Source organism: Zootermopsis nevadensis, unplaced genomic scaffold, assembly GCF_977971745.1.
Source record: "Zootermopsis nevadensis isolate Lab colony 2312 unplaced genomic scaffold, Znev_1.0 Znev_ptg000003l, whole genome shotgun sequence".
NCBI classification, from domain to species: Eukaryota; Metazoa; Arthropoda; class Insecta; order Blattodea; family Termopsidae; genus Zootermopsis; species Zootermopsis nevadensis.
Genome location: NW_028259135.1, coordinates 15263901 through 15379514, shown reverse-complemented (window position 1 = coordinate 15379514; position 115614 = coordinate 15263901). Strand labels below are relative to the sequence as shown.

Here is a 115614-nt window from a genome sequence, read left to right as displayed (position 1 = left end):
AAGTTTCCTTTCTTTTTTTAATATAGTTTGTGGGGTGGCGTGGAATGGGATGTTAGAGGTTGCAATTACTTTTATAACACTCACTATCACTCTGACTGTAGCTGCACATTAATCTAGTCTCCATTCCACCCTCCTTCTCCCCAATTATCTCTTCTACTCTGTTTACTGTAGTTTGCAATTCAATGAGATACCCTATACTGTACATATACTAGAACCAGCCGAATGGGGCGCAGCTGTCGCTTTGGTGTGATGAAGTAACCAAGACTTATTACCGCACCCTCTTGTTACGCGCTGCCACTGTCAGAGTCGCCATTTTTAACTACGCTGGGGGTACGCTCACCGAAGAATGAAGTCGCCCCGACTGTATGCATGGAGGATTTAACGTATTCAGTGCCGGTCACGTCCCCTTCCTTTACCGAATGCAGTTTAAAACTTGTCCGTCATGAACCTCGAAAATATTTATTAAACTCCATGTGGTCATTAGTTCTTGGTCAACTAACTCTGAGGCAAAGAATCTTCTTTAGATATAAATCGTCTTGTTTTAATGTAATCCTGGAAGGTCGTCGCCGTATTAACAAAAGCCCGCCATTGAAAAACCAATTGAATGAGCCCATTCTTCTACACTGTGTATCCTCAAGATCCACTTCTCTGTTATTCTCCAATTATTATTATACTTGTCAGGTGGGCTGTTTGAATTTTTTCGACCAACATTTTTTGTGCGTTTTACTTCGTGCTACACGTCTTCAAATCATAAAGTCATTATTCTGACGGTGTTATGTGAAGAGTGGAGTCTACAAATTACGAAAATTCGTATTTAATTTTCTAAATTCTCAGTATCGTCTCTGTCAGAACCAAGTGTCTTACTCAAAACTCCGTTTTGGAACAAATCCATAAAGAACCCGACCACGGTGGGTCTAGGGAACAGATTATGCTGGGTTACATTGACAACGTTAGTCAAATATAGGATACATTCAAAAGACACCGCCTTCATAAAAGTTTCTATCACAGTTTTACGAAAATTTAAAAACAGGAGAGGGTCTTCAGTCTTACGGCTGGCTATTGACATGGCAGGTAGTACGGAAATTAGAGATAACATCACGCGCTATCAGAACACTTTTAACTTCAGATGCTACGAAAATGTATTCCTGCGCAATGCATTACATTTAAACCATGTCACGTGGAGACCACCATTCTTCAGCTCCAGTCTTAAATTGAAAACCACATTTCACTTCGCTACTAGGCTGTTGGATGAATATAAAGTATCAGCTTAAATGAATGTAGCTTTTACGGTGAATGGTAGGCTTACCGAAAGTTGGGAGGGGGGGGTAGTTGTAGAATAAGAACGTGATGAAGAAGATTGTTTCTTATTTAAAATAATCAGTCGACATCAGAGCTGAGACACATTCGCTACGTCTTTATTAGAGTTTTCGGAAATGAAATAAGTACCTTTCTGTGACGTAAATTTCACAAAGAATAGAAACAAATATATCTTATTCATTAATTGCACTGACAAAGACATCTCACTGTCCTTCTTGAAAGAGATCGAAAAACAAGATTTATCTCATTCTAATTAATTAAAACAAGGATGAAATTCCGTCAGTCTGTCTGTCTTGTGAAATGCATCACTATTCTGTGTGTAGGATATTTGATTCTCGAAGGTTTGCTTAATATTGTTTTACCTGATAGATCATTTACAAAACTCGCTGATTATTTTCAGTAATAAAATGAATGCTTGTTACTCTTTTAATACGAGGACCAACCAGCGTAAAGTGAAATAGCCTCAGAGGTTTCAATATATGTTACGTAATTAAAATTCCTGTCTTCGAAAGGAACATTAGAGGATATTAACGTGGGGTTAGGATGAGTTCTAGTTGGTGACTGGACTAGGAGCTGGACTATCAGGGTTCGATTGTCTGGACTCAAGATATTATGACGACATAATTGCTTTCACCTCACAATTTTGTAACAGAGACTTCATTTGTCGTTTGTTTTCAGTTGCCAAACGTATGGTCTTTATTGCCAGTCATTTGTGTGTGATGTTGATGTCTGTGATTGGAGTCAGTGAACGGACCGACAGATACACGGAATTTGCCTCCACTCAGGGAAGTGTAAGGCTAAGCCTTGTTTGTCAGGTCAAAACCGTGAATATTCAAATATAATTTGCCTTGTTCTGTTCTTACGCTGTATCCCCCTGCTGTGAATCATTTCGTGTTTTTTAGAGGTCAGTGATAATAACCTCTGGAGGTCATGTGAAATGTCGGGGAAGCCTAACCGATCCTGCACATTTGTGTTTGTGATACAATAGAGAATTATGCTCGAAGGAAGTCGCATTGTTCCCTAGCTGTCTGGCCTGCTGCTCGTCTAAATGCGGCATAAATAAGTCCGGCAGCTTCCATGCTTAGCCAAGCGTTCTCTCGCCTAATCCCAGTTTCAGTAGAACAGACTCCATTCATTTGGGCCTCTTGGTGGTAGCCTTTCGTGTTTTCTGTGCGTGACTGGAGAGATTTGTCTTACTTTCTCCCCTTTCTTCTTTAATTTGTTTCTCTTTCCCTTCTGTTTATTTCACTAGATCCGTGCTTTTACTTTTGTTAATATTTATTGTCGGACGGAAAAGCGTGGAGTTTGCGAAGTGCGAAGTGACGAGAAGTTTTGGAGTGATACAATAACATAATTTAACATTAGATTAATACAGTGTTAAGGTTTCTGTCTTCTGGGTTGTTGCGTTGATGAATCGCCCTGATGATGGAGGCAGTATGACCTCTGAAACGTTGGTTAACATCGACCAGACTACACAGCGCAACAACCCAGAAGACAGAAATCTTCATAGTCATCGCCCTGATGATGGAGGCAGTATGACCTCTGGAACGTTGGTTAACATCGACCAGACTACACAGCGCAACGACCCAGAAGACAGAAATCTTCATACTCATCGCCCTGATGATGGAGGCAGTATGACCTCTGAAACGTTGGTAAACATCTACCAGACTGCACAGCGCAACGACCCAGAAGACAGAAATCTTCATACTCATCGCCCTGATGACGGAGGCAGTATGACCTCTGGAACGTTGGTTAACATCGACCAGACTGCACAGCGCAACGACCCAGAAGACAGAAATCTTCATACTCATCGCCCTGATGATGGAGGCAGTATGACCTCTGAAACGTTGGTAAACATCTACCAGACTGCACAGCGCAACGACCCAGAAGACAGAAATCTTCATACTCATCGCCCTGATGACGGAGGCAGTATGACCTCTGGAACGTTGGTTAACATCGACCAGACTACACAGCGCAACGACCCAGAAGACAGAAATCTTCATACTCATCGCCCTGATGACGGAGGCAGTATGACCTCTGAAACGTTGGTAAACATCGACCAGACTACACAGCGCAACGACCCAGAAGACAGAAATCTTCATACTCATCGCCCTGATGAAGGAGGCAGTATGACCTCTGAAACGTTGGTAAACATCGACCAGACTACACAGCAAAACAACCCAGAAGACAGAAATCTTCATAGTCATCGCCCTGATGATGGAGGCAGTATGACCTCTGGAACGTTGGTTAACATCGACCAGACTACACAGCGCAACAACCCAGAAGACAGAAATCTTCATACTCATCGCCCTGATGACGGAGGCAGTATGACCTCCGAAACGTTGGTTAACATCGACCAGACTACACAGCGCAACAACCCAGAAGACAGAAATCTTCATATTCACCGCTGTGAAAACCTCAAATCTTACAGAATACAGTGTTTATTTATGGCGTTAAATTATTCGTGAACTTTGTGTAACACGAAGAGAAGTGTTCGCCCCCATATCATATTTCCGTATCTTTTTTTTGCTCTGGGTTACGATTAAAACCACATAAGCTCATTATTAATACATTATTTTTCACTGACTCCTGATATTATTTAATATAAGGAGACCAATGAGTCTTTGTTAATAAAGACGCAGACCAATCTTGTATCTTATTTATTAGAAGAAGAAATTGGATCAAATCCCACAGGAAGATCGTTGTGGTTACTTACGTGTGTCGATCTTTTCCTTCTTCAAGGGAGGGTTTCTGTAAATGAGGCATCGTGTAGGGTATTTAGGTTTTGGTCGTTAAAAGGAACCCTGTGTTTTTATAATATACTTTACCAGAGAAGGAATTGAACGCGCTCCCCCAAGTAGCATAATAATTTAATTAAAATATATTATACTCCCTGAAGGAATTTTCAGTATCCCAAACTAAAAACGATTAAATGCATTTGCAGTTAATTTATTATGTAGTAAAGGGCTTCTCAAATTACTTTTCTTTTCTTTGTGAAACCGTATAATATCAAAATACACAAAGCCTAACAATCCTTTGTCTTATTATAACATGACAGCTCAGCCACCAATTTGGTAACTAAAGCACCTTTTTAAATACTTCCTGATGCTGCCCAAACTTGGTGTATTAAATTATCTGCCAGTCAGTAACATCGACGTAGCAGCTTCATGAATTTTGAGTTGAATGTGACAATTGCATCACTTACGTGGGGCTTTGATGTCTGATATGGTAATAAATTGTACAGAAATGTACTTATTTTTAGAGGGTAATGGCGGCCGAGGAACTTGTTTGGTCGCTATGACTAATGAATCTCTGGGGCTAGAGATGTGAGCATTAACATAACTTGAAATGTCGCATGAATCATTTTTCATATATTAAATAGTACTACAAATATTGAAATTGGTGCGAAACTTTGATTTTTATGAATAGAATTTGAGGTTTTCTCGACGGTGAGTACGACACATGGCTTTATTTCTGGAAAATATAACGTAGTCGGAATTTTCATTAATGGAAGTGGTTCGCTACATTGTATAAATATTAGCTCACGGTTTCTGCAAACTTCAAACTTCAACAAGTAGACTGAAGTGTTTAGAGCAGCGTTTATCAACCTATGGTACTCGTACCACTGGTGGTACGCGAACTAAGTAAGAAAATTAAAAGATAATATTAACATAAATAAGTTTTCCTTGAACGAATTTGGTTAGTGGTACGTTTAATGTGTTAAATTAGAATTAGTGGTACGCCAGCGAAAAGGGGTTGGAATCCCTGGTTTAGAGGAAAGTTGGCGGCCATCTTTTCTTATCTCATGTCGATGCTTACCGAAAGGAAATTTGTCAGATGTCGTCTGATGTCACTGGATACTATGGACTTACTTCATCGTTCACTTTAAGAGGCTACTTCCTTGAATGAGCTCATGCAAATGAAGTTTTATATCACATTCTCATTACGAATGAAATTTGGTTTCTGTTCTCTACGAAAGTGAAGATGTTTTGTTTTCAACTGAAGCTGACCGCCGCGCTGAACTAACTGCATATCGAGTTTTTACCACTGGGTATGAAGTATCGACCATGTTTCCTTCCCATTTCTTCGTTCCATTTGTTATGACCACACCCAAATCCATTTTCATTATAGCGTATGTTTGCTGTGGTCTTATTTTGGTATTATCACTTCCGTGGCATATCAGACTACTGTTCTTCGGAGTTGTGTTGAAACAAACTTGCGTCTAAGCCAATAACATTTCCCCATATCGCAGTACAGGTTTTTTGAAACAGTGAAGAAAGTTATGAGATGCACTGCAGTTTTTCATTCGTCTGTCTCTAGCTCTGTTTCTCTCTGTCTTTATCAGTTTGTGTATGTATGATGTTCATTTATTGATGATACACACTCGACGTTACAAAGCTAAGTGTACGATAAAGTATATATTCTCAAATATTAATCGTTCCGAAAACATAAAGATTAGTTGAAACTGGAATAGGCGTAAAATCGTGGTTATGCCATAGGCCAGTGGTATTCAACCATTTTGTTCGCGTACCCCCAGATATAATTTCTCTTTCAACTTTGTACCCCCAAAGTTGTTGGTATATAATTCAAGTTATACATAGTATATAATCTACATCTAAAATAAATTAAATAAATTACATCACTGATTATTCAGTGTTTATCATAAAATAATATTTTTTTTTTAAATTTCACGTACCCCCTAAGATGTCTTCACGTACCCCCGGGAGTACGCGTACCCCAGGTTGAATACCACTGCCATAGGCCATCACTTTATAAACTGTGCTGAACTTCTGAGATGGAATAATGACGCCATTACTCATTTTTCGTTGTCCGTGTACTTCACTTTTGGTATATTTATAGTTGATATCGAAGGGGCAATGTTTCTTATCCGACCCGTTTAATAAGTTTCCTAATATCTCCAGTTAGTTGTATTGAGTTTCGTAATTCAAAACTCTGCAAAAGCAAGTTCAAAATAAAAACACAAACCTCCCCCCCCCCCCCCCCCCCCCCTAGACTGTGAGGTTTTATCAGAGTAACGAACAGTCCTGAATGCACATAATGCTCAAATCGAGATTTATAATTTTTCTTTTTTTTAAAAAAAAGTTGGTAGGGCTGCATCATATAAAATATGTATCTAATTAAGACGCAGCCTACATTCGTTGTTTGAATTTTTTTGTGTGTGTTGAATATTGAACAGAACACTGAGAGGTAATTTATGAGTCCCGATATTGCAGCAATGGATTTTTGTATTAATATGAAACGAAATGACTATGAATGTGGAAAATATGTGGAAAGCTATCTTTGCACTCTTGCAGTATTTGACTTCTCTAATCTCCTTGTTCTTACACCGTTCTTCAGATTACGTCACCTGCCTACAGCCTGTACGTCGTTTGTAGGAACGCGTGGGAGTCATAGAAATCCATTGCCCAGTCATCCTTGTTGACTGCTATATCAAGTATACCTTGCTGCTTGTGACAGCTCTGGTGCTTTAGTGCTAATTCCGAGTGGAGTGACAGTATTAGTGAGTTTACCAATCAAATGCTCATCCATCTATGTTCAGATTTCATACGGGTATCGCCAGCCTCCATCCCTTTAAGCGAATGAATTACGATAGTAGTGTTCTGCGTTGTAACGCTGTATAATCCGGCAGGTGGTTACCAATGTTTTGCTCTTGTCACAGCCCAGAAGACCAGAATCGACTGTTCACCTCCGTACGAACCTCGAATACCAGTTACGTTAATATTTCTGAACTCCGGTCTGAAAATTCTTGTTTGCTTTAAGAGAAATCCTATTCATTTTACTACAACTGAAAGAATAATGATTTTATTATAATAACAAATAATTACACGTAATAACAAGTCACTTTGTTTTATTTTCTTCTTAACGATTAATTATTACAAAGATCACTGTTTCACAGCAGTCTCGATACGAAAATCGATTACAATTGCTTTTCTTACTGTAATCCTGGTGTCAAAGTCAGCGAGAATGCGATTGGCTCGAAATTAAGAAGGCGTGAGCAATGATAAATCATGCAATATGTAATCGGAAAACTTGAAGGAAAAGATAAACACGTAGACAGAAGAGTAATTTTGAAGTCTGTCGTAAGTAAGGTTGTGAGGGTGTGAACAGGATTCATAAGGCTCACAATAGGGTCCAGTGGCTGGCTTTTGTGAACATGACAATGAATAATCGAGATCCATAAAGGGTAACGTGTTTTTTTCTCACCAATAGAGCGGCCGTCACTCACTCACTCACTCACTTACTCTATGGTGCAAGATATTCTTTGAAAAGTCGATTGTATTCTCGGCTTGTCAAAGAACAGCCAACTTTTTTTATGGAACTTGAAGGTTCATCACGTTATTCACAAAATCCAGGCACAGGACCCTATCCTGAGCCAGCTGCATCCAGTTCGCTCCAGCGATTCCCGTCTACCTAAGGTCCGTCCTCAGGCTGCGGATGGAGAAGGCCTCCAACAGATACGTCTGAAGGGCAGCTGAGAAATTTTGATGAATAAGCAGTCGAGGGCAGCCAATAAGGGGTGGTCATTCAGCTTAGGGGTTGGACGTGGGGGCTAACAACCCCTCACCATAAAACTTATTTTGTTACGAAATGTCTAAAAGCGCCTCGGATCTGGACTGATTCTTTGGCAGAAAAATGACTTATCTGTGGCATATGGTCTGTCATACACTGTTCTGAAAGTACAAATTTCTGACAACTTCAATTATAGGTCTACGTATTCCATATACTATTATGCAAAATTTAAGTGTGAATATTCAGTGTGAGTGGTTCAATGTATCTTAGATTTTAATATCACAGATGTCTTCCTTTTCATTCTTAGTTTTCCGCTAGGCATATTTATTCGGGAGCCAATGAGATTTTTTGTGTTACGAGAATATGATTATTTTATAAAATAAAGAAACCACAATTTTCAAATGGAAATTCCTCTTCATTACATGTAACTAACACCATTGAGCAAGTCTTTAATAAGAATCTGATAGTCGCTCACCTGATCAAGATATGTGGTTTTGTGAACCCGAAAGTACATTGCTATGTTTACAATATTCCTCCAATAGACCATGTCTTGAGTATAAATACGTACGTAAGTGTATTTGCACGTGAACGACGTAATAATAACATGTTAAATATTTCCTGGCCTGTAATACGAAAAATAATTACAAGAAATGTTTTTGACACGGCTTTACATTCGTATTAAGCGCATGTAGTTCTTGGTGACTAACGCTAGGATGCGCTGAGCGTCATGCACCGTGTAGAATTGTCTAGCTTTGTTTTGATGCAGGCGAAGGAGCAGTGTGTTTCGTGCTGTGGGGAAGTAGGGGGCGTGTTCAGTATAATTGTAACGAAATCGTTATGATACAGAGTTAGAAGTGATCGTTCACATGTGTAATCTGTTGTACAGGTTAATTGTTGCTTTTTTGCAGGGTTTGAGAACAGAGTACAGAAATGAAAGTGACTGTGTTGATTAGAATTTGTTTATATGTTCCGAGAACTGTACTCGTCTCTTCGACGTTTAAAATGGAACAAAACGCGCTGTAATAATGAATTGTTCTGATTGTGTGTGTATGTGAATAATGTGGGTTGATGTTATAGAACTGTGACACGTGTTCCAAGAATCTATAAAATGAATGTTAGGTTATCAGACGTTGTTGAACAGATTCTACCCAATTCAATTCGGGCTGGAAATGTCACACAAGGCATGTGGCGTAGGTGAACAGGAAACTAGTTCCAAGGTAAGAAAGAATATTAATTATTGTTATTTATGGAGTAATTAGTGCCCACGACTGCATTTTGTTGTGGTATAGTGTAGGCACTGCCCACGTTTTGGTGTAAACCGGTATACTTAAAATCGTATAATGCAGTGCTATAATGTTTCCCACGCTTTGATGTATCATTTATTAGGTATTTTTAGAATAGTACGTTAAGGAATACATGTAGTGAATGACATCCATTTATCGAAGTCTCGACTTCGTAATTTGTTGATAAATATATTGAAGATTATGTTACGAGATGATGTCATGCTGATTATGGCTGGAGAATAGAAAGCAATTAGAAAGCAGACGTGACCGACGTCTGTGTAACAAAGTAGCAAATAGCACAGTCAGGTTTGAAGTTGGATCCTCTCGACACTAACTACTTCACCCCCACATTTTCGGCCAAACCGCCGATATCATGAGAGCATTTTCGTGGTTTTTATCGATTCTTCTAGGAAGACTCTGGAATATGTCGTGCGTGATCTCTTCCTTTTCAGATTGATTCAGATTTCCTTTTTAATATTATTTCGGAGGAAGTAATCTGTTGAAGTCGGTGCAACGTCTTTAAACCGACGAACAATCTATGGTATTTTTTAGTCCAGTTTCCATGGCTACGAGCCTAAAAATAAATTGCAGAATGTTTATCAAGCACATATATTTTTATATTGCATATGTACAGTTCATACATAAAAGTATGAAACTTACCATTTGCCGGTCTGGTATACATTACTAACTGACTAGATGGTTTACGAAACACGAAGGTTCATCACCGAATTAACCAAAGCTCTCCACCGGACCCTGTCCTGGGCCAACAAAATCCAGTCTCCTTCAACTCCTATCTCCCATAGATCCCGCCAGACATTATCCTCCCATCTATGTCTAGGTCTCCCCAGCGTTCTCTTCCCCTCAGGCTTCCCAACCAATACCCGGTGCACACCTCTTGTCCCATCCATGCGCGCTACATGCCCAGCCCATCTCATTCTTCTCGACTTAATCACCCTGACAATGTTGGGGGAGGAGTACAGATTTTTAAGCTCATCATTACGTAGTTTTCTTCAGACCCCATATTATGATAATATAAATATATTACGGAAGTCATCACGAACACACTCTTTTATTGTGGTGGGGTGGGGGCTGAAGGCGTCCTCAGTAAACAGGAAACAATGTTAAGAAAGACAAGGTCGAATGTGCGGAGTGATAATTTGACTGTTGGATGTGAAGAGGGCGAATTATCACTGGATGGAAGAATTCCCTGAAAGACTGATAGTTGGTCAGCTGGCCAAGAGATTTCTTACGTTACGTTCATTGCTGTGTTCCCAAGACCTTCCTACCGGTCTTTATTCTCAGCCAATTGAATTCAGTCCCCATAAAAACAGTTTTAGTATCATCTGTACCCAGTTTCAAAATGAGGGTTTCTTAACTAACTTCTATACGCCTTTCTGATTTTTGAAATGTGTCGCGTTATTGCCCTGACAGTGAAAGGAGGTGATATCACACATCTTTGATAAAAATTACAAATGAATTATTTTTGTAAATGTCTGCTGTTGTACACAGGACCTCTCGATTACAAAGTAAGAGTGGTGCCCATGCACCCGAAACGTCCATTTATAATACCATGTTCTGCGTCACGTAATTTCTTTCAATGGCTTCCATCAGACCATAATTAATATTATTTTAAGCAGGCGGTCAAAGAATCTTAAACTATTTAACGACGTTCTTTCATCTGCATGGAGTATTTCGTGTCAAATGAGTTGAGCAGGAGTTTGTTGTTGTTGAGATGATAATGTTGCGTCATATTGTGATGATTATAATTGTTTAATTCTAACCGTCTAATCAAAATAAAATATTTTATTAAATATTAAAATATTATTACTACAATTAACATTTAATATTTAAAATATATTAAAATGATGCTCTTTCTATCGAAATGTTCGATTTACAATTAGAGCATCATCTTTTTCACGACATGTTTCGGTTTTCATTGAACCATCTTCAGGTGTATAATCGTTGTTGTTGTTTTATTACGTCGACAGGTGTCCGTCAAATGTGAGCGCAAGTTTCTTTGTAGCATAATTTTAAAAGCAACTGTGACGTTTGACTGTAAAGCGAACATTCTTGATACTCACTCCACGAGGTGAATAACCAGACCTTCGGCCCACATAGACGATGTTGTTTGTCCTCGAAACTATTAATCATTTACAATCAATATTGATTATGGCGTAACACAAGAAACGGGAAGTTCTCGTGCTACAAGTACCAGTAATTTAAAACGTATCGACTTTATATCAACAACAGAGAAAGCAACTGCGAGATTATTAAAACAGGAAAAGAACGAGTTTTAAATAAATATGGCGAAGGATGAGATGGCTGTTATCACCTGTACCATAGCAGTTCTTGGCCGGGAGCCGAGTAGTGACAGTTACGTTCAACTTTATCGGTGAACGCACTGTATGAACAGCTGTTAGTAGTGACTGCAGGCGTTCATACCTGGAGGGTGTCAGAGCAACTCCAGTAAGTGGTTGTCTGCATTTCATCGTCTTCCCATGAGCTCTCAGGGGTGTATCTGATTGGGAGTAGGGTTATGGTCGTGCCGCCCCTTCGAAGGCAGCACAGAGGTCTAAAATGCAAGGCAAAGAACCAGAGAGAGACAAAAGACTGTCTTGAGTGTTGACTTTGCGATTGGTAAAATGAGAACAGTATAAACAACGTCCTTATTAGGTGTAGGGCATTTTAGGGGAATGAAGAATTAGAACCTGCAGATGTTTGTAGCGTGTCACTACACAAAATTAATTTATAAGATATATATGAATCCTTTAATTCACAGACCAATATACGCAGCATTAACATCACTCCGACAATACGATTGTATCAATGATATATAATACAACAACAAATGTTGATACAATGTGAAAAATTGAAGAAATGATACGAAAATTAAAAAAATTAGTAATTGAATTAAGAGTTTATAACATACACCTGATGACAGCTCTATGAAAGCCGAAACATGTCGAGAATGTTCCATATGTAAATCGAGTACTCGATACGGAACAAAAGATAATATTTTAACCATTTAATTATCTTATATTACTTTATTGTGATTGACGGACAATTTTAATATATATATTTTAATAAAATTAATTAAATTATTTCTTAACTTTTTGATAATTTCCACTCGACACAATATAATTTTGCAATTGAACCAGAGTCTGAAATAACTTAAAGTTTTTGGGCGTTCGTAATAAATTCGTCATGTCCGTCAAGGTTTATCTTAGCTGCACAACGATTTAATATAATGGGTCTGTCACAGTGCAGATTTTTAAGACCTTGAACGAAATGACGTTACTGTTGTTCCAATTTCAGAGAATCGTAGCTACCATTTGAGTACTTTTACTGAGAGCAGGGAGTTAAAACGTAGAACGATTGAATCTCTGAGGTAGCTTTCTCTTAGTATCGATTATTTAGTTCTATAGTATCAGTATTTGCAGTTGTACTGTATCAGGTGACGTGTGGATGGGCCAATTCACTCTCGTTACGTGAATAGCAAATACAGAGTGATTCAAAAGCCCCCGTCCACTGCGAAAAACAAAACAAACAAATGATGAAAATTGGGTTTGATTCGGACGTCTCTGTGCACATACGCTCCAGATAGGGCACATGGCGTGTGCGATACACACGAATTGACGTCAATAACCTGTTTTATTTAGTTGTAAATACAAATGTGTTGCAAAGCCAACGTAAAAACATAAATGAGCCAACATTTTTTTTATATACCATTTATTCGGAAAATTGAAAATATCTGAAGATCATTCTTTAGCAAGTTTTGAGGCAGCGTTTTTAGTGTTGAAGGTAATTTTAATAATTCTTGACGACCTCCGTGGTTCATTTTAAAATAGATGACCTTGAATCTTCATTGCATACGTCGCAGTGGTTTGTCAGCGTTTTATTACAATACCTCGCAAGAGTGAATGAGAGACAAACGTAGAAACGGGTTCGAACCCCAAAATCTCAGACAGCGGGCAATGTCCAGCATATTTCGTTGTAACGAATCGAAGATGGACAAAAACCTTACGAGATTCCAAAGGAAGGCCGAGAAGTCGACCCTTTCCTGATGTAGTATAATTCAGTTTACATAACCGAAACGTATTCTCCCAAGGCACTTTTCATCATGGTTGAGATGTTAGTACTCCAGCTTCGTAATCGGAAGGTCAGGGGTTACATATTATGTCGCGGGCCTCATACTTGTTACGAAAGAACCTTTGTGGATAAAAAACATTTACTGTATGGAAGTGTGAGCTTCTCACAGCGCTAAAGATGTCAATGGTGGTCTTATGTATTGTAACTCCATGTGGCCTTGTAGGTTGGTACCAACGCTTCTGAAGAACATACCGTCTCCATCATCAGGGCTGACAGAATTGTACAGATAACACAGGCCACATTAACGTACAAGTAAATTGTTAAACGTGAAAGATCTGTTCTCCACCACTCGAAAGATTTGCATATCTGTCACCTGACGAACTGTGGGTAATTAAATGACGTAGGCTACACTGTTACTAAGACAAATGAGTGATGAAAAATTGCTGAGAGGGTTGTTCGTATTCGTAAACTCTGCTCTAAGCTGCGTTGGGCCTTTTCATTCTAGTTATAAACAGCTGGATGACGGTAATGAATATTTTGATACACCTATTGAGTACGTGTTCTAAATAATCCGTTCGTCTTTTGGTTACTATGCATTATGTAAAGCGATTCTCACAGCAGGCGTTCCTGTTGCAAGATGATACAGGCCTGAACTGTGTTAGTATTCTTTTGAATTCCGCCGCTTAACGGAATGCAAGACAGACGCAAGGCCCTTGGACTGTGGCTTAAATAAATGAATTGAATTGAATTATTATTATTATTATCCCATGTATTCACCACTTTATGGGGTATGTACTTCCATGTACCCGAGACAGACCTTGTCCCTAAGGTACATAGGGCAGCAGCTATTTCCGGGATACATATTGTTTTTAGCAAGTGTCACATGTATTATATAATTTTATTTTATGAAAGCGTCTTTCGGATGATGTATGAAGTTCCCAAAATGGCAGTTTTCTGAAGTTCCCTGACTTCGTGTTCGCCCGGAATGTTGGCCAAATATTTTCTGAGTGACCCGGAGACAGTTTCTGTTGCCCCTATAACTACTGGAATTATTTTTGCTTGAATTATTATTATTATTATTAGTCTTCCGTCTCATCGTTCTCCCTCTTCTTTTATCAGGAATTAATAGAACATCTCGGCCTCTTTCGACTCAGAATTCCAATCAAATAGATCTTTTTATGCTTACGTTATGGCTGCCTTCACAAAGTGCATACCATTTCAGTATAACATACAAAAATGTCGAGAAACATTTATGCCCCGCGCGGAATTCGAACCAGCAGTAGCAGTACGCGGACTACCTGATACCGTGAGTGTCCGAAATCGCCCGGGAACAGGGACTGGTATGTGGCTGATCGATGGATGTTCTTCCTATGAAAGAACAGCGAGGTGGACCGTCATTAAAAATGTGTGCGTAATTTGCCAGGAATGAAAGCTCATTAATGGACAGTGTAAGAGTTTTAAGCCTGTGTTATGAATTTAAACACGTGTGTCCGTCGTCTAGTCAAACAGTTTGATCTAGGAAAACTTATATTTACTTGACTGGTATTGACTATGTTAATCTCTGTTTAAAAAAAAAAAACTTTGATGTTTACGGAAAATAAATTGTCATTTTAAGTTTCTTCAATTTACACCAATTTTGGTTTTTGATACTGTCTTATTTGCTGGGATATACGAGAAATTACTTTGAAATTAATTTTGAATGTTCATTGGAAAAACATTTTGCTTTGTCAACCTCCGTATGGTGAATTCCGTTCTCATAAACGAGACTCTGGTGACCGAGTCAGGCAGCATAACCCATTGTATTTAGTGTAGAGGAAATGCCACTGTCGTGAGTATTTTGGGTGTTATTTTAGTTTAATTTTTGTTAGACTTACTTAATGCCTAATACCAATAACTAATGATCATTGCAGTAGAGTAAATTAATTAATGCATTCGATGGTGTATCATATACCGAGTTTGGTAGGTCAATTTGTGGGATCATCGGTCACTGGATTGTAATTCGGGGGGATTGATTTGAAGCAAAAGTTGAGTTCGTAATTAGAATATTTAACCAGCGGTAAAGTTTTGGACCATCTGTAAGAGATGCCTGCTCAAACAAAGCTGTGCTTACCTATTAACATATTTCAGAATTTCAATAACCTAAGATGCATCAATGTCAGAATACACGCGAGTGAGGGCTGTGTACAGTCAGGTTGAAGCAAAATGCCTTGCAGCCATGTGAAGAGGATTGTGATGACAGCTGAACTTCTTTTCTCTGTTGCCTGGTGTCTGCTACGCCAAAGACATCGGTATTTTATTTTGCCAATAATTAATAATTATTTTGTGAAAATCGGTATGTATATCATTCCACCGGGTGGCAACCCGGTGGAATGATTTTTAAACTACCTGGCATCAACGGTCGTCTACTAATATGGAGGTAGTGCGATCTTATGAAGTGGTAATAATATTAACGTCATTCATTTTAGGGTCTCTGAAGACATTTCAAATTTATTTAAGATAAATCTTCAGGACATGTGGAATCTTCAGTTGCAATATGAGAATTAATTATCAAGTTATGACCTGTTCATTAATTCTGTGATGATTAATTCGTCGCTTATTATTAGTTGCCATGGATATATAGCGTGCAGTGTAATAACTATTTGCAAATTATGAATTGGTAAGAGTGTAGATGGGGGAACTGGGGTATAAACTTTAGGATAGTCTGCCTCTCGTCTGAGGTTTGAACCCGGGGCTGCTGATTACGTAGCTACTCAAGTGAACGTTTGATGAATTCAATGCGTAGAAACTGAAAGTGGTCGATCGATCGATGACTTACGACGTTTTTCCTCTATGCTGCTAGCAGGTTTCTGGGAACAGTACCAGTTGTACAAACCTGCATAATCTGTGTGTCTCGGTTCGCTGGCCGCTTATCGTGGACAGGTAATTAAATTCTGTTAAATGTTAATCCCAATAGAGTGGAAGTAGACTTATCCTGCAGTTGACTGCTTAATTCCTTGAAGTAAACAGTATGTAGTTTGATTTTTGAGCCGTCTCTAACCATGGTTAATACGTGTACACCGATTGGGAGTACATATATTTTCAAAATGCTTTCTTCGCTGTATTGCAAACCTCAGTGGACTTCATGTTTATTACATTTACGTCTTTTTCGTTAAATAGTCATCATATTAAGGAATACCCGAAGTAACGTCTGGTTTTTAATCAGGCCAGTACTTTATACGCGTGCCAACTTCTTGTACCATGACACATATTTAAAGATTGATGTCTTCTGGGTTGTTGCGCCGTGTAGTCTGGTATAAGTTTACCGACGTTTCAGAGGTCCTTGCTGCCTCCATCATCAGGGCGATGATCGCAGGTGAACAATCTGTCGTCACAATGTGTTCATTTAGTGAACACTACGGAAAAATGCATGAAATCTACCAATTACTGCAGATAGGCTCTTGTTTTCACCGGCTTTGCAACCACTGGTTGCCCCAATGTTGTTGCCGACAGCCTGTGTTGTATGCTCACTAATTAGCAGTTCCCTTAGCACTCGCTTCAGAACAGCGGCATCACGAATTTCACGATATCAAGCCAACTGCTGAGGTTGTCTCCAACGACAGGTCGTTCTTGCTTTCAGAGAATTGTGAACACCGTTCCATTTTAACGGGAATCGGCTTTACACGAGTCAGAGCAAGAGAAGACGTACGCAATCATCTCCCACGAAGCATCTCTTGAGTTAGAAAAGAATTTCAGGAAAAAAGTTTTTCTCATCTAGTGGACCAATTGCTAAATAAAATAGCTCGTCTTTTTGAGTGTTCTGTTTAATGAATTTTTCAGTAGCTCAGACTACAACGTCTGATAATTGGATGGTTAATGAATAGTGAATTCGAATGGATGTGGAAGGAAGCCACAGTGGCTGATTCCGTTAGATAAGACCCGCAACGCGTTTTAACACCAGATTTGAGAACCGACGCCAATCACCGCGTCGTTCTAAACACACCACATTTGTCGCAGGTAAGCTCCAGGTTGCCATCTGAAACGCATCTGGAGAACGGACACCGGGTGTCGCGACGGCGCCAAAAGACGTAATATTTGGCATAGATAAGACTCGCAATACCTTTTATCACCAGATATGAACGCCGACGCCAAGCGTCGCTACATTCTAAACAATACAGCTTCAGGATGCCATGGGCCACCACGGCCTCCTCGGTCGCCCACGTCTGCACCGTTGCCTTGGTCGCCACTGTCTATAGTTTTCAGGTCAGGTCGCCACAGGTACTATAGTTGTCGGGTTGCTACGGTAGCCTGTGGTTGCCCAGATCGCCCAGATCGCCGCGATCGGTCCAGACGGTTGCACTGCGGGAACTTGGTTGTTGTTTAACAAGCTTGTCCGTACCTCAAAGACAACGGAAGTAAACGCCCCAGGTATGAACATCAGCGTCATGTCCCCGATATCAGGTCAAATGGCTCTATGGTCATGATTAGGTGATTGTCATGGAATTAGGTATTTCCATTTCCTTCATACCAGACGTAATGGAAGTACAGTTATGATTCGGCATCGATGTGGCATTTCCTGCACATTAGATAACAATGCATTCGCCTCTACTTCCTGGAATTAGATAAATCTGGCTGCTGACGCTTATGGTTGTGTACGAGAACTCTCGAATTACGTAACACCCTGAGCTGTGCCACGGCTCTGGCGCTTAGTTGCAGGCTTTCACAGCGGAGGCTCGGACTTCCTCCCAGGGAGGTCAGTGTGGGATTTGTGGTGGACAAAGTGGCACTGGGACAGATTTTTCTGTCTCGGTTTTTCGCTGTCGGCATCCTTCCACCATTAGCGCCATGCTCACTCGTGTATCATGTGGGGGATGGACAGTGGCCCCTTTGGCTGCTGTAGTTTTATAGAGACAGATGCACTCTGTGTATGATTTGAGGTTTTCACAGCGGTCAGTCGCCCTGATGACGGAGGCAGTATGACCTCTGAAACGTTGGTAAACATCGACCAGACTACACACCGCAACAACCCAGAAGACAGAAATCTTCATACTTATCGCCCTGATGATGGAGGCAGTTTGACCTCTGAAACGTTGGTTAACATCTACCATACTACACGGCGCAACAACCCAGAAGACAGAAATCTTCATACTCATCGCCCTGATGACGGAGGCAGTATGACCTCTGAAACGTTGGTTAACATCGACCAGACTACACAGCGCAACAACCCAGAAGACAGAAATCTTCATACTCATCGCCCTGATGACGGAGGCAGTATGACCTCCGAAACGTTGGTTAACATCGACCAGACTACACAGCGCAACAACCCAGAAGACAGAAATCTTCATACTCATCGCCCTGATGACGGAGGCAGTATGACCTCTGAAACGTTGGTTAACATCGACCAGACTACACAGCGCAACAACCCAGAAGACAGAAATCTTCATACTCATCGCCCTGATGACGGAGGCAGTATGACCTCCGAAACGTTGGTTAACATCGACCAGACTACACAGCGCAACAACCCAGAAGACAGAAATCTTCATACTTATCGCCCTGATGACGGAGGCAGTATGACCTCCGAAACGTTGGTTAACATCGACCAGACTACACAGCGCAACAACCCAGAAGACAGAAATCTTCATACTCATCGCCCTGATGACGGAGGCAGTATGACCTCAGAAACGTTGGTTAACATCGACCAGACTACACAGCGCAACAACCCAGAAGACAGAAATCTTCATACTCATCGCCCTGATGACGGAGGCAGTATGACCTCAGAAACGTTGGTTAACATCGACCAGACTACACAGCGCAACAACCCAGAAGACAGAAATCTTCATACTCGTCGCCCTGATGACGGAGGCAGTATGACCTCTGAAACGTTGGTTAACATCGACCAGACTACACGGCGCAACAACCCAGAAGACAGAAATCTTCATACTCATCGCCCTGATGATGGAGGCAGTATGACCTCTGAAACGTTGGTTAACATCGACCAGACTACACAGCGCAATAACCCAGAAGACAGAAATCTTCATACTCATCGCCCTGATGACGGAGGCAGTATGACCTCCGAAACGTTGGTTAACATCGACCAGACTACACAGCGCAACAACCCAGAAGACAGAAATCTTCATACTCATCGCCCTGATGACGGAGGCAGCATGACCTCTGAAACGTTGGTTAACATCGACCAGACTACACAGCGCAATAACCCAGAAGACAGAAATCTTCATACTCATCGCCCTGATGACGGAGGCAGTATGACCTCCGAAACGTTGGTTAACATCTACCAGTCTACACAGCGCAACAACCCTGAAGACAGAAATCTTCATACTCATCGCCCTGATGACGGAGGCAGTATGACCTCTGAAACGTTGGTTAACATCGACCAGACTACACAGCGCAATAACCCAGAAGACAGAAATCTTCATACTCATCGCCCTGATGACGGAGGCAGTATGACCTCCGAAACGTTGGTTAACATCTACCAGTCTACACAGCGCAACAACCCTGAAGACAGAAATCTTCATACTCATCGCCCTGATGACGGAGGCAGTATGACCTCTGAAACGTTGGTTAACATCGACCAGACTACACAGCGCAATAACCCAGAAGACAGAAATCTTCATACTCATCGCCCTGATGACGGAGGCAGTATGACCTCCGAAACGTTGGTTAACATCGACCAGACTACACAGCGCAACAACCCAGAAGACAGAAATCTTCATCGCCCTGATGACGGAGGCAGTATGACCTCTGAAACGTTGGTAAACATCGACCAGACTACACGGCGCAACAACCCAGAAGACAGAAATCTTCAGATGCACTCTAGTTCACATGTAATAGTTTATTGTGGATTTTACCTAAGTAATGTTTCCTATGAGCCTTTGAGATTGCATTAGAATAATCTTAACAGGAATGAAATTGCTGTTCAGTGTCGTCTTAGTTCCTCTGAAAACAGACTTCGGTAGCTGCAACCCATTTCGAAATCACTTGAAAACCAATTCGTATCTGTTTGATTGCTTTGATGTCGCAGAACCAAGCGGAACGAGCAGAAGCGAGCGCTCTGAGCGGTCTGTCCCATCCGAAACGCTGACGAGCAGCACAAAATGAACCCGCACGCCCGCTAATTTGAAGCTCAAAGGATAGGTTTAATGTTATTGTTCGTTTGTAAACTTAGTTTTCATGGATGAATTCATAAAGCTGCTCCCCTCTGAAATGTTGAGGTTTCAATCAATAATCTTTTTTATGTTGTAATGAAATGCAGGGCAGTGTCGACCTTCTCTTCAGTTATCATGGTTCAGAGAGATTTGCAGGACATTGGCTTGATGCATGCGCAAACGATGTTCTGTGTATATAAATTTAATTGAGATTTTGTAGGGACCCATGTGGGTGGACTCTACACGTACCTGTAATTACAGAGACAACGAAATACAGGGAATTTTTCCCCCCCGGGGAAACGTTTTGGAACGCGATCAATTATGAGAATGAGAAAGGTTAGTACATTTTTTTGGTTATTTAATTAAATTGATTCAACTTTAGGAGCCTCTATAGGGCTGGGGCACTGAAATCAGTGTGTAGGGAATTAGGTAATTATAAGTTAGACTTAGTGGCAGTGCAGGAAGTGCGATGGGAGGGGGAGGGCACGATCCCAGTGGACAATTTTACATTTTTCTATGGAAAGGGGAATGACAATCATCAGCTAGGGACGGGTTTTTTTGTTCATAGCAGAATTAGGGCAGCAGTTAAGAGAGTAGAATTTGTTAGTGACAGGTTGTCTTACGTAATTTTGGAAGGACGTTGGTGCGACATCATTGTCCTTAATGTTCATGCCCCAACTGAAGACAAAAGCGATGATATCAAGGATAGCTTTTATGAAGAATTGGAATCAGTATTTGATACATTTGGCAAGTATCACATGAAAATTCTGCTAGGAGATTTCAATGCAAAAATTGGGAGGGAGGATGTCTTCAAACCCACAATAGGCAGCGAGAGTCTCCATGCACTTAGTAATGATAATGGCGTCAGAGCAGTGACCTTCGCTACGTCAAAAGATTTAATTGTAAAAAGTACAAAATTTCCACACCGTGATGTTCATAAATACACTTGGACTTCCCCAGATGGCAGAACACACAATCAAATAGATCATGTTTTAGTAGATAAGAGAAGGCAGACAAATGTAATTGATGTGAGATCATTCAGAGGAGCAGATTGCGACACTGATCATTATCTGGTGGTAGCAAAAGTGAGGGAGCGGCTTTCAGTAAGTAGACGAACTAAACAAAATTTTGACACAGAAAGATTTGATTTGAAAAAATTAAGTGAGGGAGAGGCAAAGGAACAATATCAAGTTGAAATTTCGAATAGGTTTCAAATTTTAGAGACAAATGAGGATAATGAAAGTGTGGACATCAACAGGGAGTGGGAAAATGTCAGAAACTGCATCAAAATTTCAGCAAAAGAGAAACTAGGATACTACAGGAGAAAGCAAAATAAACCGTGGTTTGATGAAGAATGTTCAAAATTAATAGATCGAAGGAAGCAAACAAAATTTCAATGGTTGCAGAACCCAAACAAAACAAATGCGGATAATCTATGTAACGTGAGACGTGAGGCTAGTAGAACCTTTAGGACTAAGAAAAGGGAATACCTGAAGGGCAAAATTGCTGAACTTGAGACAAATAATAAGGAAAAAAACATCAGAGACCTGTACAGAGGCATTAATAACTTTAAGAAAGGATATCAACCCCAGACTAATTTGGTAAAGGATGATAGTGGCAATTTGCTTGCAGATCCAATAAAAATTGTGAATAGGTGGAAAAATTTCTTTAGCGAGCTCTTAAATGTTCATAATACTGGTGATATTAGACAGATTAAAATGCATACAGCTGAACTGTTGGTGCCAGAACCTAGCTTAGATGAAGTGGAACTAGCCATTGGGAAGTTGAAAAGTTATAAATCTCCAGGAATTGATCAGATTCCGGCCGAATTAATTAAAGCAGGTGGCAAAGGGTTGCATATGAGGATCCATAAGCTTATTCAGTTAATTTGGGATAAGGAAGAGATGCCACATCAATGGAAGGAATCCATAATTATTCCTATTTATAAGAAGGGGGACAAGACTGAGTGTGGTAATTACCGAGGAATATCGCTGCTATCAACCTCATACAAAATTCTATCCAACATTCTTTTGGCAAGATTAACCCCATATGCGAATGAAACTATTGGGGATCATCAGTGTGGGTTCAGACGAAACAGATCAACGATTGATCAGATCTTTTGCATTCGTCAGATACTAGAGAAAAAATGGGAGTTCGGTGGGACTGTACATCAGTTATTTATAGATTTCAAAAAAGCCTATGACTCTGTGAAGAGAGAAGTGCTATATAATATTCTTATTGAATTTGGTATACCAAAGAAGCTAGTGGGTCTAATAAAAATGTGCTTAAATGAAACCTGCAGCAAAATTCGAGTAGGTAAATATGTATCTGAGACATTCCTCATCAAGAACGGTCTAAAACAAGGAGATGCTTTGTCTCCCTTGCTCTTTAACTTTGCGCTAGAATACGCCATCAGGAAGGTCCAAGGTAGGCAGGAGGGTTTGCAATTGAACGGGACACATCAGCTATTGACATATGCTGATGATGTTAATTTATTGGGGGACGATATAAATACAATAAAGAGGAACGCAGAAGTTTTACTAGAGGCTGGTAGACAAGTGGGGCTGGAAGTAAATTCAGAAAAAACTAAGTACATGTTAGTATCTCGTCATCAGAAGACAGGCGGGCAAAATTATCTTAGGGTAGCTAATAAATCCTTTGAAAGGGTTACAAAGTTCAAATATTTGGGAACAACAATAACAAATCAAAATGATACTTGTGAGGAAGTTAGGAGGAGACTAAATTCCGGAAATGCTTGCTACTTCTCAGTCCAAAATATTTTGTCTTCCCGTCTGATTTCTAAGAACCTGAAAATTAAAGTATACAAAACAATAATCTTGCCTGTTGTTTTGTATGGGTGCGAAACATGGTCTCTCACTCAGAGGGAGGAACACAGATTGCAGGTGTTTGAGAATCGGGTGTTGAGGAGGATATTTGGGCCTAAGAGGGAAGACGATGGGGCGTGGAGAAAACTGCACAATGACGAGCTTAAAAATCTGTACTGCTCCCCCAGTATTGTGAGGGTGATTAAGTCGAGAAGAGTGAGATGGGCGGGACATGTAGCGCGCATGGATGGGACAAGAGGTGGGCACCGGGTACTGGTTGGGAAACCTGAAGGGAAGAGACCGCTGGGGAGACCTAGACGTAGATGGGAGGATAATCTCAGGCGGGATCTATGGGAGATAGGAGTTGAAGGAAACTGGATTTTGTTGGCCCAGGACAGGGTCCGGTGGAGGGCTTTGGTTAATTCGGTGATGAACCTTCGGGTTCGGTAAGCCATCTAGTTAGTTAGTTAGTTCAACTTAAAATATTATATTGCGTTCAACGAGTTGGGAAGACTACGAAATGGTTCGATTAGAATTGTCAGCAGCTCGTCTAGGATTTAAATCGGGTCTAGATTTGACCGTTACTGCTATGCAAACCTGTTTGATAAACGATAAAATGGTAGGATAACATTAAGATGGATTGCTGAATACGCGTTGTATGTGAATTGATGACAGGACGGTGTTCAAAGGTGGTAGTGATGTAAGCGTGATTGAATTCTTTTGTACTTAGACGCCTGTTGTTTAATTAGTGGCGTGAACTTTCCTGTCTGTTTCAACCAGACATCCTGTACTCCAAGTATCGATATTGGACATCGTCAGACGACCTGACATTGTAGTCTAACATGGGCATGTAGATTTGGGTATGAAGTTAGTTTAATTAAAGAGCGAGAAGGAGAGAAAATAGTGGGGTGATGCACCCTAATTTCTCTCCCTGCCTTTTGTTTCATATTTGATTCTACCGATGCATCTCCATGCCCAGGTTCATCTGTATCTGGTGTTATCCAGGCCTCAGACATTATTCTCACCGCACTTCTGAGTTCGACCGCCTTGTTACAAAATTATAATATCAGGCCGAAATTAAGCATGACAGGGGTTGTGATCGCGTTGTTATTGCTGTGATGAATGTGGCTTGTAACCTGCGATTACTCGGTTCGAATGATGACTACAGCATCTGATATCCAGACTTCCTCATGATTTTCCTCAGCCCTTCCATTCCGTGATTAATCTTTTCGTGTTAATTATGTACAGTAACGTTATTCAACTGTTAATGGTATTCATGATGAGACTAGGAGAAGAGTAAGATGTATTGTATAACTTGCGGTTTTGGAGTTTGAAATTAATTAAAAGCTTTTGAAAATAAAATGACCTGAAAAAGAAAAATTTGAACCTAAGAATGATTATGCAGACTTAAATGAGAAATTGAGGATATTACGTGGGCGATTAGGGACTTCGTTATTAAAATATCCGCAGGTAATCAAGGAAGCTGTTACGCACTGATTATGTGGCTAGGATGAGGGGGGGGGGGTAAAGAAATGCACACAAAATTTTGGTGGGAAGATCTCTTGGAAGTGGTTGATGGAAGAAAGAGAATTAGATGAAATGATGGTAAAAGTTGAGGTGGATGGAACTGGCTCGAGACAAAAGAGTCCAGGCAGCGAACTTTGGCATTATCGGTATTGAATCTTCGCGTTTTACTATCTCAGAGTTAGTTTGTATTTAATTTACTTTATGTGGTTTTAATAACGACTGTATGAAACGAAAAATCTGCCTGGGATAGTTCTGCATTTGGATAGCCAATAATATTGTCTTTACAGAATTACAGAAACTAGTTTCAGTGCATCAGTTAACACAGCGGGGATAGCCGTCGCTGCAGAGAACGAAAACTAAGGTTCGCGGCTCCTGTAACGTTTATATACTGCATCACATCTTAAAGGATCCTCACAGACTCTCAAATCAATATAACGTAGTGCAACCATCTACGCAACGTTTGATGTTCTGACAGCGGAGAAGATGTTGATGGTGATATTCTGGGTTGTGACGCCTTGTGGATCTGTAGAGAGGTTGCAACATACCAGACGAACATATTGAGCCTATCTTCATGAGCCCTCAAGATGCAGGTGATATGTTCTTTCGAGATTCATCCAGGCCTAATTGTAATACGTCCGAGCATCTTAATCCACCAGATAACTGCAAAGATGTTGCGTGTGCGTGGATCTCTGTTAGTGCATGTCTAATTGCCTTTCAGAGGTTACACTGCACACAATTCGACTTTACTTTTTCTTATTAAGTATTTTTAATATTTTAATATTTTCCGTCAAATCACAATTTTTAATAAGATGATAAAATATAAAATATTTAAAATATCATTTCACGTTCCGCATCGAATGATCGATTTACAAATTGGAACGTAAATCGATCATTCGATGCGGAACGTGAAATGATATTTTAAATATTTTATATTTTATTATCTTATTAAAATTGTGATTTGACGGAAAATATTAAAATATTAACTTAATTCACAATATGACGCAAATATACTACCTTAAGTATTTTTAGTAGTTTCGGAGATGGAAAATGTGTGGAGAAAAGTCGGACGGACATGACTTTTCCCATTATGCGTTATTTTTGTAATCAGTGAATTTAATTTATAATAGTTGTATATTCTGCAACGTGTGTCTGATTTTCCGTGTTTAAATGTTTTGAACGCCCCAGAGCTGTTAGGTCGCACTGCTTGAAGTTGCCTTGATGTAGTTTCATTATCTGTGTGCCCGTCCGCTTTGTTAGACTGCCGTAACTACACGTTGGAACCAAGGTTGGCTGTCACTCCTCGAAGCTGGTCCACACTCTCATGCCATCAGCACAGAATATTTGCTCTCTGACACAAAGCTTCAGGACACGGAAGAAAGCCTTTGTGTTCAGAATTTAGTCATCTGTAAACAACTGAAGTTGTAATTACCAAACCAAACTACTGTCGGTTTCAAACAAGAAGGCGGGTGAGTGACATCTTGTCGCGCAGAAAGTGACAGACCCGCAAGGTTACGGTGTTGTCATATCTTCTCCCTTTGAACGTGACTGCCGCAAAACCAGTGTCACATGCATCATCAGGACGTTCTTGCAACTGCGCATCAGCGTTCATAAGGACGTAATTCTCCGCCTTTAGCTAGAAACAAACGCCTTTAAAACTAATTTTAAAGCTTGTGTTTTGAAAGGTGATTACTGGAGCCTTGGTCTATAATTTTTAAAACACACCAGGCTATCGCGTGAAACATTTTATATTTATGAAACAGAAGTTATGTTTTGTTGTGAGCGTTACTAGAGCAAGAGAACTGTATCTGTAACGAAGACTGACTTTCATTGGTTTGTCTTTTGCGATTTCTGCAGCGTGGCTGTAGCTCGCTCCCGCTTTGACGCTCGAATTCCAAAGCAATCAACTGCTAATTCTTTGGTCTCGGAACCCGGAGGTTTTCAACGCCGCTGATGTCTCCTTCCTTCACACGTCATTTAATTTTAATGTTTCTTTCAAGCTCCTCCAGTTAAATTTTGCAGCATTTTCAAATTATTTATTTATTACATAAGGCTATGTGTCAGACTTTGTTTCCGTAATGTTACATGTATTTAGATTTGTGTTCTTTTGCCAGCATCTTTCTCTTCCATTCATTACCGTGAATTATTCTTCTTTCTTTGTAAATTTAAAAAAAAAAATGACGCAGTCCAAATTTATATGCTGATAGAACGTCGCTGTCGAATGATATCTCTCCTGCTTCGTACGGCAAGTCCCAGCTTGAAATCTAGGTCCAGTGATCGACTGTCTGGTCTCAGGCTTTTCGTTATTTACAGGCAAATTCCTGGATGGTGTATTAATTAGGCCACGAACACTTCCTTCCATATTCATTCATTATAATTAATTGTTAATAATATTACCATTCAATGCTTTATCGCCTGAGTTACTGACAGCGTCGTTAAATGAAGCACACTGACACGAACTCATTCTAATAATGACTTCCCTTTTCTACATGAAGTAGATCCGGGAGCTTGACTGTAATTTTCCGCCAATCAAATACTTCACTTTCACACGCCCCTCACACTACAATTGTAACCATGGTAACGGAACCTATTTTTTACTCATATCGATTACTAGAGAGGGCAGTGTTTGTTAGATTTAGTTGACCGTCGGCTTACTATGTGCTAATGCTGTTTTCCACCTCTGACATTCCCGTTCCGAAATAAATTCTTACTCTGTACAGCGTAATACTTCGTGGTTTACACATAGTGAGGTAAATTTGTGCTGTGATCCCTGGATATTTGTTTGTTTCTTTGTTTGTCCGTTTGAGGTGAAACTTGCTGAATACATGTCAAATAAACCATGTGACTGTCGTATTTGGTTTTGCTTTGTAGATCTGAGTTTCTGATAGAAAATTAAAGATGGTGCATATTTCGAATAGGTTTTTCTTTCCAGTGATCGTATATTGGCTTCTGTGAAAAATTACATCTTCGCCAATAGTCTCATTCTTTGACGCCATTATAGGCCTACAAATTCACCATACGGTGTATTTTTTCTTTTTACTCTAAGCGACAAAAGTTTAGTGTTCTTTGTGAACCTGCGTCATGCAGTCTGTTGAATATTTTAATCTTGATTTTATATGGTTATAAAATCTCATTTGTTTTTGTGGCATAAATCAAAACTTCAAACAAAACTTTTTCTATAGCCAGTCTCCTCTTCCCACCTTTAATAGACAAAGTTAATCTTTAAAGTCTTCCACCAACTCTTTAGTTTTTAAATAGATTCTTTCATGTAAGAAACGTCGATTACATGACTAGTGCATGTACATGTTATTAATAGAAGTGATATTCTAAAGCAAATTTACTTAGTTTAGAACAGAATTTCATGAAAAAATTATACTGCAAGGGAGTATCTTTTTGATAATCTATTTTGGATATTATTTGACGACATGGCATCAACTGCAGATGGCTGTTTAGTATCGAATGATGAGAAAGGATGAAAATGTAGGGTTCCAAGTTTTGACGGCGGTGATTTTGAAGATGGCTATTTTCTGGGCTGTTACTTAATTACCCAGAAGACCGCCGTCTTCGAGGATGAACATTTTCGGTGAACTCAAAACGATTGAGGCTTAGGTCACTGTGGGCTATTTAAAGTGGCTGTCCAGGGATTTATCTGGAAACAAATTACGAATACATACAGTCTATTAGAGTTACAGACTCTTTGGTGTATAGTTTTTCAAGCAACAGGCGAACTGAGTGCATGCGAAGATGCGGATCGTAGGATAAATATAAACTGTTGCGAAGAATGAAACCGCGTGTGTTCTGTTGGAAAGTATTTGTTTATTTGCCTCCAACACCGAGGGGTCCTTAAATTACGTAAGACTTACACAGTATAACACAAAACATGCATGATTTACAACTGAAACAGGAGAACGAATAAACGTGTACAATTTTTATTTATGATTTGTAGGCAAACAAGTATATTTGTTAATTACCGATTAAACACCAGTGCTATAAATTCTAACGTTTTACCTTATTTAAATATTGAAGGCCTGGACTAGTTTTACACAAATATAACACTGTAATGTAATCCCCTATTGTGATGATGTTATCGGTTGTGAGGCCTTACGGACTCGTAGGTGGTTGTCAACATTTCGGAGAAATATAATTTCTCCATATTCAATCCTGAAGATTGAATCCACACGGCGTCACAAACCAGAACAACAACAACAGTGACGTGTTGTGCGCCGTGAGAACCCAAAGTCTCAAATATTCGTTGGTGAAGCATGGGCTATATTCCGTTATTGCATCAATTCCATTAATTTAATATGACTACTGAGATCTGATTTGTAATATCCTGACCTGTTTTCTTTTTGTAAAGTTCTTGTTCAACTTTGAATTTTAGTAGCATTTTTTTTAAATTTTTTGTGTTCCATAGTATTTCGATGAAGATGAAAATGTCAAACATTGATGTTTAATTAAGTGTCTAACGCCTTATCCCACCTCATGGACTTCAGCAGTTGAATGTTAAAATAATCAGAACCCGTTTCTTGTAGCTGGCGTCAGTCAAGCTGAGAAAGTGGGGTATGGCTCGATGCAGTTTCTTAACATTTAGTACACAATCCGGTAGACCGAGCCAGACATGTTTGTGGTTGCAACACAAATGTATGTATGATATATGACCGTTGTACTGTCCGTGTCAAAATTATTGACTGCAGCGAGGGGCACACCCCCTTGTCCTGTCTTCCATGGGCGTAGTCTGTACATTTATGGGGATGAGCAGTTGTCAGAGCCACCTGAAATGAATTCATGATGCACTGCCCTTGTGTTGGGCAGTGTTTCTAAACCGGGGGGTCCGCAAGTTTTGCCAAAGGATTCTTTTCTATCCTATATTGTTGAAAGTTCTAAGACTTTTCATCACATTTTCGCTTTTATATTTGAATAAAAACATGAATAAAGAGTTATGTCTTCTATTTATATTCTAGTTGGTCTGTATTCTGTTTAATCAAAATGTATGAGATGATTTTGGGGGAGGGGGTCCGCGGTACCAGAAAAGTTGATTTTATTTAAGCAATGTTTTGCTGCAAGGACAGTGATATAATTACTCACTGTGTCCTTGAAACTTAAAGTTAGGTTGATCTTCAATCCGTGGCTTTCAGTATTCACTTTGTTTTTGTGACTCACGCCGTGTCGAAGTGGCGATTTTTTTACCGACGTTTCGAAGACACTTAATGCCTTTGATACGGAAAAGTAAGGCGAGTTCCTCCGAAATGTGAGTAGCTATTACCATTTATGCACTTCTGATAATGCGCCGAAGATAAGTATTTAATGGAGAACATTAAAATAAATTTGTTCCGTAATTTTGCGCCTTGTAGTGTAGTATAAATTGACTGACGTTTCAGAAGTCTTTATTGTGTCTTTGAGATTGCATGGCGCAACATACCAGAATTAATTTCCATCCTCGCCGCCATGATAGCCTCAAATCTCAATGGACCAAAATGATTTTTAATATAGTAATGGGGAGAATATAGGATTTGAGACTTTCGCGACGAGTACAATCAGTAAAATCAAGAGTTGGTTCCCGAAACGTTGGTTTACTACGGTAACCATTTTATTGAATGGGGAGAATATTTGGAACTGATGGAAATCAGTAAGAGAAAATAAAAAAATTAGTATTTAATGAGGAAATTCCCAATATAATACTAGAAACTATCTTTACTCCGAGACCAGCCAAGCGCTGGGTCAGAGATGAAGCTTCTACGTTCGAACCGAGGGTATGATGATGCACTGCTTGGTCAGGGCTGTCGCGCACCTCGTGGGGCGGAGATAGATGGCTATGGAGCAGTGGTGGAATGTTGATTAGGAGGGGAAAACCAAAGAACTGGGAGATAAAACTGCTTGACTCAAATCTCACTTGAAGTCACCCGGGAATGAACCTGGGTTTTCGCAATGAGGAACCAGCATCTAATGCGTAGGTAAGGATTTCAAGGGAAGCGATTTTGGCCACTTAAGGGATACAATTCTAGTACTTTTGTTGAGGGACTGCAGAAAACTACGAATAGTCTGACAGAGGCGCAGGTATTCGAGCCGATGTTCGAACGCGAGTGTTTCTAGTACAAATCAAGATTGCTAGCACCCCAGCCGGATTGTCCGGTTACATAAATTGAGTGATATAGGATTTGAGACTTTCGCGGCGAGTACAATCAATAAAATCTTCTCGGGCAATCAGCCGACTTCCCGAGGATCCAGTCACATAAAAACCCTGAAGATAGGGACAGAGTTGGTTCCCGAAACGTCGGTTTACTACGGTAACCAGTTGACGCGGCTGATTGTTTTACACATGTCTAAAGTATTAATATTTTCAGCTTGAATTTAATTGGTTCTGACGGCTTGTATTATAAACGATTTAGACGTGTTTTATACAATGAGAAATGACAGTAATTTGCATTTTGTCACTTAGGTGGCCACATTTCTGAAGCCGTAATAATATTCAGTAAGGTGACAAACTGTCTTGTTTCGTGTTTCTTACAGAACAAAGTACTGAACTAATCAAAAAACTTTGGGAGAGTGACATAAGTAATTTGCACGCTTTGTGGGCAGCGTGGGGTAACCCAAAAGGGATAGCAATTCTCTCCGCTTGACGGGTTATCATTCAATCGATGCGATTATGGTGCCAAGAAGGAGACAAGCAAGCTTAACTCATGCAGCTGTGTGTCAATATTGAAATGGCAGGGCGTGGCCGCTTTATGTTCGCGGGTTCTGGTTTCGAATCTCCTGTCATGTTATCGTGACCGTTTCACTTAACAGTTGTTCTTGGACTGCGGTTCCTAAATTCCAAAGAGTCTCGAAATGTTTTATTAACTTTTGTATCGTAGCCTCTATAATTACCGCGTATTTAAAAGATTACCTGGTGATTGTCTTCTGTGATGTTGAACCGTAGAGCTTGTAGACATTGACCGAAGTTTGAGGGGTCCTTGCTGTCTCCATCATCAGGGTATATTATAAAGTTTTGTATCGAGTACCAGCTTTGTGGATCCCGCATTAATCGTGCGGATAGTATTAAATATTTGGGAATCATTCTCGATTCTAAACTTCGTTTTCACCACCATGTTGACTGTGTATCTTCTCAAGCCTTGAAGTTATTAGGTCTTATTCGTGCTATAACTTTTTCTTTTTCAACTTTGGACAGTCTTTATATGATATATTTTAGTTTAGTAAGATCTAAGCTTGAATATGCCTCAGTTGCATGGAATTCTTTAACTTCTGCTGACACTTGTAAGCTCGAACGCATACAGAGCAAGTTCTTATCCTTGTGTTACAATCGTTTTTGTTTTTCCACATGCCCGTTATTATTACGCCAATGCCTTAGAAAACCTACATTTTCACACCCTTGGCACTTGGAGGAGTCACCTCGACGCCCTCTTTCTTATTAACGTATATGGCGGATATAAATTCTGTCCCTCCTTACTCGAGACTGTTGGTGTGCGTGTCCCATTTAGTAATTTTAGAGATTTCTCTCTCTTTACTGTTGGCCCTGCATGCAAAAGTTGCGTCAGCTGCGAATAATCTTTGCAATGATTTTGACATCTTTAGTATCCAATTGCTTACTCTTAGGCGTATCCTAAAGTAGATGGTATTTCTTCATTTATAAATAATAATGTTATTATTTGCTTTGTTTTAATTATTAACCTGTCTGTTTGCTAGGAACTTTATTATTATTATGTGATTATTGTATTTATGTTTTGTGCTGTATCTGTAATTGGCCGTCTGGCTGTTGATTCAGCACTCTAATAAAAAGAATTGAATTGAATTGAATTGAATTGAATAATCGTAATTTAAGCATAAAGATTTACAGAAATGTCTTGAATGTTTTTTTGGGAGGACCTGTTAAATATCGACCTCCATTTGAAATACCGTATGGAAATGATACCCATCTTTGAAAAAGTATTGATTTTGCGAGTCTCCAGAGGGTGGTTGGCACCCAATTTCCAATTCCTTAAACGTCAGGATCCCATGAAGATAAATGTGTTGAAATATTTCATGCAAATGAAAGTAATTTACGGACAAGAGATCATTTCTTGAAACATTGAGCGGGCTGAACGGGTGAATTCTCTTACAGGAATACGGATCGTTAAAAGAGACTGGTTTTTAGGCTATTTAACGACGCTATTTCAGTTTCAAGGGTCACGTAATATAGATTGTAAAGGAAAGAGGGTTTGGGAAAAGGCGACGCTGACCTATTTCGAAGTACGTTCACCCGCAGAGGCTGGGGTAACCATGGAACACGCGTGTCAGCGCATGCTGGAACCCGTTTGAGACTCGAACCGGATACTTTCCGAATAGATCGTTACCCCTGCACTGGCCTGCTCACTGAAGATGGTAATGGAGTATTGGGAAGAGATTTGTGTTGAGTTGATATGCGTCTTTGTAGGGTACAGCTGTATGACACAGACATTTGGCCTCATAGATGTTTATGCCTTCATTTCGTGAAGCACATAAAATTAACGCAAAATACGGGATTCGTATCTTGTGTGTTCGTTTGTGTTTCCATCTGCTTGCTTTCCGTCCGAATTTCATTGACGAATTCAGTCGAAATGTGGTATTGGATATCATTATTGGTATTTGTCCGCAGAATTTGAAGTTGGTATATGTCCAGCATAGTCTATAGTTTGCTTTAAGATTAAAACTTTATCGAGTATTTGAATAAATAAATCATTGTACAATTAATGACATGAAAAAGAAAAATCTCTTGAGATCGACAACTTATATTTTAAACACATTTATGTATTTTATTCCTCTGATTACCTAAGTAGTCCAAGATTGTAGCCTCGTTTGTGGTCGTCCAAATCTTCGGTCGGCAGGTAGAAAGATGTTTTGTATGTGTAATATCTTTCACCCTTCTAATGTGATATAACCCGTTTTGTTTATACTGTGATAATTTATTTTAAACTGGGGTCATGTCGAGTTCTTCTGTGGTTCAGTAAGCTGCTTGGGGCTGTACGTTTTATGAATTTCATCTCAGGTGTCCTTAGTCTTTTAATATCCTGCTGTTTAAATATCCAGATGTCGCAGCTCTTGAAAAGTAATGGGACAACCAAAATACGACACACAATCCCAATCGAGATTGCCTCTAAACTGAATTTAATATCAAAATATTGCTAATGATTCTCAGAATTTACTAACATTTATGGATTTTTGAAGTTACGACATTTTACTCTTCGTATTGAATTTTGCATCCCAAATATGTCAGTGTATTTACTTGTTCAAATATAGTATCGTCTTTACAAATTTCACTCTGACTGGAACCTGTCCATTAAATTGTAAAATTAAACCCAGTGTCCGTCACGCATGACTGGACGAGTTCGCCGATCGTGCGACGCGGAACAGGTTTAAATAAATTCTGACGGTGGTGGCTCTGATATCAAGAAATGCAAACGAGGGGATGTCTCCAGCGCCTTAAAACCGGAAGGGTTTGGTTAGGGAAGCGAAACCAAAGAGGAAGGAGGTGGCACATGAGACTGGAGCTTTGCTAGGGGCTAGTAACCCCTCCATTTAAACAAATTAATTTTCCTCCAAGCATAAAATAATTATTAAGTGTAGAGAACATTTAATGAAATTCTCCAGTTAGAGTGATACATGTTGTGTAATAACCGATTTACATTAAACTGAGGCTTATTAGTGAACACTTTTCTTCGCCAGGAGCTGAGATAAATTTATATAGTGAAACAAACTAATTAGGTAGTATCCTGATGACGAAAGCAGACGCATCCTCCGAAATTGTGTGGGTTTTTGAATTTACATACGAAGGAAACATTACGCTAATATGAATTTAAAAAGTCATCAGACTAATAGATGAAAGATTTCAGGTTCTCACGGCTAATTCCTATCTCCGGTCCGGAGATAGGGATTAGCTCTGTCTATTGGGCCCAACTGAGTAGGTACCTGAAGACGGAGATAGAGCCCCATCTCCGAAACGTCGTTTTTCTATTTTATTTCTTAGACGATGAAAAATATCCAAGAAATTTTGTTATTCAAATGACTCAACATCGTCACGAACCTTTAGATTTTATTTACAATTCGAGAACTGAGTTGGGGCCCACAAAACCTCGAAGAGGGCCTCTAGTTTGACTTGCCTCACCTAAAACACAGTGGTGACTGTGTGTACCACCTACTTTAACGTTCAGTAACACCGCGTTGTGCCTGCATATTTATGGATTTTGTACGATTCTCAGAATAAAAAACTATTCTTTCCATAAAAATAAAGGTTTTACAATAAGACTTATGAAAACTGCAAAGCCAGTCTGCGTTATTTCGGGTTACCATAGCAACGGATCATCGAGCTTCAATACATACGAACCTGCTTTGCCCGGTTATATAAAACAGAGTTTGCGAACAAGCAAAATCTTTTGTAGCTATGCATAGTTTCTAGTCTGTAAGTGTTGATTTTCTGATGTGGGTGCGTGGGGTGTGGTTAGCATATGGTGTATCATGGAATGTGAATAAGTGTGTAAACATTTGGAAGAAGTTTCCTGTCAAAACAGATACCTACAAGATGTCTGTATAGATAATCTCAGTGAAATAATGCCTAAAAGGACCTGATGTTAATTGCGGTAAGCAGCTTCAATGTGTATGTTAATGCTGTTAGTTATTTAAATGATACTACAGGGTGATTCCAAAGTCTCTGTGCACCTATAAGAAAATTTTTTTATAATGCGGTACGACTCGATGAAGGAAGGTAATAAAGGTCCACATTTACGTGTGTGTGTGTACATGGACTTTTGAATCACTTCTCAGTTTCAACGCTTGTTACAGGTGCACAGTAATTTTGTAATCACTCTGTGTGAAATAAACAGAACTTTGCTTTAGACTCACCTGGGAATTGTCTTCATTTTTACAGTCTGCAGGCTGTACACTTTGGGAAGTTTTATTTAAGTCCGTGAATGCTGTTAAGACGTTGTGCTTTAGACCTGCTTCTTAGACGCAAAACTCTTTTCTTGATGTGTTGTGTGGAACCAATTACAGAATGAGAACGGTTTCTTAAGACAGTGTTGGAAGTTGTTCTGGAATTACACTTATGTTATTATCTAAATAATCTTCGTTATGTGTAAAAGTATCTAAGCTTTATAGTCTTTTGTTTCAGTAATTTCACCCTGCGTTTTATACTCTTTTAGAGTAAGGAATTACATTCTTTGGAATTATATTTATCAAATATATGCAATTTCCGTGTTGATATTATCGAGTCCCCGTTGGTTTTAAATGACTCTTTCTCTGGTCTACGGTATAATTTCGGTTGAAAGGTTATTCCGAGCTTGATGAGAACACGGAGAAGTACGGATGAAGGATCCGAACATCCGATCGTGACGTATGAAATTGCAGCTTTCCATTTCCCGTATCCAAACTGTTTACGAAGGTTGACCTGTGCCCAGAGGTGTTAACCTTACGTTTCTAGTCTAGTCTAAAGTTTTAAATTACTGCCCGCTCTTTGCACGATGTTCATAATCTGCACACACAATTGCAAGTCAATTATGTCCGCATGCTTTAACTCCGAAATAATGAGTGGAAATCCATTAAATTAGGTATTTGGATTATGGAAATGCAACAGATTTTACTTGGTGAGGTTTAATGTTCTCATGGCGTCGAATATGAAGATGACTATCTTCTGAGATGATGCATCGTGAAGTCTGCTAGATGTTTACCGACGTTTCAGAGGAATTTGCTGCCTCTATCATCAGGGTGATCGTCTTACCACTTGGGTGGCGGTTTTTTATTTTAACGGCAATGAAATTTCGCTACAGATTAATCTAAAAGATTTGGACAACATACGTAGCATTCCCATAAGGCAGATCTGTGATACATTTGGAGCTGTTAGAATTAAAATATGGGATTTAATTTGTTGCAGGGATAGTTTTGTGGACAAAATCAAGACCTTTCTAAGTTCTTTGTGGCATGAAGCTACTGATTGTCTTCCAGCAGAGAGTATCTTCACATTACATGTTAAATATATGCAAATAACGCAATGAAACTGCCTGATTGTGAGATGAAGGGTAAATTATACGCTTGTCTAAGCATTACACGACAGATGTATAGAGGGCGTGGAGGCAAATTTCTGTGAATTTAAGACCTCGGCTGCAGATCATACGAGTGACCAGTTTCATGCTGTGACGCGTTTTGTCGGATAAGACGATTGTGGTGAGCCGGGAACCGATTTCAGGTCGTCCAGACCGTAGCCATTTACTTTTAATATTATCTCGGACAACGATTTAAGTGTAACTGAGACACGTCGGATGGCGACGATGAAACATTTGTAGGTCACCCTGTACCAGTCTGTTATGGAAGGTCCAGGATCCAACCGTGTGAAGTGGAAATTCCGACAAACATAAGTCTCGTTTCCGCGCCATTAATTGTCCTGAAGGGGTGGGGGGGGGGGTAGCTATTTATTTCGGTTTGGGTGTTGCTGTGCTTTTCCGCCCTTCCGTACATCCGCTTTACACACGGCATGTTTGTTGTTTGAGGAGAAGCATAAAGGTGCGGAAATCTTTCCAGGATTGGTAATTTATTTTTAGATCTATATACAGTTCGGAAGTTTTAAAGGGAAGGTTAGCATAACAGGAACACAGGACGTGATGTATCAGCAGAATTCGGCATTTCTCAGTGTGCTTTGTGCTCGTACAGGCGTAGTTGACTTTCCAAACATTGGTGACGTGTAACAGCACTTGGCTTGACTTCTATTGAAATGTTATCTTACATTCGGCGTGGACAAAGTTTGCCTCGGGCCGGATCTATTTTTCTCATCATGGTCAGTGGCCGTGATATTAAATGTCAAGTAGCTAACTTATTACCAGCTGCTGAAAAAAAAAATCCAAAATTGAGGCTGGTGTAATGATAAACTGAAAATATGAGACATTCTTAACCAAGCTAAGATTTGGATGCGTATAAAAGATATTAAGGTTTTTAAAATTAAATTATGTTTTAGAAGTTGTGAAACGTTGCCCTGGCCAGATAAAAGACGACCACTAGGCGGGGTTTCCCATGTAAGGCGTACATTAATCGATTAATCGACGTAGGATCATGTTAAGATTTGGTTCTGAGACGGAAACGGACAATTACTTTTGGGAAGAGGCGGAAATATTGTAGTTATAAGAGCATATATTTTAGAATAAGGGGTTAAGATTGTTACAAGTGAATGCGTTAGAGCTGTGGACCTCAAAACATCGGTGTTGGCGATCTTTTGTGTAATAAATGATTTGAAATTTAAAACGTGATTAAAATGCAACTGATGAATTTGTCTGAAGTTTTATCAGAAAAGAATCATACCTTAAGGATATATTAATAAAAGATAAAAGGTGGGATTGGGGGCATGCAAATGTGACAGGTTTCGTAACGGTCACCTGTTTCTCTACCGGTGTATCTTGTTTGGTGCCAGCAGGTGTGGACACTTGACGGCGTAAAATAAGATCACGACCATCATGGACTTGGGGAGGGGGGGGAAGAAGTAGATTACTTTCCGTGCAAGGAGAGACACCCCTGAAATTAATTACAAGTACGTGAGCGTGGCAAACTCTGTTCGGTCGTAAGGTTCAAACGAGCATACCTCAGCTGAGAAATTTACAGTTTGTACTCTGAATGTCGAGAGATGGAAAAGTTCGATTCTGTACAACAGAACTTTATCGACCTACTGGCCGTAATGTTATAAATTAGGTCAATTTATTTAAGTTTCATGACAATTTAAGATGGCTGTCTTCTGGATTGTAGCGCCATGATGATGGAGGTAGCAATCACCTCTGAAACGTCGATAAACGTCTACCAGACTACACCATGCTACAACCCAAGAGACAGCCGTCTTCATACTCGCCGCCATGAGAACCTGAAATCTTACTTCATGACAGCTTACTAAAAATTATATTTAATTATTGTAAGTAGGTTAACTTATTTGCTGAATCCTTCATAACAAACTCCGTAATTAGTGATGTATTTGACACTGCTTTAGGTTGACAAATTAGCAATATAAGGTCTGATTTCTGTCGTTGATATTCGTATGCATTAATTCGTAACAAGTACCCTTGTACTTGATTTGGAAATCTTTTTTGAGTTGTGAAGTTTGTCGTAACGATAGATACCACCAAGTACTATCGACAATAGCAAAGCGCGTTTTCTGATATCAGGTGATCTGAATCAGATATAATTGTTTTATAATGAATCAGCCACTGCCACAAATCTTAGAGCAAAATATATTTATTTTGTACAGTCTATACACAAACGTTTGAAGTTTATTGGTGTTGTAAAAATTATATAATATTAAAACATTTTGTTGTGTAAAATATTATATTACCCGTCGAAACATGTCGTTTTAATAAAAGCGCTAAAAAATATAATGTAAAATCGTATTTACGATTAAGAGCGCTAATATAATATTTTACACAACAAAATGTTTTAATATTATATAATTTTTACAACACCAATAAACTTCAAAAGTTTGTGTATAGACTGTACAAAATAAAAATATATTTAATCAAACACAAACATGACGCATATAAGATACAAACTTAGAGCAAAAGTTCTCAATCCGCGACCTGCAAATCTGATATTGTCCATCACCTAAGATATAAATTTTTATATGACGTTTCGGGAGTCGGCTCTGCTCCCGTGTTCGGTCGTTAACCTTTACATTTTTTAACATCAGTGTCGACGGTAGGGATCGAAGCCTGGTCTTCTTGGTTATTAGACCAGTAAGCTGATTGCTTTGAATCACGCTTCCATGGCTGATCGTCGCCAGAAGACGAAGACATTTTCTCGAGGCACTGGTGAGGATGCTTAACGAGTTTTCTTTCAGATCCATATTTATTATGCCCAAATATGCGTTCTAGTAGTAGCAATTATTTGGCGCGAAATTTACATTCCATTATATTGCTTTGTGCGTTACGGGAGTGGTCTTTCCCCTGGCGTATCGCCTGCCAAAGTTAACCCGTCGGGAAGTTATGTAATAAACCCAAGTTTTTGAAACATTTCCCATCTACTGTATCATAAAACGTGACAGGTGAACATATTGCAGGCTATTACTACATACAAATAGTATGTAAATATAAAAAGTTGGGTGTTGGAAAAGTTTTTTTATTCATGTTTAGTTTATATTCTTTACTGTATGATACGTAGAATATATCTGCACTGACTCGTGTTAAATTTGGTTTTACATTTTGTTGGCCTGTGGTAGATATAAGTCTATATTCCCGGGGAAGCTTTCCCTGGTTAGGAACTCCATGAAGCTTTGTTGTAAACAAATAGTGTCCAATTAGCTTTTATTGTCCGATAATTTAAACGATATTTAAATATCATTATGGATTTGCACCACAACTTAGAATCAATATAATATATGAGTGGAAGTCAAGATTTCTGGCGACTAAGATTGATTCTTTTCAGGCGTGAAAAGTTTTAAGGAAACGTTAGTAAACATCTACCAGACAACATGGCACTACAACCAAGAAGACAGCCATCTTTTTGTAAGATTTGAGGTTTTCATAGCTGCGAGTATGAAGATTTCTGTCTTCTGGGTTGTTGCGCTGTGTAGTCTGGTCGATGTTTACCAACGTTTCGGAGGTCATACTGCCTCCGTCATCAGGGCGATGAGTATGAAGATTTCTGTCTTCTGGGTTGTTGCGCTGTGTAGTCTGGTAGATGTTAACCAACGTTTCAGAGGTCATACTGCCTCCATCATCAGGGCGATGAGTATGAAGATTTCTGTCTTCTGGGTTGTTGCGCTGTGTAGTCTGGTCGATGTTAACCAACGTTTCAGAGGTCATACTGCCTCCGTCATCAGGGCGATGAGTATGAAGATTTCTGTCTTCTGGGTTGTTGCGCTGTGTAGTCTGGTCGATGTTAACCAACGTTTCAGAGGTCATACTGCCTCCATCATCAGGGCGATGAGTATGAAGATTTCTGTCTTCTGGGTTGTTGCGCTGTGTAGTCTGGTCGATGTTAACCGACGTTTCGGAGGTCATACTGCCTCCGTCATCAGGGCGATGAGTATGAAGATTTCTGTCTTCTGGGTTGTTGCGCTGTGTAGTCTGGTAGATGTTTACCGACGTTTCAGAGGTCATACTGCCTCCGTCATCAGGACGATGAGTATGAAGATTTCTGTCTTCTGGGTTGTTTCGCTGTGTAGTCTGGTCGATGTTAACCAACGTTTCAGAGGTCATACTGCCTCCGTCATCAGGTCGATTCACTACACAGTCCAACAACCCAGAAGACAGAAATCTTCAACCATCTTTTTCATCTCTCTTTATCTTGGTAAGACCTGTGTCCTGAAAAATCTGATCTACTGTCGAAAATAACAAGTCAACATCATTTGACTTGGTTAGTACCCACGAGCATCGTGTCATTCTTTATGTGTCCCCCCTCTGCCCCCAACTCATACTATCATTCTTTTCAATCCAATCGTTAAGAGAGAAGAAAAATGGGAGGGGAGTTGAGACTGTGGAAGTTCAGAATCGATTTATATAAAAAAATCGGGACATTCTTAGCGCACACAACGATCGTCATCATGGTCATCCCCAGCCACTTGTATTTTATGTAGTACTAAATCGTTCCTCTCAGAAGTTGGCCTGCATTCCAAGCGAGGTGCTGTACCACTTCTGTTCGTACTCTCAGGAATAAACACATTAACGAGTAGGTTTTAATTTCAACGGCGCTGCGTTCTTGATAATTTAGATCTCACGTGGTATTTTTAAAGACCAGTTTGAATATTATTTAATCAAATTCTGTACCACACGAGTTTGCCCGATCGAAATGTATACACTTCTTATCTCTCTCAATACGTAGGCGCACTTTTTAAACTTTACGTTTTTAGACAGGAGAAGGAAGGATACGATTCTGAGCTGAATAACAGCAAACGTTCCCAGTATTTGATGTATTCTTGATTTTCTTGTGAATACGCCTATAAATTTTATCTGCTGTTATAGTTTCCGAACGCGCGCTTTACGACATTTGGAAGCGTTTATTATCACTGCAGTAATTTTATGTGTTTAGTCCGACAGGTGCGTTTTATCGTCTGAATGTCTTTGATGATGGTCATTTGTTATACTTTCTTTGTTTTGGACTTTATCCGTTTTTTGTCTCAAAAATCTTGAAATCTTAAGAATAACTACGTTTTGAAGGATGGATCTTAGTCTTCAGGTAAAAAGGGGTAGATTGTATTATGTTGGATCCGGTAGACAGAGTTATTCTCAATCTGTAGACCAACTGGGCTTACGAGATCCAACGGAATGGGAGTCTCCCCCTTTTTGCCTAAAGTTTTAAAAATTTTAAAAATGCAGAGAGTTAATGATATCCAGTACAAAGAAAGTAGGAAGTACGTATTACCTAATCTTTCTGCGCCGAAATATCGAAATTTTGCCTTAATGATGGGGGGGGGGGGGGGCAATATGTACTTCTCGAATTCCTGTCAGTTTCTACCAGATCATAATGGCGCACCATCCCGGAAGACAGTCATGTTTATACTCGCCGTGAGAACCTTAAATGTCACATTCTGTGTTACTCATCTGCTGCTTATTTACAATCCATTCGCTAGTGCCCGGCTGACATTTGGAGCCTGAGCTGCTATTTTAGCCTCGTTGTTTAATCGTCTTTTCGCGTTACAGCGAATCCCGGTCTCTGGCCACAGTTAAACCTCGTAGATGTTTCTTTTAGCGCATGAAGGAGACATGAGCTGAAGTTAACAGCAGGCCTTGCTGTGTCTAATTGGAACTGCTATTGATTCTCCCTGTCCTGTTGTCTTGTTCATTCGGAAGCATCTTGGCATGGACACAAGGAAAGGAAAGTTGTGGCGAGAACGAGTTATAAAGAGAGAGAGAATACGCTGGGGAAGTAGACACGATACCAAGACTGAAATTTATGGGATGTAAGCATCGAGACAGGAAATCTGAACTCCGGTTTTGTGAAGCCATACACACAGTTATGAAATGTGTTCTTCAAACTATTTTGCATCTCATTGGCCTTGATGTTCATTTATTACATATATTTTAGCAACACTAATGAACAGTAGCCACCTGCTGTGCGCAAAGTTATGCCAGTTTATTAGAAATACAGGTTATGTTTTATTTCAGTGAAATATTCACAGACTGGCTCAGGGTAAGGACCGGTGGCGGGCTCTTGTGAACACGGTAATGAACCTTGTATTTCCATAGAAAATGGGCAAACATTTTGATTAGCTGATTGTATCTTTTTGATCCTCAAGGACTGTGCCCCATGGATTTAGTTGTGAAGAGAATTGATATATTCATTAAAGGGCGTATATTATTCGTGGAATATTATTATGAAAAATGTTTAAGCCTCTGGTTGTTATCGAAATGATCGTGGTTTTAATTAATGTTGTTGATGAATAACTAACCATTACAATAAAGTAGTTAATTTTTTTCGATTTTCAATTAAACATAAAGAAATGATATTTTGGCTTTGAATTTATTTCCACTGTGCTGATTCGTGAGAGATGAGCTAGACTCGCTTAACGAGGTCTATATTTTATGTGCTGTGACCAATCCCTACGGGGGCAGAGGGTTTTTCCTCTAGCCTCTGCGTCCAGACCGGCTCTGGGGCCCACCCAGCCTCCTCTACAATGGGTACAGGGGTCCTTTCCCGGGGGTAAAGTGCGGCCGGGGCGTGATGCTGACCACTCACCCCCATCTAGTGCCGAGGTCAAGGAAGAGAGGAGCTATACCTCCACTCACCCCAAGCGCTTACATGGCGTATAGCGGGACAAAATTTACTTTTATTATATAGGTAGGCTCTTTTTACAGTATATGAGTTTCGTTCACGTAAATTTATTTTAAATACAGAATGGCGAAGTTCAGGTTATTGTACGAACGAGCGGTAATAGAGCAAATTTAAAATACTTTAATAATAAAGTTATTTTTGTGAATTTCTATAGGGCAATGGATTTGCGTCATTCTTCGAGAACTGTGTCTGTTTTACTACACAATCTCAGTTACTTATCGTGTTGCAAGAAGAGTTGTTTTATCTGTTCCCGTTTCATAGAAATTAATGTCTTGTTTTTCCAAACATATTTACATTGAAGAATTTATTATACTTAGACGCCGTGAAATCTTCAGATCATACAATGTTTTCATTGAATTTGTCAGTTTATCAGTTTGAAGTCCGTGGCCTCCCATATGTTGCTTCTTCAGTTTACGGACCCAAAGAAATATCTGGAAGGTCGCATTTGATGACTGTGTGGAACGATAGTTCTAAGAACAGAACACTTAATGCATGGGCAATGTATACAAAAGCTCGTCCCGTAATATAAAAGAATCTGTTTTCAACGAGAGTGTAGAAAAAAAAATGTTTAGGAATCATAAATTACGTGTACTATTCATGTCGATGATTCAGTGAAGACGCTGAACACATATAACCCTTACAAATTACTCTCGGACTACTGATATTAATAAACGAATTTGGCCTGAATAATGAATGAGAGAATTTCTTTTCGAAGATATTTTTCAAGAAGGGAGAAATCTGAATGAGACTTCAGTAGTTGATTTTTTTTCAAGCATTTTTTCTTTCCTGCTATTTCTCTGGGGTTAATACGTAACAAATAATATTTTGAAGGATATCGCGACAGAATACTTGGAAGATGATTTATTTTGAATCTCGTCTCTGAGTTTCTCTCTCAAGAGGTTTTGTGACATTTTCTATGTCGTATTTTCTGAGTTATTTTCCATTTAATGGTACGAAGTCTTCTTCATCCGCACAAAAGATTTTGTTTGTCGGAATGTTGCTCTCTCTGTGTCGCCTGACGGCCATCCCTCCAGGGCAATCACTTCTGATGCAAGCCAGAAACAATTCGTAAGCAACAAACTTTCTGCAGCTTATAATTTTATATTTTCAATATCCCAGTGAGGGGGGCACAGTCGTTTTTTCACAATGTCAAAACTTTCCCATCTAATCTTATTCCAAAGTGCAACGGGGATACACAATTGAGATCTCTGTGTCCTTTCACCTCGTGCATTGGCTGAGTGAGATGTGACATTTGGCAGATGATTATTTCCGTAAAACCTAATTGTCCGGTTACAGGAATGGATCCAAAGCATGCTCAATCAATCTGTGTTAATTAGGGGAAGGTAACTGATTCTTAAGTGTATATATATATATATATATATATATATATATATATATAAAATTTGGTACTCCTTATGACTGTGCAGTTTCTCAGTAATGGCTCTAGATGGCAAAGTAATGCTCCCATTAGATAGCGTTTAGGACTTGTGAAAGAGATGAAGGTATGAAGGAAACGAATGAAGGGGGTGAGTGATGAAGATGTGAAGCATATCATTCCCCGTTGTAATTTACGGGCCATTTTACTAGACTAGACAAACAGTGCCTGAGAAGGATGGAATATATTCAAGATGGAATCCAGTGGGTTTTTTTTGTGAACACGGTAATTAATCTTTGACATTAATGAAGGCAAATTTTAGTGGCCAAATGAGCAACTATGAAATTTTCCCGGGTATAATCGTGGAACAGTCCATGTGGGATTTGTATTAGATAATATAGAAGTCGGCCATGTTTTCTTTCGAGTGTATCGGGTTTTCTCTGCTGATGTTTCATATTTGAATCTATCGTGATTCTCATTAGCCCATCTCACCACAACTCTTTAATATTATTAAAACGTACGCAGAGATGAAACTTGATGAGAAAACGATGAAAGCCAAAGATCTCGGGTTCACATCTCGGCCAACAGACTGGCTATGCTGCTGGGTGTTTCTTTAGTAACTCCAGCAAACGCCGTGATATATTTTACATTAGACCACAACAAATTCTTTCCATATGCTTTAAAAATTCATCATTTATTAATAATAAGTTGTAAGCTATATAGTTAAGTTGTGACAGGGTTGTTAAATAAATGACAGATGGGTAGAAATAAAATACGACGGAGGAAGATAAGAATGCAAAGCGGCCTAGGAATTTGCATTTTATGAAGACCAGTGTCGGATTAAAGGCACTGCAATGTTGTGCACCTGTTTTAAAAGCTGTGAAATAATGTTTATGTTCTCAATCTTCAAACCATTGGTCACCTGCCCGTATTAAATTATTCTATACCAGATACGGCAACAGGAACCCAACATGTACATTTTTACTTTAAAATCACTTGACGTTGTTTTCAAAACATTACCGAACGTAACAAAATACACAAACCTAACCTAACCTAAATGTCGAAATGTGACGAAGACTTACAAAGCGTGAACAAACTTGACTAAGCGTGACAAAGCGTGACTAGGCGTGATTTACTGTAAGGCGTGACGAAATGTGGTCAGAAGAGTCGAAAGATGACGAAATTAAACAATGCGTGACAACGCGTGACAAAGCGTGACTAGTCGTGACCTAAAGTAACGGCGTGACGAATTGTGGCCATAAGTGTCGCATCGTCACAAAAATTTTCATAATATTACAGAACGTAACAAAATATACAAACCTAACCTAACCTAACCTAACCTAACCTAAACTAAACTAACCCAACCCAACACATGATAACCTAACCACTGCCTACTTCTATCGTATTGCAATGTAGCCAAAAATAATCGAGGCGCACGTAACATAAGGTAGGCGTGCTGAAACGTGACATGTTGATCACGCGTGCTCAAGCGTGACAAAGCGTGACTATGCGTGAGCTGCGCTCACGTCGTGGCAAGTGATCACAATAAGAGTGAAATTGTGACGAAGACTTACAAAGCGTGACTAAGCGTGACAAAGCATGACTAGGCGTGATTTACTGTAAAGGCGTGACGAGATGTGGCCAGAAGAGTCGAAAGATGTCGAAATTAGACAAAGCGTGACCATGCGTGACAAAGCGTGACTAGGCGTGATTTACTGTAAAGGCGTGACGAGATGAGGTCAGAATAGTCGAAAGATGACAAAATTAAAGAATGCGTGACAACGCGTGACAAAGCGTGACTAGTCGTGACCTACTGTAACGACGTGACGAATTGTGGCCATGAGTGTCGCATCGTCACCAAAATTTTCATAATATTACAGAACGCTACAAAATATACAAACCTAACCTAACCTAACCTAACCTAATTTAACCTAACCTAACCTAACCCAACCCAACACATGATAACCTAACCACTGGCTACTTCTATCGTATTGCAATGTAGCCAAAAATAATCGAGGCGCACGTAACATAAGGTAGGCGTGCTGAAACGTGACATGTTGATCACGCGTGCTCAAGCGTGACAAAGCGTGACTATGCGTGAGTTGCGCTCACGTCGTGGCAAGTGATCACAATGAGAGTGAAATTGTGACGAAGACTTACAAAGCGTGACAAAGCGTGACTAGGCGTGATTTACTGTAAAGGCGTGACGAGATGTGGCCAGAAGAGTCGAAAGATGTCGAAATTAAACTAAGCGTGACCATGCGTGACAAAGCGTGACAAAGCGTGACTAGGCGTGATTTACTTTAAAGCCGTGACGAGATGAGGTCAGAATAGTCGAAAGATGACAAAATTAAAGAATGCGTGACAAAACGTGACTAGTCGTGACCTACTGTAACGGCGTGACGAATTGTGACCATAAGTGTCGCATCGTCACAAAAATTTTCATATTACAGAACGCTACAAAATATACAAACCTAACCTAACCTAACATAACAACATAACATAACATAACATAACATAACATAACCTAACCTAACCTAACCTAACCTAACCTAACCTAACCTAACCTAACCATAACCTAGCTTTTCGAACGATTTCCCACGTTTTTCGATTTTTCGAAAATTTTCGAAAAAATTGAAATTTTCAAAAATTTACGAAATTTTAAAAAAATTAAAAATGGCTTCAAATTGCATGAAACGCAGAGAAAACTACAGATTTTCGAAATTTTCGAAAAAAGATTTGAATTCAGAATTTTTGAAATTTTTTTGGTTTTGTGCGCTTTTTGGACGATTTCTTAAGTTTTTCGATTTTTCGAAAATTTTCGAAAAAATTAAAATTTTCAAAAAATTTTGAAATTTTAAAAAAATTAAAAGTGGCTGCAAATGGCATGAAACGCGAAGAAAAATATAGATTTTCGAAATTTCCGAAAAAAAATTTGAATTCAGATTTTTTCAAATTTTTTTGGTTTTGTGCGCTTTTTGGACGATTTCCCACGTTTTTCGATTTTTCGAAAATTTTCGAAAAAATTGAAATTTAAAAAAAAATAACCTAACCTAACTTAACTTAACTTAACTTAACCTAACCTAACCTAACCTAACCTAACCTAACCTAGCTTCTTCGACGATTTCCTGTTTTTCGATTTTCCGAAAATTTTCGAAAAAATTGAAATTTTTAAAAATTTTCGAAATTTTTAAAAAAATTAAAAGTGGCTGCAAATTGCATGAAACGCAGAGAAAACTACAGATTTTCGAAAAAAATTTGAATTCAGAATTTTTGAAATTTTTTTGGTTTTGTGCGCTTTTTGGACGATTTCCCACGTTTTTCGATTTTTCGAAAATTTTCGAAAAAAATAAAATTTTCAAAATTTTTTGAAATTTTAAAAAAATTAAAAGTGGCTGCAAATGGCATGAAACGCGAAGAAAAATAAAGATTTTCGAAATTTTCGAAAAAAAATTTGAATTCAGATTTTTTCAAAATTTTTTGGTTTTGTGCGCTTTTTGGACGATTTCCCACGTTTTTCGATTTTTCGAAAATTTTCGAAAAAATTGAAATTTAAAAAAAAATAACCTAACCTAACCTAACCTAACTTAACTTAACTTAACTTAACTTAACTTAACTTAACTTAACTTAACTTAACTTAACTTAACTTAACTTAACTTGCTTAACTTAACCTAACCTAACCTAACCTAACCTAACCTAACCTAACCTAACCTAACCTAACCTAACCTAACCTAACCTAACCTAACCTAACCTAACCTAACCTAACCTAACCTAACCTAACCTAACCTAACCTAACCTAACCTAACCTAACCTAGCTTCTTCGACGATTTCCTGTTTTTCGATTTTCCGAAAATTTTCGAAAAAATTGAAATTTTTAAAATTTTTCGAAATTTTTAAAAAAATTGAAAGTGGCTGCAAATTGCATGAAACGCAGAGAAAACTACAGATTTTCGAAATTTTCGTAAAAAAATTGAATTCAGAATTTTTGAAAATTTTTTGATTTTGTGCGCTTGGACGATTTCCCACGTTTTTCAATTTTTCGAAAATTTTCGAAAAAATTGAAATTTAAAAAAAATAACCTAACCTAACCTAACTTAACCTAACCTAACCTAACGTAACCTAACCTAACCTAACCCAACCCAACACATGATAACCTAACCACTGGCTACTTCTATCGTATTGCAATGTAGCCAAAAATAATCGAGGCGCACGTAACATAAGTTAGGCGTGCTGAAACGTGACATGTTGATCACGCGTGCTCAAGCGTGACAAAGCGTGACTATGCGTGAGCTGCGCTCACGTCGTGGCAAGTGATCACAATAAGAGTGAAATTGTGACGAAGACTTACAAAGCGTGACTAAGCGTGACAAAGCATGACTAGGCGTGATTTACTGTAAGGCGTGACGAGATGTGGTCAGAAGAGTCGAAAGATGACGAAATTAAACAATGCGTGACAACGCGTGACAAAGCGTGACTAGTCGTGACCTACTGTAACGGCATGACGAATTGTGGCCATAAGTGTCGCATTGTCACAAAAGTTTCATAATATTACAGAACGTAACAAAATATACAAACCTAACCTAACCTAACCTAACCTAACCTAACCTAACCTAGCCCTACACATGCTAACCTAACTACTGGGTACTTCTATCGTATTGCAATGTAGCCAAAAATAATCGAGGCGCACGTAACATAAGGTAGGCGTGCTGAAACGTGACACGGTGATCACGCGTGCTCAAGCGTGACAAAGCGTGTCTATGCGTGAGCTGCGCTCACGTCGTGGCAAGTGATCACAATAAGAGTGAAATTGTGACGTTGACTTAAAAGCGTGAGCAAACGTGACTAAGCGTGACAAAGCGTGACCTGGCGTGATTTACTGTAAAGGCGTGACGAGATGTGGCCAGAAGAGTCGAAAGATGTCGAAATTAAACAATGCGTGATAAAGCGTGACTATGGCGATGAAGATTTCTGTCTTCTGCGTTGATGCGCTGTGTAGTCTGGTCGATGTTTACCAACTTTTCTGAGGTCATACTGCCTCCGTCATCAGGGCGATGAGTATGAAGATTTCTGGCTTCTGGGTTGTTGCGCTGTGTAGTCTGGTCGATGTTTACCAACGTTTCGGAGGTCATACTGCCTCCGTCATCAGGGCGATGAGTATGAAGATTTCTGGCTTCTGGGTTGTTGCGCTGTGTAGTCTGGTCGATGTTTACCAACGTTTCGGAGGTCATACTGCCTCCGTCATCAGGGCGATGAGTATGAAGATTTCTGTCTTCTGGGTTGTTGCGCTGTGTAGTCTGGTCGATGTTACCCAACGTTTCAGAGGCAGTGTTACCTCTGAAACGTTGGTTAACATCGACCAGACTACACTGCGCAACAACCCAGAAGACCGAAATCTTCAAAAAGGTAAATGTTTCTAGCCATGTCGATTAACAGAGGAACTTTCTGATCTTCGGTTAAGATTATTCAACATTACTTCGGGAAAGTGTGATGTAATTATCCCTTATGTTTACTGTCTGTATCGGGAGAGGTGGTTGTGTGGCGTGGAAGCACATGTTCGTGAAGGGCTGTAAACACATAAGAACCCCCAGAGTGTTTATATAATGCATGTAATTAATCAAGAAATGCCTTTATCAACAACGAGCTAAGTGGCCGGATGACATCAGCAATCTTTCGACAATGCCTTCATAACCACGGCCGCACGAAAAGGGGATGCACCTTCCTTTTTCTTCCTTCGAGACCTGTTTTTGTCCCCACGAGAGATCGTAGTTGTTTCTTATTCGTGGTATGAATACGTCGTCGCATTTATTCATCATTCGCTCGACATTTTTCCTTTATTCATCCTTTCTTTTCTTGTAGTTGGTTGAATGTTTTAACCGCAGGGGTTCGTAACGAGGGACTGTTTTGTACGGATCGGGTCAGTTTAAGCACTTGTATTGAATTGTATTTTGACCATATCACAAGCTATCCTGATTGAGGTTTCCAGGTTTTCTCAGTTGCTACATTGGATTCCATTACGTTTTCTTGGTATGTGTCGTTACCGATACAATCATAGTTACAAGAATTCGCCTGTTAGCTTCTTACTGTCTACCCCCAGACATCGAAGCCCAGTTTTGGTTACTCGGACAGCAGTAAGGGACATTAACATGGAAATAAACATGCCTGCGGAATCCCTCCTGATTACAGTGGTTACCTGGAGATTTTTAGCCAATTTTGGAAATTTTGTAATTTTCAAAATTTTTTAAAATATTTATTTGGTCAATTTTAGAAATTCTTATAATTTTAAAATATTTTGAATCTTTTTATTTTCATGAACTATTTAGTCGATTTTGTAATTTTTACAGGTTTTGAATATTTTTGGCCCAACCCAACGTAACCTAACCTTACCTTGCCTTACCTAACTATTCACCCGGACAAGTCTGTCATCACTTTCGTTGTTTGCAAAGGTAACATTTCGGATTTTAGAGACTGCGCCAGAATTGTTACGCTGTACGGACGTTTCCAAACTTGTTATATTATTTTTTCTATATACATTGGCCTAGTTATGTATAAGATCATTGTTAGAGGAATGCACTGTCTCGCTGTTATTGGTGAAGGAATATTATAAATTTCCGTGGTACTGAGAGGAGATTCCGATAGTCACTGGTATATTACCATGGCCGGAAGACGCCTCCAGACGCCGTGACACAGGAGCGCACGTGCCATTCTGCAGTGCTAAAACACTGGAGAAAATTCCATAAAGAGGGTTCCGTCTAATACTGTTAGCGTGATTACATCAACAAAGATGATGATACAGAATGCTCTGGGGAAATCAATTGCGTACAAAGTTTCGTTTGGAAACCCTGAACAAGTAGAGATAACTTTAGGTACCTGGGCGTAGATGGTATAATTAGAAAATATATTTATTTTAGAAAAGTGAAGCGCTAACGTGCGGATTGGATTCAGCTGGCTGGATTTTGTGAAATGGAGTTAGTTCGATGTGCCTTGAAGAGGTTTTTGTTTTAATTCGGCTATCCTTGTGGAAATGAACGAAAAAATTGGGCAAGAATGTTTCATACGTATTGTATTTAATGTCACTCGTCAGTTTATTTAAAAATATCTGTTGTATCTACAAGAACAATCTCCGAAATTTTTAATCCTGAACGTTAGAAACTTGCAGTTTACAGAGTTTTAAACACAAACGTCTTTGTCTTTTGTTTCTGGTACGTACTATATACAACTTTGAATGTGAAATGAACTGTTTTTTGCGTGCAGAGATACAGGTTTGCATGCTAAAGTTAATGTAACTTGTATTTCAAACTAATAATTAAAGACGATAACAGTCAGTGACGCAAGCCGCTCTTCAGATGTCGGATGTGGAGAGAAGTTCTTATCACTACCAACAGGGCACAGTACATGCAACTGAATGGAACGGTGGGCATTTGTTTCTAACAACGTACCATGAAAATGTTCCATTACATCGTAATCCCTACAGCGCCTTAGTTTTTAACAATAAACATGGTTTATTTCGAAGAGTGAAATTCCAGATGTGGAAGGTTAGCTTATCGAAATTCGATGCCTTGGTGTTAATTAATTTCCAAACCTTTAACACCTTCTCCAATTTCCTAACAATTAATGTTAGTACTAGTTTACAGGACTAAGTTTATTCTATGAAGAGTCAATAAATTGTCGTTTATAAAATTACGGCCCGTGAGGTGAACGTGGCCCCAGGTCTTGAAACGTTTGTGGACCCCTGCTGGACACTTTGTCTACCCCTATTCTTCGTTTTCATAATAAATAAGTTAATCTCGAAAAGCAGACTGATGAGCTCGCACAGGACCTGAAACACTTCAATATTTAAGGCGACCAATCAGGTACGAACTGACGAACCACCCCATAATGTCTATCTGTTCCAGCCACTGTTTAATTAAAGCGCGGAGCAAAGTAAGGACGTGGTGTGCACCATTCTGGTTTCGTTATGAGATTCTTCCTTCGTGTTTTGTTTGGAAGGCTGGGATAGGAAAGCAGGTACTGAAACATCGACGTCAGCTTTGCGTAATGGAATCCACAGGGCAGCTTTGTTCGCTGTACCTAAAATTCAAATTCAGATCTACGTAAGGTTACTGAATGGAACTAAAGTATCGTATCAGTATCTTTCCATTTGTTTGCGTTATTTATGAGAAGTTTTTAAAGTTTGTTCTTATTAGAGAGAGAATATATGAACCGTCGTCACGTTTTGGTCCGAATCCATTTATAGGATTCCGGTAAAATTTGGTACACGGGCTTCGCATTGCAAAGTATGTTATTATTATTATTATTTAGTGTTCTGTCTGACGGCAGGTCCATATGAACAGGATCCTTCCATCCTTTTCTCGGACTGGGACCTGTTCATATACGTTCTTGGCAGATGATCCAGAAGTGGTTTGCCATTGCCTGCTTCTGTGTGTGAATGGAGTAATTGTTGGGATGCCACGGAGGAAAACTCCGTGTTGCCTAGACCACGGCCTTGCCCAACACAAGTTATAAATTCGGGCACCGCCGGGAATCGAACCCGAGACCCCAGGATTACAAGGCCAGCGTTCTAACCACTAGACCACCTCATCTTATTATTATTGAGTGTTCTGTCTGACGACAGGTCCATATGAAGAGGATCCTTCCATCCTTTTCTCGGACTGGGACCTGTTCATATACGTTCTTGGCAGATGATCCAGAAGTGGTTTGCCATTGCCTTCTTCTGTGTGTGAATGGGATGCCACGGAGAAATCGGGGAAGCCCCCGGAGGAAAACTTCGTGTTGCCTAGACCACGGCCTTGCCCAACACAAGTTATAAACTCGGGCACAGCCGGAAATCGAACCCGAGACCCCAGGATTACAAGGTCAGCGTTCTAACCGCTAGACCACCTCATCTTATTATTATTTAGTGTTCTGTCTGACGACAGGTCCATATGAACAGGATCCTTCCAACCTTTTCTCGGACTGGGACCTGTTCATATACGTTCTTGGCAGATGATCCAGAAGTGGTTTGCCATTGCCTTCTTCTGTGTGTGAAGTATGTAGCAGATTTAATTTTATCGATCATCTATATATATATATATATTTATTTAATTATATTTACAATCTGATACAAGTTAAAAATAAACTGCTCCTCCTGCGAAAGACAGACACATAACTAAATATATGTTCCTGTCTGTAACTTATATTTGAAACATTTTCTTATGTGGTGTGTATTTAACTAAGTAGGCTACAGTAAGGGTATTTGGTGACTGTGCTGGCGGCATGGCTTTACCGCTGTGTGCAATCACTTCGTCGCTTGCCGCGTTTTCCTGTCCTAGCGGCACAGCCTCAAAATATCCTCACTCTGCACGGAAAAATAAATTACGATTACTTTCATCAGTCGAATTTATAACACTGCGACCTTTATTACATTTAGGCTGTATCTGAGATGAATGTACTATAAAATAAAGGAGAAATTCTTAATTGAAAAACTGAAAAAGTTTCCCCCCCCCGCCCGTTTAACTTGAGCACGTGTTATTGATCTTGTTTTCTTGCGGGTGGAATGTTTTTTTTTATTCAGTAAAGAAAATAATATGATAATTGATTTCATTCACGGTTTGTTGTGCCGCAACTAGAATTCTGCAGTACAATTTTGTACGAAAAAAAATTAATTCGAATTCTTTAGACTCGGTTGCATTTTTATTATGTGTGTGTGTGTGTACGAATGGTACAATAACCTAACCTGCATATATAAGGGTTAGAAAGGGGTGAGGGTGATTTTTCTTTTATAGTCCCCTTCTTGGTTTAGGAAGGATATTAATGCAGCATGCATTTACGAATATAGATTTTTATACATTTTATTTTCAACCCCCATTTCTCTGTCTTTCAATCCCTTTTGAATTTCAACCCCTACCATTATACCCCTGAAACTATCCATCTCTTTAATTCCCATAAGAGATTTGCAACTTTTTACCGAGTTTCGATTAGATTGTGGTGAAAGAGGGTGCAGTATTGAGGCAGGGGCGGCAGGATGAGGGGTTTTCGGACGGTCAGAGGAATTGCATCTACGAACAGAATATGCGGACTTCTGTGGCCGAAATAAAATGAACGTTCGGAGAACATCACAAGTACCACAGATGGTGATCTCCCTGATGATGGAGACAGCAAACACTGCTGAAACGTCGGTAAACTTCTACCAGACTACCCAGAAGTTGTATTTGATCCCTTTCCATTCGGAATGCAAATTATTTATGAAACATCCCACAAACATGTAACTGCATGTCACGGTTGGAGCAAGTGAGAATCTACTAAGAAATAAAGATAGAAATTTGGGGGAATGTTAACTTTATAAGAGGGTGTCCTCTTGTGGTCTTTCATAGAAAAGTAATAATGTCTTGAAATCTCTGAACCAGAGTTATTTCTGCCAAAGACCAAGTGTTCTCATTCAGTTCTTTTATGGATCGTCTGTACTGCATCGAGCATCGGCTTGCAATGTGTGACGTCACTAGATGGGGAGACGCAGTGTCTCCATATTGCATCCCAGTGCCACAACTGCGCCCAGACATATGTTTTACGTGTAACATGATGTTACAACGTGTAATTAAATAGGGCCCCTTGCTTATATGCGATTCCGTTGCTCAGAATATCTGGCACAGCACCTGATTGGCCAACTAGCTGACTGTCTGACTAATTCACTGTCTAATTTATGGAGTGCAGTGGACTCCAGCGTGAACGCGGCAGAATGGCAGGGAGGTTAATGGAAAAGCTGGCGAATTCTAGTTACATTCTTCGTTTTAAATTGTCGGAAATGGAATTTAGAAATGTTCTGATGCTATCACTGTTAAAGTGCCTTTTATAAAGTAATAATATTAAATTGGAAGCAAAATTTAAGAATAAACACTATCAGATTTGAAAATCGATATTATAGGCGAACAATTTAATTTTAACCACACACAAAAAGTATATTTAATAAACAGACGTAATTAGTCCCCTTATATGTAATTAATGCAATAAATTAGTAAAAGTAGAATGACCAGAAGGTTTTATTACTATAATTACTGTAACTGGGGAAAACCATGGGAAATACGTGGTGTAGCTAGGGAGACGGTTATAATAACATCGTTGGAGGTATATGAAAGTAACTGGACTGCAGACTGACTGGTTAATCATTTGAAATCTACTGGTAATTATGTGTACAAGCTACTTCAACAATAAGTAAGTCACATCTTGCCCATAGAATGTGTTTATGGGATTCGTATTCTTCTCACAGTAAACATCCATCATGTAACATTAGCCAGCTGATCTTTGTAATGGTGGAGTGTTGTGTTTCCTTTTAAGTAAGGATTGAATGCTCATATATCTTTTAGAATAACTTCGGCTTTATGTTAGATTTGCCAAAATGGTGCCAATCACTGCGCATGCTCGCGTCATAACTCACCTAAACACCCAGAAACAACCCATTGTAACGAAATTCAAACAAATCCGCCCTCAGCAGTTGAAAATTCCGCATTGATTCTGCGCATGCGTTGCTAAATCCCTTATTCGATGCTCGCAGACGCCTTTGTTTAAGATAATCTCTCTCCGCCGTTTAGGCCTGTAACATTTGTGAAGTTGCATCAGACAGAAACGCAGTCACAATGGGACTCGTATCTTCTTAACTCATCTTAACAGTGGAAATTCCTTCCAGCGACAGACATCCTCTATGAAGTTCTGCAACTGTAAAGTAGGTCATCGGACAGCAGATGAGATAAGTTAGGAGTTAGACAGTGTGGAACAATGATTGAACAGTTCGCTCCTAGCCACAAGTAGAGATATGATGCTGCATGGTCGGTGCATTAACTTACATGATTTTGGAATGATTTGTATTGCTGGTTTATATTAATTTCTCGCACGAAATGTGTAAATAAAACTCTTAATTGGGAGTTAAGTATGTTCGCGTGTTTCGCCTCCGAAGCTATTAAACGGGTTTTGCTGAAAGTTGGTATTGAGTTGTTTACACTAAAACTTGAAGGATAAATTTAATTTTAGCTTATAATGGTTAAATTCAGCTTCCATTACGCGAATCTCAATTTTTATAAATTACCTCGGTAAATGTTACATATTTCGTGATTTTGTACCATATTATGATATACAATTCTCATTTGAATAATGTTTTAATAGGACATATTTAACGAAATAATGATACTTACCACTCATCAGTTTTAAGAGGCAGTATTAACATATTATAGCCTATTACTGCTACCAAAAATGCAGCTCATGGAAGTTATTTCGAAGTTAGAAAACTATCTTCCCCAACGGATAATCACTGAGTCTTACATAAGAACCAAGGATAATATAACAAATCCATCTAATCTTGACAGACGTGTATCCCATTTCACGCCAAATTACGAAATTTGACGCTTATTTCTGCCATGTCATAAGAATTAGACACAGAGAGACCAAACAACCGTATAAATGTGCATAAATGGAGATCATAAAGGAATGTAAATTCTCAAAGAATGGTGATGTTTATTATTTGACTTCAATGGGTAGTCTTACAAGCTTGTTTCTGGTTCAGCCCAAACGTTTTAAATCTCGACCGGATGATGGCTATATTGACTGAGGGTTTTTCGTGGTTTTTGTCAGAGTGTCTGGTTACATACCGTCAGGATAGTACCCTAAAGCAAGCGACGACCAGTTCCTGTAACATCCTTTTTAATTGTTTATCATTAATCGTCATATTTTTTGGCCATGTATAATCTGATGCTGATATCGTCGGCAAATAGAGACCCTGTATAAATGTATGGAAGTTAGAAGCAGTGAGAATAATTTCTACCATCGTCCGCCTGAATCACTTTCCTGAGCTTTCTAGACTCGTATTAGAACACAACATAAAACACGATGTAACGCCAAAGACCGCTGTCTTCTGGTTTGTTGCGTCGCGTTATCTAGCTCATATCTTCATATTCTCTGCTTTGAGGACCTGAAATCTCAACATCAAACTTTGCCACGGAGACAGCATGGCTAGACGGCGGAACATCACACCAGTGACCTCATCCTTCAACCAACACAACAGATCAGCTACCCTCTCTCCTATCTTTCAAGCCATCCCCCCCTCTCCCCATTTCTTACTCGAAAAGAGACATCTAATGTGTCAATTACAATCCCAGCATTTCATCTGGACAGCCATTAGTGCACACCTGTGTAATGTCACAGCATCTGAGAATAACGTCACTAGGGGAATGTAAGAGTGGAACAGAGTTCCGTGTTTATAATCTAGCACAGTGGCATTCAACCTTTTTTGTTCGCGTACCCCCAGATATAATTTCTCTTCAACTTTGTACCCCCAAAGTTTTTGGTGTGTAATTCAAGTTATACATAGTATATAATCTACATCTAAAATAAATTAAATAAATTACATCCAAAATAATGTATTAAATCTGGCCCTGATTAATCAGTGCTTATCATAAAATAGTATTTTATTTTTAAATTTCACGTACCCCCTAAGATGTCTTCGCGTACCCCCGGAGTTACGCGTACCCCAGGTTGAATGCCACTGATCAAGAAGAACATTCTGTGTTCATAGTACCCTAAGTATTATAGTTTTAGCGGATACTTGTTAAACAAAACTGCACGATAATTTAAAAGGTAATGATTTCAGATAATAGTACATTTTTTAAATTAATTGCACGTCACAAATGACCAAAAATCTGAACTAGTAAACACACCTTAAGAGCAAACGATCACCAACCAACCGACCCACCAAGCTATCAGCTAGCACTTGCTTATCATATAAAATGATAATGATATTCATCATCATCGTCATCACACCATGTACGAGCCTCGGTGAAACATTGTCCATGAGGCTCAATGTGTAATATAGACTATTACTACGTACATTGTAAATGAGAAATTTTCATAAATGTTATTTTTCGGAAAACTTCATGATAAGGCAACACTTTTAAGACGCATGCTAATGTTGGTGTATAATATTAAAAAAATTCTTACAGAATTAATTTTCAAGAGGCATGCTATTGTGAACACAGGTATGAACTTTTGGGTTGTGTAATAACAGAGAATCTATTGAGGAACTGCATGATTTCAAGGGAGACGAGCGATACGGTTGTTCTCAGCGGCAGTCTGGCCTCCTTGGAGGCGTATTCAACGTTTTATTCCACAGAAACAGTGGCTGCTGCGTGTTTCTCTTTCAGCAGACATCAAACTTTGTCCCGCCTCCAAAGTAGGCACATTGTGCTACAAAGCGGAGTGTAGTTCACGCGGCAGCCGCCATGTTAGCTAGGCGCCGCGTCGTGCAACCGAATTTTATCGATCTCACTGAAAACTCCTCCATAGTAGCAATGCAGCCTCTCTTTTGTACTGGCAGATGAAAACCGATCCTGTATATCGACTTTAATCGAATTTAGGACATAAAGGTGATCATGCAGAAGAACAAAGTAGGAGAGGGTCGTCATCTCTTGTACGTAGGATTATCCTTTGTTTCTTTGGTTTAACATCAGGTTATTTTACTGTGAACCTAATGATGAAGAGGGTTACAGGTGATGACGTCAATTGGGATGGATTTGCCAATGGTCAGCTTTTGTAATTTTATAATTTTCTTTTTAAAATCGTTTTGTTTTGTGAAGAGAGACAAACAGTCTCCTGAAATACGATCTATAGCTAGACAACTTACTAACTCCACAGTGTAGCCTGTGCTTTATAAACTGTATCATTATTCTGTTGGTGAAAAATAAACTACTGCATTTAGGCAAGTCAGAGTTTCCTCAGAGTGTTCTAAAAACTTGGCATTGGACCCTGTCCTGAGCTAGTTGAATCCATCAGATCATATTTATCTAATAAATTCCTTTTTGATATAATTTTTCCATCCTCCCCAGAGTCTTCCAAATCTTATTCCGTATCAGACTTTTTGGTTAAATTTTGGACAGAAATTTTCTCATCTCTCCCATGCCTGTTCCTTGTTTTGCTTATTTCATTTTCCTTAATTCGGCTGCCATAACAATATTAGAATCCGGTGACAGGGGGAGGAATTGAAGAACAATTTGTGGGTAAAGAAATTTGGCTACTGCAAATTTGGAGCCGTCGGTGACGTTAAAAAACCAAAATATGTGCAATAAAGTTCAGTAGTGTTAGGGGTAGAATACTCTGTTTGTAATTTCACTAAACTGGTAACAAGGGTACCAATTGTTTTCATAATAATTTTTGTCACTCCGTGGTCTTGATGTTCGTACAAATCAGTATCTTCGTTTCTTTCGCTTAATTCATCCAATGCAGAAGTGTTCCACCTAGAATTACCACTAAAATTATTAACATCAGTGTAAAGATGACTGTCTTCCGGGATATTGCGGATTTCCTTGATGAAGGAGGCATCTCTGAAGTTTCCTTCTACTTCTACCGGACTACTCGGTGAACACTCATCTTCACACTTTCAATCTTGAAAATCTGAAATCTCACTTACAAGTTAGTAGTTGATAAAGCTAAATGAGGAAAAATTATTGTATATTTTTTGTTGCTTGTCATTAGTTACATACCACATCGAAAAATGTTTTGATGAAATTTATACCGAACTTCGCGGCCGAGTGGTTAGAATTCCCGCTTCATATTCTTTTTACATCCCTGGTTAAAATCTCGCCCTAGAGACCGGGTATCCTGGATAAGGTTTTCCTCAGTCCCTCCAGGCAAATTCAGGTATAGTATCTCAAATTCCAGCACGTTTTTAATTAATCACACAAATACTTGACGGTATTTAGTGCTATGTACTGACAGCATCGTTAAACCACAAATAATAAGTAAGGAAATAAATAAAAGTTATAAATATTTATGAGGTTTTATATTCTACATAACGAGTTTTTCCTTCGCAAGTGTGGTCTTCTACCTTTGGGATTTGGCATGGACTATCCATTTCTCAACGTAAAAGGCTAGAAATGTAAGAAATGGTACATGGATTGGGGGGGGGGAGCTGAGAGATCTAGGTTTAAGTGGGTGTATAATATTAAAATTGACATTGTGGACTGTACTCATCTATTTCGTGATAGAGCTGTTACTGACTGTTATGAGCCGGCTTCCATGAAGGACATGGAATTGTTTAAGCGGATGAGCGACTGTTAGCTTCTTAATGACTGTTCTGTTGTGTTAGCCGATAAAGCGCATTTTATTATATATAATATGAATCGAAATTGGATTCCATCAGCAACGTCAGGTGTAGACTAGATCCTGTACGCCATGTCGTTTTAATCCGTTCATTAGTTTCGGAGTTCACCCATCGTGACAAGCCTCAGCTCACAGATTCTGGCTAGCCATTGTCATCATTTTATAAAGTTCGTGGAAAAAACGCATAAGAGCCTGCCACTCAGTGTTCAAAACGAAAGTGTCGCTAGCGCCGCCTGGCATGAGGTTACAGAAATAGGATAAGTGTACTCTAAAATTAACCTTTACGGAAATTGGGTAGAATCATCAGGAATCGATCTGTGGTCTGTGTAGGTGCGATGTTGGGGAAAACGTTCGTTCACTGACCACGGAAATTGGCAGTAACCCTGAAGCGAAAAGGTGCCAAAGAGACCTGGCCTCTGTTTTAGTGGATTAAAAGCCGAGGCAAAGAGCTGGCTCTGTCGATTAGTGAAGGTAAAACCCGTACTCAGGGATGGTAAACCAAAATGGTGGAGTCTTATCTGTTTATTATTTATTTGAGGACGTATTCAATAGCTCGGATTGTACAGTTTCAAACAAGGAACTAGTGAATAATGAATTAGGAATGATGTGAAAAGAAGTGGTAATGGTCTGATTTAAGGCACTGTTTGTTACTCACGAGAAAAGCTTTGTAACTAGTCATGGGTTCAGTACCGATCTTGTAACCCCCATGAAGGTGCAGCTGTTTTTGCTTTTAATTAATTAATTAATTAATTCTCGAAGATAGCGACGTGCGCTTCCTTAAGTAGAATTACAAAATTAATAATATTTATGACTTATTAGAATTTGTAGCTTCTAGTGATAAGTCCGCATTTCGTTACGATCCAGCAAGGAACATAAACTTTACGCTTGGTGGAAACATGAATACCTCCAGTTGACAGCCAAAAGCAATTTGTCGTACTCAAACAAGGGATAACGTTTCAGTTTCCATCAGACCATTAAGTGTACTTGGGCGAATCGTCCTTGTGGAACTGGAACGGCCATGGCGTTTGATTTTAAATTGGACAAAACAGTAGGAATGTATTTTTCTAAAACCTAACCAGATCGATTAGCTCGCGTACAAGCTAACCAATCAGAAAGCAAAACGAGATGTAGTATTGATGAGCCGAAGTCTCAGAGATTAAATATACATGGGCTAAGAGACATTTCGCCTTAGTTAATTTCAGACTGTCATTTGGTTAGTTTTGAAATGACAGTTCACATATTTCTCGTATGTCACACGGAAGTTTGAATTATTCTCGGCTTTAATTTCCGTCCCTTAAGTTCAAATTTAAAATATAAAGGCATAGAAATAATGTTACCATAATTTATACAAACGTCATACTAACTCGGACAATTAAAATAATAATTTAAGACGATCGAAAGAAATCACTCTTGTGGTTTCAAATGGTGTCAGTCACCCGCGTGTGACAGATAATTGTGTCTTGATATGTCATTTACTCCGAAAAGTGATGAACACCTTCGAACCCAATGCAACTCCACCAATAAAGATCCAATCTCGTTTTTATTATTTACATTCAGCTTTTAATCATTTCCAGTCACTGTGACACGCGTCTCATAATCGCTGATGAACCCTTGAATCTGAACTCTGCATATAACATCACTATTGGCGTCTTCATTTCTACGTTACACGGTGTTACAGCCCGTATGATCAAAATCGACATCTTTCCCTCATTGAGAACCTCAAATTTCATAAGCTATTCCATAATTTAATCTGCTCTGAAATTTGTCATGAATATACTTTTGATTTGTTTCAGTTTCTACCAGTCCTTGAACTTTACCAAAGTAATCAACTAAAAGCAAAATGGTGCGCCATTAATGTTTTAAATGGAACTGTCAGCCGTCTCAATATCTCTGACTTCTAGCGGTGAAATGTCACAGTGTGTCCAACCGTCCATGCCATACGGAGGAGTAATTGATACATAGGAATGCTCTTACTACGTTACTAGGGGCACTCTTCATTACATCTCATTTAATATACTGACAAAATGTAAAATATTGTTACCATATGGAATTTTCCATAAAGTCTAGTTTTTCCCTAACATTATGAAATGGAAGTCTCTAAATCTACCACGCTAAGCTACTAAATTTCATGAAAATCTCGTCTCCCCATCCGCTCTACATGCCCCACTGATCTCATCCTCCTAATATTTTGTGAAGTGGAGCCGCTCCGCCCCTCGTTATGCATTTTTGGCCTATATCCTGCCACTTTATTTCTGTTCCAGCCAAATATTCTTCTTTGCACCCTGCTCTCAAAAATTCCTGTCCGTTTTTCCCCTTAGGTGAGAGACCCAGTTTTTGTTCCTGCAAATCAACAGGACAAAATATAGGGAATCCCTATTCAGTGGTGCAATTATGAAAGGTATCCCGAAGGATTCCGTCGTCGTGACCCAGTCAAACTCGTCGCTCACACGAAGGTTGCCTGCTCTGACGTCATTGATGTCACGCAGAGGTCGAAGCTCGAATTCTGGTAAATGCGCTAGGATTTTTACGCTATGCTCTAATGTCGTAAATTGTTTTGTTTGAAATTGTAATAGCATTTCAGAAGCACAATACAACATTTAAACTTTGAAATACGCATTATATTAAAAATATTAGTTGTCCTTTATGGTAGTGTATTTGTACTTACCGAATGTTCTAAAGATAAGTTGCTGAAATTTGTAGCAAAGTGGTTTACACTCCTGATTCGATTTTGTGACGTGCCTTGTTTAAATCTCAGCCCAGAGACCGGCTGGCTGTATTGACAGCGGTTTCTTTAGGCAAATGGCGTCATAATACCTCAAATTAGTACATGACCTCGTCCTTGAATTTCCTTCACAGATTTCTGTTTGTTATTCATATTATTATATTCGACGCTACATAATCAACAAAATAAAATAAGATACATTTATGGGCGTGAGTAAGGTTTATCAACAGAGGCTTTGCTTTGTTCTTGTCAACTTCTGTATTTTCTGTGGTTGAAGAAACCGACATTTCTTTTCGCACCGTAATTTATCAAGTTAGTCCTTTTAATGGGCATGTTCAAAGGATTGCCCCCAGTGAGTTCGCGAGGTGGACGATTCACGAAAAAAGGTGGATGTTCCTGAGAATAAAAGATTCGTTTTTACGGAAAAGTACGAACTAGTCTACATTTATGTTCCAAATCGGAATATTTTATCTCGTGTGACGCACTCAGGGGGTTTGTGTAGGTATCAAGTGTTAACAAGTGTCATATAAAAATACATCACAATATCATGGCGCTACGTGTCTCGTCTGTTCATGCTGAAGCACGCACGCACAGGTGGTATGGGATGGGATGCCATGAATCTTGATGGTTGTGGTTTTTAGGTCAAGTATTCAGGGGTTGGCGGGGGTAAGTCGCTGCGCATGGCAGATTGCGTGGATTTTAGCGGCTGGACCAGAGCAGAATATTCAGTGCTGTGATGAGTTGGTGCAGTGATCACAAGGGCTGCTTGAGTAGTGCAAAGTGTTTTCTCTCTTCGGTAGGATACATAAGGATGTGGGCTCAAAGAAGTGTAAGCAACAGGATTTCGTGCCTTTCCTGATTATGAATTGCACGTTATATTTAACCCGTTCGTTGTTTTGAACCTAATAGGTTCCCTTTATTCAAAACCATACGATGCGTTATGCACTGAAATGTTGTATCAGTTAAATAGTGATTTAATTAATTAATTAACAACCCCAAATATACTCGTAGCCTACTTAATTTTCCTGTCTTTCCAACTAGAAAAAAAAATATCTTGAGTAATTTAAATTTCTTTATTCGCATCATCAATGAATGTGTTTATATTTCATGTTTTGTGAAATTGCAGTCGTTGTTAAATTTTAAAGAATCTTGCTCCTCGAAAAATAAGGCCAGATGGGCGATCGAAAAAAAGTAGCTATGGAGTTTTTTGAACTAATTTAGTAACTGTGAGATTTTTTGTTCTCACGGAGGTGAGTATGAAGATGGATGTCTTCTGGGTTGCTGTGCCGTGCAGTTTGGCAGAAGTTTATGAATGTTTCAGAGGTTCTTGCTGCCTGAAACGTAGGTAAACGTCTGCCAGATTACACGGCGCGACAACCCAGAAAACAGCGATTTTCAATTTAGTAACTACCTTTCTACCCAAGTAATTAAGAGATGATGTACGTAACTAAGCGATGAATTGGTCGAGTGTTAGGTTATGCTGTTTAATCTGCATCGATTATAGATATATCGTCTTGAGAAGTGGGGATATGGAAATGAAAGGTTAGTATGTTAGGATTTGGAAGGAGACTAGCATGTCCCGATTCAACGTATTCGAACATTAGTCCGGATATCATGGTGAAGATGATGAATGCGTTCAAACGTTTGATCGGAAAACCTGAAGAGAAAAGACGATTTGAAAGACCTAAGCGTTTATCATAGTACGATATTAAAAGTAGATTTTGAAGAAATGTTTGTAAGATGTAATCCGGCTGAGAATAGGGATCAGCAGCGAGATTTTGTGGACACGGTAATGAACCTTAAGATTTTATAAACGTATGGAATTTCTTGAGTAGATGAAAGCGTCGTGGTTTATCGAAAAGTACTGTGCTTCGTCGTGTTAATTTTATCGTCCAGAGAGACTATGGAAACCCCTAGAAAATCCTCACGTTAGTCCGCGGACTGTTCAGAATTCGACTTTGGTACTTCTGGAATACAATGTAGCAGTCGGATTGGTGAGTAACCAAGTAATATATGCACTGTCGGTCAGTTTTTTTTTTAGCAATAAATTGTTTATCTTTATTTGGCTGTGTCCGACTAGTTTCTTCTTACGCTAGGCCAGTAGACCCATTAACTTTGCGTAAGACAACACGCACGGTTTCAGAATCAGTAGAACCATCATTGATATCTCTGCCGTTAGAACCTCAAATCTCGTTCAGCGTAGAAGGTTTATTGTTTTTTAATCTAACTAACCCGCTGATCTGGATTCAGCCTTGTGTTCTAGCAGCCGATAATTAATTCTGCTTCTAATTAGCCCCAAGGCTTTTGGTGTCATTACTATAGTTCTTTGATGGAATTATTCATTTCAGTGCACCGAGAGTTTGGAGAAAACTGAAGGTGGTTTCCGAGAATGCTGATTTCCGTCCAATGCTCGATCAACGTCGTTACATCTCCGACCCATTTCTGGGTTCAAATAATCCCACTGAAACAACCGTTTACCGCAGGAAGGGATAATGGGTGAGTTTGTTGATAAATAATAAACATAAAGGATTATTACTTGTCTTTTGTTTATGATATCGGATTTACATTAATCAAGGATGTCGTGTTAATCCACGCTTTGGACGATGTGCATAATATGAGGACTTTAGTGGATCTGTCATCCTGTCCACATGCTTTATTTTCGAAACTGTTCAACGGATTTCAATTAAATCTAGTACTGGCGAGTTACATTATGAATTATCGCGAGAATTTTATTTTGATTTAGGTTGGTCGTGCGTAAAAATTTCTTTAGGTTCTTGTAACGCTTTAAGCAAGCTAAATAACCAACTCCGTGGAGAAATGTCCTTCTTGGGAAACTAGTAGTCGCTCATTTAGTCAAGAAATTCCCCACCTTTACGGAATCCGAAGGTTCATTACCGCGTTCACAAGAGCCTCTCAGTGATCCCTATACTGAGCCAGATTCACAACCCATATAAAATATTTTCCCATGATATTATCAGCATCATCCCCTGTTATTCTAGGACTCTTGATTGGTCTGATCACTTTCCACCGCAGATTTTGTGTGCATTTCTCATTTCGTACATGAATGCTTCGAACCCCCGCCTATTTCATTGTCCAAGATGTGATCATCCTAACAGTATCTCGTGAAGATTGAACGCTGAAAGCGAAACTTATATAAATGCTCTCTTCTTCTTATTCTTCTTCTTTCGTGATTTAGCCGCCATCTCCTGCATCCACACTTCACACTTCTGAGAAATCTCATTTCATTTGCCTGAAGCCTACTTCTGTATCTCTCCCACATTATCCAAGTTTCATTTCTATAGAATAATTTATAACATTTTTAAATTGTCTCCTCCCTTAATTCTTTCTGTAGTGTTTTCTCTACGGAACCATTAATGTAATTAAACGTTTTTAATCTTTTGTTTTTTATCTAGAATTTCCTCATATGACGTTGCGTGTCTAAAAAAAATAAGTTTATTTACTATCATTCTCACCGCACAAAAAATACTTGAATACGTATGTTATCAATTAATTTCTAAAGAAATTCATTTTAAACTTTTCATATGTAATGCTGTTTGACGACGCACAAGGGAAGTTCCGTTGTATTGTAATGGAGCGTCATATCTTTGCTTTTTATTAGAGTTGCAAGAATTTAAGTACATAAATATGAAATAAAGCACAGTTTACTGAGGTCTACGAAATCTCAAACAACCCGCTGAGTACATTTTTACTCTCTTATTAGCCGCCTTTTTAACTATAATTCGCTATTTGCTGTGTGCTCTAATTTATAGTGGTTAGGATTTGCAGTGTGAGAAGCCTGAGGGTTACAGATAACGGCTGCACGATGCCACGTAGCCAACAAAAGAACCTTCATTTGCCTAAACCTCTGAAACAAAAGGCATCCTTAACGTACTCTGGCGAGTTAAATCTAAACTGCAGGCACTTCATGCTAATGATACTAAACTGTGTTAGTTGTTTTTTTTATTTTTTTCGTCTGTCGTGTGAAAATACAAAACAAGGATTTGATATTAAAAAAAGATAACACGGAAGTCTCACTTCTCATTTAGTTCAGACACTTGGTATTGTAGTCAGGAAACGGTTGTCAGTGAATGCATGGTACTAATTCTGTATGCAGTGCCCTTTTAAACTTTCGTTCTTGCTTTTGAGTAAGAAGTTCATAATCGTATTCACTAAAGTCCTCCACTTGAGTATTTTCTGAGCTAGTTGAATCTTGGAAAGTTTTTCACCTCGTGTTTTTCTGGGTTCGTTTTATGAAAAAACCTCCTTGTTTATTTAGGTACCAATTACCGTAAGGGATTCTCACTTTGCGTGGGCGGGTATCTTGCTGGTGTTTCACCAAGGTCACTTACGCGCGTAGAAGCGGGTATGGACCTTGATGTAAAGTTTCTGTTATTGTTGTCGATTATAACCAAAAGGGGAATGTGATGACAAATTGTACTAAGTAAGATTTGAGGTTTTCACAGCGGTGTGTCTGAAGATTTCTGTCTTCTGGGTTGTTGCCCTGATGACGGAGGCAGCATGACCTCTGAAACGTTGCTTAACATCTACCAGACTATACAGCGCAACAACCCAGAAGACAGAAATCTTCATACTCATCGCCCTGATGATGGAGGCAGTATGACCTCTGAAACGTTGGTTAACATCTACCAGACTACACAGCGCAACAATCCAGAAGACAGAAATCTTTGTACTCACCGCCCTGATGATGGAGGCAGTATGACCTCTGAAACGTTGGTTAACATCGACCAGACTACACAGCGCAACAACACAGAAGACAGAAATCTTCAAGTTTTAATAAAACTAATGAACATTTAATAAATATCTGTTCAGCGACTCTCGAGTAGTTACGTGGGTCTGACGGACAGACAGACAGACGGTTTTAATAGGTACAAAACAGGTTATCAGTCAATGTAATGGCAGCAACAATTAACAACCGAACAACTTTTAGCTCTGTGCTGTCATCAAAGTGTGTGGACTATTCTTAGTTGTGCAGAAACTCGTTTGAATTAAAAGCATTTTCGATATTCTTGAACTGTAGCTTTGTGCAGTTGCGGAACACTGTTTTAAACTACCTAAACTAAATGCCAGTGATCACAGGGCAGACTCCACGACAATTCATACTCCGGTATGGATGTACTTAGGTACGATAATCAGTTATTGGAAGTCTGGACGTAGTTGTATGGGAACAGAGATTAATGTGGCATTTGTATTCATTAAGAAATGACAAGTTGGCGCTGTAGTGGGCAGATTGGGTGTAGCTTAGCGTAACAAGAAGTTCAAGACAAGGGTCCCTTCACATCTACATTAACAAAGAAGTTAGCTAAGGGTGGATGAAGGGCGGATGGGGTTGAAAATAGTCAGTTGCTGTGTGCTGCGAGGGTAGAGGATGGTTTACAAACTCGGTTCGAACACGCCAAGCCCCACCTTTCCACCGCCCATGTTCCTTTACAAAATGTTCATTTTTTTATGAACAGTTAGGTTATCGATCAGGGAAGTTTATTGTGAAAACACAGGTTTGAGTCTCTGGTCCGGCAGCGAATCGGAATAACTTGCGGTTATTATTGAATGGAAGCATAGAATTTCACATCCGATTACTGCCAGTGAATTCGAGGGAGTGGACACCCAGATTGACCGCAATATTTCCAAAGAAGTATAAATTATATTTCTGAGAAATGACTGACGCACGCCATAGCACTCTATTCATAGCCACGTGAACCCAGTTCACACCTCCACATCTTAATTATATAAAATCCTTTGTAATATCGTTCCATGCGCTCGTAGGTCTCACAAGTGGACTTTGTTCTTTAGGTTTTCAAATAAAGCGTTTATGAATTTCTCAATTAACCCCATACCCTGCATACTTCGCTTGCCTGATTGTAGTTTATTTAATACCCTTAATAAAATAATAATAAATCATCCGAAAGACGCTTTCATAAAATAAAATTATATAATACATGTAATACATATTAAAAACAAAATGTATTCCGGAAATAGCTGCTGCCCTATGTACCTTAGGGACAAGGTCTGTCTCGGGTACATGGAAGTACATACCCCATAAAGTGGTGAAGAGATGGGATAATAATAATAATAATACCGTTCACAAAAGTCCGGAAAATACACGCAAATCAGCTTCCTAACCTATCAGAAAGTTTCAGTAACCGAAAGAACGAGTGTTAAAACCAGTAAGTGAACAATACGAGTCATACGACGATATACAACGTAATGAATTGATACAGAATTGTGAAAGTAACTAGTAGACTAACAGTGTCCTTTATATGTACAGTTTAAAGTCTCTGTTTTGACTTAAAGTTTTAACCGAAGATTCGGAAATTCCGTATGAGCGGTGGAAGAGGACCGTGCTACTTCGCTTTTATGATGGAGCAGCGTCTGAGTATTTGCCATTCTTCAAGTATTTGCTCTACTCAAGTAGAGCTCGCATAGCTACTAAGCTCTGTGTCTTTGTTTTCGTTTCAGATTTTTCAGAGTGATTTTATGTACACAGAGCTGATGAAACTTTGTAGGATCATTGTGAATGAGAGATGAGAACTGGAATGGGAGAAGAAGCGATCGTGGGCTATTTTATGACTTTTTGAACCATTAAAATATGTGCTTAGTAAGATCGGTCTCTGGCCGAAACTCGAACTGTACCCCGTCTGAACCTCTGCACTTCTGGAGGTAATTTCGTGAACCCAGCTGTCGAACATGGTACACTGATCCTGCTTAGTGTAAATGCTATCTCATTCGGTTCCTTCAATTTCTTATTACTTTGATAACGACAGTTCTGATTATTGAAAGTCCTGGCGTTGATTTATTTCACTTAGTAAATACAGTGAGACTTTTTAGTCATGACCACTTTGTTGCGCATTACATGTATAGCAAGTCTAGTAGGGTTTATATAAAACCGATATGAACAAAAATTAAATTCCTTCAACAATTTTTACTGAAGGACACAAATTCCAAACTTATTTAAAATCCGTCTCGTAATTTTCGAGATGAAACTCGTGGAAACGGCCTCTTCATTAAGAGTTTATTTTATATACGTTTTGGTCAAACAATGACAGAAGTACAACTTAATATTTTTAAAATAAATTTTCATGCCATTTTCTTAATTACAAAACTACATTAATGCAGATAAAAATATTGTAATGAATATTTTTTCGACTTACATTTTATGATACTACACAGTGTGATTAGTTTTATAGGAAAGAATTTACGTTTTTAATAATATATATACAACCGCGGTAAATGAATATCAGTGCCAGTAAGAAACTCCTTGAGACGAAATTAGTGAATCTGAAATTTCAAATAAATGTCTGGCTCGTCCTTTAAATTAACTCGAGGGCCACACATTGAAATTTGGTGTCGTCCACTGGTTGTTTTCCACTGGATTTACAGTGTAGTACTTGACGGTACTTCGTGTAGACTCAATTCTGGATGCGAAACTCTGTCAACATTTCCCAGCTTATTAATGATTCCTGAAGCGCAAGGCTGGTGTTTGCTGTTTTGTGTTCAAAGTTACAGTTCATAACTGGGTACTCTGAATGAAGAGATGTCCGGAGACTCTGTTTAATCAAACTTGAAACTAAGGACCAGATTGACCTATTTTCAACTAACTTACGGTTTAAAGCGGTCACGAAATCGCTGCCTCAGATAATAGAATAGCACCGTCGTTCGACCAAGTTGCAGAGATCTGCAGTTTTAATGTGCGATGGCAGTGCAGGAACATTTTATGATACAATTCATGATTCAGATTTTTTATTTTTTTTATATCTAAAATTTCATTTCCAAATCCTTAAGTTGTCGAAGTTCTTATGCTATGTACCCGCAATATAACGTCTTTTCTTTCGTTATGTTTGATATTTTTCTTCGTTATACCATTTGCTTGGTTGTACGGAAGTAATAATACTATATACTGTTACGTATATTTTATTAATATTATATATACTTCTGTTTTTTATTCTTATTTACAAATAATGACAACTAAAGACCCGTCAACACAACGTATCATTTATTCCGTTTCATTTTAAAACCACCTCGTGTTTCGATTAGACGTCATATTCAGATTGTACTCTGTGTAAATTCATTTTGTTTATTTTTAAACGCGTGCTTGAAATTAGTCTAATTTAAATGGAAGTTGGAACTGTTGAATCTGTTTTACATATTTAAAATTGTATGCTATTGATGTGAGACCAAAAATTGAATGGATCCATTTCAGTGAGGTTAATTAGTAGTTCAGGAAAACGATATTACAAATGGAGGAGCTGTATCATCTGATGACGTCAAGTCGAAACATGTGGAATATCTTCGGCATTTTAATCTGACATATTTGTGTCTCTCCTTATAAAATGAGCGAAAAGTGAATTTTGTGGAATTAGGCAATGAAGACCGCCATGGTGGCTTGTAATCCTGGGGTCTCGGGTTCGATTCCCGGCGGTGCCGGAATTTATAACTTGTGTTGGGCAAGGCCGTGGTCTAGGCAACACGGAGTTTTCCTCCGTGGCATCCCAACAATTACTCCATTCACACACAGAAGAAGGCAATGGCAAACCACTTCTGGATCATCTGCCAAGAACGTATATGGACAGGTCCCAGTCCGAGAAAAGGATGGAAGGATCCTGTTCATATGGACCTGTCGTCAGACAGAGCACTAAATAAAATAAAAATAATAAAATAGGCAATAAAACTACGTGGATTAAACTGTCTGTTCAGTGTCGTGGTGTTGAACCGTCACTACAGAGTTTTGTAGTTAGTTATGATCCTTTATTCTGTGGAATATTACCTGTAACACTGAGATTCAGATACTGCCTGAATAATGCAGAAATTAGATTAAAATATTTTCACACCGACTGTTCTAGAGCGGAGAATACCACATCAAAAGGAATACAGATCAATGCTCGTTCATAATACGAGCGTGCAGTTCGTACATTGTCAGACCATACAGAGGGGAGTTTATGTCTGGTGGGATTAAAGTTGTTACAACTGCAATAGTTATTTGCGACTATCAACACGAATCATATCGAAACCTAACAACAGTCGAACGTCTCTCTTCAGCACAGTACACATTTTCTAACAACGCGCTATATCGGGAGATTCTCGACCTCTCGTGACCTGGGTCGACTCTCTTATCCGCTCACCGACCTTCACGTTATAAATTACAGAAACTGACTAATAGTGCATGGAAATGTATTAAAATGAACTAAACTTGCTATCCCAAGTACGTTTACATATTTTACAAATTTTCACATACACAGTTTATGCATTTCGCATATGCATGCTAATTCAAGTTTTATTTTAAGTCCGTCAAGGAATGCTCACATCGTCACATGTAACAAAATTATGCTTTAAACTCTGCCCACACAAAGGACAGTTAAAACTGTTTATGTATTCTGTCTCTATTTTTTAGAGTTGAAGGCACGGAAAGAGAATGGAGGCAGAAGGGGGGTGTTGCGTAGGCGATGGTGGTAGGGGATTTGAAAGGGGTGGATTGTGGTAGCGGATGCTTTCGAGGGAGTTGGACACAGGGTGGGGGGATGATGGTAGTAGAAACTACAGCCTATTGCGACAATGTTACATTGCTCAACTCGCCCCACACCAAACAGTTCTTCTCTCTCGGCCCTTGAGCGCTCAGCCCAGCTGTTGTCATGACTACGAGGTCTCTCTGTGTCTCTGTCGAACACAGTGCAAGCCCACCGGAGATTTCTTGCAAACCATTTCTAGCCGATATCCCTTCTTTCCAGAATTGTCGACGTAATCAGCGGTGGCTGGAGGAATTCTAGTTTTAGCTGGCATAATTTCACGTCCTACACACCATGCTGACCCGGAGTAGCTCAGTTTGATTACGGAATGGACGATCGGATGTCCCCAGCAGGGCAAAGGATTCATTTCTAGCCTCTGCGTCCAAACAGGCTCTGAGGTACACCTGGTGTCCAGTCCAGTGGGTACCGGGATCCTTTCACGGGGGAAACCGCGGCCGAGGCACTCACCCCAATCTACTGCCTAGGCAAAAAATGAGTACGAGCTATACATCTCTCCCCCTAAGCGCCTACATGGCGTGTAGAGGGGCAGCTTTCTCATCCTTTCAGAACGTAATCAGTTATCACGACGTGCCTTCAGAAATAAATCTTTAATAACGGGAATACACAGGGGAGTAACGTTTATGTTAACCGTGTTAGCCTTATGAGCCCGGCTAACACTTTACAAACCGAAATATAAAACGTTTTCTGTCATACTTCAGTGTTTTAGTGATACTCCATACACTGGAACATAGCAAAGCCGATCAGATAAAATGTATCGTTAGTCAGCTGCAGCCAACCGCGAGCGTAAGCCTTAGCTAACTGGCTAACAGCAATGAAAATCATACGAAACACATAAATACAAAATGAAAATTTGTTGTTTGTTGAAGCAGGCGTTGGGGTTTAAAGTGTTAATGCATTTTGTCGAGAGTGTCATCAAACAGCCACACCTCTAGGCCGTAAGTTGACCTTTCATTGTTCCAGAAGCACTTTGACTCTTGAGTAGACAACTAAACCGTCTTACCCCCTTTCTTCATCCTGAGAGGTTCGTGGCTGTTAGCAAAAACTGTCTTCTTCTCCTCTCACTTTCTTTACTCTCCCCTCTGTTCTTACACTCCACTTTGCCTGGCATGAAGCATGACGCATCTGGATCAAAAACGGTGGATGCTGGTTCCGCTGCAGAGAGAGCGCGCGCGTTGTCAAGGTAACAAAAGAAGGGTACATGTCGGTCATATCTGTAATGGGGACCGCGTCCTGACACCGATAGAGAAACTTTGTGAAGAACTGTGTGTACATGGTGCTTTTTTCCTTTGATTAAAATCGACGCTGCATCAACTATAGAGATTATTCAGCTACTTTGAATTGGAAAACATCGGATTTATTTTTATCTTGTCTTTGTCTCACTCTCTGTCTCGTCTTCAGTTGTTTTCTTCATTTTGAATATTCTCTTTCGTTCTGCCTTTTTCCCTCGTCAGCCGTGGCGCCGCTGAGCCAACCTGCTCGTTGTCTGAGTGCAGTTGCACTGGGGTATATAATTCAATTAAATATTTGTTCTGCGAATTGTAATTTCTGGTATAAGAAACGAATCCTGAATTTAGGCTCCTCATGTGCCCTACGCATTATTTTGGTTTCGTGCACTGGACTGTGAGACCTCTTTCCGCATACTTTGATTATTTTATGATGTCTTTTCAACTGTGTAGGTTTTACGTGCCGAATTTCGGGGTAATTGTGTATCATGAATTTAAAAACACAAGGAAGAATATTGTTGTGGACTATTTTAAGCCACTATATCCGAAATTGGCAGCGATTTAAGAGAGCCTCTAGATATATTATTAAAATTTCCCATGTGTGTTTATAGTAGATGACTGTCTAGTTTTCGAGGATTGTTACCGAAAATGTAGTCTTGCTGTTAAAATTTTCATTTATTGCCGAACGATGTCGCCCAGTGGTCAAAATCTTGAGTCCGGAGCTCGCCGATCTTAATTGAAGTTCGTGGTGCTTTTATGCAGTCTCTAAAGGTAAATGTCAGGATATTGGCGTAAATTAGACCAAATTCAGGTTTTTGAAGCTCCTCTTGTAATGTATTTACCATTAATCATCGTATCTTACGACGCCGTCGTTAAATAAACCACAATGAATAAAATAAGTAGTTGACGCATTGATTGACAGATTAAACGTTTTATAATAGTTTGAGGTGCTTATTAAATGATTTCATTTTATTTATACTGGTATTAAGGTTCCACTTTGTCGTCCTTTTGGTTGAATGTTGCTAGCAGTGGGAGTGAATTATGAAGCTCTTTGCTATGGCTAGACATGAAATACTTTCAGACTGTGGCACTAACTGTGTTATGAACGTGAATTTTGTGTTTTAAATTTGCAGTATGACTCCCGAGCTTAATCCGGTTTTTATTTCTGGTCGTACATATGACCTTTCTGTTTTCCGGTATGAAGTTTCAGAATAGTTGCGTAGGTTGAGAAACATCTGTGTCCCATTTTGGGGACATGTAATTTACGTCATTGTAAACACATGGTGACAAAGGATGCACGGTTTACATTGTACGTTGTGTGGCGAGGCTGTACGAAGCAGAGTGATTGATAACAGAATTAGGCTCATCAGTTTCAAATACCGGACGTGACATTAATAATGTGATATTTCGAAGTTTATTTCTTCGCTTTACTGATCCTTGTTAAGACTCTGTCCCTTTCGTTTCTATAATTTGTGACGTGTACAATGAAATTCAGTTTTATAACATTATATTACACCAGGAGGGTCTGTATAAATTGCTTTTTAAATCGTAAATATGTTGCCATGAAAAGTGAAATGGTTGGTTGCTCGAATGGCTTATTTTTGGTTGTTTGGGTGATCGGTTATTCGGTTGCCACAAATTGGTTGAATGATTGGTTATTTGGTTGTTGTTTGAGGAGATCAATAGGAAACAAAATTAACATTTCTTCATAATATTTAGTGCAGAACTCCAATACAGAATTTTGTAGGAAAAAAATTAAATTTTTTAACATGAAACGTTTCTATTTTTTTTCTGTTTTACTCATATCGTACAAATAACGCATTAAAAGAAAAAATCCCTTTCACAAACTGTATCTTATTAACATGGCTTCGAGTCACAGGCGATTATGGTTCTGCTCTTGGGGTGTGTCTCCCCTCCTACATATCTCACTGTCGAGCCAACATGGCTCCTTAGGGCCCTCGGACCCCCCCCCCCCCCCAGTTCTACTTTTCACATAAAACAGACCGTTACCGTCTTCTTTGTAGACCCATTAGCTGATGAGCTACTTGAAGTTTTCCCATGTTACGTTGGATTGAAGTAGACGTAGGAATATAGCAGGGAAATTGGCAACCGAAAATTGTTCCAGATGTGTACGCGAGTTAATGTGTTTTTTCCCCCTAATAAGTTTATAGTATTTCGACGAATTTTCGTGTAATTTTATGTGAACGTCATTCCAAAACAGTTCAAAGACCATATTCATTCATTTTAATTTGACATCGGAAACAGTAGCACAAATTAATGTAGGGAACTGATATTTTATGTGGAATTAAATATTCGAAAAATATATAACTTCTGTTTAGATGAATCTGCCACACAATTCTTTATTTTTTCTTTTAGTTTTTCGGTTCATGTTCTGTCTGTCTTTGCACACATCACTTTATTATTGTGTTTCTTCTCTTCTTTCTTAATAATGTCCTTATGTTTTATTTTCTCTGGACCCTGCTTTTAAAATGTAAAATAATAGCGTTTACTTTAAAAATATGTTAAGCACTGTCGAGCATTGTGTTATTGCTTAAATAAAAGGAGACACGGTTTACCGTAACCTTGTGTTTATGATCCTACATCCCATCATATCTTTAAAATGTTGCATGGAACTTGTTACGTGATACCCCATAAGTCAGACCCTCTCCATTAGGATATAAGTTTATGTAAAGATCTCTGTCGGGCGAGGTGGGCGGATTCATGTCACGGGTTTTGTGATTCATGTGCTTGCATTGCTGAGATCAACATCGAAAAAAGTAATAGCAAAATGCGATAGAAAAGGACCATTGGTAGTTCAGTCCATAAATGTAAGTTATATCCTCTCTGTAAATAAATTATGTAGTCGGTAGAGCGTCATTATAGTCTGTAGTGTCGGCTACAACGAATTTTTAGTTACTTTTCTACATTTTCTAAAATTTTATGGTATGTGTGTATATATGCCACTTTTCCGCTCCACACGTCGAGTGTATGAGACAAGAGGAAAAGTGTACGGCAAATGAAAGGGTTGCTAATATGGCGGAGAGAATGCCTATTCTTTGAGTGAAAGCAGAAGTGTTTTGTTTTCCCCTTGCCTTGTTGACAGGCAATGTCGACCATTCAACAGACAAACCGCATTGTAAAGAAAGAAAGAAAGCATCTTCGTTCACACGGAGTGACTTCTAATCGAACAAAAGAGCAGAAACCAAATCTGTGTTTTCATCTTTCTCAGACATTTCGTTATTACAATTACAGTAGGACACATGAAAGATAAAATTAGACACTCGAGTAACTTTCTTTTAACAAAAAAAAACCTGTTTCATTTTTTGTTTGTTTCGAATTTAAGTTTGTCTAATACATACATGATGGGCGGGGCATGTAGCGCGTATGGATCGGAAAAGAAGTGTGCACCAAGTATTGGTCGGGAAACCTGAAGGGAAGAGACCTCAGGGGAGACCTAGACGTAGATGGGAGGATAATCTCAGGCGGGATCTATGGGAGATAGGAGTTGAAGGAGACTGGGTCCGGTGGAGGGCTTTGGTTAGTTCGGTGATGAACCTTCGGGTTTCATAAGCCATCTGGTTGGTTGGGTCCACTATTTGGGAAGCCTGAGGGGAAGAGACCTCTGGGGAGACCTAGACGTAGATGGGAGGATAATCTCAGGCGGGATCCATGGGAGATAGGAGTTGAAAGAGACTGGATTTTGTTGGCCCAGGACAGGGTCCGGTGGAGGGCTTTGGTTAATTCGTTGATGAACCTTTGGGTTCCGTAAGCCATCTAGTTGGTTGGGTCCACTATTTGGGAAGTCTGAGGGGAAGAGACCTCTGGGGAGACCTAGACGTAGATGGGAGGATAATCTCAGGCGGGATCTATGGGAGATAGGAGTTGAAGGAGACTGGATTTTGTTGGCCCAGGACAGGGTCCGGTGGAGGGCTTTGGTTAATTCGGTGATGAACCTTCTGGTCCGGTAAGCCATCTAGTTAGTTAGTTAGTTAGTTAGTTAGTACATACATACGTTATGTCGAATAACGTTGCTTTTTACAAACGTTTTAGTTTAATTGTTGTAACTTGTTACATGAGCGGGTGCTCGTCTTTAAATATATTAAACTTAACTGCTTTCGATAAATGAAGATGGTTGTCTTCTGGGTTGTAGCGTCGTGTAGTATTTCAGAGGTCCTTACTGCCTCCATCATCAGGGCGCCCTGATTATGTAGACAGCAGGCATTACTGATTAGTGTTACTGATGGTGGGTAATTGAATGTTAAAGTGTTGAGTGACCTTTAACTGCGTTAATTCCATTCCAAGTCAAATGAACATCTGTGATTTGGATAAAATTATTCGTCGGACTTCTGCATGTTTGCAAAAGCGCGTTCTTCCATATCAAATGAGTAATACTTAACAGTGTAAATGTTGTACATAGAAATATGAATTCAATTATCTAGGATGCTCTTGTGTTTGTTACGACGTGTGGAAGTCTTTCTGAAGATTGAAGCAATTTGTTCCTCCGAAACGTTCGTATCTACGTACAATTCCACACATTGTTCGAAGCCGGAAGACCAACATCGGCATCTTCACCTCCATGATAACGTAATTTCATTTTGTTAAATAAACTCAACATTGAAAAGATTTTCAAGGGAAATGTCCAGGTTTACATCTTATTCGCAGTTTTTTATTAAATCCGACGAGCATCTTCTTTTGAAATCTGAAATGTTGTGCTCGAGCTTGAATTAAATTAGAAGTTATAATTTGATGGATCTCCCCTTAGTTTCTAGATTCTACCTCCTCATAGCAAACTTAAATTAAAGATGTTAAAATACATTAATGGAATGAAAAACGTGACCTGGAAAACGATCATGAGTTCCTGATTATGAGCTCTGTTAATACACTTCGTTAACGCATTAAAAACCTATTATAAGCGAATTCTGCCGATTTAGCTTCCCTAATTACCAGAATATTTTTATTTTTCTTAATTATACATTTTGTTTTATAATGAACTGTATCATTACAATCTTCCATATGTATTTTTAATGAATGCGATTGTGTAGAGAATTCCGGAGAGAATGATCATGATGGGTCTATAATTAGGGCCCAGTAATTGCGATGTTATATTATGAATCTGCAGACCATTGTTAATTTACGTATCGGTAAACAAATTCCAATCCTTTTGCCCCGACCATTAGAGTAGATCACTCATAGCAATGCGATGAAGACAGATGACCATAAAATATTACCTCACCGCTGTTTGGGTGGCTTAACAAAACGACACGGTGTGCTAGTTACATGGTTTAACCTAAATAATATTTAAAAACTCTCTTCCTGCTTAAAGAGAGAAACATGCTGTCTCCATCTTCAGGGCTGAAGATTGTATGATAGAACGACCGATGAATAATCAATCGGAATGGATGTGTCAGGAAGCGATTGTGTCCTAATTTAAGGCAGTGTTTCGAAAATTTCCTGGGGAGAAACTGAGGAGATCATTTTAGCAGGTCTCTGGGCTGATGTTTGAATCAGGGACCTCCCGATACGAGGCAATAATAACTGAACTATAACGTTCGGTGACATTGGTGTAAATGCGACGAACATGGTAATTGGTTTTACGTTTAAATATGTAGACGGATTTAACTCGTTCAGGATGGAGTCCAGTGTCAATATTTTGTTAACACGGTAACGACCATTCAGGATTTAGTTTATTGGACAAACTTGGTAGCGATGAATTCTTCAAAAAGCGCTTTTTAACGTGCAGTTATCAAAAAATTGCTTTCTCTTGTAAAATTATGAAAGAATAACAATTATAATAATAAACGTTGTTTTAAATAGGATTTCTTACACATCTGCTGCAGAAGAAATTTGCGTCTGGAACTGGGTCAATTTATCTTCTGTAATATCGGAATCATAAATCTTCTGAGTGGTTATTATACTGTACATGCACGATCTTCGAGGTGTAGCGAAACTCAGGGTTCTTATATAGGACTACTTAATCTGAATATCTGGTAAGTCAAATTTACATTTTTATTTTGTAACGCGGTGAGATGCTTACTTGGCAGGCGGAAGGGAGAGAAACGGAGCTAGTACGGACCTCATATCGAATACAAGACTGGAGGGCTGCTGGAAGAATCCTTGCGCAGTTAATTGCCGTCGCTTCGTATCCTGGAGAGACTCTGAACCCAGAATACCCATCAGTAGCACGTCTTCCTTGCAGTAGACCCCAAACTCTGACATTGATTGTCGGGGTTAAAGCGGCTGGGGCGTGAAATGACCGATCAACTGCATCTGGTACCGAGTTAAGAATACGTGGAGTTATACTGCGCCTCCCCCAATACGTTTTCATGGCGTGGTGATTTATTAAACTAAGAGGATTTTGCCTCTTGATTCTTCCCTCTACATTATTTGCAATTTATAATTTACAAACATTATCCCATGTGTAAGAATTTAGATTTTCACAGCGATGAGTTTGAAGATTTCTGTCTTCTGGGTTGTTGCGCTGTGTAGTACTTAATTTGAAACTGAAAATCTGAGATTATAGAACGTTGTTATATAAACCTGCAAAGTACCAAAATAGTCTGTTATATGGGATTATTATCTTATTCGACACAAAATATCTCATGAGTTGATAAGGAGCTGTTAAATACTCTAATAAGTAGCCGTGTATTTAATCGCATGTTATCATTCCTGCATCTTATTGACATTCAAATTTTTTTCTCAGTTGATAAAACGTTGTTAAATAAACTACGGACTTTGAAACACCACGTCCTGTGGCATGTGTTGAAGACTGTGATGTGATGTCAAAGAGCCACTGCATTGCTGAAAGGAGAAATATTAAAATGTGAAAGAGTAAAACTCGTGAGGGTGGAAACGTAGGTTCGCGTTGTAAAAGTGAAATGAAACGATGAAAATGTAGACAAATGGACGATCGTAAAGTTGAACAAGGGAATATAAAGAAATAGGTAGGGAAAGGAGAAGAGGCCAGCGGGAGGAAGAAGATGGCGAGGCAATTTGAACTAGGCAAAGGGATTTGTAAAACAAGAGTTCGGTCTTGAATAACAAAAACTCCCTAAATGTCTAGGACACAAGTTATAGTAATCTCAAAACATCCCGTCCTTCGCCCCCGCTGCCGTCTGTAAAGAAACACACATTCTCCTGTCTTCTGGCTTAAAAAATGTGTGTCTGTTTATATTACAGTCATTTTAAATACTTCAGGGGACAGGAACTACACTTTTGCAAGACCTCGTAATGTCAAATTCTGAAAACCATACGGACTTTTATCTGAAGCGTAATCATTGTCTTGGGTGAATTTACATCTTCAGCCAGTCGATCAATCATTTATTTAGTTAGTTATCTGCACAGAAGACTGTCCAGTTAACACCGGGTATTTACGGCCCAAAGTTATGATATAACTATTTCTAATGGCGCTTTTTTCTCTTACAATTCAATATTTATTCTGAAACTATAATTATACTGTCTCTCCCCCTTTTCCAATTGTATATTATTGAATTATTCTCCAATTTACATAAAATTTTATACAGGTATTTTTTTCCCATATTTATGAATTCTACAGCATTAATAAAACATAATACTCACTTGTGGGCCAGAAATGCGCGCATGATTTCGAGTTACGCGTCTGTTATTTTTGTCCGACGCAAGTCAAAATTGGAACATGCCAAAAAAATTGTAGTGAAATTCTCTAATCTCGCGTACTATTGAAATCTGTTTGCTTGTTCTCGGGAAGATTTTGTAACATTTCATTGCGAACGTGACGAAGATTGACGCCTGCGCAAGTTTGGCTCCGACGATGATCTCGGTATTTGTTAGGAGGACGAATGTGGCGATATTAGATCGACTGTAGAATTACAGGCATCCAAAACTTGTTAAATTACACAGTTCAGAACGAGGAGACTATGTCTTGCATAAAGAATCAGAAAAATCAAGCAGAGGTAGATTACAGTCACTGGAATCTTACCGGCTTTTACCTAACCTAACCTAACCTAACTTAACCTAACCTAACCTAACCTAACCTAACCTAACCTAACACTACAATAAGAACAATGGCGGCGCATTTGATACAGACATAATATATAATGTGTTTTTAGTCGTTTTTATAAGTTATTGTCAAATAATTATGTAACGTTCGAACCAACGATTTATACGTAAACACTTTCTTGTGAACATATTTACACTTTTCATCCTTTCAAAATGAAATGGAGAACTCAAAGACCAAGTGTCTAGGCTTTCTTCGTTGTTCCCGTGTATAAAATATCTTCAAAAGTGATTTCGTGTACTTTAAAACACCCTGTATAGCTTCAAATCCTCTTCTTTACAGCGAAAGAATTTTTTTCCATTACGACATTTTAATAATTAATCGTACTGAGGATACGAGATGAGTCCCCTTCCTTGAGGCGAAGTTGTGTCTGTGTGTTTATAAGTTAGGTGAGCTCCTAACCTAACATTTTACCCCACTTTCATGGAAATGCTTTTCCGTAACTGCACACAGTTGCACTCGAAGGAAGATGCTGTATTTTTTGTGCTACTCTATCCAGCCTCTGAACTTCCCGAGCGCCGTGTTCCTTCCTGCAAGCACTGTGAAGCTGATAAGAACTCAGTGAATGCCTTTAAAGGCGTTATACATTCAGGCAAAACTAGAACCTATTTGTAAGAAAGTTAGGTTTTCCAATAAATTAATTTGTTTCGAATCTTCGCTGTACTGCTAATGAGTTTTGAAGACAGAATTGAGATTGTTCCTCTCATCTCAGTTTTTAAGTTACGCAAAGATGAGTTTGAAGATCACAATTATTATCTTCGGTATCGTTTTATCTAAGTAATTAAATTATAAAATTATTAGCTTCCTGCATATTATCTTTTTAAAACTGATTGCCAATTTAATATTGATACTGATTGACATCGTGCCAATTTAATATTGATACTGATTGACATCGTGCCAATTTAATATTGATACTGATTGACATCGTGTGAATTTTATTCTGTTTTACTTTAAATTTGGTTTTTGATAAAGTAACACAGAACAAGTTGGGCAGAGACTTGTAGCTAATGTCCTTAGCGAATATCTGAAGCGATAATACGTGTTTATCGTACGTGGTTTGAATCTCGTTATGGACAGCTACTGTCATGACTGAAGCGTTTCATGGTCTGAGGATATGTTTGTTTAAAGACACTGAAAGAAAATCTCTTTTGTCTGCTTTGTTTGAAATCATATTTTATGCATGAAATTGTGAAGGTACAAGGATATTCAAGAATGGAGAAGAAATGTAGTCTGTAGGTTGTCTACTGTAGTTAGAGCCCTTGGTTTGGCTTTGCAGAAGATTTTATTCGTGGTTTGGCGGTCGGGGTATCGCTTTTGGAGTCGGAGAAGACTATCCCTGAGGAAGATGGTGATGAAAATCTGCCAGTTGAGTCATAGTTACTGGGGGTGGCAGACAGATGTACTTGATGATAACCTAAGCTTATATTCCTTTAAGTAAAATAGGATAGAGAAGGGGAAATTTGTTTCGCAGTGTAACGTGCTGAACGCTCGTCAACACCCCGAGTGCCAGCGAGTGGAGGGCCGAACGTAGCTGCTGAGTTATTGGCACCGTGCTTCGTATTCGAGAGGTCCCGTTTTCAAATCTCGGTCCGGAGACGGCTGTTCTAACTTTTTCGTGGTTTATGTCAGTCCCGCCCGAAAATTTGGCGATAATTCATTAAAGTAGGCCACGACCGCTTATTTTCATAGCCCTTTTGTTCATTAATTTGTCGTTTTAACTTTCCATGCTATACATCGGAACTATTGATAGCGTCGGTACATAATCTGCAGGTAAATAAAGGAATAAGGAAGGAGATGGCTTTAAATCGGTTTTTTAAACGTGGATTTTGTTATGTGCTATAGAGCTCTCTGGAGAACATGCAGTTGATTACAGAAAGGCCCGTCTGATTGTCGATTGTGACCGTAGGCAAATGTGTTAGTAACTATAGGTCATAAAGCCCATTAGGGGAAGTGTATGTTGTTATCTACTGGTAGAATTGTGTGCGAGTGAGCTCTGGTGTTACCTGGTTTATCTTGTCTTTGTTTCCATTGTAGGGGTCGGTACAGTCAAATGACCCGAAGGGACTGCTCAAAATGGAGGTTCTTGAAATTAGTCAAGTTGTTCCTAAAAAAATGTAAATCGAGAACGATTTTTCCACAAAATCTCATCGCCTTGATAAAAGAGGCAGTATGACCTCTGAAACGTCGGTACACTTCTACCAGACTACACGGGGCAACATCCAAAAAAGACGGGTCATCTTCATAATCATCGCCGTGAGAACCTGAAATCTCACATACCTTACCACCTTTTTGTCTGCAGACTTTTCGTGTTAACTGGGCTCCCTGTGCCCGCACGTGTACAATCCTTTCTCTAGCGTTGAAGTTAATATGCAGTATATTATTATAATTCCATATGGTCGTTCGAGCCCGTAACTAAGTTACGGATGACGCGGTATTGACAACTTCGTTACGCAGAGGGACAGGAGTATCCGACGGTATTGATACTCGCTGGGGTGACAAAAGCCATGCGGGAGGCTCCCGGATACAGGGTTCTCAGAGACTGTACCGCCATTGCCGATTATAAAAGTTTCTGAAGCATGCTACGTAAACGCACGTTTTAACCGGGAACATGCACAGGACTCTTACAAAATATGTGTTTTGGACTCCATCGAACATTTTATTATGGACAGATACATGACTTCTGTTTTGTACAAGTTGTAGGCAGTTTATATTCAGAAACTCAGTTTCGACATAACATCAGATGATCTGTGTTCTGTGGATGCCACAGACAATATGTGCTGAACACACTTTATACGCATGTGCAAATTCCAAAACAGAAAATATTATCGCCCGTCGAACGATATTCGACTAAACCGATATGAAAACATGACCATGCGAGCCTCATTCCTCGTTCAGACGCCAATATTCTTGGCTGATTTAGTGCTGATTCTCATATATGTTGATATTTTTTTGTGAAAACACTGAGATGGTGGAAGAATTCCAGAAATCCATTAATATTAATTGAAGATAATTGCAAAGTATTATTCTATTTACCCTTTAGGGATTAAGATTTCGCGGAGACATTGAAGGAAGACAGCTGAAGACTTAGTTCTTGGAAATCCAGAGCATTTATTTTAAAAAAAACTTAGAGAGATGAACGGACCAAAAGCTATACGTATTATTTCTAGTGATACTTCTCGAAATGCGTTTCAATTCTTGTGGACTGGCATCCGGATGGCATTGAATAGCCATACTTCGTTTCTTTGTACCATTCGCAACTGAACGCAGCGTTCTAAAATGGAGTCAAAAGAATTGCTAGAATGGTTCATCAGCTTTCTTCTGCGTGGTGTTAGATGAGGTTGGGGCAGAAAGCGAGGGAAAGTGGTGGGAATATGGTAATGGCGGAAGAGTGAGCGGTGAAAACAAGAGGGCAATGATCAAAGATCACGACGTTAATGAGACAAAGGGAACGGAGAAGAGGAATGCACAGATGAAGGATTAACTATAGGAGAATCTCCTTCCTCTACCGCGGTATTATTGAATTTACTTTGATTGAAGTGGATCAAAACTAGGAAAAGATTGCTTTGGTTTCTCTGCTGTACGAAACTATTGTCATCGTACAATGTTTCGTTGTCTTCTTTTCGTTTTATATTTCAATCTTTCGTGAGGAGAATGTCACAGTGGTAACGCGTCTGTATTCCTAAAGGTTTCTGTTTAAATCTAGACCGGGTTCGTGGTTTTACTCAGTTTCGAAGAAATGCCGAAATAGTACTTTTGAAATAAGTCGTGGCGTTTCCTTCCAAGTTCCACGTAGCTCAAAATGAGTAGCCTCCTTCCTGATTTATGTTCACTGACGCTATAGAATTAAGAAACAGGGGAATGTTTGTATAAAATCAGATATAAATGAGAATAAAACCAGTAAGATATAAGTGGGGGATAAGGAAGGAGAGATCAAAATCTGTGTAGCAAGAGAATAGCGCCGTTATAGATAGTAATGTTAGTTTATGGTACAGAAAAACCCAGTGTTAGACTTAATAAATGGACGAATGAAGGTACAGGTTCTGAATGTCAGTCTTCTGGGACATTGTGCCGTGATGACGGATTCAGCCAACACCTCTGAATCGCCGGCAGACTTCACCCAGAATACCCGGCGCAACGTTACAGAGGACACACTTGTCGCCGTTAATCAACAAGGTTTTTCATCCTCTCTGCAGTGTTGGCTGATGAATTCTGTTATAGTGCCGTCAAATAGGCCACGACAGCCTCTTACCAAATTTCACTAAATCCATAGATCAAGATTCTTCCTGAAAAGCTAGTAGTTGCTCATGTAACTCCGTATTCCATGGTTTGTTGTCGTTTTAACAAGGGCCCATCAATACTTACTAAAAATTCATAATTTATTTTACGATGAATTCAATTCTACATGACGCCCAAAGTTTATAGAATGACGTGACTCAAAATTCGTCGTTTTGCCCCGTTAAACGTCACCATCCGGCCATTTTATATGATGCTGTGCGGTCGCTGTAGCTGTTATTCTGTCGTTAAAGTATAACCTATGAAATAACAGCGCTGAATGCGTTACTACCTTCCAGTTAAATGTTGACGACCTGAATTCGAGTGGGAGTGCTGCTTGGAAACAGGAGAATTGCCACCTGCCCATATTCTGTCACAGTTTACAAGAACAGAGATCGGAAAATAGTGTATAAAATGTGGGATGCATTTGTCCTCGGTGGTGTATTTTATGGTTTCAACATGGGTTTCAGTGCCACCCGTGTGGTGATAGGATCTGTTTGTAACATGTCACCACACAGATTTAGCGTGTCATTCGAATTAAGATTTTCCTCTTATACCAAAGTCGTCATCTTCGACTCCGTAGAATTCAGGCAATATCAACGCATAAAATTACAGTGGTTTAATATAGTTGTGCATACCAAATTCAATAAAATGAAAATAGTTACAAATAAGATTCGAATTGGTCAGCAAATGAGCTTTGTCCTTCCTAATGATTTGCAAAGGTTTCAGACATATTTTATTCCTTGAAGAGACTTATGCTCTTTCAGTACAGCTGGTGTTGTCTGCTGATAAACGCCTCAACGTTTTCTGCACACCATCTTGAATATTGTGCAATCCCGCAAACAAAAATTGGAAGGATCACGGGTACAAGATGCTGACGTGTATTTGTATTATCTCTGTAAGACCTCTCAGCACGGTTACAGCCCGAACGGGGGAGACTGCTTGTTGTTCTTCGTGTGTTAATTGGATAATATTAAAATGCATCTTACATAATTAATAGATACGTATTTGGACTTATCGGGATTCCGTTACAGGCGAATTCTACTCTAGGCTCTGAAAAATGTTAAGTCAACGTGTTTTATTCACGATATAACAGATTAATAACACGCACTCAGATTCTTCATATTGTAGTGCATCCGTCTCGACTCCCTTTGCAGCGAGAAGAATCTGATCTTGATTCTCTCTCTCTCTCTCTCTTCAACCATTCCGCCATCCTTTTCCTATCTTATTTTTATATCTTCCAATTTCACCCAGAAATACCCCACATCTTTACTTCCTCCTGCAGTGCATTTCCTTACACACCCATATTTATCCACCCTCTAACCTTACAAATCCACCCTCCCTTTCACTTCGTGTACTCCCAAAGGGCAGGGAAAGGCAGGAAATAGTCCCACAAGTGCTGGTCTCTCCTGGAGAGCACTGTAACTTAGTTACAGTTTCCTCAGACTCTGTGGCAAACGCCAGTGACATCTGTATGCAGTTGTTGTAAGCCGGAGCTTGTTAACTAGTGTGGTCATTATATAGAGTGCAGTGTCTCTTTTTGTTTCAAGTTCGGGACTTTAAACATATCAATTATCTCCCAGTCAGACCAACACAATGCAGAAGGATCGTTTACAGTCGAATTCCAGTGTTTTGAAGGTGTTCACCAACGTGCCACCTACATCTGTAGGATACCCTGGAATCAGAATATCAAAATCCACATTTTAACCACAGGAAAATCTATGTCTGATATTTATATGTTATGTGCTGTGAGTTTAATGACGCTGTCAGTAGTCCAGACTGCATGCCATCAGACCATAGAATGATTTATTAGTAATTACTTGGAAGGGATATGGAAGGAAGCGGTCGTGGCCTAATTTAAGGTAGGCTAATATCCCGGAATTTTTCTGGAGGGAGCGAGGAAAACAACGAAAGATCTCATGACAACCGGTTTTTCGTGCCGAGATTTGAACCTGGGGCTTGTCGAAAACAAAGCAGGAGTACCAACCACTCACCCGCTACGTTCTGATGTTTCGTAATCAGAATGAGGGACAAAATTATAATACGAAGATACATAATAAATAATTATCGGGGCGAATACTGGGGAATTTAATTCAAATGGGCCACGGCCGTATCTTCTGAAATCTTTAGCTATTTAAAATTCACGATCATAATCGCATCTAATTGCCATTCGAAACTGTGTGGTTGAATATTCTGATAATCAATAAATCGTTGGAAAATCGATCAGTCGTGTTAGCACTTCAGTTAGCCTGCTTAGTGAAAGGGAAAACTGCAGTCGCTTGTAACAATAACGCCGATTGTCACCTTTTGGGAGCTAAATCAATCAGCATCATCCTCACATTGCTTCATCTCATGAGAGCCAATTTGCCTAATCTCACTGCTGGTTGTCTCTGTCGTAAGTATAGGTTAATAAATAATACTATAACAGAAAGCTAATATAAATGTGCGTTGATAATAATGTTGTTGATCGCGTAATATTTTTAGCATTGCATAGTGAACAGTTAGTGACTAATGGATACCATCTCGCAGCATCGAATCTCGGACTCTGCTAAATGTAGGTCACTGGCTGTCGCTGTAAGGGTGTGTAGTTATGCACATCAGAAATGCTTCGCCTGTATTGGAATCGGTTTTACGACCCGTGAGCATCAAGTCTTATCGCCGAGCGAAGCCATCACGCCACATAAACTTAACGGTTCACAAGACCAGAGATAAATTATTTTCACACCTGACTGGTTCCAGGGAACTACACCGTGTGTACATCACGCAGACATCCGAGGCAAGTGACGATTTGAAAAAATGATTCTTGTTTACAGCCCTCCGAAGGATATGGAAATACATGTAACATAAGCTGATGACGTAATTTTGTTAGAGGAAAACAAATATGAAGAGGATCACAGTAACTGGTCCAGGAACAAACTCATAAACATGAAAGGGCCTTTTTTTGAGGAACCTTAACACTCATGTTTATGGTAATTTCATGTTTAAACAATAGATTGGTGTTGTGCTGTGGCACTTATAGTTACATATAGCGACAGGTCCATATGAACAGGATCCTTCCATCCTTTTCTCGGACTGGGACCTGTTCATATACGTTCTTGGCAGATGATCCAGAAGTGGTTTGCCATTGCCTTCTTCTGTGTGTGTGAATGGAGTAATTGTTGGGATGCCACGGAGGAAAACTCCGTGTTGCCTAGACCACGGCCTTGCCCAACACAAGTTATAAATTCGGGCACCGCCGGGAATCGAACCCGAGACCCCAAGATTACAAGGCCAGCGTTCTAACCGCTAGACCACCATTAAAAATGTTCAGTGGAAAGCAAAACATGACACAATAAGAAAGAGACTGTATAGAAATATGTCTAATGATGAACCGACAAATTACAATGAAATTTACCATTTTTGTATTCGGCCGTGTTCAGTCTTCGGTTCTGACAGGAATGTTTCTAGTTGTGTTGCAACCAGACCGCCCTAGAAGAGACCGCAGGAGTTCGTTCGCGTCCCAGAGGAAAAGGTAACTCCCCTCGGGGTAATTTCCTGTATGGTGGTAGCACCCTTCTCTCTCACTTTCTCCTCTTGGAAATTGGTAGCCCATAATTCAACTCTCTTCGCCCTCCGAAGTCCTCGGGGAATGTGGAAACGAAGTTCTTCCTTCAGGGTTTGTGTTGCTGCCGACGGAGTGCTGAGAGATCACGTGGAAAAGATGTAACTGAAATGTGGGGTACATGGTACCTCTGTTCGACACCTGCTGAGCTCCATTTATGAATATGAACTAAAACAATATTGCAGGTATACTGTGTAAAAATCAGATTCGGGGTAACTCACTCAATGTAGTAGCTAAGCTACGAGTTTGAAGACTGAGATTCGGTTCCCGGCATGGAAGGACTCTCCCTATAACGCCCACATCGACTCGGGATCACCCAGGGGATGCAGGGCTTCTTTCTTTGTGGGTTTAACAGTCGGGCGGGCCATGAAACCAAGTACTCACCTACATCTAGTGCGAAAATAGTAATGTACGTCTGCATCGAGAGCACAAGGGATAATTTTGCCTTTGCCTGGCCGTGTGTTAACACGGTAAGTTTTTAGGAATTATAGAATAAATGTCCGTTGCTTTACTCAGTCTCCACAGGAAGATGACGAGGTTTTATTTTGAAAGAGGCCGAAACATTCTTCTAATTGCGTACCTGATATAAAATTGTGATTGTATTCCCATCTGATTTAATGTACTGTAACCTCTGCAGTTGAAGCATTGTCGTTAAATAGCCTGCCAATACATCGGTCAGTCAATGCGTGTGCTTCGAAGCAATGTGTTAAAATGGCATCCTGTCCTAAGAGAGGGCTGTGTGGTGGACTTGCAGGTAAGAGAATCTCACGGGGAGCAACGACTTGAAAGACGAAGACGTAGATAAGAGGGAAATGATGAAATCTTAAGGTAATATGCATTTCTTTAATGAGGTTGAGTCTGAAATTACGAAAGATCGGATTCAGAGTTTTGTCAGGAACTTTGAGATACGCCGTTTTAATTAAAGAGGTTTAGTTAATTCGTTCTGGTTACCATAGGACAATAGACCAACCACAACTGACAACACTTGCCAAGTAAGTTTTGAAGTCACTGCCGTTTCGAAGGCAACTGCACGCCTTCTCATAGTGGGAGGTTCTTTATGTTTATCCGCATTGTGTGAACATAAAACCTTAAACCAAATTCTAGATTTCTGCTGTTACCTCTTACGCTCTAGACGACTTACCACTAGATATAAACTAATATTGGTTTATGATGTGAAGCTTTCACGGCGGCTTTCATTAATAAAGTCTTCTCGGGATCGCCGACGTTTCGAGGACCATCTCTGTCCTCATTTTCAAGGCTGCTGACTGTGTGGCTGTGAAGACTTTATTAATAATATTGGTTTCTCTGTATCCTTCCTCTGTTGCCTCGTTCATTTTCTTCTTTCCTTTATCTTTTCCCGAATGTTTTGCCTCTGCTTTATCGATTATCCACATCACTCGAACGGGTTCCTAAACTCCCCCCCCCCCTTCTCTGTTACCTTCACCCGCTACATCCGACTGTCATTTTCCTTCTGAATCATTTATCGTAACAGCAACGAAATTTTAATTGTCGGCGAAATGCCAGTCGTTCGGAGTGAAGCGATTCAATGATTAATGAGTGTAGCCATGCAAAGCTTCGAAGTTTCCACGTACCTGTGACACGTTTGCTCACTCTGCAGTGATCGGAACCCATTCCATTTTGGATGTTTGACGTCTGATTGTGGAAATTGTTTCACTGGTTGGTTAGCGGACTAACTGGATAACTGTCTGACTTACTTACCAAAACACCAATTAGTAATTCGCCAGTTACATGTCAAAATAATTCGTTGATAAACTGACAAATAATATTATTTGATTTGAGTTTTTGCATATCCTCATTGTCTAACCTGTATTTCTGACGTTATATGGAAATAGATTTATAACCTCCGTCCTTAAGGTCTGTATTAGTAACATATTCTGATCTCCTGCTTTATATTTTCATTGGTCGTTGGAGGTTTCCATCCCAAAATTTTGTGTGCATTCCTTATCTCGTAGAATTACATTTGATTATTTTAGGAATACTAGGTGACCTGTGTAGCTGTACAATATCCTAAATGACACACTCAATAATACCAACATGGCAGCCTTGCTAAGTTCTGAGGTGGGAGCCACATTTATACTACTTAAAGTAGGGCCCTGGTGTTCGGTATGGAATAAATCGTAAAAGAAAATTTTAACCTTTTTAAGTCACAGTTTTGAATAATGTGAATGATGAATATGGCGGCCCTGCGGAATCTTTATTTAGATTACGTTTTGAGGGTGATCACCAATACAGGATATAGGTATAACTCTCAAAAATACCTACAGATAAGTTATTTTTAAAATTGTTTTATGTTAAAAATTACAAATATGGCGACTATGGCAGCTGTTGAGGACATATATAGCAAATCTAACGTAATAGGAATTTGTCCTGGTGAATCCTATGTACAAAAATGGATCACTAAATTGCATAAATATTAATGTGCAGTTCCAGACGGTCTCGTGATGTAAACTGAAGTATATGAAGACAAGTAAGCTTTACAAATTTGTAAGTTGATATAATTGCGTCATATTGTGAATTAAAATTTAATTATTCGTGTTTTTTCCGTCTAATAACAATTGTATATAAATAAAATTATACATAAGATATTAAAATATCATTTATATATTTGGTACAACTTTTTAAATATGTAAATGATATTTTAATATCTTATGTATAATTTTATTTATATACAATTGTGATTAGACGGGAAAAACACGAATAATTAAATTTACAAATTTGTCTACGAACGTCTTTTTTGTGAAGGTTTTTTTTTTATAGTGATAACTTTTGATATCTTGTTCTCTACGCCATTTCAAATCTTTACTTTCTGTCTGTCTCGACAGCTGAAAGTGAGAGGCAATTTGTGTTTCGGTCGTGTCATATCTGCAACAGCACAAGAGTGGCATTCAGTATCCTGCATGACGAGGAGACATCTAAACTTATATGAGTATCGCATTTTAGGAAGAGTTCCAACAAAGACAGGCATGTAATAAAGCTCAGTCATAATTGCTCCCCGGTTACCTTGGATACAGGAAAGATCTCTCTACTGATATTGTTGTTTGAAGTTGGGTGTTCTTTTGTTCTAGGGGACTAACATGAAAGAGGGGATGAAGTTGTATTGGCGTTAGATTCTTGTGTCGTAAGTATGAAACCTAAATTCTATTGGGGATGAAAGGAAAGCTTACATTATCTTACATCATGCAAATGAATGGCTTTATGGGTATTGATACTATGGCTGTCTTGAAATGCAGTTCTGAAGGGGGAAGATTCTAGGGAGAAAAGCGGAAGGAAACAGAATAATGAGAAGGATGAAGGAACGTAATAGAGGATGGCGGATACAGAGAAATCAAACATCTAAATCCAAAGAATAATGTTGGCACATAAAGGAAGTGCACAGTGAGAGAATCATTAGCCAGAAGGTTCTGTAGCAATGTGCACCGACTGTACGGCTTTACCATACTTAGTGCCTTATAAGGAAGCGTAAGCTTATGTCTGTATGTCTGTCCTAATAACGACACGATAGACAGACTTTCATGAACTTTCGTGTAAATAACATGCCACTAAACGCCACTTCCATTTTATTCTTTTTAATTTAATATCTTCATTAGTACCAACACTGCGGCCTGTGAGCTTCGTAAGTGGGAACGACTCTAGAGCCACTTACGTAACAGCATGAAAATAAAATAATTGATTGTTATAACGTTTAGTTTTAAGTACATTGTAAAACAGTAACATGTCTGATACATGAATTTTGTATTTAATTTTTTCGATTTCGTGACTGTAACTAATGACCTAAACGTGAAATTTTGATGTTTGTCTGTTTCTGTGTTACAAATTTCAACGGTGGCGATGGTGCAGAACTTTGAGGTTATGTCTGACACGTTTATTACCTTCATAATTTATATGAAGCAGCAGAAGCTGTGCACAGAAATATATATTCGACATTATGGCAGTAATAATGTAATGACTCTCATATCCCTGCTTCAAAATCGTGAACAGAAAGTTTATCTCTTTATGATAGAATTCATTTCAGACTTGCGCAGCAGAAATTTGTCGTCTTATTCTTTTGTCTGTCTGTTCTGTTCCCTATATTTCTTCCCTACGTCTGCTTTATCCTTTCTTGTTCTCTCGTCTGGAATAATTCGTAGCTAGTATGCAAAAGGGTGACGGGATGGCTTCTGAACCGGCATGAAATTACGTCTCGGTGAGATCCTAGTTCTTACAGACTGCAGGGCTTGTTATTTATTGTTATTATTATTCGAAAAATTATATAATTATTGTTATTGGAATATCAGAGTAAAATCTACAAGAAATATATTTTTAATAAACGAAATCTTGGCATTAAAATATACTTCGGAAATAACATCAGGAAATAAATAAAACAATGATTGCATAACATAATTTCGAAATTTGCCTGTAGAATGGGAGCGAAACGTGGGTATTAAGAGACGAAGACAAAGGGGGAACAGAAACATCGGAAATAAGACTTTAGAAATTCGTGTTGGGGGTTTTATTAACGTATAAAATAAGAAGTGGAGATGTAATGTAACAAACACAGAAGAAATACGAGAATGCCAAAAGAAATGACATAATCATGTAGAGAGGGTGCCTCCTGATCGCCTGCTTTGGCAAACATACTTCTTTCATCCTGTTGGAAGACGGGACATTGGGCTTCCAACATGGAGATGGAGACAACAGTTCCTTTAGTCTTGGAACGGGTCAGGGGTCTCAATCCTTGAATGGGAAGAAGAAATCTTGGCGAAGCGTTTAAGCTTGAAATTACGAAAGCAAAAGTAACTGAATTTAAAGAAAAATACCGAATTTACTGTTAATTATGTTTTTACATTTCATTGTCACATAAATTTTCACGTCTTAACTACTTTTAAAGACACATTTCTTAGGAAGCTATGATGTAAACAATAAAATGCATCGATGCCAGAAACTACTTGTATATTCGAAAAATACGTGACGTCGAATTTGTGGAGGAAATGTTTCCACTCTTCCACAGTCTTCCAAAACGAAAGAACATTTCATTTGAACTTGAAATAAGGGGGGGGGGGAGGGGGGGGGCTGATAATCCTAAGCATCTATTTGCGGCATTGGACAGGCATTTCCCCCCCCCCCCACCCCACCCCGCCGCCCACACGTCCTTTCGTTTCTACTCACTGCCTTTCATCATGTACCAGACGAATGGTAGTTTTGTATGGTATTATTGTGGGGAAAGACGTAGCATTAGGAACTGTATTGATCGCATTGGAACCAGTAGCATCAGCTTACATGAACCACACATACTGCAATACGTCCTCTGAAATTAACGTAACGAAAGGGGACGGCGTTCTTTACCACGCAGTGCACAGATCTGCTAAATGGACCTTTTAGATTTAGTGTACAAAAAATTTATGGCATTGTGCATTTCAACTTTTGGTACTTTAAAAGTTAATGTAATATTGTGTTCGATATATTACTATTTGCATCATTTATTCATTATTGCGCTTTTGAGCTTTAACAAAGTGTTGCAAAATTCTCATGTTTGTGTTAACCCCTTTGAAGTTGAAGCTAATCTAAACAATATTTAAGAATTCAGTCCATACCACAAAGAAAACACAACTCTTCACCATTATAATTCAGTGCTGTTGAAGGAAATAATTGCTAGTTTACGGTGATAATCATACGAAACCCGTTTATACAGAATGAATTATTGTTTGTTGAAGCAGGTGGGACATACAGTTCCCTCTGGGCTTTAAATAGTTAATGACGTCGAAGAATGGTTTTAGAGTAGCCTTTTCAATTTCCCATTTATATTATGACCCTTGTCACACCTAAGCTCTGCTCTTGTAAATAAAGACGCCTGCACAGACCAGTTATGCTACCCGCCTCGCAAACATGTTAAAGATGTTGCTGAACAAACAGGCGCTGTCATATTCACACTGTACTGATATTGTGTGTGTACATATAGTTTGAAGCCGGCGTGCATATACATGCGTTGGCACGTCAGAATGTCGGTTTTGTATTATTGCGACATACAATTCGAGGTTTGCTTGTTTACCTAATACAATTGTGGATTTATAATAGTGGGTTATAATGGACATGCCCTCTAAAGTGGTCATATGGATCTTGTAGGTGGTTGCTGAAGTTTGGCAGGAACATATCGTCTTTATCCACAGAGAAGATTGGTCTACTCTGAAAATAGAGGCGTTGTTTCTCCGAACCGTTGCTAATCACATGCCAGACGAAATTTCCACCACCTTAAGAACCCCAAATCTTATACATAAGAGTTTTAATAAGATAGTTTTTGGGGTTTATTGTGATTAAAGTAATTGCCACGTAAACAGCGCCGTCAAATGCATCGTGTCTGTAACGGACTTACAAATTTGGATGTAATTTGCGTCTCACTTGACTCAGTCAATAAAGTCCTTCTATTTCCGATTGGTACAAGATATTTCATCCATCACGATATTCTACGTTGCGACGCTGTGAGATCTTCATCCGCATTCGAGGTCCACGTAACCTCCTCTTAAATTGATACAGGCGTCTCGTTCCATTGGTTTAAAGCAGCCGGAGAATGAAGCCGACCACTCACTTGTCTCATATTAGAATGCGTAAAGCTTTAACTTTACACCTGTGTGTATTTGCCTGGCGTGGTGCTTGGGCGTTAGGCTAAGGAACGCTCTTCTGCATCTCCTTTGGCTCGGTTCATGTCTGAATATTTTTGCAGGCCACGACATAAGGATACTGAAGTTGTAATTAGAGTAGTTACATTTTTTCCGTCGCTCAGCTAAGAATGTGAAGATGCGCTTATTATAATCAGATATTTAACCGAGTTTAGTAATTTTCAAAGTCAGCTCGATAGATACTACAGATGCTTGTAACTTACTTGAAAGTCTGGCGTATTTTCAGGGTTTGTAAAATGTGATTATCCTGCCACTCCTTATCTTCAAAGCCGGCAGAACTGTCAGAGCCAGAATCTGAACTTAACTCTTAACCAAGACGAGGAAAGCGGCTCTTAAAAGTGAATTGAAATTCTCAAGTGTATTTCTAGTATAAGGGGGAAAGACATTTTACACCATCTGGCCCGCTAATTCAATTTTGAAAAAGTAAATGGAATATTAATGTCTCTGAATCTGTAATGTTCATGAGTAACTACCATGATCTTTCGATTTTACCTGTGGGTTCATAGACAAGCATTATAATTACTCCGAAAAGATCGTATAGCGTCTGATGCTTTGATTCTTATGCTTCATACTACAGTTAAGGCCAGTGGGAACCATTAAATTATTTGGCAAGAGTTGAAAATTTCACGGCGACTAAACGCCATCAGATCTTCCTAGAGAACAAGCTGTGCCAGTTGTGGAAGAACGAGTTTTACCACAAACCCCAAAGTATCGCGCCGATACCATGTTTTAGTTTTTAGCGTATAAAATATGTTATTGAAAGTTGTTAAGTTGTTTTGTGGATAAAACCATGATTTTATCCAATTATTGAGAATAAATTATAAATATTACGAAGACAGGTCCCTGTCATTTATGTTGTACTTCATCAGTCATCTGAAATGAAGAATAACATTTGAGAGTATACGACAAATCATATTTCAGAGTGAGTGGAATGGGGATTAGTAGTTCATCTCTAACCCCCGGCCCTTACGAGTACCAACTTCCGTTTCCTCATGGGATCTAAAGACCACAAAATGTCCTTGTAGGTTAGAAATAGAAAGCTTACACGAACGCTTTAACCCCTCGTGAGAGGGACGGCGAAGTGTGGATTGGTGAAGAGGCAAGGAAAGTGATTATTGGTGTTGACATTTCGAGATTGGAAAATCCGAATGGAGCTGATACGCGGGTGTTACGGCATGGGTTATGTGCACAGACAGACAAATGAGACTGGTCCTATAAGATGACGTCAAAATCCTTCTACTGAAATTTCCTGCTCTTTCCTAAATGTCACGAAGGTATTAAGAAATTGGATCTGGAATGTATCTGACTTCCTTCACTCAATGACAAAACCACAGATATAGAATTAAATTTATGAAATAGTAACATAGAACGTGCTATTTCTAACTTCTAGCTGTATTCTAAGGGATGTTGCACCTTCTAGTTTGGTAAAATTGCCTCCATCATCACGGCGGTCGCCCTGGACGGTGCAGCATCCCAAGAAATAATCATCTCTTTGTAACTTGATATTCTTTTTAGAGATGCTTCGATGTTTATTGTTGAATACTTACGTAGAATTTGCGCTTTGAGAGTATTTTGTCAGTCACTAAAATATAAATTATAAACTACTTCTATAGTAGAGAGTCTAATTTGAAAAGCTTATAGTTAGCTAGCAGATCAACAAATCATCATCGCTGTGTTTATAAAACCCCCAAATATTTTGCTGTAACCAGTCACGAGTTGAATCCAGCCCATACGCTCATGTGTTTTTTGTAAGATTAATTTTAACATTAGCCCTTCGCTTACGCTAAGTTTCTAACATTGTTAGGTGAACATTTGTTTACGATTATGAAGCTTCTCATTATGTAATCATTCCCATCTCTTTTCTTTCAGGATGTATAACAAATAAATCGTTTGGATGTCAAGAGAAATACATTTGGGTCAAAATAAGAAGATACATGACAACCACAATGACGCCATTTTTTCTTGTTGAATGGCGTGGAATAAAATCAGCAGACGAAACGTGAATTTATATGCAGGCGCCATATTGATTTTGACTTCAAAATCTGAAGCATAGACGTAACTATAAATCTAACAAAGCCTAATGTTTGGGATTAAATTTCGGTCGTGGATGGAAACGCACATCGTGCGACCGAGGAAGAAACAACAACAGCAGCGCTGCAAAGAGGCAAGTGGCAGCAAAGGGAAGCAGAGCAGCAAAGTCGTACCGGAAAGACCTTTGTTGGACTCCGCGGGGAATTCCCCTACGAGCCCCCTTACAGCTAAAAAAGATGAGCCTCAGAAAAACCAGCACGTAAGTTAATTCGATGTGGCTTTATGGAAGTGCAGGGTGTGTTAAATTCAGGTCCTGAAGGAAGGCCGAAAGACCTGTCAATCAGCAGGGACTCCAAGTGCGGGTCATGTCAAGTGGAGTGAATCTGAGACTGATCTTGACACGTGACAGGAGGCGGCTTATCGTCCTTCCTTCTGTCAAACGTCACTTCCGTATCGACGTCTCTTTCTTCTGCAGTTATTTTTTCTTAATCTCCTTCTAGCGTTCTTTTTCCCCTCTCTGATAACTAAAGGTTTTGCCGGTGGTGTACCATTCAGTATTGTTTTTTTTTTTAAATAAATCTGTCGTTTCATTTCAGGGGCTGGCTGTGCCCCCGTCTTCAGGTGATAATATGTATTCTTTTTATCCCTTTAAAGACCAAACCAAGAATAATGAATTAAAAATGGCTAGTTTTACTAAAATTTGTCGACTCATTTCAATTTTGGTTGAACTCTGACAATAAAGACGATAAGTTAACGTGAAGACCTGCATGAATTCTGGCGCACGGTAAAGACTGAGTTGAAAAAATCTACCTCGGAAATTTTCAGCAAGCCGCATAACCACGTGTGGGAATCCTCCATGATGACGACATCCTCTAGTTACGCATAGTTTATTTATCACTGGTTCCATTTACAAAAGATAAAGGCAAGATTCTGGAAAACGCATTAAAATTATGTGTATTTTCTAAATTGTTTTTCCTGCTTTCTTCCATCATTTGTTTCTCTTTGTTCCTTTTCTTGTATTTGTTTGATTGCTTATTTTTTCTTTCATTCGTTAATTTCAATTCCCTCGCCATGTTTAACCTCTGCATTTAGAATTAAGAACAACTCTCATTTCAAAAGCCTACAGTACGATAATCGGGGCGTGATGCTGACCACTCACCCCCATCTAGTGCCGAGGTCAAGGAAGAGAGGAGCTATACCTTCACTCCCCCCAAGCGCCTACATGGCGTATAGTGGGACAAACTTTACTTTTACAGTACTATATTACATGTTGGAGGGACGGTCTCAGAACTGGAGACCATGGGCTTGTTTTGGGGACAGCTGGAGTTCTATCTTACTCGTATTCTCAGAAGTCTACAGCTCAGCGAAGTACATGACTACAAGAGTAGTAGAGGTCCTAAGACTCCCACGGAGATCATTTGGTCCGCTGAGCAATGGACAGCTCTTTCGGTCGAATCCTCAACTAATCCAAAATTTAAAGCTCTCTAAAGCTGGGAACACGGTCAAATGGGATTAGCCCCAGTCTCTTTTCTCAGATCGTAACATAAATTTAGGTTAAGTGATTGGTATGAAGGCTGAGATTACCCGCCCTGTCGCTTAGTCTGTGCAGGAAGTGACAGTGCGCAGACCCATGTCCTGACAGTGTATTCAACGGCGATGAAAGTCACAGAGTAACAAAGCGCCGGTGTAGAAGAGAATGTAGCACCCTTGACTGTTGTATCGATACTTTACGCTGTACCTCTGACTGGTATTGTAAAAATTACAATGCTTATGTGCGTTGATTCGTTTATATGAAAATCTACACAGGTTGATTTGAAATATTTGTGAAGTTGGAGTTGATTTCTTCCGATGAAACAAAAATTAGATTCGCCTTAGTTTTAGTAGACACCCGGTATCAGGTGAAATCGATAGTTGTAACACGAGACAGGACAGGAACTTATTCCTATATCATGCATACATTTATTGTTCTTCTGTGTAAATAACTTATAGGTATAATAATATACTGGGAGAGAATAAATGTGTAATCCATGCCTTGATACAAAAACAATGGGCAACCGCATTTGGACATATTCCTAGGCATTTTTTCTTATAAAACTTCTTATATTGTGTAATATTCCGCGCATTATTCCCGTTTCTGAAATTTATAACTTTAAAGGGACAAGAAGTACATTCCGACGAGATACATTCATTTGTTATTGTGCGACTAAGAGGAGATGACTTTTTTAGATAAATGCTGGCTTCTCTCCGAGAAGATCCGGGTTCATTCCCGGGTTACTTCGACTGAAGCAGGTTTTTCTCCTGGTTCTTGTATTTTCCCCTGGTAATTATCATTTCACCAGCAGCTTATCATAACCTCGGCCCTAAGTTAAAGGCTTCATCTCTGACCCGGCACTCGACTGGTCTCCGAGTAAGGGTACTTTCCTTTTTTATGAAACTCTCGGAGACGACTACTAGCTGTTGCGAGGACGGAAGGGATTGTGAGTAATGCTTGTCGCGCTTTCATTGTAGTGGAAATTTATAACAGGAGGCATATGCAAGAAAAAATATCTGACTTTGTAGTGCGAATATCTTTGCAACAGCAGATTTGTATCTTCAGTTGAACGCTAGATAGCCAAGAACGTGTCAGGAAAGTGTTTACTCCTTCTGGAGTACAGTTCTATCAACAAAAAAAAAAAAAAAAAAAAAAAAAAAAAAAAAAAAAAAAAAAATCAAGAAAATTCGTAAATTGAGTAAATTTATCTGTCACAGATATTTCGCTCTCTTCTTGTTCTCAGCCTGAGTCTGGCTACTGGCTGGACGACTTGACGTGATTTCGGTGGCCTTCTCACTACCTCGTTCATACACACTGTTTTAGGCGTTGGGGCATTTTGTTTTGACATTATCTATTGTCTGAAATAACGTTCGAACAAAATGTCATAATAATACACACATTTTACAAAAGTTTAGAAAAACTTTGCGGCAACTGTTTCCTTTAGTGTTGTAGGCTATACTAGAATACGTAGAGATTTCACTTCACATCACATCTGTGCTTGAAGGTTGTGGTATTTAGGCACAGGTAGAACTTTGCCTTATATTTTGCCAGGTGTTACGCTGCGGACTCACGTACCCTGACACCCATCACTGCCCTGCCAGTGGATCTTCTTCGTGCGGAAACGCAATGGAGACGATCGCCTTGCCGCCCCATCACCACCATCACCTCCTCCATCACGGCTACATGGGCAACAACTTATCGTCACCGGAGTCGGCATATTCCACCGGCTACTCGACCGACGGTACCTCGCCAGGGGCTTCGCTCCCGCCGGAGTACTACATCAACATCCGGACCGGCACGCACTATTTCCACTCTGCAGCGACTACTCCGACAGCCCCCTGCAACCCCGTGGCCGTTCCGGCCTACAGACACCTGGCTAACGGCCACGTCAGAGAGGAGGTCTCTAGAGACCTGAGGAACGGCTGCGTGGTCGAGGTGGAGATTCTGAGCGCTGGGGAAGCGTTCGAAGGGCGTCGATTTAAGCATACATCCACACCTAAGGTAAATAAGAGGTTATATTGGAGATTCTAATAGTCTTCGATGAAGATCCTGTGTTCCAATAGAGGTCTTGTGGTTGGCCTGGCGATTCAGAGTCCTTGTTTAAGGGAGGCGTTTTGAGCATGCTGACTAGTGTACTGTCAGACCACTAAAACTGGAGGAATATAAAATATATTTTGTAAACAGCCACATACAATTATAAATGTTGTTAAAGTACCTTAGGATTGTGATACGAATGTACGGGGTATTTAATAATGTTGCATTCGCGCACGACCTGACTTCTAGACTATAATTCGCTACTGGTCCACGCCTAAGGTGGATAACTTCATTGAATATCCTGTAGTCTAAGTTTAATTATTAACATATGAACCCTCACAGTGTTTCTATGTTTCAACATTCATATGCATTTCGTAAAACTGTATCATTCGAAGGCCACAGTTTTAGTTATTTCCGATCATTTTCCTGCTCACAAGTAACAGCGCCCGAAGCCTACATGTCACAGTGAAGCTCAGTTTGCTGAATGTTGATTTAGCTTCGTTCGTTTGAAGGCCCCTCCTCACTTAATAGCCAGGGTTGAACTTTTGCGATGTTTTAGTCTTGATGAAACTTGATACATAACTTTTACTCGTTTAAGATGTAAGTTCATGTTTGTATTTGTCTTGATAATTATTTATTTACTTGAGACGAAAACGTCTTGAATAAACATTTTATGGAGTCTTTAAATATACGTGTAATTTCTTATGCAGTATTTGCATTAAGATTCGCTGAGTTGCCGGTATAATAACTGTACCTATAAAGTGAGAGCCATGTAAATAGCTGTCAAACTTCCTGGTTTGGCCCTTCCGTGTAGCTCGTGCCACTGGGTTTACGAACCATCGCAGACAGGCGTCGTGCGCCCGCTCTTTCTCGTTAAGAAAGTAAGTAAGACGTCGTAACGTCAGCTGATCTGTGTCCCTGTTCCTGTACAGGCCCTGCCAGCCCCCGAGTCCTCCAGGTCACACCGCCATAGCCACAGGAGGACTGAATCGTGCGATGACAGTCGCCGGTTTTCAGCATCAATCAGGACAAGCTTTGCTCAACTAGACGACGCACCTCCGCCATCAACAGGGCTTGAGACTTCCCTTGACGTCAGTCGCGTCCGCAGCAACGCAACCAGCTCCTCCCTCTGCCCTCAAAGTGTGGCCCAACTAACAGCTTCTCCCCGTCAGCGGAACCGCATCAGAACCAATCCTTGGGTTCCGTCCAGCACGCCTTCAAATTCCTCAGCGATCGGCACAAACAGTTCGACTACCAGCAGTAACAATACCTGCGGGTTTACACCGAGGGCGGTGCAGCCTGGAATGGCCGAATCGTCCACCAACATGAGCTCCTGTTCGTCCGGCGCAGAGTGTAAACGTGCTCTGGCGAGACCAGGAGAGTCCTCCTCTTCCTATGGAAGCGGAAGTGACGTAACGTTACCCAGGAAGCAACCGACGCAGCCACGAATTATGCCCAAAGAGGATGAACGTACTTCAGAGGAGAATGTCAGGAGTCCGTAAGTAGCAGACTTTCTCCTCCTTAACATTTATTCTGTCCATCCAACAGTGAAACTTACTCTTTCTTTCTTGTTCATCATGTATTCCTCTTACTTCGTTAATTCCCTTGTACAAAGAGTCGCTCCAAATATTTAAATTATTATAAATTGCAGTGGGACATACGCCCTGATCCGTAGAATCTAAAATAAGAATAACTCCACTTATGTACCTGGTAATGGGCAAATAATTATATTTTTCTTTCGGCTTTAACACGAACCGTATTTCTAATAATAAAATTTTGTAACCCGAAGTTCAGTTCTCACCCGAGAGAAAATATTAAAATGCCTCCTTATTTTAAAGACCAGTAATGTTCATGGAAATGATCATTGATAATTCTGAAAACCACAAAAAAACCAAAAATAAATTCAGTTGGCAAAATTTAGAGGTAGTGAATATTAAAATTTATGGTATATATATATATATATATATATATATATATATATATATATATATATACGTCTTTGATGTAAATGGTTTAGTAAATGTTTTACATTCTAGTAATTCAATTTAAACCATCGTCTGAGGATTATTAGCGAAATGTTACGGAGGATTTAATTCCTAACAAACATGCTGCCAAAATCGGAACAAATGAAAAGGGGAGAGAGATGTATAAAAACACGAAGAAACAAGAAAGAACACAAAAGTTTTTGTTGGAATAAATTACATCTTGGGAGACTTCGGCGTAAATGGAAAAATAATATTAAAATGTGTTTTAAAGAAGTGAGCCTACTTCTGAAGATGTTAACGTAAATTAACTGGCTTGCTATGGATAGCTGTCACATCTTGCTTAAGGAAGAATCGATATCACGGATAAATCATTTAGTTGGGTAGTCAGTCACACAATAAATTGGCCAGTTAGTTGGTTGCTGAAAGCTAGTCAGTCATTTAATTACTCAATCAGGCAGATGATCTCATTGGGTTGCATATTTTAACGCTAAAACAAACAGCTAATTTAACGCTTTCTCCGTTAGGCGCCACCGCGGATGGTGTCATACACCCCCTGGCGACAGCAATGTATCGGGTGGTGGCGATTCGTCGAGCAAACATCATCGTGGAAGCGTTTGTTCGACCTCTTCGTCATCAAGTTCACACACGGCCACTAACAACACCAGTGACCTCTCCGATGATGACCTGACCTTAAATGAAATGTTGGGGAAATACGACGAAAGTTACGTGTACGAAAAAGAAACGGACATTTTAAGTGACAGTGATCCAACAGACTGTGAAGAAGATTATGGCGAAACGGACTTCGATACGGGGCAAGACGGTGGTGATGAAAGAGATCCCCACGACGACGAGGAGTTGGACTTCATCGATAACGGCTCTTATTTAGAACTAAATCCTTTAGATTTAGATGAGGATGCAGACAAATCTTCAAGTTCTGCGAAAGGACTTGTTAATAAAGGACATTGCACTTATCACATGCCGCATTCCGGAGTGGAGTTTATACGGAAACCAACCATGCGATTTCGTGAATCATTTATGAGGCGTTCAAGCGCTCGCCGCCATGTCAAAGACGAAAACACGAGCGGAAGTCCAGGACCTTCCTTCAGAAGAGCTAGTGTAAGGAAGTTTAACAACGAGGAAGGACTAAACAGAAGAAGTTCGAGAGATGGCAGTAGACTCAGAAGACATCACGAGCCGATGACTGGGCCGACGAGCGCAGTGGCCGGCAGTGCGTGTTTGAGATCTTCCAGCGAGAAAAGGAAATTGCGCTGTTCAATGCGTAGAAATTGCAGCATTAGAGGTGCGACGAGTGAAGCCGTTCCTCTGGCTACGAATAACAACGGAGTCACTTTCAGCTCTAAGGAGAAAATTAGTATTGTTGAAGCTGAAAATTCAGGTGTATATAATTTAAATCGTATATTAATGCAAAAAATGCTGTTTCGGGTTAATGGGAACGGAACTAAAAGTGCTGGGAACACACCTGTTTCCTTAAGAAAGAAAATTGTTAATGACGACGCTGCAGAAACCAGGAAGAATATTCTGTCACCCTCGAGAATCAGGCCTTATGTTGAGGCTAACAGAATTCGTTTAGCTGCAAATAAGAGCGGTAACAATAGTGACTTACAAATGTCTCCCAATATGGCGGACACCTTGATGAAGAAACGCTCTAATTCCATTAGCTGTGGCGCCAGAAGTGATGAATTTCAGAGGTCAATACCAACTTCTACATATTTAACGACATTCTCTTCAGAGTTGGCTCTGATAGAGGCTGACAGAGAAGCCGATCGTAAATACAAAGAACTTATTTTGGAAGCAGAGCATATTTTGGTTAGTATAAAGAGCAATTCTGAAAAATGTATGAATTTGTATGTACCAACACCACCAGTGCGTACGTGTAAGGGACGAATTGATAATTCCATAAACGAGAATGTAAATAAAATTACAGAAACTGACGAACAAAATGTTCCAGGAGAGTCTGGTGATAATGAAAATAACATAGCCATAAAACGAGAAGTGATTAACACTGCATCTAATTACCCAAAACGGATTGTCGGTGAAAATAGGGGTAGAGTGAGAAATCGAAGTACCTCTCCTTCTCGTACGTGTAATGAGGGGACGATACCGCGAGAGTTTGGAAGGAGAGGACGAAGCAACGCTCCAGAAGGTTTGGTCCACGCCTCAAGCTCGTCTTCGACTGATACAGATGGCTCAGTCACCCCTAAGCGGTCTCCGAAGAAGTCTCCCATTCACCAGCGTCCTCCACTGGTCACCTTCAGATCTATTGACTTAGGGCATGAGTTCGGCGGTGCTGGGTACTGTCCCCAGAGCGAACCCGTCAAGAGGAAGGTGTATACATGCAGTGCTACCTTTGACCGTCTCCAGAAGTCTCTGGAGAAGAGTCAACATCAGGCGTCACTTCGCATCAAAGCAGAAATGGAAAGTAAGGACAGTGATAAAGGTAAGATTCTCTTTTATGTTCCTCGTTCCTCTTATTTTCTTATATTCACCGATTAAATGTAGAAATGTGAGTGAAGTTTGTTTGTGCCATGCGAGAGTATTAGGCGAAAGGTTTGTTATTATTATCCGATTATTATTATTTTAAATGTTTAAACGCGAATATTCGATAATATAAGGTGTTTTTCATTGGTAGACGCCAATATGTTACGCAGTTTCAATATATAGGCCCTCCTGGTTATTGTATTACCAAAGTGCCGGTAAATTATTGCGTGTTGTTAGTCCTTTATTTACAAATGTCAGTCGTATGCCATGATGAGATTTTAAGAAAACTAACTATTACCGCTGCATCGAAACAGAACTTCGTTTTACTAAATGCTGTATCTGGTTAGCTTGTAATTTATTTTATGCTGATTAAAGTTATGTTTGAGTTTCTTGTGAAATGGAAAGATAAGTAGACTGATAAAGAACAAGATTAAATTGATCCAACCCATTGCCAGTGCCATATTAAATTTAAATTCGTTCTGTCGTTTGATGCACGGAACGCGCAAAGGAACAAATATTATTTCTCCAGTTTGGGTTCATTAGAACCGAATTATCTTAGTATGGTGATTTACCACGGACTGGACGACCGGAGTTCGATTCCCGACAGGATTTTTCTTCTAGTCTCTGCGTCCAGATAGGCTCTGGAGCCCACCCAGCCTCCTGTCCAATGGTTACCGTGGTCCTTTCCCGGGGGTAAAGCGTGGTCTGGCTTCACGCTGACCACCCACCCCTAAGACTGAGAAAGAGCGACACCTACAGCCATACTTTTGACTTTTTGTTCACTTTTAGCGCAATCTGTGATAACAAAAACAACATACCCCCTGACGGTAGACTGCACGCGTTTCTCAAACGCAGAAGAAGTTGCCGTATCGGCACGGCGAGCGTTAATCTTCGACTATTAATGAAGCTGTTTCAACTGCGGTAGTAAAATATTATCATATTAGATGGGAAGATTGTGATGAATTGTTATTAGTTAAGGGTTTGGAAGGAAGCAGTCGTGGTTGATTTAGTATGCATCTTACTGAAGTTACTGACACATTTACCTAACCATCAAAACACCGTTAGGATATTCGTTAAGCCATCTGAGACTCGAACGAGGTACCGTTTGAATACAAATCTAGAGCGTCATAACTGTACCGATCTGCACACTGGGAGACTGCGTGTTTTTAGGATCAGCTCACATAATGTAATCACAATTAGTACTAAATAAATTACTTGGAAGTGTTTGTCAGATATCTACCCAGTATAAGAATACTGTAGGCTTTCAAATTGATGCAGTTAATTAAACGAAGTGGTATGGATTTTAAACTGTTTCCCTGTTACAGAATGTGATTATTTGCTCATTATTATTTCACAGATTAATTAGGTCCATAAGCTATGATTATAATGTTGGATGCAAAGGCGATTGTGTACTCATCCCTATACATAAATCTCGTGTTTAATTACGATGTCAGATGTAAATGTACATTTTAAGCGTAAATGAGACTACTAGGCTCAGTATTGCAGTTAATCACCACCGTTAATTTCGAGGATTTAACCTCTAACGCTACACAAGATTCAGAACTGATGAATTTATTGTCCGTTGGTTATGTCTGTGATGTTGGTTTGAGTACCAAGTTTTGGCAGAAACTTGAGTGCGTAATTGAACCAATCTTAAAAATGTCCTTTTTCATCTAAGAATGAAGGATTTTACCTTAAACATATTCTGCACTGGAAACAAATTCCCATGTTTCTGTTCATATTGGGTTTCTAACATTCTTACTCGTATGTAATATTTCTGTCTTCTGGGTTGTTGCGCCGTGTAGTATGGTAGATGTTTACCGACGTTTCAGAGGTCATGCTGCCTCCGTCATGCTTTGTTAAACTAAAAACGTGTATATCATATCGCCTGTCTGTTACAGATGCCATGGCGATATCAGTGAGCTTTACTTCCATCACTTTTGCATGACTTAAGAGTCTTTATTGAAAAGTGAAATGGCAGTCACTTTAAAACAGTCATGACAGCAGCTAGTCATTATCTCTTTATTGTAGAATTAAATGGATTTTTGTTTAGGCATTCTTAAATCAGGTTTAGTCACAACAGTGTTGTCTTTATTAATCCAGTCTAATTCTATTTAATTTTAACCATTATTAAATATTTTATTATAAGTTGTGTGACTTTTTGATCAGTCTGTACTTGATAAAAATACATTTTTGCCAGAAAATATTCAAGATGTAATAAAATAAATAAAAAGTATTATGCAAATGGCAAAGAATAACTGTTATCCAAGAATAGTAAAATGAGAGAGAAAATCAGTCAGTTGATAAAACGTCATTAAAGTAACTGAAGAATGAATCAGGTACATCTTAGTCTGGTGTTTAGTTTTCAGCTAAATTTGTCATATTGAGAGCGGGAAATGTTGGTGTCAATCTGAATTTTAGGTGCGTCTGAAGGAGACAGTCTCAGAGAGAAACTGGAGAGGTTACGGCGAGAACGCTTGGAAGTGGAGGCCAAGGTTCGAGAAGCTCAGGAAGAAGAACGGCAGCGGTTGGATGATAAAGCACAGTGTCAGCGTCAGCTGTCTCTGTTCCGGCGTCAAATGCTGGTCCATACCATTGAGGGCCTCAAGAGGAGCTTAGAAGATCAGTCCGCTAAATTGCAGGAAACCTACAGCCAGCAGGAACAGCAACAATCCTCAGACGACAGTTTGTGTCGAAGACATTCCACGAGTAGTTCAAACAGTAACAAGGGTCAGAAATGCAGCCAAGATGTGATAGAGTAAGGTCACAGTGTCTGGACTGAGGATTCTTCTGAGCACTGCCTTCATTTTAATTTCTTGCAATTAATACAGAAAGTTTATGACATGTTTTGCCTTTCCATATCTTCCTTATCCTTCCTACATGTTCAGATCTGATAAAATACTCATATTTGTTATTTAAGCTAAGTTTATGTTTTCATTTCGAGACTTGTGTGTATGTGGGAAGATGTTAATAAAATGGGTTTTATCCAAATATACATACTTAATTGCCCCAAATTTTGAGTTGGAATAACATGGAATATTTATTGAGGTCATTTCAATTAGACAAAGACATTCATCTTTACAAATATGTGTTATTAGCCAATAATTCACAGAAAACAGTCGGCTTACCTCTACAGTTCAGATGAAATTTAATCGAGGAAATTTAAAATTGTAATGATCCCAGTCAAAACTTTAAATACATGTTCACTAAAGGAACCTAGTTATTCTTGGTACGAAACAAATACATACTTCCGATAGCTCGTCAAATGCATGTGTATATTCAACAATTCTTTGATGCTCATTCTTCAAGACCTGTTAGTATAGATGCGAAATTAGTTGAAGGGTTACAGGGTAGGAAAGTCATCTATTGCATAGATTAGTTCATGTTGTAGGTTCCCCCCCCATTTAGCTATTCCAGAAATTATCTCCATATTGTCTTCTTGAAACCATATTGTTCAAATTTAAACAAATATTATGAGCAGAAGTTTCATGCACCTTAATTTATATAGCTGATAGAAATATTAACAGATTCAGAAATTTGATGTTAGTAGAACATTATAGCGTAGATAAACAAGAAGCAAAATGTTGTCAGAACACCAGTGTTTACTTCTCTGCTCTAGTGTTGATAAAGATTTAATGTCGTGCAGTAATTTATTATTACCTTTGTATATTATAAATACTGGAAACCAAATCTAGAAATCAGTTTTACTTTTCCAAGATACATGTAAACTTGTGTGGTGACATCAATTACGAAACACGGTAGAGCGTTCATGATTCCACAAGCAAGAAAGAATCACTGCAGCTCACACAGTTGGTGCTGCAAGTAGAAGTAACAAGGGATTCAAAAGAATATCATAGTATCTGTATTAAGCATTATTTTAATGTACGCTACACACGTTGCAATCAGAACCACAGCAACAAACTTCTGAAACTCAGCAATGAGTAACATTTTTGTAGAAACAAATTCATGGATGCCTCGTAGTGACATAATGTAGAATATAAATAGGACATTGCATTTCGAAGTATTTTAAAACGTGATGTATCATTAAATTATTCTTTATACATAAAACTGTGCCAGTTTTTGTGGTTGATATATGAGTATGTATTTTATGTGTTGTACTGAGATAACATCTGTTCTAATGATATTGGTATGTCTTGCTAATATTTACATTGATAGCTTTTCTATCTGAACACTAAGGATAGGATCTGTACATCAGTTCATGGAGATAACAGTTTTGAACTGAACTAAATGGTTTATTCAGTACTATGTTGTTACACTCAATGTAAAACAGACAATTTAAACATGTGTGAAATGATATGGGACAGATGATGTATATAATTCATAAAATAAGCCCATTCACAATTGATGATTTACAATGCATTGTGTTGATTATGTGAGGAAAATACCTTGCAATTAGTGTTCATAAATAACTGTTGTATTGTTGGAATATAAAAAAGCTAGTCTTCAATTTTAACAACATACTCAAGTTGTTGAACTGTGTCTGACCTTTAATACTCTGCTGAAAGAACACAATTCGTCCCAAAGGAAGTGTTTGTATATTTGTGTGTCCTGGAAGTATGAATGAGCCTGTGAAATTAGTTTTTGATTTGTTTTCTTTATTTGTTGTTTAATGCTGTTGTTTTCGTGAATGTGCAGACCTAAGGTATACAGAACAGACGTAATTAACAGTGACATGTATTGCACCTTTTGTTTTACCACAATTTGTTTTTAACAATATTATTTCTTGAACAGTGATGATTCAGGTGTTTCAAAATCAGCTTTGTGATGGGCACTGCCACCATCTTGAAAATAGACTGAAAATTTACCTCTCTCTCTCTTATTTTATGTATCTTGTATCTACACAGCTAAAAATGGATGTACTTCTTCATTTAGATCAGGGATGGTGAGCCACTGACACTGGATGAGCATTATCTGGCATCAGTCATTATAGGTATTGTCAGTATTATCTGGAACCACCTGATAACTTCAGTGGTTCATGAAGCTATACTTTCTTTTACTCAAGATACACTTTTTCTGTTACTTTGTATATTCACCCCAAAAAAGTAGTTTCCCTAGAGAAAGATGGTTACAAAAAATATGATGATGTCATTACTATTTGCATCCAAGGAACAGGTAAAATCAAATTGAAAACTTTTTCACAGAGTGAGTAGCCACTCTCAGATCAATCACACACAATACAAAATATGAAGACATCTGAAAGTGGATAGCATAAGATACCTCATTGAAGTTCACCATGTACGTAATGGAGATGTGAGGATGGTTGGCACTACTTCTTATCAGTAGATAATGTTTGATACAATTTTAACACCAAGCAGCATGAGATTTGTCATCCCTGATTTACGTAATACTAATAGCATCAGTCTTATCCTTTATAGTTCAAATATATGAGTTCACATATGATTCAGTATGTATGATTTCACAAGTGTTCTTAGTTCATCACATGGTTTATGAGTATAGTTTATTAAGGGAAACAAGAAAGTTGAAGTTAAGAAACAAAGGATGAAGGAAGTGAATTGACAAACATTTTTGTACAAACAATGGATGGTTACTTAAAGATTTCATATTGTTGTCAGCTGCTAAATTGAAAGCAAGTATATTTTCAACATCTCATTAAAATACTGGAAAATGCCATTTTAAATCATAAAACATAATTTCAGAATACAATATTAATAATAAATTCAAATTAAGTCTAAGGTATGAACCATTGAAAACATGTTGTCCATTACATTCATCTATGGAGTTACAAAGGAGATAACAGTCTTCGGATCCTTACAAAATCTTAGATCTTGCTCACATCATGGAATGGCTCGCAAAAGAATTATGTTAGTGATCCTTTTTTATTTCCATAATGTTCAACATATTTAAACAGTGATTTTGCTAGTATTTGAATGAACTGGAATCTCTCTCATTTGTAAATTTTGAATGAATCAAGAGTGATAGAATACAATTTAGTGTATAGAAATTTAAATCCTTGAAAGTACTTAGTAGATTAAGTAAATCAAATATTATAATACAGATTCTTAGATGAAACAGTCTTTGAATTATTGGCAGTATTACAATTACATTTCATAATTTCCATCCCTAAGAGTCACTTTGTTTTTTATCTGAGTTAGATTCCAACATTCCTATGATCTGGATGTTACCTTCTGTTGTGATAAATTCTCAACAGTGAATACAAATTATGACTATAAGAAAAAGGCAAATAATTAAAAAAATATTGTTTTGAACCATGTGCAACTTCTGTTTAGACAATTCATATCCTGTTCTGTGATATATAAATGCAAAATTAGAAAATTTGAATTTCATATAAAAAGATGGCTTTGTTTTCTTTTACGGTCGCATGAATTAGGAACAATAATGTTTAATGGCTTTATTTCAGCAATACACTTTGATTTTAAACTGCCAAAACTAGGCCTAAAATTAAACTATATTATTAAATATATAATTTATGTCCCCAAACTTTGTCATTTTAAAATATAGGTCAGTGAAATGTATTACATGTTATACAATGTAAAATTTAGTCTGAACAGATATGTTTAGAAACATGATACAGTAATTAAAATTCTTGAACAAAATATTAGTGAATTTAACAGAAAACAAATAGAAAGTCACAGTAATATTGTAGTTAATAGTGACACTATAGAGATTGAAAACTGCAAGTTCAATGCACAAGATTAAAAGTCACTGCCTGTGTAATGCAGAGAATGAAGTGATCAGTAATGTACATTTCCAAACTCATTTAAGTTATCTAGGTCCATATGAACAGATGCAGATAGCATGTTAATTTCAACAACATGAGTTTAAAGATGGGTGTCTATAGCCATCTTCATACTCACTGCTGTGAGAACTTCAGATCCAACATGAGAGTAGATATAAAGTAATTAAGAAGTTATGGATGGTATCATAATAGTAACATATCTTAGACACTTCTGCAAACTATTAAAATGTGTTTAAGAACACAGAGTACCAACAGTATCAATCTTACTGAATAGAAGATACCTAAATTTTAATATTTTACAAGAGATAATATATTATGACGTATAACAAACAATAGCTGTATGTTTGTCTCCATGAATGTTATATTTTGTAGAGAAATATTTCAATTTATACTCATTTATGCATTAAGTACATTTCATACACAATTTCAGTAAAATTTCTTTCAGTGTATAATTCATGATATTTGAGTGAAAGAAGAGAAACAATAAAAGCAAACTTTCTTCTCCCAAAGAAAAGTAACTTTCACATAATTGTTGATTTATAAATATTTAATATGATGACAAATTATGAAAATCTGAATTTTATGGGAAATGTCTACTGAGTGCACTCAGAATATGAAACATAAATTTCCAGTTACTTCATGGTTCAGTGAGGGCCTTTTAGAAACAATGTAAAATTCACAATTGAATGTGAAACCATGTTAATGGAAACAGACACCAACACATCCTTCATAAACCATGTATTGCGCCTCGCTTTTCTTTATTTGTATTATTTTATGTTTTGAATTCTGTGTGCACATGACTTACATATTTAGAGTACAAGACACACAATGTAGTTCAGTAACAAGAGTCGCATTATTGAATGTAGAATTTATATTGTAAAGTTATGTTGATACTATATTGACTGGCTGTTTAGTGACAATAGAAATATTTGATGTTCTAGTTGTTGCACTACTAGGTTACATACATACATAAGAAGACATAAAGAGAGAGAGGCCACATGCAATACTGAGGAATCAGTGCAAGAAACCTTGCAGAACATACTGAGCAAAATAAAACATTGAAATTTGAACCTTGTAATGTGATATATCCATATACAAGTTTTGGTAAGAGCTTTCTTCTAGAAAGGAGAATGCTGGTATTCATACACAATACATTGTGCAGAACATTTTCAAATTTCTTGACAAAAACAAACTTTAAATTATTAAAAACATTATATTTGTAATAAAGTGGACAACAAAACTGAATATAATAATAAATTAATATACCTTTACAAAAGTTTTATAATGGATTTATACACCTCTTTGAGGAAAGGAGTCCATATGATGTCACTGAATATCAACAGAAAAAGGGGATTTCATTTCACTCACATGGGTCTGTGTTTTCATATCAACCATGTAACAACCCACATGAATGCCAGCATAGTACCTTGAAATAGGCCACAACTGTTTCCTTCCATATCAGGTGATCGTAATCATATTACCTCATTTGATAATATATATAACCTCTATAGTACAAAAAGCATTGTTAACTAACCTAGTAATCAAACTAATCCTAATCCTAGTTCAAACAAGGGGCCCAGCAGATAGGCTTTCTGTCCTCTTCTCCCTTTTATCTGAAGATAAAAGCAGAATCCAGCTTTAAAATATTACAGTTTTTTAATTTTGTAATTTTGATGATTGACAAAGCTCTCTCCCCTCCCCCCAAATGTATCCTAAGCTTCACCTTCTCATTTCTATTACAATCAAGGCTCTGTCATCTTAGCCATAGCAGTGTAACCATCACAACTGGTATGGAGAAAATGCC

The 115614-nt window shown here is 38.9% G+C and overlaps 1 protein-coding gene across 5 annotated transcripts; it reads left to right on the top strand.

The window, feature by feature from the left end:
- Positions 1-8601: 8601 nt before the first annotated feature.
- On the top strand, positions 8602-114880 carry LOC110827879 (uncharacterized). Of its 5 annotated transcripts, none has more exons than XM_022059981.2 (8): positions 8602-9065; positions 66005-66152; positions 93407-93459; positions 98861-99281; positions 102105-102554; positions 103520-104085; positions 105097-107030; positions 109493-114880. In XM_022059981.2, the coding sequence occupies exons 4-8, from the start codon at positions 99072-99074 to the stop codon at positions 109831-109833; spliced, it is 3501 nt and encodes a 1166-aa protein (XP_021915673.1). In that variant the 5' UTR covers positions 8602-9065; positions 66005-66152; positions 93407-93459; positions 98861-99071; the 3' UTR covers positions 109834-114880. The 5 variants fall into 5 exon arrangements, with proteins under 5 accessions (XP_021915673.1, XP_021915678.1, XP_021915677.1 ...); XM_022059983.2 differs by lacking the exon at positions 8602-9065 and adding an exon at positions 64398-64485; XM_022059986.2 differs by lacking the exon at positions 66005-66152.
- Positions 114881-115614: the final 734 nt, after the last annotated feature.

Excerpts from the sequence above, each read along its gene's own strand:
- LOC110827879 (XM_022059987.2), top strand. The coding sequence starts at position 99,072 with ATGTTTGGGATTAAATTTCGGTCGTGGATGGAAACGCACATCGTGCGA. Across the intron at positions 99,282-102,104 it reads AGCCTCAGAAAAACCAGCAC|GTGTTACGCTGCGGACTCAC; the intron begins GTAAGTTAATTC and ends ATATTTTGCCAG. Across the intron at positions 104,086-105,096 it reads GAGGAGAATGTCAGGAGTCC|GCGCCACCGCGGATGGTGTC; the intron begins GTAAGTAGCAGA and ends TTTCTCCGTTAG.